The 104,730-nt window shown below is 53.0% G+C and overlaps 1 protein-coding gene across 3 annotated transcripts; it reads right to left on the minus strand.

Annotated features, from left to right (window-relative positions):
- Positions 1 to 23,148: 23,148 nt before the first annotated feature.
- On the minus strand, positions 23,149 to 74,289 carry CD82 (CD82 molecule). 3 transcript variants are annotated; one of them, XM_007181109.2, is made up of 9 exons: positions 74,143 to 74,282; positions 47,451 to 47,581; positions 42,287 to 42,359; positions 37,271 to 37,395; positions 37,043 to 37,117; positions 28,042 to 28,143; positions 25,102 to 25,311; positions 24,714 to 24,797; positions 23,162 to 24,397 (listed from the first exon to the last, which is right to left on the minus strand). In XM_007181109.2, exons 2-9 carry the CDS (start codon positions 47,511 to 47,513, stop codon positions 24,320 to 24,322), a joined length of 810 nt encoding a protein of 269 aa, XP_007181171.1. In that variant the 5' UTR covers positions 47,514 to 47,581; positions 74,143 to 74,282; the 3' UTR covers positions 23,162 to 24,319. The 3 variants fall into 3 exon arrangements, with proteins under 3 accessions (XP_007181172.1, XP_007181171.1, XP_007181170.1); XM_007181108.2 differs by having other exon boundaries at positions 23,165 to 24,397; positions 47,451 to 47,533; positions 74,143 to 74,289; XM_007181110.3 differs by lacking the exon at positions 24,714 to 24,797 and having other exon boundaries at positions 23,149 to 24,397; positions 47,451 to 47,533; positions 74,143 to 74,289.
- Positions 74,290 to 104,730: the final 30,441 nt, after the last annotated feature.

Below are 104,730 nucleotides of genomic sequence, written 5' to 3' on the forward strand. Positions count from 1 at the left end.
GTGCTTGGGATCTGAGCTTAAACTTGTATTCCTTCCAAGTCTGCCAACCCAGCTGGGGGTGGGTGCAAGGTGTTCTGTGTCACTACTTTCTAAGTGACCCTACTGCTTGTTCTGGGCCACCTAGGAGGACCGCTCTTTGCCCAGGAGGCCTGAGTGGATCTGCTGGACCACCTCTGAGATTTCCTGGAGAGTCCAGGAAAGAGTCCCATCTCAGGTCTTGTGAGAGCTCTCACCCAAAGTGACTCTCTTCACCGCAGGGAATTCAACGCCCATGGGCTGAACAGAACTGCACGGGTCAGCCCCTCCCAGGCTTTGTCACATGGGAGAGAACTCAGGGCCCATGGTCACTGACAGGTGGCTGCAAAGTGACCATCCACGAGTGTATCATCAGTCCTGACGATACACTCCATGAAGGACGTGCAAGATGAAAAGTGCCAGGAAGTGGATGCCAGATTCAGGAGACCTGGCTGGTAAACGGCTGTCTTTGCAGCCATGCGAGGGATTCATGCTGGCTTTTGGGGAGGTGTGATTGGAGTTCGGGGCTGGGGAAGTTCTCCCTGGAGGCTCCCTACCAGCTCCAGGCCCCATCACAACCCTCTCAGACCTGTGTCTCTAAGGAACTGGGGAGATAGGAGGCTTCATATCGCCCGTATCCTCGTTGAGAAGGTATCCTTCACACTAACCCAAGTTAGCTGGAACTCCTGATGAATTTACATATCTGTGTGTTTGCTTTTGGTTGGGTCTCCAGCCCAGTCCGCCGTGGAAGCTCACAAACAATTCTACCTGTATGTTTGTGAGCCCCCTACCTACAGACCCAATCTGGGGAAAAAACAAAACCCTTTCTGCCAACAGTCTGCCTCTTTGGGGGCAGAGATCACCCTCTAGCCACAGAGCTCCATTAGCGGACAGTTGCAGCCAGACCCCAGGTAGGAAGGGGCCTGAGCCGGAAGCCAGGGAGGGGAGAGGGGGACAGGGGGTGGCGGCCTGATCCACCCCAGCTGTTCAAACATCCAGGCCCCCTTCCCTCTTCCTTCCAGAGTCCTCGGTCAGCACTCAGACCTGGCTCACGGCCACCCTGGGTCCCTGCAGTAAACACCTTGCAGAGATTTCCTCCCACAGATATGAGGCTTCTCTCTAAACCTCGGAGGCCAGAAGGCCATGAGCTCTGGGGGATCCACCAGGGCTGGGCAGCCGCCCCAGAGAAGAGAACAAAGGACCCTGCTGAGCTCAGCGGTGGGCACAGGTAAGAGCGGGGGAGGAGGTGAGTGACCACAGGCCTTGGCTGCACCCAGGTCTCCTTGCCTTGTGCCCCTTCACCCGTGTGACATCCACGTGACACACAGGTCCCACCATTAGCAACGTATCCATTCCAGCGCGTGGAATTCCTCTCCAGCCACCCTTTGCTACAGCCAACACCAGTCCCTGTGTGTCTCTCTCCCTGTGTTCCCACCTCTAGCCATTGGCCACACTGTCCTCTCCTTCTGTCTCTTCTCTGAGTAAATTCTGTCTACTTTCAAGGCCCCTGATAAAGTGCTTCCAGGTAGAAAGCATCTCTCTCCATCCTCTGGCCTCACGGTGCCTTGCCTTTTGTGACACTGGTCATTTTCTGCCGTTTATGATAGCTATTTGGGTAAAGGTCACGTCTGCCTTCCTGCAGCTCTTGAGGCCAAGTGTGAGCTGAGTCCTGCCATGTGGTGCCCAAAGGATGCTTAATCCAGTGCCTTGGACGCGAGCAAGAGGAACTGACATTTACTAATCTAGTAACTTTGCCCTTGCTAGTACTTCTTACTTATCTCAGTAATCCCCACACAAACATGGCGAGGCAGGCACTGCCATCCACATTTTACAGATGTGGCAACTCTCATAAACACTGTTGTTTTTTATTATTTACATTTTCCAGTAGTATTGGGACATACAAGCAGGATGGATTCTTTTCTGTGTTGATTTTGTATCCGGCAGCCTTGCTAAGTTCTCTTGCTAAGCCTAATACTACAGCCATGAATTCTTTTGGGTTGCCCATGAAAAAAATCACATCTTTTGCAAGTAGTTATTATTATTTTTTCTTTCCAATATTTATATCCTTTAATCTTAAAAAACTTAACTTTATCTTATCTGTCTTACCATGCTGCCTGGGACTTCCAATACAATACTGACCAGAAGCAGCATTGGTAGGCAACTTTGTCTTACGTCTGATTTTAAAGGGAATGTTTTCAATCACTCCTCACGCTTTATGATGTTTGCACTAGGGTTTCTGTAGATACTACTTATTGGGCTAAAGAAATATTTCTTCTCTTTCTAGGTTTCTAAGAGTTTTTGTCATGAGGAGACATTGAAATTTATTGAACTTTTTCTGCATCTGTTGAGATTATTATATAGCATCTGTCCTTTGACTTGTCTGATGTGGTAAATTACATTAATCTATTTTCCAAATCCAAACCAACTTTGCATTCCTGGGGTAAATTGACCATGTCAGGATGTGTTGTCATTTTTATTCATTAGAATATTCAGTTTGCTAACATTTCGTCCAGAGCTTTATCTCTATGTTCACAAGTGAAGTAGTTTCCTTTTCCATCGTGTTGTGTCTGGCTCTGGTATCAAGGTTTAAATGAGCTGGGGATTACCTTCATTTTTCTGACCTCTGGAATATTTTGTGTAAGATTAGAATTATCTGAAACTTGACTGTTTGGTAGAACTTGCCCATAAAGCTGCGTGAGCCTGGTGTTTTCCATTTGGAAAGTCTGGAACTTCAGATTCCATTTCTTCTGTGGTTCTAGAACTATTTAGATGGCGGGGGGCGGGGGGTGGCATATGCACAATTTTAGAGACGTTATTTTACCTTGTATTTCTTCTGGTTCCAATTTTTAAAGTTTTATTTTTCTAAGAATTCATTCATGTCACATAATTTTTAAAATGTATTTGAAGAAAGTTCATAATATCTTCTGATAATTTTGGCAGTTTAATTGAGCTATAACTGACATGAATTAACTTTACATATACAAAGCATAAAATCTGATGAGTTTTGACAGTGGTATACACTTGTGAAACCATCACTACTTTCAAGATAGTGAACACATCTCTTATCACCCCAAAATTTCCTCATGCACCTTGGTAATTCCTTCCTGCCCCCTCCCCGACCTTCCATCCAGGTAACTACTGATCTGCTTTATGTCACTATACATTTGTTTTCATTTCCTAGAATTTTGTAAAATAGAATCATACAATACATACTCTATTTTGTTTGGCTTCTTCACTCACTAGAATTATTTTGAGGTCTCCCTAAATCGCTATGTATATCAATAGTTCATTCATTTTTATTACTCAGGAATATTCCACTGTACGGATATATCACAATTTGTTTATCCTTTTCCCTTTCAATGGACATGTGGGTTGTTTCTAATTTTGGTGACTAGAAATAAAGCTGCCATGAACATTGGTGTAGAAATCTCTGAATGAAACACATGATGGAGCTGGAATGGCTGGGATGTATGGTTGGTATATGTTTAACTTTTCAACAAACTGCCAAATTGTTTTCCAAAGTGGTTGTACCATTTTACATTCCTATCAGCAGTGTGTGAGTTCTTAACATATCCTCACTGACACTTGGCATGGTCAGTCTTTTTCATTTTAGACATTATAATAGTGTATATTGATATCTCGTTGTGGTTTTAATTTGCATTTCCCTGTTTGGCTAATGATGTGGAGCACATTTTCATGTGCTTATTTGACATCTGTATTGTATATCTTCCTTGGCAAAGTATCTGTTCAAATTTTTTGCTCATTTCTGTTTTTTATTTGTTGACTTTTAAAAGTTCATTATGTATCCTGGACTTGACTTTTCATTCTGTTAACAAAGTCATTTGAAGAGCGAAAGTTCTTATTTTTGAGGAAGTCTAGTTTCTCCATTTTTTCTTTAATGGCTCAAGGTCACAAAGATCTTCTCTTACATCTTCTTTCAGAAGTTTTATAACTTTAGATTTTACATTTAGGCCTATTATTTATCTTGAGTTCATTTTTGTATATTGCGTGAGGTATGGATCAAAGTTAATTTTTAAAATACAGACATCCAATTGTTCAGCACCATGTCTTGACAAGACTACTGTTATTACTTTGCTAAATTAACACTTGTTAAGTAGAGCACAGGGCGTGGGATGGTGAGTCTCAGTTCAACATGAGACCACAAAAGACATCAAAATAGAGAAATTTATTACTCACAGGTCCAGAGGAAGCACATGGCATACCTCAAGGGGCCACAGGGGGAGGTCAAGGCAGAGTGCAGACAGAGAGAGTGATAGGACCTAGGGCAACAACCCTTTATTAGGATCCGTGGGTGGAGTGCTTTGGGGTTCCCAAGCCAATCCCAATCCTAAAGCCAGATTGGTGAATTCAAACCAAAAGAGCAAGTTTTTGGTAAACTCTATGGGGTCTCATCTAAGGGGTGCAAAAGGGGAAGGCCTGGGAGGTGGGGGAGACTTGATCACAAGGGCTTTTTGTCATATCAGAACTTATACTTGCTTCTGACTCTTCAAGCTTCTATCTAGGTCAAGCACTTGCATGAGGAAGCTGGTATTATTTTAAGGCCGCTGCAGGCCACTTGGCCAAACAAAACAGATGTCGTGGCTTCAATACATGGAATAGCCTAGCTAAACTCTCAAAAACTATCTTTTCTCCACTGAATTACCTTTGTACCTTTGTCCAAAATCATTTAATCGTATACACATAAGTCTAGTTACAGACTGTTAGTTCCATCAAACTATTTGTCTATTTTTGATGCTAGTACCACACTGTTTTGATTACTATAGCTTTATACTAAGTCCTGAAGTGAGGTGGTATAAGTCTTCCAACTCTGTTCTTCTTTATCAAAATTGTTTTAGCTGATTCTAGGTCCTTCACATAGCCAAATGAATTTTAGAATGAGTTTGTCAGTGTCTGAATCTGTAGATTGATCTGAGGAGAATTGACATATTAACAGCACTGAGCCTTCCAATCCATGAACACAGTATGTCTCTCCATTTTTTTTAGCCTTCTTTAACCTCTCTCAGCAATGTTTGGTAGTTTTCAGCATACGGGTTTTTCACATCTTTCCTCAGATTTATCTCTAAGTTTTTCATATTTTTGATATGATTATAAGTGATATTTTTTGCTTCATTTTCCTATTGTGACCAGTATATTGAAATACAATTAATTTTTGTATATTGATCTTACATCCCATCACCTTTATCAATTCACTTATTAGTTATTGCAATATTTTTGCTATTCCAGGGGATTAGTTGCATAGATCATCATGTCACTTGAAAATAAAGGCAGTTTTACTTCTTCCTTTCAAATCAGAATCCCTTTTATTTCTTTTTCTTGCCACATGCACTGGCCAGAAACTCCAGTACAATGTTGAATTGAAGTGGTGACAGGGGACATCCTTGCCTTCTTCCTGATCTTGGGGGAAAAACACTCAGTCTTTCATCATTAAGTATGATGTTAGTTGTAGGGTTTTATAGTTACCCTTTTTTATGTTGAGGAAGTTCCCTTCTATTTTATTCTATTGCTGAGAGTTTTTATAAGGAATGGATATTGGATTTGACAAGTGCTTTTATTTCTTCCATTCAGATGATCAAATGGCTTTTCTTTTTTTAGTCTCTTAATAGGGTGATTTATATTGATTGATTTTTGAATGTTAAGCCAACCTTACATTTTTGTAATAAAACCACACTTGGTTGTGATGCATTATCAATTTAATGGCTATTATTAAAAAGTCGGGTAATAATAAGTGTTGGAGAGGATGTGGAGAAATTGGAACCCTGACACTTTGCTAATGTGGTGCAGCCATTTTGGAAAAATCTGTAAGTTCCTCAAAAGGTCAAACATAGAGTTTTACCATATGACCCAGCAATTCCAGTCCAAGAAAACAGATGTCTACACAAAAGCTTATACATGAATGTTCAAGGCATCTTCATTCATAATAGCCAAAAAGTAGAAACAACCCAAATGTCCTTTGGCTGATGAATGGCTGGGTAAAATGTCTATCAGACAATGGGATATTATTTGTCAATAAAAAGGAAGAAAGTACTGAGATATGCTACAACCTGGGTGAACCTTAGAAAGATTATGCTAAGTGAAAGAAGCCAGTCACAAAGCAGCACATAGTGTGTGATTCCATTTATGTGAAATGTCCAGAACAGGGAAATCTATAGAGACAGAAAGTTGAATGTAGTGGCTATGTAGGGCTGGGGATTTTGAGAGAAATGGGGAGTGACTGCTAATGGGCATGGGGTATTTTTCAGGGGTGATGAAAATGTTCTAAAATTGATGGTTGCACAACCCTGTGAACATACTAAAAACCACTGAATTGCAAACTTTAAATCGGTGAATTGTGTGGTATATGAATTATGCCTTAATAAAGCTACTATTTAAAAGAAGAAAGGCAGAAGCATACAAGCAAACATAGGCTCAAAGATTAAAAAATAACTAACTTAGAGCTGGAATTTAACTTTTAATTGAGTCTAAAATTTTGTCTTTTAATGAGAACATTTAGTCCATTTGTATTGATTGTGATTACTGTTTAATGGGTTTATTCCCACCATTTTATTTTGTGCTTTTATTTGTACAGCTTTTCCTGTTTCTTTTCTTTTATGCTTCACTTTGAATTAAATAGGTTTGGCCCTCACTGAAGAACACATTAACAGGAGAAAAACAAACAGGAGGGACAAAAAGTAATGTTATCTGCCAATGCCCCCAGATCCAGCCCCCAGAAAAGTCAATCTGGTTTTTATTTGTTTTGTTTTTTTGTTTAATTTGTTTTCCTATTTCTTTATTTTATTTATTTCTTTATTTATTTGGCTGCATTGGGTCTTCATTGCTGAGCGTGGGCTTTCTCTAGTTGCAGCGAGTGGGGGCTACTCTTTGCTGCGGTGCGCGGGCTTCCCACTGCGGTGGCTTCCCACGTTGTGGAGCAGGGGCTCTAGGTGCACAGGCTCAGTAGTTGTGGTGCACGGGCTTAGTTGCTCCGCGGCATGTGGGATCTTCCCAGACCCGGGCATGAACCCGTGTCCCCTGCACTGGCAGGCAGAGTCTTAACCACTGCGCCATCAGGGAAGCCCCAGTCAACCTGTTCTGAGGTGAGCTTTATCTTCTCTATGGCACTCTGCCCGTAGGGCCAGCTGCTCTGTGATCTGCTTATATGCCCAGTAGTAACACGAGGTCCAGATTTCCATGCATATTGAGTTCCATTCCCTCCCCACTAGTTCAACAGTTTTATTTTCTTTATCAATTGTTACCTTTAATATTTTCACATTCTTACGTAGCATAACAAAGCTAAGTTCTACCTCGTTATATTAGACTCCCTTCAATTAGACATTATTTGCTTTGTATGATACAGTCATTGTGTTTAGAATTTAACCACACATTTACCATCATCTTTACTCACCATTCTTTCTTGCATCTCAGTCCTTTCAACTCTGAGATATTTTCTTTTCTGCCTAGAGTACATTTTTAAAAAACTGCTTCATTGAGCTACAATTCATATACCATATAATTCATTCATTTAAATTGTACAATTCAATGATTTTTTAACATATTCACAGAGTTGTGTAAACATCACCACAGTCAACTGTTGAACACTTTCATCACCCCAGTAGGAAACTCCGTAACCTTAACCATCTGTAGTCATTCCACATTTCCCCCCAAATCCCCCAGCCCTAGGAAACAACTAAACTATTTTCTATTTCTGTAGATTTGCCTATTCTGACGTTTCACATAAATGGAATCATACAGTACATGTTTTTTTTGTGACTGGCTTCTTTCACTTAGCATAATCCTTTCAAATTTATCACGTTGTAGCATGTATTAGTACTTCATTCCTTTTTATTGCCAAATAATGTTCCATTGTATGAATATACTACATTTTATTTATCTGTTCATCAGCCAGAGGACGTACGGGTTGTTTCCACCTTTTTACTGAGTTGTTTCCAATAATGCTGCTATGAACATTTGTGTATAATTTTTTTGTGTGGATGTATGTTTTCATTTCTTTTGGGTATATATCTAGGAGTGGAATTGCTGGCTCATATGGTAACTCCATGTTTAATATTTTGAGGAATTGCCAAACTGTTTTCCCAAGTGACTACACCATTTTACATTCCCATCAGCAATGTATAAGGGTTCTAATTTCCCCCAGTCCTCACCAATACTTGACATTTGCTTTCCTTCTGGGTATAAAGTGGTATCTCATTGTAGTTTTGAATTGCAGTTCTGTGATGACATTACATTAAGCATGTACTTCTGTTTTCATGCACTTGTTGGCCATTCATATGTATTCTTTGGAGAAATGTCTATTTAACTCTTGTGCCTATGTTTCACCTGGGTTATTTGTTGGGTTATTTGGTTTTTTACTATTGAGTTGTAAAAGTTCTTTATATATTCTGGTTAGTTCTTTATCAGATATATGATTTGCAAATATATTCTCCCATTCTCTGTTTGTCTTTTCATTTGCTTGTTGGTGCCCTTTGAAACATGAAAGTTTTAAATTTTGATTAAGTCTAATTTATCTATTTTTTCTTTTGTTGCTTGTGCTTTTGGTATTGTATCCAAGAAGGATCTAAGATTTACACCATGGTCACTAATATTTACACCTATATTTTCTTCAAAGAGTTTTATAGTTTTAGCTCTTACATTTTGGTTTATGATCTATTCTAAGTTAGTTTTCATGTGTGATGTAAAGAAGGGTCCAACTTCATTATTTTGTACAGGGATATCCAGTTGTCCTCGTACCATTTGTTGAAAAGACTATTCTTTCCCCATGGAATTGTCTTGGCACCCTTTGCCATAAATATACTAGTTTATTCCTGGATTCTCAGTTCTGTTCCATTGATCTATATGTCTCTCCTTATGCCAGTACCACACTGTCTTGATTACTACAGCTTTGTAATAGGTTTTAAATTCAGGAAATGTGAGTCCTCCACTTTGTTCTTTTTCAAGTTTTAGCTATTCTTGATCTCTTGAATTTCCATATGAATTTTAGGATCAGCTCAGCATTTTTTTTTTTTTTTTTTTGAAATAGCCAGCTGGGATTTTGAAAGAGGTTGCCTTGAATTTGTAAATTAATTTGCAGTGTATTGCCATCTCAACAATACTAAATCTCCCAATCCATGAACAGGAGATCGCTTCCCATTTACATTGTTCTTCTTGATTTATTTCACTAGTGTCCAGCAGGCGAAAGCTGGCATTGATATTGATTTACATCCCAGATTTCCTGAATCGAAAATCATTTTTGGCCTCTGCTAGTTTTTGTTTTATAATATTTTATCTGGCTTGTTTTAGTTGATGTATTTAGGAGGGAATGTCAGAGTAGCTCACTCTTCATATGACTTGAAGAGCCCAAGCATTTTACATATATAAACTCACTTAATATTCTTAACAACCCTGTATATAGGTACTATTATTATCCCCTTTTACAGAAAAGAAAACTGAGGTGTAGGGAAGTTAATTAATGTGTCGACCATTGCACAGCTAGCAGTGTGGAAACGGAGATTTTAGCCCAGGGACTCTGGCTCCAGATCCATGCACTCAGCCACTGTGCTCCAGCTGCCTCTAAGTGCAAGGGAGGACAAAACCAGTGGCAGCATCCAGACAGAAAAGCTCAAAGGGCAATTACTTGAGTCAGCCTGAAGGTCACCTATACTGGCTGCCATTAGGTGACATGTTCTTTGGTAATAACCACAATTAAACCCTCAATCCAAACTTCTCAATGATCCAGAGTTGATCAGGTTCTTGGACGCTGATTCACACCTACCACCTCCCAAAGGATGATGTATAAATCAGAATGCCAGCTGGTAACGTACATAATCACAACTGCCTGTGTGTCACCTTCCCACTAGGAAAGCCAAGGCTCCAGACGTTAGCATGGGGAAAGGGGAGCTAGATGTGTGATTTGAGTGTGCACTAGTTCCCAAAGTATACTCTGAAAGTCACCCCTTCTACAAGATGAGTGTTATGGATGTCAGAGGAGTTTGACAAATACCAAAGGAGAGGGAAAAAAGGTAAAGCCATTTTTTTTACTGAAGTATAGGTGATTTACAATGTTGTGCTGTTTTTTAATACCAGAGCTCATTCGTTCATTCATTTATCACTCAAAAATATTAACTGAGCATCTACTGTATGCCTGGCTCTGTACTAGACACTGCGGACACAGCGAAGAAGAGCAAAGCAGACAGAAAACCTTGCCCTCGTGAAGCTGCCAGTCTAGCGAAGTACAGACGACAAACCTATATGCTAAACGATCCATAGCACAGTGTCAGGTGGTGTTTTGTGCTATGAAGGAAAACGAAGCTGGGTGAGGACAGCAGAGCATAACGTGGGGTGGGGGACTATCTAATTAGGGCGGCCAGGGAAGGCATCCGAAGAGGGGACATGAGCTGAACCCTGAGTGAACGGAGGAACTTTATCTTCAGTTTATATCTGTCTCCATCGTGTGAGCTTTTTACTGTAACCATGTGTTATTTTTATAACAGAAACTTAAAGTGTTCACCATGAAAAGCTAAGGTGAGGTTGGGTAGATGGGGGGAGGTGGGGAAGGTTTTTTGCCTTGCTTGCCGAATTTACTCAACCACATACCCTCACTACCATTATTTTACTGGTGGTGGTGGTGGCGGTGGCATGTGTGGGTGTGTATCTGATGAAGCACCTTGCAGGACTAGCATCCTGGGGGACACAGCTGAGAGGTGCTGGCTGGTTGGCACCTGCTGGGGCAACCTGGGGGATCTCTTCCCTGGAGAACTCCAGGGGCAGCCAGAGGATGCGACGTGGGAGAGCGATCTCCCAGCGGGAGGGACGGGGAGGCTCTCCCCTCTCCCTGCCAAGCCAGCCGCCCTCTGCATTCGAATTCTGGGTCCCAGGTGGCAGGGGGTGGGGATTAAGAGCCTCACTGTGTTTCAAGGTCATTCCTGAATAAAACCTCCATCCAGGTATTTGCTCGGGAGTCACAATCCCCTTGATGGGAAGGATGAAGAGCCAGTGCTGGTATTGTAGCCTTGGCTCCCATTGAGGAGCAGGAGCTCCTGCAACCAGAGCGGGTCCGGTGCCGGGAATTTGCACACGTGGCCGTGCCTCACACTGGGGACAGCTGCTGTGGTGCCAGGAGGTGGGTGTTGAAAGCATGGGTGGGAGGTCCTTGTCCCCCAGATGGCCATGACAGCAAAGGACCAGACATTTAACTTTGAAATGGACCTTGAGGACTTAGGAATAAACATCCCACTGGCAACCAAGACGGCCCAAAGTTCCCCTTCCCCCGGGCAGGACCCTGATGGACATGGCCTTATTTAAGCCTCACAATCTTCCTGCGAGGCAAGTCTGATGACTATCTTCGTTTTAGAGATGAGGCTTAAGGAGATAAAGTTACTTGTCCAGGGCCGCCCAGCTGGTGAGTGTAGGAGCCTGAGTGTGTATTTGTATCTGATGGCTCTGCCTTCAGGACCATGACTGCTCCAGCCAGACAGAGAAACCTCCAGCTCAGAGGGGAGACAAGGCGGCCTGAGCACGCTGAGCCCAGGGCTGAGGACCCAGGGGACAGCTCCCTCCCCCACCCACCCAGGATGTGTTATATTCTCAGGGGCAGCCAAGGGTGAAGGGTAAGCTGGCTGGGGTGGGGTGGGACTCGGGAGGGTGACGTCACCGCCCTCTCAGTAATGCTTTGGCAGACCTGAAGCTCCCACCTTGGGAGGGAGGTGGGAGGAGGGGCAGCAGTGGGGCCAGCGGCCAAGAGGCTGCCAAGCTGGTGATCGGGAATGGGGACCCTGCCACCAGCACCCAGGACCAGGCCTCCTGGGCAGGGGGTCTCCGGGAAAGGAGAATTCCCAGAGTCTTGGGAGGGGACTCCGGAAGGGAGTGGCCACATGGGATTGAGTGTGGAGTGATGGTCTGTCTGTCTGGCAAGGCTGGCAGCCAGACATCCCCTGATCGATGCTCTACTATCTGATGGCCTGACCATTTCATTCTCTGCACTGTGTGATGGGCTGTCTGATTTATGTGACTGACACTTGAAGATGGCGGCAGGGATGGGCTGAATCTCTGTCTACTTTTATGAAGCCTTGGGCTAGCCTCTCACAGGTGCCAGATGCCATCCTTTCTGAGTGCTCAGGGTCAGGTGGAAGGCAGGGAGGAAGTTAACATCCAAGGGTGGCCAGGTGCCAGAGGAACGGAGGTGAATCCGACAAAGGGCTGCCCACAAGCAGCTCGCATTCTGGGAGGGGAGACAAATTCATACCCATGAGGACAGAAGCCAGTGAGCACTTGGGACAAGCTGGACTCATGGGGCAGATGTGGGAAGCAGCTTTACTCTTGTCTCCTGATGTCTCTTTACAATCTCTTCATGGGAGCAAGTTCTTCCCCCATGCCTGGATGAAAACTCAGGCAGTTCCTCTAGTTTTCTGTCTTCCGTTAGGGGACAAAAATTCTTAGGTCACTTTAAGTTGCAAACATGAAGCCAAGCGAGCAATTCAAAGCATCTGGTCCCAGGTAAGAGTCACACCTTTGAACTTGGTTCAGATTTAATACTCCTGCCCTTGCTGTCCCCCGCTGTCTGCGAGCTGGAGAGGGGCGTTAGACCCTCCTTCACCCCTGCATGGGCCCTTGCTCCTCTGCCCTCTTCCCTCATCTTGTTTTTGAGTTTCAGAGGCTGCCAGAGCCTAGAGAGGAAGAGGCAGAAGTCGAGGGAAGGAAAGGTTTTATTTCACTGGTCCCTTTCTGAGCTGGATTCTGCTCATGGGGCCCTGCAGAGGGTAGGACTGACTCTGGGGGTCCTCAGGCCCTGTTTCCACCTCTCACGACGTGGGCATGTGCCTTCTCCATATGACTGCTCCCCAGTCAACCTCAGGCTCTCCAGGGCCACGCAGACTCTCTGTTTATTGTTTCTCGAATTTACTAGACCACATAATGGTGATGATGATGATGATGGTGGTGATGTTCCGTGTCTTGTAAAACACCTCGGCAGACCAGGCCCGTGTGTGGACCACAGAAAACACACATGTGTCCTGGACAAGCTCTGGGGTCCTGGGCCATTCTGCTCATCCCTAGCAGGTAGCAGCCCTTTTCTGGCCCTTTTAGATTTCCCTGGTGGGAGCCAACTACGTCTGGGCCACTATGTGCCAACCTACTGGAGACACACGTGACCATCTTCGTATGGTCCCCTGGGAAGCCTCTCACCATGCCAGAAGGATGGGTGAGTAGTCCCACCTCTCCCCGCTTCACAGGGGCTGGAAATTCAAGCACCCCCAGATCTCCCTCTAAAGAAGTCCTTTTGACAAAATCTCTCTCCTCCTCTCTAGCCACCTGACCCATTTACACCCTCAACATGGCATGTCGAAAACCTGTTTTCTGCCCAAGTTCCGGTTCATCATGACCCCTTATCTGTTCCCAGTCATGCCCCTCCTCCAGGTTCCCAAGCTTGTAAATGTCCCTTCGTCATATTCAGTTGCCCAAGCTGGAACCTGGGAACCTTCTCTGAACCTCTCTAATCCCAATCGGCCCCCTTGCTCTGGGGACTCACCCATCCCGGAGTGACCAATGCATCCCGTTTGCCTGGGACTTTCCAGGTTTTAGCATTGACAATCCCACATCCCGGAGAATCCCTCAGTCCCAGGCAGACCAGGATGGCTGGTCACCCTCCTCCATCTCCCCTGCTCCAAATGGTCCAGGCTGCCGACACCTCTTATTTGGACTACTGGTCTCCCTGCCCCTACTCAAGCCCTTCCAACCTGCTTTCCACACAGCAACCAGAGTTATTCTTCAAGGTACAAATGGGATCATGGCTCCCTCCTCTGACACCTGCCCAAATCCTCAATCACTTGGTCCTCACTCACCTCTCCTCCCTCCTCTCTCTCCTCTCCCTAGCTCTGTACCTTCTGCCCCAACCGTGGGGCCTGGAAATTTCCATCGCTAAGAAGAGACTCAGGTGATCGTTAAATTAGGCAAGTATGGGGCACTGCTCAAAGGATCGTTGCCTGAGTTCTTTTCTGCATCACCCTATTTCATTCTGGCATGGAAATTACATTATATTCATTCATTCAACAAATATGCATCAAATGCCTGTCTGTGCCAGGCATTGTGTTCCAAGCTGGGGGCACGGCAAAGAACAAGCCAGAAACCCCCTGCCCTCCAAGAACTTAGAGTTCAACAGAAGATACAAACTTTAACCAGCAGTTACAATTTACTGTCACCAGAGCTCCAATGGGGAAACAGTGCCCGTATCCGGCGCTGAGAGTCTGCTCCTTGTTGGGCAGCAGTTCTGATGCCTGCACATGTGCTAACTCAGTCCTTCCAGCAACCCTTTGAGGTGGGACTATTATTAAGCTCATTTTTCAGAGGAAGAAACAGAAGGTTAACCCACTCACTGAGGGTCACACAGCTCGGGAGGGCAGGGTCTGGATTTGAACCCGTGGCCCACGTGTGGGCAGCCAGGAGGCCGTGCTCTCTTGCCTTGGGAGGAGAGGGCCGTGGGCGAGCAGAGCAAGGCCACCAATGTCATTAGGGGGTGTGGTCAGGGAAGCTCCCTGAAGGCTGACCTGAAGGAGGAGCAGGGCTCCACAGGAGACCAGAGGGAGATTGTTTCAGGCGAAGCAGACTCGTTTCTGAGCGCGCTAGCACAACAGAGGAATTCAGGGCGCTCAGGGAGTACAGGGTCAGCAACAGTCCAGAGCACCAGGCAAGTAAGTGTGGGAGGGCCACCTGCCCAGCAGCTGATGAATCTGGCAGGGTGTCCACGCATTTGCAAATGGTACCTCCCCCAGAAGGGAGGCCAGCGGCCATGAGGCCGAGCCCCTGTGCTGGAAATTGGGGTGGCTCAGTTCAAATGCCCTGTGGCCACCCATTTGCCAGCTGTGTGACTCTGGGCAAGCTACTTAACCTCGCCAAGCCTCCTCAGTTTTCTCACCCGTAAATGGGGAGGATGCTAAGAATTTTTCGGTCTTAGGGTTGTTTGGAAAAATAACTAAGATACTGTGCGTTAAGTTCTGAGCACTCGCTAAACGTTGGTTTTAGCTTCTGTGCGTATGTGGCTCTGAGCGCTGTCTGTCCAGTTTAAAGATGAATAGATGGAGGACCAGAGAGACAGAGTGACTTGTCAAAGGTTTCTCAGCCAGTGGGGGCCCCTAGTGCAGGGATCTTCCCGGCACCCAAGTTGAGCCAGGGGAAGAGAGCCACGTGTAGTTGTGGGGTATGAAATCCCCGCCATCGGCGAGAAGACCCTCAGGGCTCCTAGCCTGGTATCTCTGTACCCTTCCTGCTCCTGCAGACACACCTGCCGGTGCTCCTGGGCCACGCGAAGGCTCCTTGAAGCTAGACTCTGATCGGCCAGGGCAGCTAGGTGAGGCCTGCTGCCAGCCTGGAGGAGACAGCCTTGGTGGGAACAGGGCTCTGGCAAACTTTGAAGGCCTACGGCTAAGCCCCCAGCCTGGGAGTGTAATCACCCTGGGAGGAGGAGTCAGCCTGGACCGTCCCTGAATTCCCCGTTTGTAAACAGTTCAGCCAGGAGGAACAGGGCACTGTGCCCCGTGCCTGGTGCTGGAAGATGGCTGCGGTCCAGCAGCTAAGCAGAGGGGAGGGGCTGGTGGGTGGGGGATGAAGGAGGGCTGGGACTTGTCAGCTGTGGACACAGGGGAGCAAGATGGAGGCTGTGGTTGTCTCTCCACCCCACCAGCACATGCTCCCTCCTTCCTGGCCTGCTACCACTCACAGGGTTACATGGGCCTGAGCATTGTGGCAGGGTGCCTGGCAGCTCTTGGAGTTAGGGAACATTTTCCAGCACCCCACTACGCTTTCTTTCTCGTCTCAGCCTCCCAGTCCCCTATCTGCCATACTCAGAGCCCAGGGTAAATTTCAAAAAAGTCTTTTTTAAAAAAGCCACAGCTATGGTGATAGAGTAAGAAGAGGACCATCCTGAACTCAGCCAAATCTGGAATAAAATCGTGTCCCAGCCACTTACTAGTTAGGTGGCCTCAGGGTGGCCACTTCACTTCTCTGGAACCTCAGTTTTCCCATCTGTAAAGTGGGGATGACCTTAACTACCCCAGTGTTGCTCTAAGGATTACATATGCTAAGTGAGGGCCTGCCACACAATAGGGGTCCAGGAAATGTCATGAGAAAAAGAATGCTATGGAAATAGGCACATGACAGACCCTCAATAAATATTTTCTGATTAAATAGGAGGTTGAATAAAAAAGAAATAAATGACCCCAACATCTGTGCCTTTGTCTTTCTAAAACACATGGGAATTAGAGGTAGTGGCTGGGGTGAGAAAGGAGCAGAGTGAGACATGGCATAATTCTGGGGGAATGGAAGGCTGAAGACATTCTTAATGACGTCAGCTCCTGTGTGCAGAATACATTATGGTCTCAAGGGCTACTGGCTTGCTCTGACACTGAGGTTCGTCTAGGAAGGAGATTCAGAACTGAGTCCATGAAAACAGACTTTAGGTTCCAATCTTGCTTCTGCCACCGGCCGTTCAGGCAGGCTTGGATGAGGCCCATGTCTTCACCGAGTCTCAGTTTTCTTGTCTGTAAAGCAAAGATCTGAATACCAATGCTCAGAGTTGCTAGGAGGATTAAATGAGGTGATCTATGTCGAGAGCTTGGTACTGGGCCTGGCGTACAGTAGGCTCAACAAATGGTAGCCATCATTATTATTACCTAAGCTCATCACTGTATCAGTTAGCTATTGCCGTGTAATAACTACCCCCAAATTTAGGGGCCTAAAACAACCACCATTTAGTTAGCTCATGATTCTGTTTAGCACGTTAACAATTTAGGTGGGCTCAGCTGGGTGATTCTTTGGCTCTCCTCTTGCGTCTGTGGCTGGCCAGAGGTGAGCTGGGCAGCTCTGCTTCCAAGGGGATGCTGGCTACCAGCTGGGGTTATGAGGTGACTGAGAGGATGCTTCTCATCCTCCAGCAGGCCAACCTGGGCTTCTTCACTGGGCAGTGGCAGGGTTTTGAGAGAGAGAGAGTGGCAGTGTACAAAACTTCTTGAGGCTTGGGTTCAGATCTGGCCTGCTGTCCCTTCCCCAACATCCCATTCACCATAGCAATTCTCAAGGCCAGTCAAGATTCGGGGGCAGGGCAGGGGGGGAGCTAGCTGCATGGTCATAGTGCAAAGGGCATTGACACAAGAAGGGGGAGAGCGTGACCATTTCTGGAAACAACTGACCACACAGTGCAGCCTATGAGGGGACCTCTGGGACAGGAACCAGGTCTCTTGATTCGCAGCGCAGTGACCCCACCTCAGCTACCTGCTCTGCTCTGTGACACCAGCAGCAAAGTCTGGTGCTTTCTCAGATGGCTCCACTGCTCCATGCCCCAGCCCCGGTCAGAGCCAGATTGCCACCTTCAAATGCCTGCACCCTTAGGAGGTGGAGCCCAGGCTCTGCACAGGGCCAGCCACGTGCATCCCATTCATGGAGTCATGGGAACCTGATGACCTGCATCCCCCATGGAAACTCCATGGAGTCCCTGTCCCCTCAGTCCTCAGGGGAAGGAAATATACACAGCACACCTGGACATGCATGTGTCCTCTGTCCCTCCCCACAGGGCAGCCCCAGCTGTCTGCTAAATAAACTCATTAAACTTATCTCTGACGAGGTGTTTTAGACCATCGTAAGCTACAGATAGCTCCTCCTGCCCACGTTGCCAGGACAGGAGGGCATGTCAGTTCCCCTTGAGGGTAGGGGGTACCTGGTTCTCATTTGCATTCACATTTTGATTGGTTCCTGTGCATCCTCTCGGGTCGGCCAGCCTCCTGGTAGAGCGGCAGCCCTGCAGTGCTCCAGGCAATGAGGACGTCGGGTCAGATGGGCAGTCTGGGGACAGGCTTCTTCCATCCTCTGTGCATTTACTGGCAGGCAGAGACAGTGTCTTGGTCATATGTCCCCGATAGGGGGCACATTTTCCAGTTTATGTTTGTGTTTATGGCCTGTGCCCCACCCTAGACTGTAAGCTCCACCATGTCAGGGATGATGGCGAACCCCGATTCCTTCCACAGAGCCTAGCACATAGTGGGTGCCCAATAGTTATTGCACAGATGGATGGATGAAAAGTTGGATTTAATTGCATTGAGCCTCCTCACAGAAGGCTTACCTCCTCTACTCCTTTTCTGAACCAGGGGTCTTTATTCCCATTGGCCTTGAGGCCTAGTAGAAAGAGCCATGAACACAGAGCCACAGGCCTGGGGGCCAATCCCAGCTCCTCCGCTTACCGTGTGACCGTGGACACGAGGTGGTCACATGCAGTGGTACTGGTTGTCCACTGCCACCTCCAGGGGGAGCCATTTATTTAGACTACAATGTGAATGACTCCTCCTGGGTTCGTGCAGTGGGGCAGCCCTGCAGCAAGCAACTTAGATTTTCCACGTCTCAGTTTCCACAACCATAGGGAGTGTCTACTGTGCTGGGGTGTGAAGGGCAAAGGTTGACACTGAGTACCTGGCGGCTGCTGTGACGGTGATGTTGACGGGGAAGGAAGCAGGTGCCAGGGAGATGCGCCTGGTCCGCACACCTGCTGGCTGCCCGCCCTCTCTCCTCTTGCCTCCCCGCCTGCCCCGTCAAGTCATGCCTTGCCCTGCAGAGTTGGCCCAGCTCTTATTCCCAGCTCCGCCGCCGGCCGGGGTCCTGTTCACAGCATCCTTCTCACCCTCGCCCTCCCGACCTCCTCTCTGCGGCTCCCTGGGTGAGCCTGGCCCTGTCCTCTCATCCTAGCAGACCCCAGGACAGGGACACCTCCGGGCCCCCAAGACCCTGAGTCCCCCAGGGACCATCACCAAGAGGGTCGCTGTCCCCCTGGAAGCCCCAGAGTGGGCTCACCCAGGTGTGTGATGCAGGGCAGAGGCCCGACCACTCCACTACTGTCAGCTGCCATCAGCCCCTTCCCGCCCCCACTCCCCCCAAACCCCGGAGGCTGCTGGGGCCTCACCAGCCCCCACCTTGCATCCTTCCCTCGCGCCAGCCCCTCTGTACTTGCAGCTGTTCCTGCCGATGCCCCTACACCCCCAGCATCCTGCAGGAAGCCCACTCTTGTTCCCAGAGGGCGCTGCTTGAGGCATCCGAGGTAACGTTAGTGAGCGAGCAGGGAGCTTGGCTCTGGGCCTGACGTTCCCCCAGCCCAGAAGGCAGGTGCTGGGGAAGTGACTTCAGAGGGGGCAGCTGGGGTGGGGGGCGCTCATAGCTTGCTGCCCTCTAGCGGCCCCTCCTACCCGCTGCACCTTCCCCAGAAGCTGGGAGGCTCCGCCCCACCGGGCAGGGGTCTGGACACAGATTCCTTCCTGCTGGCAGCACCTCTTGGACCAACCAGCAGTTCCTGGGCTGGAGGCTGCAACCTGCCCGTTCCGGTCCAAGGAGGCCCACCCCAAGGGGATGAGGAATCCCACTGAGGCCAAGGACAGTCATGGGAATAGGCGGCACGGGAAGTAGCTCATTATGTACCTTACATCATTTGATTCCCACGATAACCCTGGGAGTTAGGAATTAGAGTCCCCATTTCACAGATGAGACTAAGAGAGGTGAAATCACTGGGCCCATCACCCCCCAAGACCAGGAGGTGTTTTGCTTTTATTTGGTTTCGGCTGGAAAGGGGGCTGCCAGGGGAATGGCTGACTCCTGTGAAGTGTGACTGGAGCGGAGAGGGCTGAGTGATGAGCCTTCCACCCCCTTTCCTGTTTGTTCCACTCGCTGTTCATTATTCTACTTCCTTCCACAGGATGCCAGAGGCCTTGGATGGGCCCCAGGGGTCCCAAGCAACACTCAGCAGGGACCGTGCTGTCAGCAGCTGGCGGTTGTGTGCATGCACATGTAGGTGTGTGCAGGTGAGTGTACAAGACTCCCTACATTCACCAGAACACAAGTGCCATGTAGGTGTCTTCACAGCCGTGTTCTCAAGAGCCTAGAACAGTGCCTGGCACATAGCAGGTGGCCATTAAGTATTCATGGCATGAATAAATGAATGAATGAATGAGCCTTAGCCCACAGGCTCCAAAGACCCCAGGGAGCAGCGAGATATTTTCCGTGAGGCAGTGTGGTAACTTAGGTCTCTGTCCCTCTGCAGGGGAAGGAGGTGGTGGCAGTCCTGGCCCACAAGAAGGGCTGGTTGCTGGCCACTCCAGTGTCACGGTGACCCCCTTCACTGCTCCTTGGCCTGGGGGACTTGCTCACCTGGAAGACCCCAGGGCAGGGCCTGGAGGAGGCTCTGCCCTGAAACAGGCAAGATTGGGGTCGGCGGTGGGTTGCTCTGCCTGTCCTGGAATGTTCCAGGCTGGCAGACATTTGGCCTTTCCTGCCTACCACTGGCTGGCCACCCACAGCTTAGTCTGAGCAGAGAAGAGCTGGGAGTCTTCCCAGCCGGGAATGGACTGAGCTCAGGGGGTTTCAGGGCCCCTGTGTGTGTGGTGTGTGTGTGTGTGTGTGCACACGCACACGGGGTAACGTCCAGCAGTACTCACCCATACAGCCATGCCAGTTATTAAAACACTGAAATAGTTCTCTACTGGTGGATGACAATCCCCCGGGCCAGCCCTTAGGTGGCCCTGCACCGCCCACCAATCCACACAGAAGAACCCTATTCCAGCTCAAGTCGGGCTTCCATTCCCATTGGTCAGTGTCCCTGCCACACAGCTCCAGCCTCCTGGACACTTCCTGGGCACTGCCATTGGCTCCCCCAAAACCCAGAGAGCAAGCTGGCGCCCACCTAGGCCTCCTGCCTGGCCCCAGGGGCTCAGCAGCCAGGCACCGTGGGACCCTTGGCCAGTCCTCAGAACGGCATGTGCCCTGGCCTGGACCTTGGTGGGAGAGACAGCGGCCCGGGGGTGGCCCCGCCCCACAGAAGGCCTGGCAGCAGCTCAGCTGGCCCAGCCGCCAGGGAGGGAGTTCAGAGGCTGGAAGCCCTAGGCCGCTGTGGACACATGACCGGCTCTCGGGGCCAGCTGGGAATTAGAGAAGCCGGTCCACAGCACCTCCCTGTGGAATTTCACGGGCCTGGGGCAGAAGCGGGTGGAGAAACTCGGTCCTCCCAGGAGGTAGGAGTGAGCGGCCAGCAGGGTCAGGGCGATGGTGACCAGGTTTCACAACACAACCCTGGGGTCATGCCAGGAAATTTGGGGCAGAGGGAGGCTGTGGAGGCAGGAGGAGGTCCTTAGAGTCCGCTCCATGCCGTTCCAGGCCTGGTTCTGGCACTTTCCAGCTGCCAGGCCAGCACGTGCCTCAGGAGGTGGGCATGCCAGAGGAAGCTGGCTTCGGGATTTAGCCCACTCCCTAATCACTTATGACATCTTCTCTGTCTTCTCTAAAATATTTTCGAGCACAGTTTTGAACCCACTCCTACTCTCTGTGGCACAGGGCCCGTGAGGAGAGGCCAGGTAGAACCTTCTATACTCCTCCATCCCTCCCCTTCACCCACTCGAGAGGGAGGTAGCCAAGGTCCCATTTAGGTCGGAGGTCAGCAGGTGGCCGGGACAGGAGTTAGCTCAGGTCTCCCTTGACCCCGCACCTTCTTGAGACTCCCTGCCTCGGCCCCAGAGCCCCAGGCATCGGGGCCTGACCCACCCAGATTGCACGCTGTGTTCTCAGCCAGCTAACATCTGCTGTGGCTCTTTGGGGAAGGGGCTCTGGGCTTCCTGGACCATCCTGGCTCCCCCATTCTTCCACCCAGGACGAGGAGGGTGGAGGAGAGTTGTGCATGGGGAAGAAAGGGGCCCGAGGTTTCCTTGTGCTCATCTGATTGCTAGCCCCACCCTGGTGTCGTCCCCAACTCCTGGGTCCTGATGGATCCTGAGAAAGCGCCCGGGCTGAGACCCCTGTCTGCAACACCCAACACCCTCACACCTACTTTTCCAGGTGTCCCACTAGGGGCCCCATCCACAGGCATCACTGAAGGGCAGGGAAGCACTGCCGTCTGGCCACCTAGACTCTCCCGCCACTGCGTACAGGGCCCCGGACTCCTCAGCGCCCACCTCCTGCAGCCCCTCACTGTGCGTTTGCCATCAACAGGTTGGGCAAATCAAATAAACTTGTGTTTATTTCACCCAAGTCTATACTTCCTCATAAATTTATTTTTCTCTAAGTTTTTATATTTTATTAGATGTACTTCCTTTGTGGAATGAGGCAGATTATAAATAAAATAAGCTGGAACAGCTTCACTCAGAGCCCTCAGCCCTCTGAGCTTGGTAAGAGCTCTAGGGAGAGTCCCTGACTGCGGTGAACAGCCCCTTGGAGTTTAAGGTTTTTTCAGCCCAGGGCTGTGCCCGGCACCTCCCACAGGCCCGAAAGTGGGTTTGCCCTGGATTTTAGCCACAGAAAGCCTCTTGCAAGAAGTTAACTGCGTTCAGATCAAGGATTAGATTGTCTCTGAGGTGTACTCCCTCCCTTCTTCCTGTATAGACAAGGGCTATCTTTCCCAGGTCCACCCTCCAGCCCATCTCTCTTTGGGGAGCATCTGTAGCTACATCTTTTCAGAGCCTGAGAAACTAGAGCAACTTGGTTCAGGAATTACCTTGGAGGGCTGCTAAAGATGCAGTTTCCTTCTCCCCAGCCCAGATCTGCTGAGCCCTGGAATCTGCACTTTCACCAACCCACCCAACTGAGAGACCCACAGGCCTGGAGCTGGTGAGGCACCTGGAGTGACCTGGCAACAACTCTGGGTTCCACCAGCTCCAAGGCTGGGGCAGCAGCGCCACCTGGTGGGTTCCGCTGAAACACCTCCACCACGCTTCTCGCCCCATTTCAGGGAGGCAAGTCCCCCACCGGCCCCTTCCTCTGCCTCCAGGGCCCCGAAGAAGTCGGAGACGGCAGAGCAAGTGCCACCTTAGACTGGCCGTTCTGCCAGCCTTCCTTACCCACCACACCCCCCCTCCCCACCCCAGGGAACTTCCTCCATCATATGTCCTAAAGCCGCCGTGATGGCAGAGCATCTGAACACCTCCTCTGGGCTTCGTGATGCTGGGCAGGGGGTGTGCTGGGGCTCATCCCTGTGCACAATTAAGAGCTTCCTTTAAAGTCTCATCTTGCATCTTTAAAAACCTCCTGAATTCTGCACATCTTACTCCATCACGTTTCTTTAATATGAAAATGTTTCCTTCCTTTGTGAAAAACAGATGCTCTAGAAAGAGGCGGAGTTTATTCTGTGGCTTCACTGATCCACCCCCGCGGCCAGCCCAGGGGCACCTGTACCCTGGTCTCGGAGGCCGGAACCTAGGAGTACCATCTACACCTGTTTGAACACACAAATCAAACCCCAGCCACGCCGGCAGCCAGGCAAATGGACAAGAGCCAGGCGTCACACTTCTCATGGTCCCAGCTTGAACAGGGGACCAGAGATGCCCCAAAAGGGCCCCCGGCCCTGGAGACAGCCGTGAGGCGCCCACAACTCTCTCCTGCAGACCCAGCCACTCTGTTAACATGACCTCTGCCCTTTGGTCCTCCCCCAACCCAGGGAGGCAGCATCCCCACCATGGCAGGCTGGATTGTTACAAATCCTCTTTAATAATCAGTCATCTCTGTTTTACAGAACTGTACACAGGGCCCCTCCCCACTCCCCTACAAGGCACAGCCTTACCCACCCATTCCCCGGGGGACAGAGGACAGGAAAAAGCATCCTCTAGCTTCCCTGGACAGCTCAGGGTCCTGGAGAATGCAGGGCCAGCTCTGCGCCACACCCGGAGGGTTCACCCCTCTGATTCCCTAAGCGGCCCAGGGCCAGTCCAGACCCTCTGGCCCAGGCAGCCCCGCTCCAGCCCAGCTCACCTAGGCACTGCTCGCACAGCACGGCCCAGACTGATCCGAGCTGCCTGGGTGGGGCTGGCCCAGGCTGGGGAAGGGGTGCTGCTCCTCATGTCAGCTAAAGCCCCCCTCTCCCGCTACCTCAACGAAACTGTGAAAAGCGAGGACAGAAGCATCGCAGTGGAAACAAAGTTGACCCACGCAGTGGGCAGTCACCTGACAGCCCAGGGTGCCTTATCCACCCCACCCCCAAGTTTTTAATACACTTTCTCCGGTACAATGTACACGGCCCCCGAGGCAGGTAGAAGCCCAGCCCACCCGTGCCGGGCGCGTTTTCTCCGAGTTGCTGAGACAACCCTGGCGGACAGTGAGTGGAGGGGCCACAGAAGAGCTGGGGCTTAAGGCTGGCGGCAGAGAAGCCAAGGAGAGGGGTCCAGGCCCCAGGACGCCCCCCACTTCCAGCCAGCACAGGACGGACAAGGGGTCTTGGCAGTGAGGTGGGAGGCAGGCCTGGAGGCGGAGACAGGGAGACCCCTAGGAGCCCTGAGGTTGGGGGACAGGCAGGGAGGTGGGGACAGCGGCCGCTTCAGTACTTGGGGACCTTGCTGTAGTCTTCGGAATGGACGTGCCGGCACAAGAATATGGAGAGGAGCATCCCCAGGAGCTGTCGAGGGAGAGGGCGAGAGTCAGAGTCAGGCAGGGCTGCCCAGGTCCCCAGAGGCCCCAGAGCAGCATCCCGCTGTCCAGGTCAACACACGGGACTTGACCTGGATGAAGCTGATCCTCAACTAGAGCCTCGGGACCAGCCTGTGGTTCAGGCGGCAGAGGGGCCGGCGAGGGGCCGTGGTCAGGCCAGGCTAGCCGCAGGGCCTCTAGAAGCTGATGAGCCTCAACCCGCCCCTCCCCGCACCGGGCGTCTGCGGAGCAGGGACGATCTGGGAGGGCAGCATGGGGAGGGTTGGAGGGGATGGGACCCAGACCTCGATGACAGCAATGCCCACACACACGCCAAGGATGATGCCCAGGTTCTCCTGCAGCCAGGCCTGCACCTTCTCCATGCAGCCCTACAAGTGGACAACACAGCCACGTCACCCCACGATGGGCCGCTTCACCCCATCACTCAGAATCACCAAGAGGGGCCACCCCCAGCCTGGAGGGCCGGCGGAGAGGGGTCTGGGTGTTCCTTGAATGGATACATTGATGAAAACATAGATGAAGGTGCAAATGACAAGCAAACAAATGAATCAAAGGCAGGTACAGCTCAGTGAAGAAAGGTCGATGGAGCAACAGCCCCGGCGAGCCGGGGGGACTGAGGGTCTGAACCCACTGCGCCCCGAGCCCAGCCCTACCCGAAGGCCATGCACGCACCTCCTTGTACACAGGCCAGTCATCGGGGTTGTTGCTGCTCTGGGTCCCATTGCCAACGGGGGCCTCGCAGAAGCCCGTCTGTGGCAAAAGGCTGTTGTTGTCCTCCTTGCTCTTGTTCTCGCAGGAACAGGGGTAGGTGATGTTGATGCGACTCATGAGCTCGGCATTTTCTGTCCAGTTGTAGAAGCTGACCCAGCCGCAGCACTGCACCTGGGCAGAGAAGGGGACAGGCTGTTCAAGCCCATCGCCCACTCAACTGGGGTCTCCCCGGACAGGAGCTCAGATCTACCCCTTCTAGCTCCCCCCAACCCCCGTCTCAGCCAAACCACCAGGATTATAGTTTAGGTTTCACTTTGGCATTTGTGAGCCACAAGGAATTTAAAGGGGCTCTCAGGATATACCATAAACTATGAAAACAGTAGGAAACAAAATCAGCAAAAATATAAAGCAGAGCAGGAGGGATGGTCAAGTTGAAAGAAGATGGTCAGGGTATACGGGACGTGAGGAGGGCAGATGGCATACGGCTAAGAGTTTGGGGGCTGGAGTCAGGCTACCGGGTTCAAATCTCATTTCTGCCACCTACCAGCTACTCAACTCTGATCAAAGTGCTGACCTCAACTTCCCCATCTGCAAAATGGAGGGAACAAAGGTTCCTAACTCTGTCTGTTATAAGGACTAAATGAGACGAGGCAGGCAAGGCATCCAGCCCAGGTTGGAGAGCATAGTAATTGCCCAGGTAAGGCCAGTTCCACTTTTAGGCTCTGAGAACATGCTGGAGCTGAGGTTTGGCTCTGAGCCTCCTGGTTGCCAGAGTGAAAGGGGAGACACAGTACATCTGCCTTTTTAGAGGAGAAAATGCTCAGAAAGCCTTTCTGGGCTCCATGGGGCTCATGAAGAGGACCCCGAGAGGCTTCAGATCACATGTGGGCTTGAATTCCCGACAGGACTGGGACCTCAGGGACTAAGCCTGTGCCGGGAAATGCCCAGGAAGGCAGAGCAGAGTTGGGGGAGGGCCCTTTCAATTTCTGGCCCTGCCCTGTGCACAGGCAAGCCGCTGCACTTCTCTGAGCCCCGGTTTCCTCACTGGAGAATGGGGTGATGACAGCCACTCTGCTAGGGCCCCCGGGAGGCTGAAGGGCTAGCATGGGAGAGCTGTGTGCCACCTTGCCCAGCACGAGGTCACTTCCCCACCTGCTTCCTTCCTATCTCAGCTGGGAAGTCCCTGACCAGCAGCCCGGTGGCCAGCAGGGGGCGTGCCAGGCACGCTCAGGCGTTCTCCGGCTCCAGACAGTTTCTAGTCTAGGATTTATTTTTTATGTTGCAGGTTCCTGGCTGCCTCCTCTCCAGCAAGAAAGGCTGGCATCTCAATCCTCTGAGGGGCACCCACAGGCCCTCCCACACCCGATCCAAATGAGGCAGCTCCCCTTGGTCCTTCGTCTGTACCAGGCAGAGCCCCGCTCGCCAGGACCCCCCGCACTGACGCCCCCGGTGCCCCAGTGGTTGTGCCTGATGATTAAACATCACCACCCACATGCCACATGATAAGTGCCTCGGGCTTTATAAGCTCATCTCACGTGAGCATGGGTCAACAGTCCCATTTTATACATGAGGAAACTGAGGCTCAGAGAAGGCCTGGCCAGGAAGTAGCTGAGTTTTGTATTTCAGCCCTGGGAGCCTGACTCACCGTCTGTTTTCTTACCACCATCCCAAGCAGCATCTGACAGACATCAAATCACCTAGAGGCCCTGCGTACTGCAGGAATCCCCAAGTCAGTCCACCGCCTCCCATGACGGGGTGCTCATCACCTCCCCGGGGACCTGCCTCTGCCCCCAGGCTCCTTGAAGGGTGACACCTGTTCATCCTGGGACATCCCGCTCCCTCTAATCTTAGCAAAGGGTCTCAGCCACTGCGGATCAAACCAAAGGTGGCATGAAAAAAGTCTTCCTGTGCGCCTGGAGCCCTCCAGATGACACAGGCCCCCTGTGTCACCAAAACTCTGTGAAGCACGCAGGCCAGAAAGTGTCACCCTCCCTTCTTCACAGCTCAGATGATGGACATGCCCATGTTGCCGGGACAGAGACCCATCTCTAGTCTCCACGCTCTCCTGGTGTCAGGCTTTCTGGTGCTGTCCTGTCCCCGCCCCTCACATCCCACAGGCCTCCCCAAAGGCAGCCGGCAGGCAGTGCCGGCAGGTCCTAAGTGATCGTTGTGTGCAGGGCCCTCTTGTGACAGAGGGGGAGGCTGCAGCCTGGAGAGGGCGGCTCCTGGCCAAGGGCACACAACATCTGGGACCACCAAAGGGGGGCAGCCGGGATCCTATCACTGAGGGCGCTTTGTGTGTGTGCTGATTGGTTCATCATCGAGGCAGGCTGGGAACCCAGTCAGTCAGTCAGTCAGTCAGTCAATCAGTCAGTCAGTCTCTCTCTTTCGCTTTAATTGAGGTGTAATACACACACACACCAAAGTGTACAAATTCAGCTTGATGAACTTTTCCACCCATATTGGCACAACCACCACCTGGATCAAGATTTGAATAGAACATTCTTTTCACCCCTGAAGGTTCCCACGGCTCCTCCCCAAAGGCAGCCTCCACTCAGACCTGCGTCAGCATCTCAGCTCTGGCACCCAGCTTCTTAACCTCCAGGGGGAGCTGCCAGCACGCCCCAGTCCGGCTTGAGAGGAGAGGGTCGAGGGCGACCCCTGCTTCTGGCCACGTGGGGAGTACTGTGAGCCCTGGAGCAGCCTCCAGGGCCCGGGGCCCCTGGGCGAGGAACTGCTGGGGGTGGCAGGAAGCGGGGCTGCTCAGGAGCCCTGCCCCCAACAGATACACACTGACACTCAAACCGCTAACATCTTCTGTCTGTCAGGCACACCCAGGCCCACAGACGACCAGCCACAGACACACAGACGCACAGAGGCCAGTCTGCCATGTCCCCTCACCTGAGCTTGCACGTAGTCCCAAGCCTCCTGAAGGCTGTCCTCGTGACCATCCGTGTAGTTCTGGATGAGCTTGGTCACGATGCCGCCCATCTCCTGCTTCAGCTGCAGAGGGGAGAGTGAGGACCGAGGTCAGATTCCCTGAAACCCGCACCCCAGCTCTGGTCACAAGTGCTTAAGCTGCCTCTCCCCCACTCCCCCCAAACACTGGGGACACGCTCACAGCTCAAAAGCGTTTCGTCACCCATTCCAACCAATTTCCACTTTCCTGGTACTTCCTGGGTACCTCCTCCCCCGGTCACCATGCTAAGCCCAGTGTGGTCAGGGTCAACCACTCCCACCTGACCGTCTCCTCAGCACTCAGCAGCACATGACCCTTTAGATGGGAATCTGTCCACGTCACTGCTAAAACCCATCCAGGGGCCTCTCACCACGCTCTGGAGAAACACCACCGTCTTCTCAACAGCCCACAAGGCCCTACACCATCTGGCCCTGCTCTCCCCAGACCTCGTTTCCTCTGCTCGTCCTCCCTCTATTTCAGTTACACAGGTCTTGCTGTCTTTGTGCGAGGCATACTCCTGCCTCAGGGCCTTTGCACTTGCTGTCCCCTCCGCCTAGGATGCTCTTTCCCAGATATGAATGTAGCTCACTCTTCCACTTTCTTTAGAGCTCTACTCAAATGGCACCTCCTCAGAAAGGCCTTCCTGGACCACCCAGAAAATGTCAGCCCTTCTCTAGCTCCTCCAAGACCCTCCTTATCCTACAAGGGGAAGCGTGATATATTTTTCTTCATAGTCTCGTCATTACCTGCTCCTCTGTTTCCAGGATTTATGGTCTCTCTCCCCCACTGGAACATCAGCTCTGTGGGGGCAGGGACTGGGTCTGACCCAGACTGGCCAGAGTTAAGTGTGTGGCGAGCACGGATAAGGAACGCGTGCGTAACCCCGCCACCTGCCCCGTACCAGGGCCCCACAAAGTTCACCTGTGCTGGGACTCCAGGGACCCCATGGAGGAAGAGAGAAGCACCTGCTTTCCACTAACCCCACAGAGAAAACAGTCATGTACAGTGAAGGCAGGCGAGGGGTGCAGGGATCAAAGGGCTTCGGCCCCCAAGGCCTCTTACTGGGGCTCTGAATAGAGGATCTCACCACAGCAGCTTTTCAGGAACAAGTCAGCTGTGCAAGGGAGGCAAAACTGAAACCAGCCTAAGAGCTGCGGACACGCTTCCCTCGGCCCAGAGGCTGGGCCCCACCTGCCGACTTTGCCCAGGGGCCTCCCCAGGCGCCCCAGCAGGGATAGGCTGGTCGTGGTCACCTGCTGTCCCTGCAGAACCCCGGGGCGAGGTGCCCGAGAGGGGTAGGGGCACCGAGGGGACAGCCCCGCACCTGGTCCTCTGCTGCTGAGAAAGAGGAATTGGGGAGATGGGACGGGTGCCTCCAGGCGGGGGCCTTCAGAGCCTGGCTCAGAAGCCCGTGAACGGGGCTTCCACCAGCTCCTCACGAATGCAGCGCTCAGAGAACCCACATCCTCCAGACCGACCTTCGAGCTGCGGGCCTGGCTCCCCGCCCCCACTCCCTTCACCAACCCTGCGAGACCAACCCCACCCCCAGGCAGCCCCACCCTCTGGAACTGCTCTCTGCCCCTCTCCCTTTCCATAAAACTCTTAGCGAAGCATCAATACTTCTTTGATATCACTCACACGGAGCTCTACAATTTGCAAAGCTTGCCTGTCAGTAACTAATCACAACAGCAGTAGCAGCTAACTTTGATCAAATGCTTACTATTACCAGCACCATGCTAAGGACTTTTAATGCAGTATTTCACTTGAATCCTCTGAGCAGACCTATGGCCTAGGTACTGACCTCGTTCCCTCATTATGGAGATGCAGAAAACGAGGCCCAGAGAGGTTAATTAACTTGCCCAAGGACTCACAGCCAACATGTGAAGAGCTGGGGTTTGGACCCAGGCTTGTCTGATTCCGGAACTCAAGTTTTTACCCATTAAGCTCTATCGGCATTTAAACCACATGGCCGTACCTTGCAGCAGGTCAGAGCAGTTTTAAGGAGGGCCCAGAGAAGCTCAGTGGTTTGCCCATGTCACACAGCGGGGGCTGTCTGCCTGCAGAATCTCAGTCTTTTTGCCCCGACTGTCTCTGCTCCACCTCCACTCCCCGGTGAGCAGATGATCCCTGAGGCGTGGAAAGGAGGGGGTCCCCAGAGGCATGTGCATAGACAGCCATCTCCCCACATCCTCCCGCCCACCCTCCCCCACCGACCTGGGCTCTATTTATACCCGGCATGGTTGCCACAGCAGCACAGACTTCCCTGTTTCAGGCCCCAGAAATGAGAAGGTCATGGAAGCTGGGTGGTTTCCACTGAGGCTGGGTGGTTTCCATGGAAACACCACATCCATCCTCCAGCCCAGAATGGGGCTGAGAGACACAACTGGGCCACGATGGGGACCACGGCTGCAGGGGCTGGTTCAGCTTGGAGCTGAAGCAAATGCCCAAGAGGCGGTGTCAGGAGCCCAGGGAAGTTACCCTGGCAACCAGGCCATTCCTGAAACAAGAAGGAGCAGGGAGGGAGAGTGAGAAGGCACTCACCATCTCACTTCAGCCCTGCGGCGGCCTCTCTGTGGTTTCTGCCTGCCCCACAGCTACTCTCCCTTCTTGAAACAGCAGTTCCCTTGCTTAGCAGTAAGCACCCCTCAATCCCTCCATGTGGCTGGGAAGCCCTGCCCCCTTGCTGCCATGGGCAAAGACCCAGGCTGCCACTTAGTGCCTTCCACACCCTGACCACAGCAAGCGGTCCAGGGATGGGCATGTGACCCGAGGTCACACACATGGGCCCTCTATTTCTGCTAATCTGGTGGGATGAGGACCTGAGCTGTTGGTGGCCACCCCAAGAGCCACTGGGGATAGCTGACCTGAGGAGGGAGCCAACGGAGGAGAGCAGGGCCGAGGATGGAGAGGGACAGTCTTGGTGGCAGCCTTTAGAAACCTGGATCCAGCTGAGCCTGCAGCCAGATCTGGCCAGATCTGGGTTACTTTCACATGTAATAAAGAGTCTTGCCCAGGAATGGCCGCATAATTTACAGCCCAGTGCAAAATGAAACTGCAGGACTCCTTATTTCAAGGTGATTACGAATTTCAAGACATCAAACCAAGCACGGGACCTTTCTAAGTGTGGGACACCGTGTGGCTGCTCAGGGTACACACCCAGGAAGCCAGTCCTGGTCCTGCCCAATACCATCCTCCCCACTTCCCAGAAGAGAAAACCAAGGCTCAGACAGTGAGAACAACTTCCCAAGATTAGACAGCCGGCAAGCAGACGAGATACGACCATAACCTGCCATATGCAGCTCTGGAACCCTGAGATTCTAATCATAGCAAGCCACTCACCATCTCCACCTGGCCTGAGATTCTGTCATCCTCTGGCATGACTCTCTCCCCCCGCAACCCCATGCTGTGATTTTATGTCACCTTGTAGCGTGACTTTTCTCAGAGAGGTAGAATTAGAAGACACCTTTGAGTCCAACATATCATCCAAATGTAAGAGTCCTCCCCATACTTTTCCAGGCTCTGCTTAAATGCTCCCTGTGATGGGGAACTCAGTACCACACAAAATAGCACATTGCAGGTTGGGGAGGCTCTTGATACAAGCAATTCATTTTAAGTTGAGCCTAAATGACTTCTACCCATTAGTTTTTATCCTCCCTTTCCCTCCCAAGTCCCAGCTGGGACCACAGAAAACAAATCAAATTGTTCTCTCCCAGGACAAACATCATTCAGATATTTGAGACTCAACCACGTCTCCCTTTACCCCTCCTCCCCAAGGTAAGTCTCCAGGCTCCTGTGATGGCTCTTTGGGATGGTGTTCAGCCCTCTCTCCATGCTCTAATGTGTCAAATTGCCTCTTACAATGAGGTGGCCCCGTGCAATGTAAGGGACCCACACCTTCCTGTCCCCTCCCCGGTTTCCCACAGAAGGTGTTGCCAATGCTTTGAGGCTTCATCCTGGGATCCTGGCAAGAAATGAGGACCCTTTGCCCTGGTGAATGTGGAGGGGGTGGCATGTTTACTTTTAGTGACCATCCAAGTCTTTTCTGAGAGTCCGGCTGCAATCTACATAACCAGCTACCCCAGATTTCAGCAGGAGGACCACGTCGTGTGCTCCCTGCCCCGCCGCCATAGGCTCCCTGAGGGTGGGGCCTGAGTCAGGTGTGGGAGCCAGGCGCGCAGGTGCTTGAGAGTCTCTGCCCATTGCTCTCCACGTTCCTTTCCAGAAGGACAGCCTGGACTCCTTCTTCCCCCTTCCCAAAAGGGAAGAGAAAGATCACCATCGCCTCCCCCTGTCCTGGCTCCAGCTGTCTCCCTATGGCAGTAGAAACCCACGCTAGTGGATCAGGAAGTTTCCATCGCAGGGAAACAGACATCTCAGATGTCTCACAGAGCGGCGCTGTCCTCAAGGAACACATTTTACCACCTGTGCGCTCAGTCCTATGCGCATGGCTATTTGGCTACTTTGGGCTTCTTAGGTGGGAGAGGGAAGGAGGAGGGAGGGAATCACAGTTCTCCTGGCTGGCCACCCTCTCTGGGGAGCACACAGCAGTCCGGCCCAGCCAAGGTCACCACCCCCAACCCCCGGCTCCCACCCAGACTCTGCGAGCCCCTTCCCTCCACGCTCTCAGCCCTCAGACCTTCTGCACAAGCCCCTGATATAACCTTTCAGAGCCTCAGCGGTCTCACACGTGCAGGTCAGCGGTGCAGCCTGCGTCACCAAACCCAGCTCCCAGCACATCCTGGGAAACAGTTACAAGTTCACCTCCTTCCTCACTGACCTCCCACCCTTCACTGCCTGGAGAGAACAAGTCAGAATCTCAGAGTGTCAGAGCTGGGAATGGCCCAAGAGGTCACCTGAGGCTCAGAGAGGCTGGGTAACATGTCCAAGGTCACACAGCAAATAGCGGCAGAGCTCCCCCCCCCCAACCAAGAACACAGGGCCCTGAATCCCAGACCTGTCCTTTTCCCACTAAACGGGGGCTAGATAATGATCAGATGAGGAAACAGCCAGAGGAATCTTAACTCCACACCTAAATCCTGGTTCCCACAGCCCTTGTTAATACGAACATTAATACTGGTGACAACAGAAACAGCTGCCATTTACTGGGCCCTTACTAGGCATTAGCGAAGTTAGTAATGGTGACAGTAATAATAAACTCTTGCAACGATGCCAGCAAACATCTGCTCTGCACCAGGCGGACACTATGCCCTTCCCATCTGTCAATGCTCTCCATCCTTGCCACCACGCTATCAGGTGGCCTTTGGGGCCGGTGGGCTCTGGCACTGAGAAACGTTCAGATTTTAGGAAGGGCTGGGAGCTATGTGTCACACCCCCACAATCTCTCCCATTCATATTTCCCAAGGGGCACATAAAGGGGGTAAACCATGGCCATCAATAAGCTCATTTCCATTCAGGTTCCATTTTGCCACCAAATGAGTTGCAAGTGGTATTTTTGTTTTTCAAACTGTTTTTTGGACTTTGGACTCGCAGATAAGTGAGAGCAGACCTGTAGGATTACTGCCATTTGACAAAGGAGGAAACTGAGGCACAGAGAGGCTGAGTAACTTGCCGAGGGTGTCAGAGCAGGGCTCCAGCCATGGGCAGTTTGGTTCTGGGGTCCAGGCGCTGGGCCACCACTCTATATTTTCTACAAGCCTTGCAGTCTGGGTTCCCTGCAACCCTGGCAGGGGTGGGGGCCAGCCAGGCCTATTCTCCTCCATTGACAGACGCAGAACCCACGGCTTGGAAGGCCTGTGCTTTGCCCAAGGCACCCAGCCTCCCCTGTTGCTGCCCTGGGAACAGTGGCTGCTGGGAGGAAGGACAGATGGTCGCCCTGGAGACCACTTCAGGGAGAGCCCAGAGGCTCAGTCCCTCCCACCCGCCCAGGAGGCCTGGAGAGAGAAGGAAGATTGGACCCATCGCCTTCCAGAAAGCCTTTTTCCTTTAGGCTCACACAAGTCCCACCTCCCCAACTGGGCCTCATCTGCAGGAATAAACACCACCAGGGCATGTTTAGTCTTCCACTGGGATTTACAATGCGCGAGGAAAGAAAAAATAAATCATTCATTCCAACTCGGGCAATCGAGTGGCGCCAGAACTTCCCCAGCAAAGCCAGGAAATTTCCCCCTGCTTTCCAGAAAAGGAGGTGGGCCAAGGTGAGGCCAGCTGGGACTGGGGGCGGGAGGTGTGAGGTGTGGAGCCTGGGGGTTGCGGGGAAGCAGAGGAGGAGACGGTGAGGTACCACGACAGACACAGCCCGGACTGGAGTCAGGAGAGTTGATTCTCCAAACAAGCCCTGCTCTGGGGCCGGGGGGCGCCTCTAAGGCATGGCTCTCTGTCAGCAGCCAGGCAGATTATACCAGCTCGAGGGGAGGAGCATAGAGTAGAAGAAGGCACGGGCCTTGGGTCAGAGGGATGGAGGTGGAAACCTCTGCTCTGACGCATCTGAGCTGCGTGTGACCATGGCCCCAAGTCACTGTTTCTCTGGGGCTCAGTTTCTTAAACTTGAAAATGCTCTCAAAACTAAAACATGCATCAAGTGACTAGCTCAGCTCCTGGGACACGGTTGGTGCTCATAGATGGGCACCGTCTTTATTACTGTGAGATGGGGAAACACAGGGGTGAAAAGGTGGACTGCCTGACACCACTGCCATGTTGACCAGCTTCTGAGTCACAGGAACCCGCTCACTGGGGCCCACTTCTTAACCACTCTCTTTGTAATGTACCACTGACTGGGTCCCAGAGAAGCCCCAGGTGCCACAGGGTGGAAATGAAGACCTAATCCCATAGTCCTTGGACTGGAAAAGTAGTTTCCCTTCCCTAAACACTGGCTTTCTGTCTGGCACCAAGCGAACTTCCTTTCACCTACTAAACTGCTATTTCCCCTTTTGCCTTGGCTGCCAGGAAGCTCAGTGTTCAAGTTAGCTCTCAGCTGCTGTGAGTATGTTGTCCCCTAGCTTCAGGAACAATGGCCTTCTTCTGTCTCAGTGTGCATTCTGATCTTTCTCAGACTGATTTTAGTTGCTCTACGCCTATGTTGGAAGGCAGCTCCAATTCTCCTGGGAAACAGGCTGGGTGGATTATAAATAAGTAAAGCAGATTCAGGTAGGAACCACTACAATGAAAATTTCACCAGCATGAACCCAGAAGCCAGGCTGCCAGGGTTCAAATCCTGGCTTTGCCACTTACTAGCTGTGTGACCTTTGGCCCAGTGACTTAACCTCTCTGTGCCTCAGCTTCCACATCTGAAAATGAGGGTATTCATACCCGTGACCTCAAAGGCTTGCTGTGAGGAACGAATAATTAAATGCAGTATACGCAAAGCGTTTAGTGCCAGGCTTGTTCTAAATTCTTTTAAGTATTAGTTGTTGATGTTGCTGTAACGTTTTCTCAGCTTCCTTCCAAGAGAGATCTGTGGCAACTTGACCTTCAAGTGGTAAAATGTAGGAGATCACCTGGCCGCTGGCTCTGCCAGCCCAGTCAGTAGACAAGAACTGTAGCCCTGGAGGAAGGCAGGGTCCCAGCCTCAGCTGAGCCATGGGTGAACTCCGACTGGCCTCAGGGAGCCTGGGCTCTCACCTGGCCGGGCCACTGACCACCGTGTGCCCTCACCCCTCACCTGCAGGATGAGGAGGTGAGGCTCAGGGAAAGAAGGAACGTAAAGGGGCTAACACTGCGCCCAGTATCTGGTGTGTGCCGAACGGGGATTAGGGATGAGGGGTTATCGTCACTACTACTGATGCTGTCGTTGTTATTCATCTCTCCGGGCAGCTGCTTCTCTGCCCGTCAACATAACACTTACACGGCAGAGCTGCTGGGAGGACGAGACAATGTGCGTAAAGCTTCTAGAAAATACCATGTGCACGGAGTAGGTGCTCCACAATGATAACTGTGACAGCCACAGTCGACTGGCAGGCCCAATAGCCATCGCCAGCTCCCTTCTCTCTTATGTCTCTGTCTTTAGAGCCTGAAGGCTGGATACTCACTTTCTCAGCCTCCCTTGAAGCTAGGGGTGTCTTAATAACCCAGACTGGGGGAGACTGTTGGGAGGCTTGCTTTTCTGATAAAAGGGGTGGCCATGGCTGGCACTACCCCACTCCCTTTCTTCAGGCCACAGCAGCACAGATGTTGTACCTGGTGCTGTGGCAGCCATCTCGTGGCCATGAGGTGAGTGGCAAGATGAAGGAAAGCCCTCGCAATAAGGATGCTGTATAGACAGCCAGAACCAGGGCCTCTGAGCTTCCAAACCTGACTTCTGGTTAAGTCAACAACAAACGTCCTTAGAGTTGAAGCCCCAGTATGTCTGATTTTTTACTCCTCAACGCTGAGTGTCTTCCCTCTGACACGGGAATAATGTTTTCATTGACGGTCTCCTCCCTGGGCCTCATCTGTGGATGAGGTGCCGAGAACTGTGCTAAGTGTTTTGCTGAGATAAAGATCATCTCACTGAATCATCACAGAAACCCCAAGAGTTAAATTTATTAATGTCCCCAGTTTACAGAAGATGAAACAGGCACAGAGAGGAAAGTAGCTTGCCCACGGCCACACAGCTAGAAAGTGGTGGGATCGAGCCAAGATTTGGGCCCAGCAGCGACTCCACCGACCTGTACTGTCCTCTCCTCTAATATTCTGCCATGTGACCACAGGGAGCTGGAGGCCTGGGAGGCTGACCTGGCACCTATGGGTTTCCGGTTTTTTTTTTTTTTCGGCTGCAACGCATGGCTTGCGGGGTCCCAGTTCCCTGACCAGGGATTGAACCCGCACCCTTGGCCGTGAAAGTGTGGAGTCCTAACCACTGCACCGCCAGGAAATTCCCCACCTATGGGTTTCTCTGTGACAACTAAGAGGCCTCTTGTCCAGCCCCCATCCCCAGGCCAACCCTGCCCCCCACCCCGTGTGGCTGGTCCAGCCCAGGTCGGGGGATGGGGACGAGGGGGTGCTTACCTTGCCCATGTTGAAGTAGAATAAGACCCCAGCAGTCACCTGGGCGATGAGGATCAGGAGGAGGAAGGCAAAGTACTGGGAACACAGAGCAGGCACAGTCAGCTGGGGGCTCCCACCAGGTCCTATGCGCCTCAGACGCCCTCACCCAGGCTGGGCTGGGGCAATACTCAGGCCCCTCTGGGCGGGATGAGGCAGGCTGGGTGGGCGGTGGTGGAGGACCATACTCACCATCCCCAGCAGGCAGCGGACCTCATTGACAGCACCAATGCAGCCCAGGAAGCCCATGAGCATGGTGAAGCCCCCCACGCCGATGAAGACATAGGCCCCCGCCTTGAGCGAGGTGGACGATGTCTCTGCGGGTGGACAAGGGCATCCGATTCAGCCTGCCTATCTCGCCCTTATTAAGTACAAAACCGGGGCAGGGCTGCTACCAGATCCCTGCCTTGGGGTCAGGGCACCGGGGTCAGTCATGCAGCCGGAAGCGTACTCCTTCACCAGCTTTGGAAGCCGCCTCCCCTAGATGTGCGCCCCACCCCCCATCTATCCTATCCCCACCTCCCACCCGTCCCCGCTTTAGTTTTCCTCCTTAGCACTTACCAGGATTGAAAAGACTCTCGTTCTACTGGCCTATCTTGCTCATTGTCTGCTGCCTCCGCAAGCCTGTGAGCTGCACGAAGGCAGGGACTCTGGTCCCTGCTGAAGCCCCGCCCCCAGAACTGTGTCTGGCACAGCAAAGTGCTGTATGAATAACTGTTGAATTAACGAACCACAGTCTGGCAGGCTCCGCTGAGGCCCCAGACGCTGAGGGCCTGCCTTCCTCCTTGTCCGTGACCAAATGCCGGCCTCCCTTGCCCACTCCCTATGCCTCAGGGGCTTCACATGTGCCGTCTCCCCTCTGCCAGAACTCTACCCGGTAGGGACCAGCACGGCCATCTCACAGATGAGAAAACTGAGGCTGAGAGAGGCACACCAGCATGGGCCAGAGCTGGGATTTGGAGATAGGCAACCCCCCAGCGCCACACTCTTTGCACTGAAGCACCGGGCACGTGTACTGACACAGGCGTGACACTCATTCATGTGTTCAGCCCCCAAAGATTTACCAGGGGCCCGCCGTATGCCAGGCGCTGTGCCGCCTGCTGGGGGTACAGCCGTCAGCCCGCCGAGGGCCCCACGCCATGAAGCTGGTGGGGTGAGGAGTGGATCTTCTGGTTGTGTGCAGGGTCGGGAAGCTACTGAAGCCGGCTGAGGTCAAGGACATGGGCAGGGAGGGGCCGGGGTGGTTGGGGAAGGCCGGTCTGAGCAGGTGACATGATCGCTCAGATGAAAATGAAGAAGTCAGCCGAGTGAAGATCTGAGGAAAAGCATTCCTGGCAGTGGGAACAGCAGGTGCAAAGGCCTGAGGAAGGAGTAAGCGCGGCGTGTTTGAAAAATAAAAAGAAGGTGAGAAAGAATGGATCAGTGTGAGTGAGAGAGGAGTCTGAGACAGGCGACACGCCTGAGGCGGAGAGACAGGGGCCTAAAGGCAATGACAGAGCCCCCGGGTAGGTGGAGGTCAGAAGTTTCGTCGGGGCACTTGACCAGCATTTCCCGAGAATCCCAATCGATCACACAGGGAGAAGCTCATGTCCTTCTCCAGCTCCCCGGTGTGGGATGTGTGGGGTCCCCTCTACCCTGAGGCTGTGACACGCTAGGAGGACCAGGGTGGACACGCCCCCCGGCAGGCAGGGCGCTGCGGGCTCTCTCCCCTGACAGCCCAGGCACTCCAGGGAGGCTGGCACGGCACTCTCAGGGCGTGGGTTGTTTCCAGAAGGGTGCAGAACATCCCGGAGAGCCTCAGCAGATCAGGAGGACCTCTCAGGGTTGCAGACTCCCGGGTCTGTCAGAGCCAGGCAGACTTTCCAGGAGACGGTCTGGAATCTGCATGTTGAATGTGCTTCCCCGATGACTCGGGCACAGCCAGGGCTGCCACAGTTGCCCGTCAATAGGCTGACTGACCACCATTTCCTGGGGCACCTCAGAGGGGCTGAGATCCCCACCTCGACCACGGAGGGGGCGTTAGGGCCCTTAAGGAATAACGACAAAGTTGGAGTGTGGGTGGGTAGGAGAGTGTGATCCAGCTCCATCCACTTCCTGGGCACAGACAGAATGTTCTGGAGCTCAGGAAAAGCCCTGGCCAGACCACTCCACTCTCAGGCACCAGGGCAGGGAGGCCCCCGCTCAGGTCCTCACAGGAGCCCCCAGGAGCCGGACAGAGGCCCCGAGGGGGTGAGTGAGGGGGCTTCGTTTTTACCGCCGTGGCTCTCAGCCATCAACAACAGCAGGGGAAGGACATCAAAATTTGCTTTTCTTAAACTTCCTGGGTTTGGGTTCCAACAAGCCCTCCCAGCGAATATTCCCCCCACCAAAAAGCAAGTGGCACTGCCTGGAAATGCACTGTGTGCTAGCCCTGAAAAAGGCCCTTTATCCAAACCATCCTGCTGAACTTCTGCCGTGGCCCAATGAGGGTGGATCTGCACCCTGATCTGTCTGTAAGGGCCCAGAGGCCCAGAGCAGGCAAGAGGCCGCAGATGGGGCCCAAGGGGCAAGGCTGGAGGCTGAGACCCCCCACTCGGGTCCTTCTCTTGGGAGGCCAGCCAAGCTGCGGTGTGGCGTCTCTCTTTTCTCAGAAAATTTCATCAATACCAGTCCCTGGCCTCCTCCTGGGTCTCAGGCTGGCCCTGATCTGAGCAACCTGACTTAGGAAGGAGTGGGGTAGCCCGCCCACTGTGTACCAAGACCAGCACCTTCCTGGTTTTATCTGGCCTCGGAGGTACCAGCGAGGTGGGGAGGAAGTGGCCCAAACTGAAAGTGACTGAAGAGCACGAGAAGAGGGTGTCACTTCATCCCAGCTTTGCTGCTAACAGGCTCTGACCCCGGGCAAGCCATTTTCTGGGCCTCTATTTTTGGCTCCGTGAAATAAAACTAATTCCTACTTCTTAAAGATGTCCTAAGGTTCAGATGGTATTATAAACTAATTTAACAATCACTTATGTAGGGTTTACTACTTACTAGAAACTGTTGTAAACTCTCTTCACATATTAACTCGCCTCATTTCTCACGATAGCCTTATGCCATACTGTCTATTACTGTCTGCATTTCACAGATGAGGAGACACAGAGGGTGGAGTAACTTGCCCAGGATCACACAGCCAGTAGAGAGCAGAGCCAGGATGGGAACCGTGGCTGCCCAGGTCCACGGTTTGTGCTCTTAACCACTGTGCTTGCTTCCGCTCGTTACGGTGTGAATGCGTGGCGTGCTGCAGAGCCCTGTGGTACAGGGGATGGGGGCTCAGGAGCCATGCCCCCTGGTTCACGTCCCAGCTCCCTCACCCTCTAGCTGTGTGTGTGCCCTTGGACAAGTTCCTCCCCTTCCCTTCCATTTCCTCCATTGTAAAATGGGGTTAGTAATGCCCAGCCCCATGGACTCAGGGAGAGGATTCAGTTGGTAAGGGAAGAGCCGTGTCACGCAGGCCTGGCACACAATAGGCCCTGGGTTCCCAGTTCTGACCCTCACTTGCTGTGTGACTCTTAGCAAGTCTTTTTCCTCCCCTTCTCTGAGCCTCAGTTTACCCAAGGGTATAGTGACCGGGCTAGCAGATTGGGGTTTTGGAACTCTGGCTGCCCGGGGAACCCCTGGGAAGATTCTTAAAAACCTCAGTGCTGATCTGGAGTCAGATCCCTTAGGGTGGGGCGAGGCCTTGGTATTTGTAAAAGCACTTGGGTGCATCCAGGGGGCCTCTAAAGCTTGGCCAGCTTGAGATTCTCAGCCCCGAACAGGGAGGAGCAGCAGGAGGTCCCCGGAGCCCCAGTCGGGGTGCAGAGGGCAAAAACGCAGTGGGCGGGCTGGGCCTTGAGACTTTGCTCCGAGATGCAGTGCCCGCTGGGTGTGGGCCACAGCCCAGGAAGCGGGAGCCTGGGCCAAGCAGGGCCAAGGAGGATGTGTTGCATGTGGGGAGGGCGTGGGGCTGGAAACCTAAACCTTAGCCCCAGAATGGGGAGCAGCCTGTGCCCCCCACCCCGCCCCCCACCCCACCCTGAGCAGGAGTCAGGACTGACAGCCCCAGATGGCACCGGAAGTGGCTGGAGGGCGGATCATCCTTGCTTCCCTTCGTGTGTGAGGGGAGGCCTAGCCCCCAGGGCCCCTCCATCACCCATCCTAGCCTGGTTCCGTTTCATTCAAATCAAGCAGCTGTCACCGGCCAGAGTCCAAACCTGCTGCCTCAGGCAGGGCAGCTGCTGGGAGGGGAAGTGAGCCAAGGTCGCACTTGCTGAGGGGAGTGGCATCTCTGTGCTCTGCCCTGCTTCCCTCCCTCCTCAGGACGTCCACTAGAGGCTAGCGCAGCAAGCCTGGCAGCCTTCCTGGAGGTGACTGTGAGTAGATCAGAAAGGCCTCTCATCATCATCATCATCGGGCTTCTTTTCCTCCAGCTTCAAGAGTGAGACAAGGGGCTTCCCCTACCATGTGCAGCATTTAGGACCAAAGCTCTGGGGGTTCGAGTCCCACGCCTATCACTCAGAGGCTGGGTGAACTTGAGCGAGGGACATTACTTCTCTGAGCCTCATTTCTTCATTTGTAAGGCAGGAAGTTCCTACTGCACAGGGCTGTTGTGAGATTAAGACAGTTTATCTACGCCAAATGCTTGGCCCCATGCCTGGCACATTATGACCACAAACGACAGACACTGCGCCCGGCACCTCCTCGTCAGCACACTTGCCTGACCCACCTGGTTGGTGCCAGGCACACAGTAGGCGCTTCACGCATACTTGACGATCTGCCATTCCCGGCCCTTTTTCTGAACTAGGAAGGGGAGGGGCTGTTGGCCATGTTTTGCTGAGCAGGCAAATGGAAGAACTGAGGATGTAAGAGGCTTTCTCAGGTCAGGGCAGAGGGAGGGGGCCAGGATGGAGAACAAGCCTCTCTCATCCCCCACCCAGTGTTCTCCAGACAACAGCAGCTTTGTTTGGGGAGGGAGAGAAAATTCCTTCTGGAAACCCCTGCAGAGAGGCCCAAGGCGGAGCGGTCAGCATGCAGGACCTGGGCGAGGCCCAAGGCGGAATGGTCAGCATGCAGGACCTAAGCAAGGCCCTGAGGGCAGCTGGAAAAGGGACCGGTGTTGAGGTTCAAGTACTCGTGGGAGCAGCCCTGCCTGCTGCCCCGGCCCCCTTTCAGAGGCAGCTGGGGCAGGCGGCGCAGAGGGGTCCTTACGCAGGACAGAGATGAAACTGCTCCTGTCGACCAGGATCCACACCCCGAAGCCCAGGATCACCGCGCCCAGGACCTGGAAGGAGAAAGGGGCAGTTAGTGGGGGGCCGCTCCCAGCTGCCCCTGCAGCCTGGCCTGGGGGACACAGGGGAGCTGCCTCCATCCCTGTCCAGCCCAGGGATGTCAGGGTGGCCTCAGGCCCCGCACCTCAAGTCCAGCCAATTCCAGCAACCCAGACAGCAGGGCCACGAGTGGGGAGGCCCTCTTGCCTCCCGTCTCCCCTACCCTATGCCCACGCGTGGTCAACCTGAGCATACCGGCATTGGGGGTGCAGCCTCCGGCCAGGGGTACCCTCCTACTTATCTCCTGGCCCTGCCCCAGCCTGGGGGCTGGGAGCTTCCCCAACAAGCCAGGCTCAGGGTGGGGAAACCCTCGAGGGACATGACCGTCAGAGCCCAACCCGTCTTCCAGATCTCCCTGCTCCAAGGCCACCTTCTGCAGGAGGCTTCCTGACCCCCAGGCAGACTAAGGGGCCTCTACTGTGTGGCAACCTCCGTGGGACCCTTCTTTAATAGCCTTTCTTTAATAGCCTTTCCCTCTGGGTTCAACTCTGCCGCCTGTCTCTCTGGCTAGACTGTGAGCTCCCTGAGGGCAGGGCTGGGTTGCATGCAGCTCTGTGGGCCTGGGCGCACCAGGTGCTGAGGGCCCCGCGGATGAGTGAGTTCATGAACCAAACTGTGTAAAGGCAGGATTAGAAAAGCAAATGAATGGTGGTGGGGACGGGGTGGGGTGGCTGGCATAGGCCCAGGTATTCCCTGCCTCTCTTCCCTCCACCAGGGGGCAGACCCACAACTGGAGCCCACCTCCCCCACCCAGGATCAGCCCAGCAAGATCCCATTAAGCCAGCCAAGGCTGGGGAAGGGCCTGCAGTCTGGGCAAAAGCACAGATTCCCTTGAGGGGATGGAGGTGGGGAGGCTTGCATCACCCCATAAGTTTGGCCTTTCCCTGGGGCCTGGCCTGGGTCTACCTGGGGGATAACCCACCTTCAGGGTCCCAGCATGTCACCACCCACCTTTACTACCAGCCCTGGGTGCCTGCCTCAGCCATCATCCCGTAAGCTCAGGTGCAAGCGCAGCAGCTACTGATAAAGCCCTCAGCCTGGGATGAGCCGCTCGGTCCCAGGGGTTTATCAGCCTTGCTCTACAGATCTTAAAAACCAGAGCTGGGACGCTGGGTAAGGTGAATGGGGCATTTGCCTCACATGTGAAAATTCAGGGGACACCAAAAACACTCAGGAACCAAGATAAATGAGTTTATAGCAATCATTTTTAAGAAATGAAAATTAATGGGGGAAAAACATCCATCATGATGAACAAAATATCAAGCTTTTACATAAAGCCAGGCTTGGTGTTCCTGATTTTTCCTTTTGAAAAGGAGCGGGGCCCCGATGTGATGCAGTGCCGTGCTGTTTCTGATCCCAAAGTGAGTGCCTCACTCGCCTCACCCTGGCCCAGGTTCCTTAAAGACGACAGCAGCTGACGACAAGGAAGAGGAAGGCACGAGGACCTCCCCGCATTTGTCCCCAGCAACTCACTTGTCCCCTCCTCTCTCCTGGTCTGATGGGCCCTGCTATTGTCCTCACTTGACAGATGGGGAGACTGAGGTCCTAACCTCACCCGGGGTCACCCAATTCACTCATCAGGGGCTCCAAGTCAGGTCTGACTATACAGCTATGCCAGATGGTTGCACATCAGCTTCAGGGATACTTCGGGTCTGTCCCGGGCCTTAGCCTAGAAAGCCAGTCCCTGGGGAGAGGAAGTGCCCACCCACATGTGGGGGCACCTCAGACCACACAGCTTGCTGGGAGGAAGGTGGGCTTTACAGGACCTGGCAGTTAGGTTCCCAAAGACTCCTGAACCCCTGCTCACCCCAGCCTCACATCTCACAGCACAGCTGGCCCGTGGTCTGCCCCTGCCACCTCAGACCCACGTGGCGGAGCCCCTGTCTGCTCACCTCCTGCGCTCACGGGGCAGGGCTGCAGGGAGAACAGTCCTCCCAAATAGAGAATTCAAGACAGGGCAGAAAATTCCCTCCGGGCAAATATAATCCCAAAGAGAGTAAAATCCCAGACTGCCCGGCCAAGCTCCTCAGCTCGCCTCCCGGAACCCAGGGAGCGAAGCACCTGGCGCTGCCATTTCAGCTCCCCTGCACGTCTGATGACTGTGGCCTGAGCACCAGGTACGGCTGGATCAGCGCCAGGCCAAGGGTCAGCCAGAAACGAGGCCAGGGCAGGGGGCCGACCAGACTCGGGGAGGAACCCCGAAACCCCCTTTCTCTGTGAACCACGACTGGGGCTGCGGGACACACCCCACATTAACACCCCCCCCAGACCCACCAGAATCTCCCGACAGGAGCCAGGAGTCTCACAGCCAGCGTCCTGCCCTCAGAACGGCCACGGCAGCCATGGCCTCAGAGTCTCCTAGGATCTGAGAAAAGCTGACAACAGGGCAATTTTCTGGGGAGTCTGGGGTCCGGAGGGAGTGAAGGCGAGGATGTACATGTGTACCCGAGCGCATGCATGAGCAAACACGGCAACCAGAGTGATTCTGCCAGACCACGAGTTCAATCATGTAACCGCCTCCCACTGTGCATGAAACAAAGACCCAGATCCTTCCTGGAAGGGCTACGCGGCCCAAGCCCCAGAGAGGCACGCTCTGGCCCACTCCCCCTGTGCTGGACTTCCGCTCCTGCCGCCGGGACCCCGCTCTCCCCAGCCTCACGCATAACTCCAGGCAGCTCTTGCTGACCACCCTGACAAGGTCAAGTGCCTTATTATCTGCTCTCTCTTAGGGGCCATATCCTTTATTCCCAGGACCTCCTACAACTGCAATTTTATCATCCATTTGAGTAAGCATTTGATCGAAGCCCATCACCCCCCAGAACATAAGCCCTGTGAGTGAAGAAGTCACGGCTCTTCTGCTGGTGAATGTCTAGCTGGCACCCAGGACGGGGTCTGAATACACAGGGGTGTCAAACACACATTTGGTGGATAAGTATTTGTGAATGAACACACACACACACACACACACACACACACACTCTGTCTCCTCTCACTCTCTCCTTTCCCTCTCACCCTCCTGTGATAAAAGCTTCCCCTCTCCCCCACTACATCCCCTCCACCACCATCCTGATGGGCCCCGTCCTGGGCCCCAGCACACAGGGAGTGAACACCTGCCCCCCAGGGCCCTGGAGTGGCTGGGAGGAGGCCAAGAGAGACCAGTCCCCAGAGCTCGGGCCCAAGGGAAGCTCTTCTAGGCTCCGGCTCCATAGGGGAGACGGGGAGCGTAAGGGACACCTTGGCCCCAAACCATCAACCCCTCTCCCTTTCTCCATGAAGTCTCTACCTCCCTCCCTCTCACTGCATGGGAGGAGAGGGGGTGTCTGTGCCCTTGAACCCCAAGCCCCGCCACCTCCTAGGCTATAGCCCAGACTCCTCCCTCCAGTCCCTAGAGCCCCAGGGACAGAACCACAGGGCTCCCACGCTCCCCACCCCACCCTGGCCAGCTGGCCCTTAAAGCTGGACTTCAGCCTGGGAGCCAAGTGCCTGCCAGGAAAGGCGTGCCTGTGTGGGCAGCCGCTTTTCTCCAGAAGCCTGGCCCAGCTGGGAGGGACCTGACCTCCAAGCTGGGAAACCCAGGTGCCCAGGCCCGGCTGCCGTCAGTGGAGGGCCAGAGCTGCAGTGGGGCTCCAGCGCTGTCCTTGAGCGGGGAGCTGGGGCCGGAGCCAAGGTGGACGACCAGTAGGGCAAGCAACAACAGGGCTGTCCACGTGCATGTGCGTGTGTGTGTGTGTGTGTGTGTGCGCACGTGGGTGTACTTGTGTGTGCCAGGAACATACTTGTAAGTATCCGTGTGTTGGGTTAAAGTTATGAGGGGGAGTTTAGAAAGATTCTTTATTTTCCAAACTTTCTATAATCCTATGTAACTTGTAATGTAAAACTTTTTTTTTTTCTACGAGAAACTCATGTCTGTTGTAGAAAATTTGGAAACTGCAGAGAAGCAAAAAGAATAAAACCCAAATTCCCAGGAATCCCAACACTAACATTCGGAGGTATTTTCTTCTCCTCTCAAAAATATTCATGTATGTGTACATTTTTAAAAATAAAATTGAATCATAATAAATATCCTATTAAAAAATCTGATGTTTTTAACAGTATAGGGTGAACCAACACCATGAGAGGCCACAGTCCCCAGCAGCACTCCTTTGAAGGTCTCTCCAGGCCACTCTCCCCACAGCCCCACCCCCATCACACACACTCACACTCTCACACATGCACACTCATACACTCACACACACACTTGCTCACACCCCCACACCCATATACACTCACACATACACACACACTCACACATAACCTCACATATACTCACACACATATATCTCACACACACACACGCACATACACACACACTCATTCCATCATCCTGGCAACTCCAAGGCAGGAGTCTGCCTTGCCAAACCAGAGAGGAAAATTGGGGCCCCAGGAAAAGCAGCTCCAGATGTGCACAGAGCTTATAGCTGGGCGGCCCCGGGGCTCATGACCGGGTGAGGCCTGCCAGGATGGGTCTGGGGAAGGGCCACTGTGTCCTCACCCTGGCCCAGAGCCCAGCCTCCTCTTGCCCACCCTTTGGGAGCTCGAGGGACACCCCCCACTGTGTGGGCGGGAGTGTGATGGGGGCAGTTGAGACCCAGACCTGTAACAGGCAAATTCTTCAGAGCCGGCAGAGGAGAATGGGGAGTCGGGATAGGATGAGAAAGATCCCAGAGGCTCCCCCTACAACTTCCTGATGAGGAGTCAGGGGATGCCCCGGGGGTTCTCCTCTCCCCACGCCCACCTCCAGCCTTGATAGCCCAGGTGCTAGGGCCTCGGTGCTCCAGGAGGGGGGAAGGCTGGGGGAGCCATCCAGTGCTCTGCCATCCAGCCAGCTGGGAACGCTGGGGATCTCCTCACCGCTCCCACCTGCTTCCATGTCCAACAGTCTGGCCTCAGCCCCCTGACCCCAGCCACACCCCACCACCATCCCCAGGCTGGAGGGTCTTGGACTGGGACGTGCCCGGGAGGAGCATCTCTTTTGGAGGCATCTGGGTAGCACGGGTCATACTTACAAAGAAGAGCAAGTTGAAGAGGAAGAGGAAGTACTTGGTGACTTTGATACAGGCTGATCCCATCGTGCTGGTCCAGGAGCTCCCTGGGGAGAAGGCAGGTCGGTCAGAGCAGGGCAGGACCTGGCTGGGGGCTGGGGGGAGGAGAGGGAATCGATGCTAGTGGGTACCCCAGACCCACCGGCCCCAAATCATCCCAGCTCACCCTCCCAACAACCTCATGAGGTAGGTACTAAGGTCAGGTCCTGTTTCAGGGGACCTGATCTAAGCCCAGAGAGCTTAGATGACTGACCCAAAGCCATGCAGCAGGGTGTGGGTGGTAGGTGGCAGCTGGGGTCCGGGTCAGCCACTCCACCAGGGCTCAGCCTAGAGGAAAATTATGGAGGAGACCCTCAGGCTCCCTGAGGCCAGAAAACCCGGGAATGGCCACGGCCCTCAGGTCCCACGGGGCTAAGGGAGCCAGCACAGGCAGCTGGGGCTGAGACAGCTGGACTGGGGCAGCTGTGTGGGCAGAGCTGGGCTGGGGGGTGGGGAGAAGCAGGCCACTGAGTAGAGGGAACGGAGGGCCCAAGGCATGGGCTTTATCCCTTCTTCCTCCTGCAAGGGTGAACGGCAGTCCTAAGCCTTGTGACTCTCCCCTGTCCACACGGAGGTCCCCTCACCCTTCTCGTATCATTTTTGCCAAGTGGGAGCCCAGCTTCGACTTTATACCTCCAGTGACCGGGGTAGGGGAGTTAAGGGGGAGATTGGGGCACAGCATGAAGCAAAGCCTCCAACGAAGGAAAAGACTGCCTGGAAACGAGCACCCCGTCACAAGTGGCATGGAAGCAACATCTGACCGAAGACTTATGGGGGATTCAAGTGCTACGTGGGGAGATGAGACTGAACACTCATCCAGGCTCCAGGGTCCAAGGCCTGGGTCTGAGAAATGCGGGGACAGCAGTGACTCAGAACCAGGGAAGTCCGGCCTCAGCAACTCCACCTGGGGCTTCCCCCAGGCCCAGAGGGGGAGAAAACAAGGGCTTCCCCCCCGCCCCCCCGGGTCAGAAGATCCAGCGATCTGAGATCCTGAACCCAGGCCTGGCCCCAGGAAGGCCTGCTGGGGATGGTCCACAAGAAGGAGAGCTATTGTTTCCTCTCTCCCCTCCCAGCGCAGCGCCTGACAACCACAGGCTCTTCGTAAACTGGCGCGGAGCGAAACAGCAAGAGAGGAAAGAGTCTCTCACCAAAGGAGGCCTGTTTTTCTTTCCTATCAGGGACCTGCTTGAGTCTCTCAGCCCCAAGCAGCTTATAGATAAATCATCATTTCCCCAGAAGAACTCCACCACAGCATTTGAGCGGGGTGCCCCAGGAGCGGGACGCCGGCTGCATTCTTGTGAAATTGGAGAAGTGTTGAAACAGTCCTTTGGCAACTGATGTCCGCCAGCAGCGTTGCACAGGCAAGGCGGTGTCTCCACTCTGCGGCTCCCACATCCTCCGCTCAGGCTGGGTGTCCAGGGCAGCCTTGCCGGGTGACGGGTGCTCAGAAAGGGGCAGTTCTTAGGCAACAGTGAACACCTGGCCTCCCCATCAACAGCATCTGCTCTGGACAGCCACTGGCACGTGTCATCCCTTTAATCCTCACGACCTGCCCAGAAGGTGAGGAAGGTCTTCCTGTCCTGGGGAGCATGGGGTGGGGGGACAGCCTCAGAGAGAGATGAGGTAACTTGCCCGAGAAACATAGCTCGTTAGGCAGTGGTAACTCCCGAGGTCAAGATCGGTGAAGGGCTGCCTTCCGGGGAGTGGCCACGGCTGTATAAAGGGGTCTCTGGGGATGGCTGGGATTCCATTGTCCGAGTAGGTGGTGAGCACCAAGGTCACTGCTCAAAGGAGCTCTGGTTTGTGGGCAAGGAGGCAGAGGCTGCTGGGCTGGTATCTCCCGATTCTCCGGGCAACCCCGCTGGCCTCTTGTCACTCACACAAATTGTACTAGGCGTAGGGCAAAGAAAGCCCTTCAGCATCCTGCAAGCAAACTAAAGCTCAGAGGGGTGAAGGAGCTTGCCCAAGGTCACGGGTACATGGACCAGCAAGGACAGACCCAGTCCTCCTGGCCCCTTAGGCCGCCTCCTCCTCTCCAGGAGGCAGCTGGGTGGGTTCAGACACTAACACAGGAGCCAGGCAGCCCCATGACTGGCAGGTGGGTTGGCCAATCAGGGCAGGCCCAGAGACTACCTGGGAATCACCTGAGGGAAGAGAAGGGGCTGAGAATCAGAGCCCGGGGTGGGGGTGGGGGGGTGGCTCCAGGGCCTGTTGGCCAAGATCCAGGATACAAAGTGTTTCTGCCCCACAAGTGTTGACATTCCCCGCTCACAGCAACAGGGAGCAGGAGATGAACGTGTTCTCCATACTGGGCAGAAGATGGGCGGTTCCACGAAGGGCTGGGAGTCAGCTCAGTCTGGGGACGTATCCAGGTTGCCCCATGATGGGGGCTGGCATCAACCTCAGGGAGCCCATAACCACCACCAAGCCCCGAGGAGACCCCAAAGTCGGATTCAGAGGGCCTGGGGTTACGCTCTAGCTCCACCCGCCCACCCTGAGAGGCCTCGACCTCAGTCTCCTCATCCACAGCAATAAGAATAAGGGTTGGTGTAGGGCAGGGATTAGCCAGTTGGGGCCTGTGGATCAAATCCAACCCACCACCTCTATTCTGTACGGCTTGCAAGCTAAGAACAGATTTTTCATTTTTAAATAGTTGGGAAAAAATAAAAAGACTATTTTGTAACACGGAAAATAAATAAATAAGTTGTATTGGCACCCAACTGTATTGTCCACAGCTGCTGTCACAGGCAACGGCAGAGTGGGCTGGTTATGACAAGAGACCACTGCCCCGCAAAGCCTAAAACATTTACTGCCTGGCCCTTTATGGAAGAAGTTTGCCAGCCCCTGGGGTAGGGGTTCAGATGGTACGCACACAAGAGTCTGTAAAAGGCGTCGAGGATCAGGACTTCCATTAGCTCGGGATCTTGGGGGAGAACGAGCTGGGTGGCAGGAATCGAACAGTCAGGAAAGAGAAGACACAGGATCCCTAGACAAGGGTTCGAATCCTAGCTCTGCCAACACACAGCCACAGAGCAAGGACTCACAGGGCCTCGTTTCCCAACTGAACCCCCTGTTATAAAGAAAAGTGAGATCAGCGCCTGGCACAGTCAGGGCTGGATGAGCTGGAGCTGGGTAAGCGTCTTTATCGGCACTTGTAGAAGGAGTGAAGGGTGAGCATTTCACTTGCTCATGAAATTAAACAAAGAGAGAGTCTCCCAATATTGTGCTTTACAGAAATACTAGAAGGTCTGCCCATGCTTTCCTGTGAGGATGTCTGGACGGTCACAAAACAAGGGAATGAGATGCAAGCACACCTTATTTGGAAAGTTCTGGAACAGTCACTGACAGCTCTGTGAGCAGTAGGAAGGAGGTGCTGATTTTATGTTATACTCTATAGCAGGTAAACTGACCATTTCTAAGCAACTCCAATTTAAGTTGACCAAATACATAATTTTATGCCCAATCAGTTTATACAATGAAATGATCATACTACTAATATTTTACTAACTCCTGCTCATCCTTTAATACACACCTCAGACATCCACCTCCTCCAGGACACCTCCTATTCCAGCCACCCCTGTCACCACCATCAGGGCCACACGCTCCCCACCAACACACATGCTGGTTAGGAGCCCTCCCCCTCTGCTTCCTTCCAATGGCACTGGATACTAGAGCAGTTCCTGCGATGGGCTCTGGCATCAAACTGCCTGGGTTTGAGTGATGTTCTATCACATCCTAGCTGTGTGACCTTGGACAAGTGACTTAACCTCTCTGAACCTCAACTAACTCATCTGTGAGAAGAGGAAAATAAAACCTTTCTGGCAGATTTGCCCAGAGATTAGATTAGATAATGTGGGTAAAATGCCTGGCATGAAGTAGGTTTTCAATAAATGGAGGTTACTATTATAACTCATGATGCTGCACAGTAATTTTCTACTTACTTGCCCATCTCCCCCGTGGACTGTGATAGCTTGAGGGGAAAGACTATGTATTATTTACGAGGTCAAAGTAGGCTCCCAACAAATTTGCTGAATGAAAGACTAGATGAATGGATGGAGGAAGGGAGGGAGGGAGAGAAGGAGGGATGAGTACATGGATGAAGGGATAGATGGGTGATGGAGGGATGGGTGGATGGAGGGAGGGATGAGTGGACGGATGGTTGGGTGGATAGATGGAGAGGTGAAGGGGAGAGGAAGGAACTTCCACATAAAACACCAGGACTTTCAAGTGCTCAGTCACCCAAAGGGAGTCTGAGATCCACTGCCCCTAAATCAGCTGCGACTCTCTTTTCAGCCTTCTTCTGTCTTCACCCAAGGGGTGGGGTGGGGGACGTGTAGGCTGAGCACTCTGAGCCACCTCTGCATGCCAGGACCCCCAAGCACGGCTCCCTCGCCTTCCCCGGAGCCCCTGGGGAAGAACCCCTTCTTTAAGAGAACCTCTTGTCTGTGCGGGGGCTCTGTGAGTTCACCCCTGCAGAGTAGGAGGTTGGTTTATCCTTCACCTGAGGTTGGGGAAGGAGCCCTCCAGCCTGACCCCAGAACCTGGGTGTCCCTGAATAGCCTTGGGGAAACCAAGTGGTGCGGTGGTGCAGCCCCTCTAGAGCCAGAGTCCAGAGGTTCGTGCTCGGCGCCTGCTCTGATGGGACGTGCTGTTTGAGACCCAGCACAGGTGACTATCCCCCCCTCCCCGCCCCCCCCGCCCCGGACCTGCCTCCTCAATGGTCAAACAACAGGCTGGGACCAGAGCAGCAGCATTTTCCAGAGTAGTTCTTCAGAACACAAGTCCTAGAAGACATGCCCTTAAGAACAAGGGTCTTTACTGTCACCAAGTTTGTGGAGCGCCAATTCTCCCCGAGAGTCACTGTACATTAGGCACTTAGTGTCTCCAAGACACCAGGCAGTAAACACTGCTGACTTAAAACCATCTTTCACTCACCAGCCTAACATCACGTGGAATACATATTAGGCTCTTGAGGGTCCCTTGGGGGCCAGGGCTCCTGGACTCTACGCGCTGCAGGATTCAGAGGAGGCGAGGAGATGCACGGCCCTTCGACCCACCAGCTGGCTCAGACCCAGCACCTAAGAGCCATGCTCGGGTCTCTTCCTCATTCCCCTCATCCCACAGCCCAGATGCGTCTCCTCCAATCCACCACCTCTCCCGGCCCCATGCCTCACCTCCCCCCTGGGCCAGTGCAGCTCCCTGATTGGTCACAGGCTCCACTCCTGCCCTTGTCAAACTGTTATGCACACTGCAGGGAGGGCTCTTTGAAAAATGCAAACTAGATCTTGTCACTCCCTTGCCTGCAACCCTCCAATGGTGATGTAGCTGACACTTTGCTATAAAATCCAGACTCTTATGTGGCCAGCGGGGCCCTGCCTGGTTGGCCCTGCCCCTCCTCGGTCCTCAGCACCTCCGTCCTCCCCATCCCACCTTCATCCCTAAGGCCGCTCTTTCTTGTTGTTCTGTACACCAGGCCCCTGCCCACCTGAGCGCCTTTGCCCTCACGGTTCCTCTGCCAGGAGCACTCTTCCCCCAAAGCCCCTGGCTGGCTCCTTCCCTTCCTGTAAGTAGACTGAGCTACTCCTCCCGGAGGCCCTACCCGAACACCTGATCTATACAGCAGGCCTCGACTCCAGCTGCGCTTAGAACCAAAATATGCCCATGCACAGCCGCCTGTCCTTGCCAAGGCAAGTCATCAGACTCCTGGGTATGGGTGGCTTCCCTAACGACCCTAAGGAGGAGCAGCTTTGACACCTGGGCCTGTCACGTGACCCTGCTCATCACAGTCATCCTACTGGTCCACTGGGGTATCCGGAGCCCCCATTAGAATATGGTTCCTTCAGGGGAGGGGCCGCGTCTGCCTCATTTGCCCCGTACCCCAGAGCCTAGGACAGTGCCTAGCATGTAGTAACCCCTGGATGTGTATTTGCAGGAAGAAGGAACAGAAAGGGGAGTCTGGGGAGGTCAGGAAAGGTTTCTTAGAGGAGGTAAGAAAAACCAACATTGATCCTGCAACTGGAGTTTTCTGGGCCTTAAAACTGACATCATTGGCTTGTGGGGAGGGGGTTGCTTCCTCCCAGGACTGGATTTTAATCTCCTCTGGGTCAGAAAAGCCTGATAGAAGCCGTGAACCCTCTCTCTATAAAGATGCATGAAGACAGGCAGGCACATGCTTTCATCCGGTTTTAGGGGGTCACTAACCCTGGAAAGCCAGGACTTACTTTCCCCATCTCCCAGTTGCTTTAGAGCAGTGGCCCCCAGCCTTGGCCATACATTAGAATTATCCGGAGAGCTCTAAACTGTGCTGGTGCCTGCCCCGCCAATCCCCTCCCCCAAGCCCCTGAGATCCTGATTTAATTGGCCTGGGGTGCAGCCTGGGCATTGGGGTTTTTTTTTAAGCTTCCCAGGGGATTCTCATGTATTGAGATCCAGCATGGCCTGGTCCCTCGGCTCTGAGTGGGAGGCAGGAAGGCCTGGGGTCCCTGGTGCAGCAGGTCCTGGCCGGGGAGAATCTCACATGAAGCTTCCTGTACCTCTGCTCCATCCTCCACTTCCTGAAGGCACATTCCTGGCATCATTCACCAGAGAGCAATATCCCGATGTGCAGAAGACTTTTGAGATCATTGCATTTCTCAGAGGGGCCAGAGAAAGCAGGAGACCACAGGTCACAGAGCAAAATCAGGGTTGCGCACACAGTGGAGGACCTGCAGATTCCTGGTCCAGGCTTTTCTCTTTCCATCTGCTGTCCTGCCCCAGCTCACCGGGCCTTCCGCAGAGAGATTTAAGGAGAACTGGACTCAGAGTCACACAGCAGCCCTTGGTTCCCACCCCTGGATCTGCTACATATGGGCCACGTAACCTACAGAGCTGCCTCCTTATCAGTGAATGGGGAGACTAAACCCACCCACCCCTCACAGGTGTGAAGGTGAACTGTAATCAGGCACATAGTAGGGCTCGATCCATGCTGGCCCCCTGGCCCCCTCCTCCCACTCTCTCTGCCTGAAGATGCCAAATCTGCCACATCTTACCAGCTGTGCGGCTTTGGGCAATCACTTCACCCCTCTGCCTCAACTTTCCCACCTGTAAAATGGACTTAATAATGGGCTATGGTGAGGCTTACATGAGTTAGTATCCATAAAATGCCTGGCACCTAGTAAGTGTCAAGTAAAAGCCACCAATTATGAGGATGATGATGATTATCCGGAAGTTGCTGATTTCCTGACCAACAGTCTGAAGCCCTCTGGGGGCCTAGATCCAGCCTCCAGATACATGCCCAGCCTGGAGGCTTCTGTGCCAGAGAGTAACTACTGCTGCTCTCAGGCAAGGGGGGTGGGGTGAAACAGGGCAGGGCTGGGCCACCTAAGGAAGGAGGCCTCTGCCCTCCACAAGGGCAGGGCCTCTGTCCCTGAGCCTCTGGGCTGTGCCTCAGGGGCCTGCCTGAGACTTGGATGTCCAGCCAGTTTGGTGAGTCAGACAACTGATCCGTGGGAGCTCAGTCAGCTTGGATAGAAAGTGGAGTGAGAAAAGCCTGGCCTGGCTGTCTACTCTGGAAACCTGCCTGTCAGCAGACACTCCACCTGCAAGCTGGTTCTTGGCCACCCAGCTCTGCAGTTCTCTGGACTTTGTCCCGATTGCCCATGAAAAGAGACTGGTCACAGGTGGCTGTGTTTGTTTTCATGTGTGACAGGTGATGTGTTTCCTGAATCCCATGCTGACTCCAGGGGCTGGCTTTTTGACCTCCCTACTACCTTATTTTTCAGTCTTGGGTCTTACCTTTTCCCCTTGTTGTTAAAACAGAAAAATAAAAATAAAAAGCTGTTACCCGGGACTTCCCTGGTGGCACAGTGGTTAAGAATCTGCCTGCCAATGCAGGGGACATGGGTTCGAGTCCTGGTCCGGGAAGATCCCACATGCCACGGAGCAACTAAGCCCGTGCGCCACAACTACTAAGCCTGCGTGCCACAACTAGTGAAGCCTGTGCACCTAGGGCCCGTGTTCCGCAACAAGAGAAGCCACCGCGATGAGAAGCCCATGCACCACAACGAAGAGTAGCCCCTGCTCGCCGCAACTAGAGAAAGCCCGCGCGTGCAGCAATGAAAGACCCAACGCAGCCAAACATAAATTAAAAAAAAAAAAGCTCTTACCCTGGCAACCAGAAAATCAGGAGGCCATAAAGCATGATTAGGATCTCACATTTCCTTCAAGACTTAGGTTTGAATCCCAGCTCTGCTTTCTCTTGTGTGACCTTAAGCAAGGGAGTTACTGAACCTCTCTGAGGCCAACATCTCATCTCTAACATGGGGATACTAGCAAGAACCCCTGTCTCGTAGGGTTGTTGGAGGACTGAGAGGGGGCAAATAAAGAGCTCTGGGGGCACTGTCAGCTGCTCACAACAGAAGTGAGCAAACCCCACCACCACCAACACCATGGCGTGGAAGAAACACATCCAGATCAGACCTCCCCAGGAATCCCAGGATTTTAGAGCCCAAGGCCTCCTGTTTGTCTTACAGATGTCGAACCCAAGGAGCAATGAAGGACAGCCCCATCACATGATCCCATGTGCCGGTGTGACAGGCTCCTGTTCTCCTGAGGACCTTAACAGCCTGAAGCTGGGACTGACCCCTGACATTTGGGGGAAGGAGGCCAGGGGTAGCAGAGGAATGCAGGCCACCAGCCACCCTGGCCAGACTATGGCAGTAGAGTGACAGCACTTTTTCATTTGTATAATGCCATTCCCACGGTCTCTCATTTAATCTCTGTTAACAACCCCCTGAGATATTACTACCCAATTTAGCAGATGAAGAAACTGAGACTCAGGTTCAGTGACTTGCCTAAGGTCACACAAGTAAGTGGTTAAGCCCTGATTGAACTTTAGGTCTGACCTGAGACGAGAGCTCCTTTCTCTTCACCTGCTGCCAAAATGAATGAGGTCAATGGTGGAGCCCGCCCGCCTCACCCTGCCACACCTCAGTCTGCTTGCCTGACACCCCATCTTACCCCAGCTCTGAGGCCTGACTCTTGGCTTCCGTCAGGAAGGAAAAGATCAGCCCCACCAATCTTGGCCACACTGTTCCTTCACTGGCTGTTGAGGCCAACAGATGTGGTCCTTCCTTGCTTTTCTCTGAAACCCAAGCAATGAGACCAGAGGGCTTTCAGCATGAAGAAGGGGCCACTCTGACAGAGGGTGCAGTTTTGGGGAGAGCAGACACTTTGAAACTTGCAGCTTCCCCACTTGGCCCAATGCAGCCAAAGATTCGAGTTGAGGTTGAGCCATAGTCTCTGACCTCTCCCTCTCCATGGCTCCCTTTCCTATTTTTTGCAGGCTGCTTGGTCCCCATGCAAACCCTGCTCCCTCCCAATCCCAGGTTCTAAGGCTTGCACACTCAGATTCACAGTGCTAGAAAGGCCTTTGACATCACCTACTTCAGTCTCCATTTATACGATGAAGAGACTGAGGCCCAGAGAGGACCACGAATCCCCACCCTTCTGGGGAGTGTATTTGTACAGGGCAAGGAGGGGACTGGTTAGAGCCATCAGTACTTTCCAACATGTTTCACATCATGATACATGTAGAGAAGTACACATATTTGTTCAGCACCCTGATGCGGACAGACAACACTGAGCCTGGTCTGAGGTGACCCGCCCAGAGCTCTGTTCCGGGGGCTGAGGAGCTAACCAGCCATTCGGGCACATCAGTTGGGAAGCCCTAAGTTAGAGGGATATTTAGGACTACATGAGAGGCTGCCCAGGAGCCCCACAGTCTAGGGGCCCTAACAAGAAGACCCAGATTCCCAGGTGGGTTCTCAGGGGTCAACTACCTTCTGAGGACCCCTCCCCAGCCCCGTGGTGGGAGGGAGAATAATGAACCAGTTCACAGTATGCACTTTGAATTGAGAGAGACCTAAATTCTAATCCCATTTCACAGAGCTGTGTAACCTTTGACAAGCTGCCTACCCCCCTGAGCCTCAGTGTCCTTATCTGTAAAATGGGGATATCAAGGCTTGTCCAGGAAGATGGTGGAATCAGCTTGCCAAACCCTAGAAAGCAAGCATGACAGAGGCAGGAGTCTCTGGGAAGAGGTCGTGTTAGGCAAAGAGTCCCTTCCTTACATGGCAGGAGGAGGGTATGCTTAAAGACTCTCCCTTGAGATGTGGGACACACAAAGATTCCTACAAACTGACCCTGGAAAGTTATCGACACCCAAGAACTTGAAATAGATGTCAGGCAGAGGGAGGACTGATGAAATGAATGTTAACGAAAGCATCCCCATGTGAGCGGTGCTTCACAGATCTTATCTTATTTAACCCCACATCCCCCTGCCATGTGGGGAGCATGGCTTCATCATCTCTGTTGTTTGTTTGTTTGTTTGTTTGTTTAACATCTTTATTGAAGTATAATTGCTTTATCATCTCTGTTTTACAAGCAGGGTGTCTGGGGCTCAGGAAGGTGGTGGCACTTGCTCCAGTCACATGGAGGACAGTGGCCGAGCTGAACTTTGTCCTCCAGACCCTCTGACTCTGGAGTCCAATGTCCTACCTGCTTTGTGGTACTGCTCCTTACTGCCAAGCCTTCTCACACGGGGTCACCCAGCATCAAAGCCCACAGAATCAGAGTACCCAGGAGTGGGGCCAGGTGTCTGCAGGTGTGACAAGCACACAGGGGTTGTGGAACTCTTACCCTACACCAGCCAGCTATGGCAGCGGTGGGTGCAGAGGGCCAGGCTGAACCACCAGGATGTGAGTGAACCCAGGCCTAACCCTCAGAGGGGAGCTCAAGGGGGCAGCAAGCCTCCCCCCAGAACCGCTCATGGGTCAGAAGGCCTGAGGGGCTGCCCTCCCAGAGGGCTCCCAAGAGGCCATCTCTGCTCAGTTTCCGTCCTCAATCAATGCAGTTCTTTGACCCCCAACTCTGGCTGGGCCCGGAGCTGGACACAGGAAGTGGATGGATGAAACCCATCCCTGCCCTCAGGGAGTGCTCAGTCTGGAGAAGGCAGAGACAGGAAAGCAAGCAATTACACACCAGCATCATCATAAAGCAGCACGGTGATTCTACCCCGCCTCCAGCTCTTCCTCTGTGGGACAGGATGGGCTCTTTAGAACGCAGCCCTCAGTATTCGATAATAACAAAAGCTAATGTTTTTGCAGTTACTATTTGCCAGAGATTGTGCTAAGCGCTTCACATGGCTTACTTTATCCTTGCAATGACCCTATGAGGTAAGCACTGCTTTTAACCCCATTTCACAGTTGAAGAAACTGAGACTCAGGGTGACGGGATTTGCCCATGGTTACACAGACCATAGGGCTGGGAGTTGAACCCCAAAACCTGACCCAGAGCCCCTGAGCATTACTGTCATGCTGCACTGCCTGCAGAAATGAAGTTATAAACAATAGGTAATTAAAATAACCTCACCAAGGCCCAACCTACGTTAACTGGGTTTCACAGCCCAGCCTCCGGACCCAGCCAACTGAAGACACTCTGGGGAAGCACTAGGCATCAGGGACCAGCTCACACACCCATCCCGGGGCCTGGCCAGCTGGGCGCAGGTGGCTAACAAAGGGTTACCCTCTGGGTTAGGGCAGCGGAGATGGAGGCTGGGAGCTGGGTGTGGGGAGGCTGGGAGCTGGGTGTGGGCCCTCGGCAGGGTGGCAGGGTGATTAGGGAGAAGGAGGGGGGCTCTAATCAGGGACCTCACATGGCAGCAGTCACAGCACACACCCTCCAGACCCTGGGCTCAGGAAGGAAGAGATGGGGCCACTGAGATGCCACCTCCTCCAAGCAGCCTTCCCAGAGCATTCTCCTACACAGACGCTCATGGAGCACTATCTGGCAGCCCCAATCATCTTGGCATGAGTAGTTAGGGTGGGCATCAGACGGATGTGGGTTCAAACCCCGGCTCTGTCTACCCATCACTGTCACTTAACTTTTCTGAGCCTCAGTTCCCTCATCTGTAAAATGGGCTAATACTTCCTACTTCCCAAGCTGTAGTTCTCAGCACCTTCCTAGGCTTAAGAGCTATTTTGGCTTTGGGGATATTTGATGAGAGAGGGACAGAGACAGAGAGGGAGGTGAGTGAGACACAGTAAAGGCAAAGTGCTGCACATACAGGTATACACAGGTACGTTTTCTCTCATGGGTCCTGGGGGGAAAACACAGAAAAGATGGAGAGTGAGGAGGGCAAGGGCAGGTCTGTAACTCCAAGAATTTGGAGGTGCAGGGTAGGGGGTAGAGGGGGGTCTTCCACCTGAGACCCAGCTAGAGGCCGCTCGGCCAGGGGAGGAGGGGGCAGTGCAAGGCCTCTGGGCCCTCCCCGCTCTGTCCTTCAGTCCCTCCGCCTCACCAGTCTCTTCCCCTTTGTATCTGTCCCTCTCTCTGTTGGTGGCTTCCTCCAGCCTTCCCCTCTGCCCGTCTCTCCCTGTTTCTGAGACCAGCTCTCAGGTCTCTCCCTCTCACATCCTGAGGGCCTCAGAACACCCAGAGCGTCCAGGGCACTCACTCCAGACACAGGGCCCGAACTCCAGCACAGCCAGCCCTCCCCATGGCAGGCACCTGGCTCCAGGAAGGGGTGGCCCGGGGGCCCCACTTCCACAGTCAGCTGCAGGGGTCCAGGCCCTCCGGGGCTGGGAGGAAGGGCTACACCTCCCATGTGGCAGGTAGAGCCCAAGCCCCCAGTTCCCAGGCAGGGCAGCGGCCATTTAACCCACCCAGACACCTGGCAGTTGGGGCAGGAAAGCGGCTCACAGAGGAGACCAGCACAGCCTGTCAGGGATCCCCGTCCAGGGCTCCCTGGGCCTCTTGGGTCCTCAGGGATTGCTAGGGAGCAGGGCTGGGACGGCTCCAGCTCCCCTAGACTGGGCTCAGCCAGGGTGGCCTTGGGCCTCAACAGCTGCTACACCCTCCAGAGATGCTCTGGCTTCAGAGGCATGGGAGACTGATGGGGGCATTGGTTGTGGGGCAGGTAAAAAGAGAGGCAGGGGAGAGTGAGAGGTGCAGAGGCAGAGATGAGGGGAGAGAGGCAGAGAATGGCAGGCAGAGATGAGGGGAGAGAGGCAGAGAATGGCAGGCAGAGATGAGGGGAGAGAGGCAGAGAATGGCAGGCAGAGAAGGACAGACAGATCCCAGGTGGAGGGAGCCTCCCGTGCAGCCAGGGCTCCAGCCCACAGACCTCAGGCCCTCTCTCTGGTCTCCACGGGAAGCCCCCAAGGGGGGCCTGAAGCAAAAGCTCACCTGGCGTGCAGGCCTTGCTGGCCCAGGCAGGACCCCACCCTGGGAGCCAGCCCAGCTCCGCCCCGCAGCCCGTCCGGGGTGCTCACCACCCTCCCGCCCCCAGTCTTCAACAATGGCCCATCCCCTCCCCAGACCATTCTTCTTAGCCTTGGCCTCCCCCAGATGCTGGGAGTGCCAAGCGGTGCCCGGACAAACACACCCACCCACACACACGCACACACACACCCCTCTGGAGACTCCTGAGCAGGCTGGGTCTTTATCACCAGAAAGGTGCTGGAGCCATTCCCAGGCCCTAAGGGAGCTGAGGCAGGGCGAGGGACTTGACCTCAGCCCGCAGCGCCTAAGCCACAAGGAGCACCCAGGTCCCAAACAGCCCCATGGAATCCCCCCAACTCAAGCCCTGGGGAGGAAAGAGCAAAGCCCAGCCAGGTCCTCACTATCTCATTCCTCTCCCGTAAACTTCAGCTTCCCCCCCCTCAGCAATGGGGATAGTCCCTATGCCAGCCCCAGAAGCAGGGATACTGCCCCCGCCACCCTGGAGACCTAGGACTCTGCCACCCTCGCCTTCTCTCAGCCCACTTCCCACTCCCAACTCCAGGGGCACGCCTACAGCAAAATTCAGCCAAGAATACGAGCACCCACTGAGGGCTGGGGTACGGGGCTGGGTAGAGAGGTCGTGAGTCCCCACTGTGGGCTTTGAAAAGTCCTTTCCCCTCTCTGGGATGACAACAATTCACTCCTACCTTATAGGGAGGAGACAGGCTTGAGGAATCAGAATGCTCTAGCACAATAAAGGGAAGTACGGTGATTATTATCACCGTGAGAAGGTTCCAGGCCACAGAGAGTTGGGAGAAGGAGTGTGTGCAGACAGACAGACAGAAATGGAAAGGAAAGGGGCTTGGTGCTACCGGAAGGGGTCTGTGTCCCCAGTGAGCCCCAGGGGCCAGGGGTGGAGTTCTGAGAGTTCTCAGCGCAGGGACCTTGAGTCAGGCAGGGCTTCAGGCCTGGGCCGGCTCCCTGCGCTGCACAGGAAGAAACGAGCCCAGACGGATGGTGACCCCGCACGCCGGGCCCAGAGCCAAGAGCACAGCAGCCTGGTGAGCCTCCAGGTGGCCAGAGGGAAAGGGGGCTGTCTGCGTCGCAGCAGGAAAGCGGACATGGAAATGAACTGACTGGCCGACTCCAGGCTCCTGGGAGGGAGCACGCAGCACTTCAGGTCACCTGGATTCCCACCCCTACTCCTCCAGCTCTCCCAGGAAGCCCTGTGTGACCCTGAGAACACAGGTCAGAGGCGTATGCCCCCTCCACAGACCTGGAAACTGAGGCCCAGGAGGTACTGTGCCCAGGGTCACAACGTGAGGCTGGCAGAGCCTGTTTGGAGCTAATTCTGTCCCTCTGCCCAATCCTTCCCCTGTTATCTGCCTAGAATACCTCCCAGCTAGAGAAGATAGAGTTCAGGCCTGACACCAATGCCCAACCAGACACGCATCCCAGGGGGTTGGGTGGGTGGAGGAGGAATGAAACCCAAGCTGATTGCAGGCAAGGGGAGGGATCTGCACTTCCCGAGCACCTCAAACCCACGAGACGTCAGCGGCAGGTGTTTTGCATATTGCACCTCACGCCAGCCTCACAGTGGCCAGTGAGGAAGATAGCTTTCTTATTTTTATAAAGAAGCCAGTGGTCAGAGAAGAGAAGTGGCTTGCTCGGGGTGGGAGAAAAGTATGAGTCACAGGTCTGAGGCTGACCCTGAGGGACTGAGCTGTCCCCGGCCCATGCAGACCCAGCGCCCTGAGCCCCGCCAGCCTGACAGACCCCCCAGGGCTTGGGCCCAAAGGAACCACAGTCCCTGCTCTCATGGCCACCCTGGTGAGTTATCTAACCCTGCTAGCCAGTTTACCCGTTGGACAGAACCCAAGACAGTTGAGTTGGCTTGGCCACAGGGAAGAAGGCAACTAGAACTGGGTCTGGAGGGACAAGGAAGACGCAGATCAGGAGATAAGGGAAGAGCTGAGGGCATTCAGGCAGAACCACAGGGCAGCGGCACCGAGGCCTGAGAGTCTGGAAAATTCTGTATCATGTATCGGGAGGGCAGGCACAGTCCTCAGAGCAATGAGGAGCTGAGGTGGGAGGGGGACCTTGGCCAGAACCTCCTTCCCACCAGGGACCTCAGATGTCCGGGTCTGGGCAGGAACCGGTAACAGGGGCAGCCTGGACCACCCTATCTTCCTTCCCCACGGTTTCTGGCCCAGAGTGAGGATCTCCGGCCAGCCTTTCCTGGAGTCCTGGGCCCCTGGCACCCAAGAGCCACCACCCCAACTAAGAGCCCTGGGATCCCCAATCCTGAGCTGAGAATAGAAAGGAGCCCAGAGTTCTCCCTCCTTACTTAGGATGCAGCTTGGGGTGATGGACCAGGCTCAGGATGGGGAGCAAAGACAGCACAGGTTCAAGTCCTGGCTCTATCCCCTCCTTAGCTGTAGGATCCTGGGCATCTCACTCACAGCCTCTGTCGTGATCTGTAAAATGGGCTCAGTAATAATACCCTCCCTGCCTATTTCATAAGGTGCTGGGAGGCTTGCAGGAGTAAGTACGTGAGAAAATGTCCACTGCTAAAAGCTATAAAGCATAAGGTATCATTATGAGGTGAATGACGCATGATTTGAACTGGGTCTCCTGGTGGCTGGGCCAGGGTCCTCCCACTGCAAGACCCTGAGTCCCAAGGGGGCCCTGCCCCTCGGGCTGACGTTCTTTGCATGGATGGTGGTGGAGCACAGGCTGAGTCTCCCACGTCCCAGCTCCTTCCATCCAGGATCCGCTGCCATGCCAGACCAGGGGGCCCAGCCTTGGAGATTGGAACTGAAAGCCCAGCTCTGCCTCCTTCAGCTGTGACGTTGGGCAAGTCATTTCAGCCCTGGGAGCCTCAGTTCCCTCATCTGTAAATGGGGGCTGATGATAACCTCTGCTGGGGGGAGGGTGCTGCTGGCAGGATGACCTGACGTCACGGCTACAAAGTGCCCAGGGCTGGGCCTGGCACACATCAGATGCTCAACAGGTGAGGGTTCTCTCCCCTCCCTCTGCTGTGCCCGCCACACAGCGCCCAGGCTCAACCAGAGAAAGTTTCTAGCCTCCCGGAAAAGCGGCCCAGAACAATAACTGGGAACATATACTGGCTGGAGAACACTGGATCTCGGAAGAAGATCACGTTGCTGAATGGTTAGTGGGGGTAAAAAGTAGAGCAAGACCCTGGCTCAGAGATGATGGGGAACCTGCCTTCCCAGCCCCCTCACTTGGAGTCCCCCAGGGCAGGCACAGGGTTCAGGGAAGGCACCTCTGCTCCTGCAGCACACCTGCATGAGGTAAGCACAGAGAGTGTGTGTGTGTGTTGGGGTGGGGCGGGGGGAGTGAGATTCAGGAGGAGCAGGGAGAGGTGACAAGGCCAGGGGTCCTGTATTAGCGCTCCTGCTGGCTTTCAGAGCATCCTTGGATCTATGAGATCGCCTGTCAGAGCCTCAGTTTTCCTTTCTGTAAAATGGGGATGGTGGTAATCATCTTATCCTCTTGCACATGGCTATATAACAGTGCATACTGGAGAAGGGGTGATGAAGTGGGGGTAGGGGGAAGGTGAGTTCAGATCTTACACGAGCCTTTATTAAACAAGGCAAGGTTCCTACTGGCAGCAGCCCCAGGAGCTGAAATTCACTACACAGCCTCCCCTGCCCCAATCCACTACTCCACTGGTTCTCAAAGTGCGGTCCCACACCCAGAGCAGCGGCATCTCCTGGGAACATGTTAGCAACACACATTCCTAGGCTGCACCACAGACCAATGGAACCAGAAACTCTGGGGGTATGATCTGTGCTTTAACAAACCCTCCAGGAGACTCTGATGTATATCAGGGTTTGAGAACCACTGCACCAGCCCATGACCCCCCAGCCCTACTCCAGAGAAACCTCCTCCTACCGACTCATCTCACTTTCCCTGGCTCCCAGAAGGCTGCTGGGGAGGAAGGAGTCACCATGGAGAGAGGTCATTAAAGAGTAAAGATCCCATAATTAGTTAATGACACTGCAGGCTCCCGGAGAGGAGGAGGGTCCAAAGTCAGACTACAATGGAGGAGGAAAAGCTCCTCCATATCTGTCCTTCTCTTTCTGTCTGACTCCTGTGCACCCACACACGCCCCAAGAGCCTGCCCCCTTCCCTCCGTGAGCTTGCTAACCAGCACCGAGGGACAGACAGTGCCTCTCGCCCCAGGAGAGCTGGAGCTACATGTGCGGGTACACGCTTGGGGAAAGGGCTTTTCCCCAAGAATCTGGTCCTTGGACCTTGAGTTTAAAAACCATCTGACGAGACAGCCACTTCGAAGAATTCAGTCTGTGAAGATCATTAAAGTTGAGAACAAAACAGACGTATGGACCAGGTGGTCACTATAGCAATGTGGGTACTAATGAAAAGTTCTAAACAGCCTAAGTGTGCAACAGCAGGGGAATGCTTAACTGGGTCACGGCAGATCCACGTGGTGTGATACTAGGGAGCCGGGAAACACGCTGTGGAAGAATATTGAATAACGTGGAAAAATCCTCCCTCTACAATGTTAACCTAAAAGTGGCAGCACAGGAAGTGGTTCATAGGGTATGATCCCAATCGTGTGTGTGTGTGTGTGTGTGTGTGTTTGTGTGAACACCAAACTGTTCACAGGACATCCCTGAGCGGTTATTTCCTCCTTTGCATCTGTTCTTCACCCTCCAACTTTTCCCACAAAACTATTTCTTCAATGGGCCTTTTTTTAAAGGGCCCATTGGTTCAGGTAGAGATGAAGGCTTTTTTAAAAAGTTGACAGAAATGCATTGGGATTGACATACACACACTACAATATATAAAATAGATAACTCATAGGAACCTACTGTATTGCACAGGGAACAGTGCTCAATACTCTGTAATGACCAAAATGGGGAAAGAATCTAAAAAAGAGTGGGTATATGTATAACTGATTCACTTTGCTGTACATCAGAAACTAACACAACATTGTAAATCAACTATGCTCCAATAAAAATTAGTAAAATAAACAACAACAAAAAGTTGACAGAAATGTCTCTTTGCTACATCAGAATCACTGGCCTGAGGGTGGGGCAGGGCGCTACAAGGGAGGTCTGGTTACCCTCCCCCACACCCAGAGAGCCATCATACTCTACATGGTCCCCAAGTGGTCCCCAACGCATGATCAGGACCAACAAGTAGAAGGGAGAGTGGGTTTGTTCAAATTCTACACAATATTTTTAAAGAGTCAGATATGTCCAGACATGAAAGGTAGTGAGCTCTCCAAGCCTTGAGGTGTGCGAGCAAAGGCTGAATGTCGTCCATGGGATCGGACCGAGTAGGTAGGTTGACTCAATGAACTATAATGCTGCCCACAAGACTACGATCTTGTGCATCTAGTCACAAGCCCCCAACTTTGCCCTCATACTAAGCCAAAAGCACCCAGGTCGAGGCTGGGCTCAGACAGTCTTATAGAGGACCAGGCCCATAGAGGTCTAAGGTCCTCCTGACCCCCAGATCTCCAAACAGCTCTGGAAAGCTCCTTCACTCCGGACCGGGGATCTCGGTCTTTGGGGAGGAGGACTCTGTCATTTCCTCAAAGGGGTGGAAGGCTCAGCCTTGATTCATCACTATCACCCTCATCATCCTCTGGCTTGTATGGAAGCAGTATTACGTGCTGGGCCCACCACTAAGCATTTTACCCAGAGCCGTTATCTCATTTAATCCTCATCGAAATTGGTGAGAGAGGGGATCAGAGGGGCATTTGAGAGCCCCTGAATGACACAGCCTCCTGCCGCAGTTACTCCTCTGCTGTGAGTTCAGAGAGGTCAGAGGGTCAGGGAGGTGACTTGCCTACGTGACCGTCAGTGACCCAGGGCCTAGCTAGCCACCCACTCATTTGCAGCGGGATCTCAGACAAATCAATCATCCCCTACCCCCACTGAGTTTCTATTTCCTTTATGAATGAGGACGTCTCATCATGTCCCGTTGCAACAACATTCTAATATTCCATATCCTAAGACGGTGGGATAGTAATTTTCCAACTTCAGTAGTAGAATTACTCATTGCTATCATTATTGTTAGCAACGTCAAATTAACATTGAGTGTTTGCCTACCAGGCATCATTGGAAGCGCCCTGTAGTTACGAGGAGGAACACATATTCCTCTCTCTGCCTGTTTCCCTGAGGAGGGACCTCTACGGGGAGAACACCTCAGGCCTCGCTCCACCCACTTCTTCACTTCAGGCCAGGACCCCAGCAGTGGGTTATCTGATTGGTTCATCTGGGAGACGTACTGGGCACGCTCAGTGGCTGCCCACAGGGAGTGTTCATTCTGGGCTGCTCCTCCGCCTAATACCATCCCCTGCAGGGAGGCTGGCCCCTGTTCAGAGTTGCCTGTGACCGGGCCGTAACTCTGCCAGTTCCAGGGCAGACGGTTAGCCAGCCCTCTGGGGACCGGATCTAAAGCCACGTTCTCGGGGCTTCCTTTGGAGCTCCATCTTTGTCAACTGTTCTTTTCACTTGGTTCCAAATTCAGAAGAGGGCTTCCCTCTCAACTTAAACAAGTGTGAAGCTCCTTTAACCTTCACAGCACCCCTCTGAATTATGTATTATTATTATCCCCATTTTACACGTGAAGAAAGTAAGCCCGTCGGCGTCAAGGATTGTTGAAAAGCTTTCTAAACATCAGGCAGCACTTGGGGTGTGTCCACCAGGATGGAAGCTGGATTATGCTCCCATTCAGAATCTGACTCTTGTCTCCCTCCAAAGACACTCCCTCAGTCTTGTGAGGCTTGACAAACTGACACATTCACTTCAAACCAACACCCCACCCCCTTTTGAAATAAATATGATTTATTAACAACAATAACTTCAATATGATCCCAAGTTCATATAATGCATTTTTGTTTAAATATATATAGTATGTTTTTTGATAGCTTTATGTATAAGTGTGTTCTTTCTTTCTTTCTTTCTTTCTTGAGCATAAAAATAATATGGGCTTACTGCAGAAGATTCAGAAAGTGGGGAAAAGTAAAAAAAGTCTGTAATTTGATCTAGATAATCCCATTATGTGTTTATTTAAATGTTTCACCTACTTTTTAGCCTTGTTGAGTGCCATTGCGGGGGGCTGCCCTGTCGTTCTGTGTCTGCAGTACCTCTGTGACAGTGTGGGAACCTGCCCACCTACTGTGGCTGTCTCAGGGCAGGAGAACAGGCTGGGCACCCAGAAGTCCTTTCCCTGAATAAAACCCTGCAACTCCGCACTGTGATATCACATGTGCCTGTCTTACAAAAGCCAAGCGCAGCAAATGCAGGATAATAGAGTTTTGCAGCCCGAAAAGGGCTGCAACTTGCCCAAGGTCACATGGCAAGTAAAGGATGAGCTGGGCTCAGAACCCAGGTCTCCAAATTCCCAGACTCAAGCCATTCACCAAAGACTGCCCCCAAAGACTTAAATCCTGCTTCCTATTAATAATAGCAACACTATCCAAAACATCTGGTACATATAAAGCACTCACTATGTGCCAGGCACGTCTCACAAATGCTTCACATACATTAATTTGTATCATTTCAAACAACCCTATGAAGTAAGTATTATAACCAACTCCAGTTTAGATGCTGAAACTGATGTACAGAGGGGTTAAGACACTTGCCTAAGGCCTCACCCAGCAGGTAAAGAGCAGAGGCAGAAATGATCATCCTTGGGGTTTGATTCCAGAGTCCACGACATTGCCTATGGTTCGTCCTCCACTCTCCTGGGCCAGGGCCAGCTGGACCCCAGGCAGGCTTCTGGAGCATTTCTGCCTGAGGAGTAAGCAAACTGGCCTAGGGGGTCACCCCCCTGGAGCAGCTCACTCTGCAACTTCACAGTGGAGCCAGGAGCCGAACCCAGGCTTCCTAATGCTCAGCTTCCGGCACTTTGTCCACTTTTCTGCATGGGTCCTATGAGCCTAGGTCCAGAATCTTCAGGAACTCCCACCCCAGATCACCTCTTGACACAGCAGGGAAAGTCAGGGGTGGGGCCCAAAGAAAGGCAGAAGCTCCCACTTCCAGGAAAGAAGCCAGAGGGGAGAGTGGCGGGGCCTCCCAGAGCTGCCCACCTGGTGGTCTCCAGGGATAATGTCAGGGGTGGGCCTCCTGAGGGCATCTTCCCACCCCCCAGCCCTGCGCCCACGCCTCACGGGGCAGGAGCACCTTCCACAAATAACTGCTGACTTAACGTACCTTTTCTGGCTGAGTCAGGGTTCATAAGGGCCAGAGTGGCTCCCACAAGGCTGGGGCTGGAGGAAGTTGGGCTCTTCCCCTCTCAGGAGGGGAAAGGCTGGGCCTCATGAGGGAAGCCGGAGCCCGGGCTGAAGAAATCCCAGGCCAGCCACACCATTCCCACCTCCCCGGACCCCGGCTGCAGGCACGGGACGGGCAGGCCTGAAGGGCAAGGCAGGGGCATCCAGACCCTGCTTCCTGGCTCCGCCTTTGCCAAAATGAGCCACCGAGGATCTGGCTCTGAACTGGGTCCTACTGGGCCACCCTGAGGAGAATCACTTATTCATTCAACCATCATTTCCTGAGTGCCCGCTGTGGGCCAGGCCTTGTACCAGGAGTCAGGACACAGAGATGGATGGGGCAGTCCCTGGCTGGGAGGGTTCACAGAGATACTCCATATGCCACCAAACAGCAGCAAAGAGGCAAGTACTCAGTGTAGGCAAGCACAGAGGAAAGAGGGGAAGGGAAAGGAGGGGTTTTGGAGAAAGTCTGCCATTGACGTTCAGACCTACTTCCCTTCAGGAAGCTCAGTCACGGCGGGGAGACCCAGCCACCCCCAGGAAGAGCACCACGCAGGTGGAAATGACTGGTGTCTTGGAGCACGTACACACACGTTGGAGAGGCACAGAGGGCCCATACGGAAGGCTGGTGCTCTGGGGGATGTCTCTGGGGGCCTGAGAAGCAGCCTAGTATAAGCCTTGAAGACTGGCCAGATGCAGAAAATAAGGACACCAGCAGCTCTCATTCATGGAGGACACACCATATGTAGGTAGAAAATTGCTAAGCACTTCACATGCACTTTTTTGTTTTATCCTCACGTCACCCTATGAAGTAGTTACCATTATTATCCCCAATTTACAGATTCAGAAACTGAGGCCCAGAAAGGGTCAAATAGCTAGGAATGGCCAGGGCCAAGATTTTGCTCCAAGTCCAACTCTTCACCACCCTGCTGTACCATCTCCCTAATCTGTGGACAGGCAGAAGGTAGACAAGGGTGCTTCAGGTGAGGGGTAGGCAAGGTTAGGAGGTGGAATTGTCCAGTTCCACTCTGTACTGAGACCCTGTGTTGTATGTGTGTGTGTGTGGTGTGTGTGTGCACTCACATGTGCCCAACAGAGTCCAGGTTACAGAACCCACTGAGAGCCAAGTAAAGAATAGGCCATTAGCAGAGGAGGGAAGGAAAGCCCAGAGAGGAGAAGGAACTCATGAAAGGTCACACAGCCTGTAAACAGAAGAGCTGGAACTAACTCTAAGAACCAGAAGACAGGCCTCTTCCCTCCCCTCAGCTGCTTCTCCATGTCAGCACAGAGTGAATCAGCTGCTGACAGGAAAACCACGGTGTCGGGGGAACCCCAGGGGTGAGTCAGGAACCAGACAGCCCCCAGACACCAGCGGGGCCGTCACAGAGGCCCTGGGTCTGTGGCTGGCCTCCTCACAGGCAGCATCAGGGGGTGAAGGGAAGAGGGAAGCAAGCGTAGCATGAAGCTCGGCCAATGTTTACCTCTAGGCTTCCCTCCTGGCTCCTCAGATCCAGGCTTAGAGGAGGGGAAGCCGGTGGGCAGGGCAGTTCCTGCTGAGATTAAACCAGACCCCCAACCCCGGCCCCGGCCTGTCACACAACAGGGGCCCAGGCTCTTCCCTCCCGCCCGCCTCTCACAGAGCCAACTCCTGACTGTTTGATTCTTCCATGAAATCATAACCGCCCCCTGAGCTTCCCGTGGGGTGGAGGAAGTGGGTTTAAAGATTTGGAGCAGGGGGTCAAGGCTGAGCCAAAGCCAGGGGGTGCCAGCTGGCCCCAGATGCTCTAAATCGAAAGGAATGCTCGGGGCTTGGGCTGCTCTGCCCTGGGCCAGGAGGGGCTGTCTGGTCCTCAGGGTGAACAGGGGCTGCGTCCCCAGGGTTGGAGGGTAAGAAAAGGGGGTGAGGAGCTTCCAGGAAGTGGTTCAAAAGTCTGAGGCCACAAGAGAGAGGGGACTGCCCCACATTGCAGAAACTTCAGAGGAGCCCTGGAGGAACCAAAAATCCACCCCCTGCCGCATGTGGGAAATTTGTGCCCCCGCTGGCTAACCTCTCACCCTGGCCTTCCCTGGGCTGGGACTAGGAGGGGAGAGCTGCAGGCACTTCTTTCCAGCTGCCCTGCTCTCCCGCCCCCCCCCCAGCCCCTGCTGACTGGCTCAAGTTCCCTCCACTCGGCCCAGAGGCCTCCCCTTCATGGGCAAACACAGAGCCTTCTTGGGCGTCTCCCTCTCTATCACTCTGTAGCACTTGTCACCCTCCCCAGTGCCTTTACCCACCCAATCCAGCCACCTTCCTGAGCACCTGCTATGCACCAGGGTCTAGGCTCCATGGGGGATCGAAAACAACAGAGGGCACCCACTGGGACACTTGCTCCCCCTCCCCTCCAACAGAGCCTTTCCTATGCCCCAGCTGCAGACATCCCCAAAGCCCCCCAGGCCCCTCCTTCCCCATCATCACAGCCATGGGTTCGTTATCCCTTGACCACTGGGTCTTGCACCCCAGTGCATCTGGCAAGACTGTCTTTCCAAAAGTGCCACCCTGAATATGTCACTCCCCTGCTCAAAAACCTTCAGCAGCCCTCACTTTCTACAAATCAAATCCAAACATCTCACCTTGGCATTCAAGGTCCTCCACAAGTTGATCCAACCTACCATTCCCCCTTCCCATCCCTGCACAGTCCCAGCTCTTCAGCCAGATTGACTGATCAATCTAGCAGTTTCCTAAAAATCCCCTGAACCCTCTGGTTCCCTTTCCCATCGGATCTGAACCCTGATCTTGGTGGTTGTAAAAGTACCGAAGCTGTGCTCACAGTGTCTGCTATACAGTATGTGGGCTACTTTCAAAAAAGGTTGAAAAAAAAAAAATCCCCTGAACACACTGACCTCCTTGCCTTCCCCTAGGCATCCTCCTCTTCCCAAAACACTATATTTGCTGTGGCTACTGAAACCTTTGCAATCCTTAAGGCCCACCCAAAACTCCACTTCCTCCATGAAGCTTTCCTGAAGATCCCTCTGACCCTTCACCTATCTCCTATCAGAGTCCCGTTGTCTAAGTTCCTCACCAGACGGTAAGCAACTAAGGATGAGGTCAGTGTGTCATCGTCCGTCATTCATCACGTGGGGTAGAGGAGTGGTAGGAGGACTTTCCAGTAGATGTTTACTAAGCACTGTTAGAAATGAGCATCTCCTCCTTGCCCCCCACACAGGCAACACCTACTGACCCCTCTCCCTCCGCACCAGACCAAACTCTAACCTTAAGCCACTCAAATGCTTGGAGAGGGGAGTCTGGGGCCCCAAGTTGATCCAAGCCCAACCAGGACTTGGGATCCCAGGCAGAAAGCCCTGTTCAAGTCTCACCACCTCCCTTTCTCCCACGTCTCACCTCTCCTGAGCACCATCCTCCCATACATACACACGCTGTTTCCTCCACACAGCACAGCCCTCAGTCAAACTCTGTTCCATAGTGCTTTCCAGCTGGTTCCACAGTGTAGGGCTCATCTCCCCAGGAGAGGCAGGGAGCCAGCCACCTTCAGTGCCCAACCCTGATCAAACAGATAAAAGGTGCCCACACTGCCCCTCACCTCCACCCCGAGCCAAGCATGCAATGGAAGAGCTGGATTCTGGCCACCAGAGCAGTACAAACCCATGAGATCTCATCTGGCCTTGAGCTCTGGGTGTGAGTTATCCTCTCCAGCAGAGGCATGGTGAGGATGGGGACCTCACTGTCAGCAACTCAGAATAAGGGTAGAACCCACAGGCTAGCTCACCTCTGTATCACCCAGCTCCATCTAATATGTAGTAGGAGCTAAGTAAACATTTGGGGGTTTATTTAACTGGACACCTAACAACTGCAAGCAATATTACTGAAAACTCAGCTACTCTTTGGTCCAGATGACACATTCCCTAACCCCCAAATGGACAAAGTGATGCTGGTGGCAGGTGGCAAGTTTTGGCTCTCACAAGGTCAAGAGGAGCTGCAGCCAGCCCTCCAAAAACAGTCTCATTCCCAGGCAGGAAGCCAGTCTACCACCTGCCCATCCACATCAGAGCAGCTGTCATACAATGAGGCCTCACTGGGTGCCTGGTGCCTTGCTAAGCACTATATACACATTATTCTATTAAGTCCTCACTACTACCATTGAGTACCATCACTACCCCCATTTAACAGATGAGGAAACTGAAGCTTGAAGGGGGAGTGGAATCCAAAGTTGGTCCCAAGTCCTCGACCACTGAACTAGGCTGCCCAACTACCATGGCCCTGTCAAGAGCAGCTACCGCCACCAGGGACAGAAACGTCCAGCCCAAGGAAGGAACCCTGGGCATGCAGCAAGAGCCCCGGCTCTGGGCTTGACTCTGGCCCAATGTTTGCGGGGTTTTCCCTTGTCTTCCCCACTCACCCGGATAAGAACTTGTCCCCTAGTTTCCGCCAGGGGCCTCCCAAGCCAGCTCACTTGGAAAAGCCCTGGGAGGGGGATAAATGCCCTGCTGAGTTTCCCACCCCAAGTCTTACTGGGCTCTCAGAGTTGGGGGGAAGGGGAGGCTGAAACCTCCCTGACTTGAGCATCCATCCCACGCCCCCGGCTCTGCCCCCGGTTCCCAGGCCTGTGGGTTCAAGTCCCATGCGAGGAACTAGTGTGACCTTTAAAGCAATTCGCTTCACCCTCGCAGAGAGTTCGCTTTGCTCAGTGTCACTCTGCAGGGAGACAAACTGTAGTCTGGGCGACGAAATCCGAACACCTGTTGAGTACGCTCTCACCTGCCAGCCTCACCTTCCGGGGTTTCAGTGAGAAAGGGCAATAAGAACACGGAGTCCACCTAGTTCAACCTCTTCCTTTTCCTGGAACCCGAGAGGTCCAGGGCAGGGTCGGGGGACGCGCCCGGGGTCACACAGCCGGAGCACGGTGGAGCCGGAGAACTGGGGGTCAGGACTTGGGAACTTAAGCTCCTTCTCACCCACCAGCTGCCTTCGTGGCCCGACCTGTCACTTGTTGCGAGAAAGCTGCCCAAGCGAGCTCTGGAAGTGGGGACGAAAACTAACTTTGCTCGTGATTGCCGGCAGGCCTCCCCCCACCCCCTTCTCACCTGCTGGCTCTGCTTTTTGCTCAGCGCTGCAAGCCTGGCGTCTCCCGCTCGCGCCCCAGTCAGCGTCCGACTGCGCAGCCCTGGATTCAGTAGCTCGTTCGTCCCCCTCCCGGCAGTCGTCGGGGAACGCAATGGCCTCGGCCAGGCCCCGCCCCGGAGGCCCCGCCCCCAGACACGCCCCCTCGGCCTCCTGACTTGGGCCCGCCAGCCCCGCCCCCAGACCCTGGAGGAATGTTGACTGGCTTCCAGCCGGATCGGGCTCTGTCCGCTACGGCCTCCCTGCTCTAACCGGCCAGCCCCGCCCCGGGTCCTGCGGGGGCTGGAGCTACGCCCCTCGCCCCGCCCGGCTACGGCCCAACTTCACCCTGTGGATGGGGCCCTCCCTGGGCCGGCCCCCTCGGCCGGGTCCTCTGCACCCCTCCAGGCCCCGGGCCCTGCCCGGATAAAGCCTTGTCTGGGTGGGCATGAGCCTCAGCCCTGCCGGGTGGGAAACCTCACTCTCAGCGCTTCCTAGCGGTCCCTCCCCTCCTCGGCCTTCCTCAGCCTTCCCACGCCCCTCCCGCGCCGCTGGCCACCTCCCTAGGCCCTCCCACCACCCCCGCCTCCGACTCCCACTCCTCCGGGCTTATCCCCGCCCCCGGCCCTCCTAGCATGAGGCCTCTCCGCAGGAACGCCCCTTCCTCGCTTCACCGCCTCCCTAATCTTGCCCTGCCCTACCCTGGCAACCCTACCCGAGGCAGGCAGGCCTCCGGATACCCACGCTGGCATTCCGGGGCGGGTGTATCCGGGTGCAACCGGGGAACGGCGTGGGAGCGGTTTGCGTTCCAAGTCCGGGCCTCTACCAGGAGGTGGCTTGGGCCCAGGCACTTTTTGAAAATACTAACAGCTACCACTGATTGAACTTTCGCCAGGGACCAGGCTGTGTGCCAAGCTCTGGCTTGGAAAAGTACTTTAAAAGTACTGGCCGTTGAATTTGCACAACTCTATCCAGATGTTGCGCCCATTTTACCAATGAGCAACCTGAGGCTTAGAGAAGGGAAGTCACGGCCTCTGAGTCTCACAAGCGTGGTGAGCAGGACCCAGTCCCAGGCCGTGAATCACAAGGCTTGATGCTGCACCAGCTTGCCTGGACTGGCCCCTGGAGGAGTAGCCCGGACCAGCCGTCTGCTGAGGCAGTGCTAGCAGGCTGCCAGAGGTAAGGGAGGAGGCGTGGGTTGATGAGCTGGGGGGCAGGAGGGGCTGCTGGTCCATCCCTGAGAAGCTGGCTTTCTCCCTTGAGAAGAAGTGGCTCAGAATTAAGATGGTCCGCAAAAGATCTCCGGATGGCTGTGGTACCCCCACCTGCATCCCAGCCCTCCATACACCCAGACTCCAGGGACCAGCCTCAGGTCCCTGCGTTATGACCAGAGCCATTGAGCTGTGCAGCTGACAAAGCTCTTTCATTCCCATTATCTCACTGACATTTCACAAGGACATCATTGTGGGGAAGGTATGATTATGCCGGTTTTGCATGGGTGGAGTAGGGTGGGGAGCTGGATCCCCGCCCAGCAAGGTGGTTCCCAAAGCACGGTCCTTGGACCAGCAGCATCTGGAAACTTGTTAGGAATGTGTGTTTGGGGGCCCCATCCCAGATCTACTGAGTAAGAAACTCTGGGGGATGAGCCTAGCAGTTTGCTTTAACAAGGCTTCATGGTGATTCTGAATCACACTTCAGTTTGAGAACCACTGTTTAGCATAAAGGTGAAGAAGTCAGGGTGCTCTGAGAATCACACAGACCAGGTAGCCTCCTGGGAGCCTTGTGACCCAAGGCAAGGCAAGGAAGGTACTTAACCTCTCTAGACTGAGCCCTTCAAAGGGATATCATGATAATAAAAATAACACCAATCTTGAGGGTGGCTGTTGAGGATTAAATGTGGTAGTGCTCGTGAAGTGTTTGTCCGCTCTTGGACACCGTGCATGCTCAATAAATAAATGTTTTCTTTCCAGTAAAAAGTCCCTTTCATAGAATCTCCACATCAAGCCGGAGGAGCTTGGGGATGGGGCTGGGGAGTTCTTTAAGCCCAGAAGTGTCCCATACTGTTGTCCTTCCCACAGAAGGACACCATCTTTCCTGCAAGGGGCCAAGAGCCTAAAAAGCTGTGGACGGCGTTGATGCTACTGTTCCAGGGACCATACTTCGGGAACCACAGTGCTATTCTGTCTTGGCCTGGACTCCAGCTCCCCACCCTAGCCAGTCCATGCAAAATGGGCATAAAATACCTTCCTCTCCTACCTTGCTCCGGATCCCCTCCCCTCAGGCTGGGGGTGTTGGTGATGGTGATTGGCAGGTGGCAAAACAGCTGGATTCCATCAGCACCCCCCCCTTCCCCCAGGCAGGCATTAGATCACATGAGTCCCATCTGCCACCCCTTCCTGTCTCTGTCACTCCAGATTAGAGATGGAGGCAGCTGGGGCAACATGCAGGGAAGTCTGCAGGCAGCTTCTGGAATCTCTGCCAGACTCTCCCACCATCCTCTGCAGCCCATAGAAGAGGGTGTCCTATAGGAGTTACAGCCTGGGACACTGGTCCTGTTCCACAGAGCTACTCTGACATGTTGATAGCGAAAACTGAGGCCCACGTATATATCTAAACATTTAACAGACTGTAAAATAAAATATGTCTATTCTCCTGCCTTGAGAAATATTCTTTATAATGACCGAGAAGGCCATGTTGAAATTTAGAATTCTTGTACTCTTTGTAATTCTATGCAGGGACATGGTGGGTGTAGGGGTGAGTCAGCCCTGACCCCAGTCTTCAGCACACCCACCCTAATTCTCTTCCTAGCACCATCTGTGTCCTGTGTCACAAGTAGCCTAGGACTCAGGCCTGTGAACACCCCAGCCCACATGCCCAAACTCTGTCCACACACTTTGCCTATAGCTACCACTCAAGTCACCCCTCTAGGGGTGCACACGGGGGCATGTTGTACCCTCAGACGGATGGACCTGGAGAAGTCGCTTGTGTAAGCGCTAAAACTGGGCTTGGGCCATTTAGGCAGAGATTTCTAGGTTTTTAGATACCTGAAGCATGATGGAGGAGGAGGGTGGGGTGCAGGCTTTGGGTAGACACAGGTGGCTTTCCTGCCAGGTCCGTGGGTGGCACTGCCATTCAGCTTTGTCTTCCCAGCACCCAGCATAATGCTGGGCACACAATGGGAGCTTAAGGGACAGTCAATGAATAGATGTGTGTCTCAGTTATTTACTGAAATGTCAAATTGGCTTGGTTTTTCAGCGTTTCCTCTCTTCCAGTGGGAGTCAGGCTTCACCGTGACTTACCTCCGTCATTTTTCCAGGCAGAGAGCACAGCCACCTCTAGTGAGAGATTACTTCCATCTTTTGGGAAATTCTCCAGTCCATTCCAGAGGTGAAACCAGGAGTTTTGGAGGCAGGAAAAGGGGCAAGAAGAACCACTCTAAGGAGTTCCCTAGTGGCCTAGTGGTTAGGATTACAGGCTTTCACTGTTGTGGCCTGGGTTCAGTCGCTGGTTGGGGAACTGAGATCCCTCAAGCCACATGGCATGGCCAAAAAATATCAAATGGCCAACTTGGAGGTAGGGGAGATGGTGGTTATAAGACCTCAAAAGGGTATGGCCATGGGGTTCCCAGCCTCCCAAAGATTCTCCACCCCAAAGGTGGCAAAGCAGGAGATCTGAAGGTCCTTGTGGGCAAGAACATGGGTGTCAGGGTCTCCTCGGTGCCTGGGCCTAGGAAAAGCCCCAAGACTCTTGTACAGCTCTGGGAGGAAAGAGGAGGAGAGGGATGGGGGAGAGTGGTGCATCTGTTTCCTATTGTTAGGTAACAAACCACCCAGTCATTTGTTTAGCCCATGAATCTGTCATTTGGGGTATGTTCAGTGGGGAAGGCTTACCTCTGCTCTAGGCAATACCAGCTGATTCGGCTGGAGGTTGAGGATGCATTTGGCTAGCAAGTTGGTGCTGGCTGTCAGCTGGGAGCTCAGCTAGAGCTGGCGCCCAAGGCCTCAGTTCCTCTCCATGAGCCTCCTCTCGGCAGGCTGCTGGGGCCTCTTCACAGCAAGATGGCTGGGTTTCAGGAGCTAACAGAGAACAAGATAGAAGCATATGGCGTTTTATGACCTAGCCTCAGAAATCATGTAGTATCACTTCCTTTGTATTCTATGAGCGGAGGCAGTTACAAAAGCCCACCTGGTTCAAGGGGAGGGGACACAGTCTCCTTCTCTGGATGAGGGGTGGCAATGTTCTAGAAGCGCTTGCAGGGCAGAAGATATTGTTGCAGATATTCTAGTTGGTGGGAAACTCAATCTGGAGAACACAGTCTGTCCCAAGTGGGACCTCAGAATGACTGGAGTAGATATTCCTCTGGTGGGAACTGAGAGTCTGAATTCAGCTGATTTAAAGAAAAAGGTGCCCAATATTTTCTTACACAACCATTTGTGCACAAATGAATCAGAAGTCTGGCAGCAGACACTTAGTCCTGAGTGTTTAGGTTATTTAGGATCATCCTTCAGAGAGTCCGCAGAACAGATTTAGCACCTCCCTCCCTTCGACCTGCATGGTTTCCTTAAAATTATAAACTTAAATAGCACCCATGGATCCTCATAGCAACCACCCTAGGAGGTACATACTATTACGATGCCCATTTCCAAGATGTGGGAATGGAGGCATTGAGAAGGTAAGTAACCAGCTCAAGGTCATACAGCTAGTAAGTGACAGAGGAAAGAGAAGTGATAGTTTATAGCCAACTTAGTTTTCGGTTGCAGAAATTGACCCTAACAGGAAAAGCCCAAGATGCATAGGACCTAGGTACCCAGATTCTGACCACCAACATTAAGCCATGTGGTCTGTTCCTAAAGGCTCACACTGCATCAAAGAGCACCCCGCAGGGCCTTGAAAAGACCCTGCTTCCTGCTTGAGAAGCAGAAAGAATGCTGGTCCCGGAGAACTGGGTTCTCTCCACGCTTGACATAAATCTGCTCCATACTCTGTCTTCTTGCCGGGTCTTGGGCCAGGAAGTGGTTAATAGCAATTTATCAAGCCTGAGTCTATTGCTAAACACAGTAACTCCTGCATTTGAATGGGTTCAACAGGGCCAGGGCCTTTCTTCTCCAAAGAACTGGATGAGGATCTAAACTCTGAGCCCCTTATAGCTGGGTTGTAGCTGGGACAGGATCCAAGTTCCCACTAAAGAGACTGAGCCGTTGATTTTTTTCCATCTCAGCCATTTAACAAAGATCATTTAGACCCCTGCCCACCCTGCCCCCCGCTACATCCGAAGGTCCAGGGGTTAATCCCACGCAGCCCTGGCCTCAACGGGGCTTTCAGCACAGTGGGGAAGCTGACCCAGAAACCAGTGCAGTGGTGCCCCACAGTGTTACAATACCAAGAGCAACGGCAAAAATAATAACAGAGCCTCCATTTTTAAAGCAAACTCTTACCATGCTCCAGACAATTTAAAAATGACTTTGGGTATATTTAACTAATTTGATAACAAGCATTTGTGTAGTGCTTTACATATTATGAAGCTTTTTGTTTTTTTTTAACAACTGTGGCACTTGGGTAACTTTGAAACTATTGAATGATGTCTCCCCATCCACAATTCCCTGTTATGCCTGTTGTTTTCCCCTTTCAGACATCAGGTCAACCCCACAGCAGGAGTTGGGTACCCCAAGCAGTCATGAGCCCCCATGCCAATGTATGTTAGTTTATTTATTTATAATCGAGATGTATGCACTAATTTGCTACCATTTGGCATATTCCGAGCCATACACAAAAACAAAATTTGAAAAGACAAGATGAAAAGTTATTTAAAATATTCAAGATATACAAAAATAAAAATCAACCAATATAAAGCAATCCTATCATTTTCTCCTTGAACCCCAGTAGATCCTGTTAGAGACCATTTCTTGTGACCTCTGTGCCCACAGGGAAGAGTTGTTGGAACAGAAAAGCAGAAAACAGAAAAGGCTCCTCTGGACAACCCTGTTTTGGTGTCTCCAGATACCCCTAAGTCCCTGAGATGGATGGGGAGCTGCTACCAAAAGGAGACTGGAAATGGCAGCTCTCACTCCTGCCATTGTGTGGAGCTATGCAAAACCAGCGTGAGATCCTTCCCCTGAAACAGGCACAGGCTAAAAAGAACACTCCTGTGGCCCAAGGAGCCAATGGTGTACACAGTCTCCTCATGGTAAGATTGAGAACGCCAAGGCTCAGAGAGTTGAGTTGAAAAAGTTTTGCATTTGTCACGGGTATTTCAACATTGGGGGATTTTATAACATTTAGACATACAGCTTCTGATGAAAAAACAGAAAAACCCAAACACCCTGACGTGCATCCTGACAGGGCAAGAGCTGGTGGACCTGAGTGTGGTGTCCCTTTCATTTGTAACATACACCCTCCAGCTGGCCCCAGTCCCCACCCCTCCCCATTGCCCACCCAAGCTGCTTTCCTCATTTTTGTGACCTGCCTAGTCCCCATGGGCAACTGAGGTTGCAATCCTGGGCTCAACAGGTGCTGGTTGAATTGGCGTTTGTACTGAAAGCTCTCTGAGTGGTAGCACTGCCACACAGACCTCTGCAGGAAAACACCACAGTCTTTTCTTCCCTTCTCTCCATGACCCTCCCTAAGAAAACTACGGTGTTAGGACAGTCCTCCTCTCTGAGAGATGGTTTATGTTCAAGTCCCTGCCCTGATAACTTTCTAACCATGTGACCTTAAGCTTGCATCTTCACCTGTCTGGGTCTGTTTCCTCACCTGTTAAGCTGCAGGCAATGCACATACAACATTTGCTACATTAGGGTTATAAGACAGACTGGTTAGTTGTCTCCAAGTCATTTCTTTCCCTAACAGAAATGTAGAGATTAAAACAAACACACACCAAAAAACAAAAACCAAAAAACAACAAATTTCCACACGCTTCCCTCCGAAATGAGCATTTAGCGCCCTCTGGTGTCCATACCACCCAGTGCAGCCAATCAAGAGAAACCTGGAGAGAGACCAGGAGAGGAAAGCCTGGAGGGACAGGGGAGGGACAGGGGAGGGTCCCCACCTCCCACCCCGGGCCTCAGGTCAATTCAGGCTCCCAGGAGCAGAGTGTAGGCCCCGCGTGAGAGCCAGGCGAGGGCAGACATAGAATTAGGTCTCCTTAACAGGTTCCAACTGCAGATTCCCCACCCAGCCCAGACAAGGAACTTGGTGTGGGATTTACCAGCCAATGCTAGTTGGCCTGCAGTCCCCCTGGGTATCTGGAGGCCTCGAAGACCGATAACTCTTGTTTAATAATGGTAATGAAATAATATTAACTCTAGTAAGCATTATAAGCATACGAAATAGAGTCTAGTTGTTCATGCAGAAAAATTTACTAAAAGGTACTTGCAAAGCCCCCTGAATTGTTGAGTGGGGGATTGGGGTTGGCTGGAGAGTCAGGCTCAAGCTCAGTGTCCAGAAATAAGACCTCAAACTACGCTGCAGCACCAGCCTAATAAGGCAACTATCACTGTCACATCCTCCATCCGATGCCCCTCTACCCCAGGAAGTCAACTTTGCAAACCCCTGGGATCCCACCACCAGGAGGTTACGTCCATCATGACAGCAAAACACGGAAGCTCCTCACAAAGCCTACTGCCTCTGAATCCAAGCCTTGCAGCCAAGTGTCAGACCCCAGGCACCGAGGCCACTGGCCTGCAGGCTGGCTGCCAGCGAGGCTGGGAGTTAGCGTTCCGATGCCTGCTCTGGGAGGTTGAACTTGTAATGTGGGAATTTCCTCAAACATAGAAAGACTATTCCAGAGACGCAGGGCAGCTATGAATATGACAGATGTCCACCGCAACTCCTGCTGATGGAGGGTGTACCACATGCCAGGCACTGGGCATTATCTCATCTAATCCTCACTCTGACCCTCAGAGGCAGAAAAATTACCATCCCCATTTTGTGGAGAAGGCAGCTAAGGCTTGGTGAGTTTACATAATTTGAATAAGATCTCGTGGCCGGTGAGTGGCAAAGCCAGGAGAAAGTCAGGACTGCCTGACTCTAGACCCTAAAAGATATGATATATTGTTTTCCTAAAGTGTCTCTTTTTCCCTAAAGTGACTCCTGTCCCATTTACTGAGAACGAGCCAGGGAGTCTAGAATGAGGGCCTAGAAGGGAATTCAAAGGTCATTTAACCTAACTACTTCTCTAGTGCTACTCCTTAGTCCTGTATCAGTCAGCTTTTGTGAGGTTATGCTGCAGTAACAAAGAACCCTGAAAATCTTGTCAACTTAGTAACAACCAAGTTTTAGTTCTCATTGATGTTAAGTGATTGCTGAAGATTGCCATGGGTCAGATGAGGCTCTGCTCCTTGTGTCTTTGTCATTCCTACATTCAAGATGAAAATTTGGCTCCTATTTGGGACATGCTGCTTTCATGGGAGAAGGAAAAAGAGCAATGGCCAAGCCACATGATGGCTCTCAAAGCATCTGCTCAGATGTGGCATCTGTTCCTTCTGCCCACATTCCATTGGTTAAAGCTCCACATCAGTGGGCAGAGACGTATCCTCCCTCAGGGAGGTGCCTCTAGTCATGTGACAATGTGCGGGGCTGTCTAATCTTCTTATAGGGATGGGGAGTGGATAATTGGGAACAAAAGTACACTCTATCACCAGCTCTCCTAGCACCCATAGCTGCATTCTAGGTAGCAGAGTTACCATATGAACCAGTTGCAAAGCAACCGAATGCAAAAAAATCGTGCTTAACACTAACTCACATTTAATGATCATTCATTCCTTCATCCCATAAATGTTTGTTGAGTGTCTAGTGTGTACTGGGCAATATTCTAGCACTGAGAGGACAGCAGCAAACAGAACAGTCAAGGCCCTGACTCTTGGAGCTTCTAACCTTCCAGTGAAGGACAGAAAATAATATATAATATGGCAGGTGGCAACAAGTGGATTGGAGATATTGAAGCAGGGTAGAGGGTAGGGAGTTTCTGGAAGAGAGAAGTTGTTTCATATAACAGATCAAGGAAGCCCATCTGAGGAGATAACATGTGAGCGGAGACCTGAATGAAGTGAGGGAGTGAGACTACCTAGAGGAAGAGCATCCCAGGCAGAGCAGGTACACGTGCAAAGGCCCTGAGGCTGAAGCTATATTGGAATAGGGTGTGTGAGGGGCAAGTAATAGGAAATGAGGCTGGAGAGGTGGCAGGGCCAGATGATGGCAGGCCTTCCCAGCTTGGGCTTTTACTCAGAGGGAAGCACTTGAGCTGGGAAATAGCATGATCTGACTCATGTTTTAATAGGATCCCTCAGGCTGCTGGGTTGTAAACAGACCTTAGGGAGGCAAGGCTAGAAGAGGGGAGACCAAGGAGGAGGCTACTGCAATAATCCAGGCAGGAGATGTTGACCTGGACCAAGGTGGCCCAGCGAGCATTCAGAAGTACATTTATCGATTTACTTATATCCCCAGGAGCAGCCGGCAATCACTAGAGCAGACATTATCAACAAACGCAAAAAAGATGGAGGTCATGATATAAAGGAAAAGGGAAATTATATCTATTAAAAAGCCCAGTTGAGAAAAGCTCTAACAAGTGAGCACAAAATCGAGCCACTGCAGTGCTGTAAATATGAAAATAATCTGGTTCAGTGCTCTTCAAAGCAAGCTTTGCGGTGACGTATATCTTCATATCTTTGTGGACGTGCGCGGAGTCCGCTAAGGTGGTTCCAGGGGAGGGGCTTCGGGCTCCGCTACCACGTTCCTCGGGCAGCTCTGCGCGCAACTGTTTTCTATGTATCACAATAAGACTTCTTCTGAAGAAAGGGTGACACACACACACACACACACACTCAAAAGGACCTGAAAAAAAGATTTACCCAAAATTCACCCTCTGACTAAAGAACGAAATCCTGCTCTAATGATTCTGCGGGAACATGGCGTAAAGACATTTACACCGCGGGTGGACCCTGTGGAAAGATTGTGTGAGCGGCGGCAGCATCTCAGCGGTTCTTCCCGGAGATCCGCGCGTCCAGTGTCTACACTGTGTAACGGGCCATGAACCGACACTGTCGTCTTCCCCACGTTATGAAGTGTAAATGTTTTCTACGAAAGGGAAAAAGCCTGCGAAGAAAGAAGGTGAGTCCGGAGACCTGGAATATCTAATCTACTTAATAGAAAAGCTTGGCAATGGAGGAAATGAGCGGATGAGACGGTGCATTTGCCCATACGTGTGCCTCCAGCTACTACACATTTTTTTTTTTTCATGTGTAGGAAAGTAAAGATAATTATAAAGACGTTATTGGTTCTGGAATGCATTACCGCATTTCCTGAAGCGTGATGGGGTGCTTTTGAAAAACCTAGAGAAATGGTTGCGTGGCAGCCTGCAACCTTCATCCACCAAGGAGCCTGAGCTTCGCATCCACACAGCGTGCACCCTGAGGACAAACAGACCCGCTCATGAGTCCAGCAGAGGTTGAGTACTTAGGCAGTTGGTGTTTTAGCTGTTTCATGTTATGCAGAAATCCTTAGTCGATTATTATATATGTTTACATGATATTTGGGGAATCAGTTGGGGATTTTGAAAGGGTTAGGAGTGCATTATTTGCATTATTATTTTTTGCCCTGAGAAAAAGAAGAATGTAGTCCCTCATGCAAAATTTCCAATCTGATACTTTAGGCATGGATGTGATTTTTATACTGAGGCACACTTCTATACGTAAAATTAAAGTCCTGGTCATAATGATATCTAATATTAATGAATCTTCCCCATGTCCTGGGGCTGTGCTTAAGCCTTTTACATGCTGTAATTTATTTGACACTTAAAACAGGGCTATCGGTAAGATATGTTTATTATGATCAATGCTAGTTTACAAATGAGGAAAGAGAAGAGAGAAGCGGAGGAACTATCCCAAGGTCACAATTCCTGGCTTGGGTAGACAAACATTTGATTTTAACATTGTCCTTGTAGTAGACACATCTTCATATACACTTGTGTTCTAAGTTTCATCATAAATAAAAGAAGATATTAATAGAAGTAGAGGGACTAATCCTTAACTCACTCTATGAAGCCAGCATTACCTTAACACCAAAAACAAAGACATCACAAGAAAAGACTACAGACCAATATCTCTCATGAACATAGATGCAAAAATTATCAACAAAGTATCAGCAAATCAAAGCCAACAATGCATTCTGGTTTCCCACTATATCCTCAGCGTCTAGAACAATGGCTGACACATAGCAGTGATTCTATAAATACTTTTGAACGAATTGATTGGCTCCTGAGGCAAACTAGAAACATATCCCACCCCCAACCTCCAAGTAAGTTAAAAACTAGGCTTATGGCCGTATGTTCTCCATGGCGAAGACCAATCACTTTTTCACCTCTCCCCTCCTGCCCTCTGCTTCCGTGGCTGCTGGCCCAGTTCAGCCCCTTAACTCTGATCACAGTCTCCAGTCCTGAGCCCCTTGGTCCTGTCGACTGAAGAAAGATGCACAACCTGAAAGTTGCAAGTTAGGTTTTATTTGGAGACCTTACTGAGGACTATAGCCTGGGAAAGAGCCTCTCGGCTGGCTCTGAGGAACTGTTCCCAAGAGGTAAGGGAGGAGCCAAGATATATAGGAGTTTTTTGCTGAAAAAAAAATGTAGTCAAATATTAAAAGATTACTGCTAATCATAAAAAAACAGACATCTCAAGTTAATGATTTTAGTGCTTTTCTATGTATGGGAAGATGCAAGAGTCTGAGTTCAATGAAATTATTCCTTAGATATGCATCTTAACTATCTAGGGCCAGTATCCTGCTTTTCTTCATCTTGAATTCCCCTCAGGGCACAGCACTGGGAGAGGCTGCAGTGGCCGGTGGCTTGATGGCAGGCAACATTCGTTGTTTACTGGAATGGCAGGCAGTATTTTTTGTCCACAGCCTACCTTGGAGTAATCATTGCAACACGCAAATCTAATTGTTCCTCTTCTCTGCTTAAAATCTGTCAACATCTCCATGTCAGGTGTGCACTGATTTCCACACTGAGGTCAGCAGCTGTTGATGACCCCTTGGGTGTCCAGAGGAGGTGAGGGATGGGCTGAACAAGCATGACTCCTAAGCCACCCCCCCTTCCTTTCAGCCAGAGAAGCCTCACTTGTATAACCTGTACACAGAGGCAGTGTGACATTGAGATGAAGGGCAAGGCTTCTAGAGCCGTCCTGCCTGAGTTCAAATCCTGACTCTGCATCTCACAAGCTGTGTGACCCTGGCCAGGTTACTCAGCTTCTCTGATCACCCGTTTGCAAATGGAGTTAATATTCTTACCATGTACATGATATCACATGTTGCTAGTAATATACTTACTATCTGAAAATGGAGCTGATGACAGTGCCTGCCTCCTAAGGTTGTTGGGAGGATTAAATGAGTTTGTTCAGGTAAAGCACTTAGGACAGTTCCTGGCCTGTAGTAAATGTCCAGTAGTGTTGGATATTACTGTAAATTACACTTCTGTATAGGATTTAATTTGCCCTGATTAAGAGGAAAAAATGTGTGAAAATTTGGTTTTCATGCTTTCCATTGCAATTATTATTATGTAACAATATTATATGCTTGAAGTTTCTTGAGGGAAACTTCTCTCCTGCTGGAGGTTTCTTGAGGGAAAAGATCACATTTGGCTTTGTGTCCCTAACACCTTGGACTATGCCTGGCACAGAGCAGGCCTTCTATACAGGCACACTGAGGGTTGGAGGAAAGGAGAGAGTGAAAGTGCCCTGGCATCTTCCCGGGCTACTCCCAGAGCATTTAGCAGCATGTCATACTCATGAGCTGCCACCAGGAGTCGCTCTTGTCTCTGAAATGGGGCCTTCTGGGCCTAGCCACTGTGGTCCAGGCTCATGCAAAGGCAAGTGACGCCTGAAGATGCTGCTGGCCCAGTGGATGGGCAGGAGGGGAGTTGTTCAGCACCCAGGGGAAGACACTGGGAGAGGCGTGAAAAGCCTCACCATAGCAAGCCTCATGCACTGTAGAATCCCAAGGCCTGGGTTCTGGTCCCAGCTGGGAACACCAGGACAGTCCCTTCACCCCTCTAAGCCTCAGTTTCCTCATCTGCCAAGTGGGGGCAATAATGCTACATCTGGACATAGGTAGGTTAACAGGCCCTACTGGATAGTCGATAAGGATTTGATTTGCTTTCTTGTTTCCTTGCTTGTTTTTAGGTTTCCCCTGCATTTGCCAGGGAAGCCGGGGGCATCTGCAGACCTTCCCACCTTATCCCAACTCTCTGAGTGGAATGAAGTGAAAAATTTACCAGCCTGGAGTTCTGAGGAGGAAGGGACAAATAATGAAGAATAAATGAGATTGGGTTGCCCAAAGATGTCAGAAGAGCCAATGGCCTGGGTTCACCTCTGGGTGACTCTTCTGTGCCTGCATGAGCCCACCTGGGTAGACTAAAGATCTTTCTTGAGAGGCAACCATGCTAGTGTTAAGGGGATAAGGGCGGTGGCGTGGATGCTCCTCTCTTACCTCTGTCCCCTCAGCCTTCTTTGCTGTGTGACTCAAGCCAGTCCCTTTCCCTCTCTGGGCTGTTCTCTCTGTGAAATGGGATGGGCCTAGGTCAGGAGTTTGCAAGCTGATCTTTAGCAGTAGAAGCTGCTTTGAGCCACATCCCCTGTGGAAGAAGATAAAGCAACACCGTCAGGGTCTGGAGGGGCCAGGAGAGGAGCTGTGAGCCCTCTGACCCCTCCCCTGCAGTCACCCTGAGCATCCCCTAAGGTCCCCTCCAAGCGCAGCTTGATGGCTCTGCAGGTCCTCCTGTCCCGGTCACCTCGCTGTCCTCCCACAGCCAGGCCTCCCCCACCCCTGAGACTTCTCATCCCCCCTGAACTTTCCCCACAGTCTCAGGCCTAGGGAATGTGAGGCTTGGAAAGGAGCCCCTGGAAGGGGGCCACCAGCTTCATCCGTCACTTTTTGTAGATGGGGGAAGTGATCGAGAAGTGAGTAGGGACTAGTCCAAGGTCACCAGGACCTGGGGACAGAGCTGGGGCTGGAAGCCAGGTCCCTGGACTCCCAGGTCTGACCGGATCTTCCCCACCAACCTGCACCCCACCTCTGCCCCTCACCCTAGAGCTTCTTCCAGGTCTGCTTGAGAGGGGCCGGATGTCTGTGGGTGCCAGGCCTGGTGTCAGGGCCACTGGGACGCCAGCCTGCCTCCGAAGGTCAACACCCTCGCCCTCCCCTCCCAGCGGCTAATCAACTCCAGGCCAGGCCTGGCCCGCCGCAGCTCCCTGGACGCTCCTGACTCCCCAGAGCTGGGGTGAGCCCAGCTTCCCGGGCCTGCTGAGGTCACGGCCCAGCCCCACCCCCGCCCTCACTGCTCCTCCTGGCCCATCTCTCGCCACATTGTGCCATCTTGAGGACATTTTAGGAGTTACACACGCTCTGCAGGTTATTTGCTTACCATACCCACGGGGCCTGGCCTCCGAAGGGGCACAAAGCCCTGTAAGACCGGGCCCCGCCCTCGAGTTGCTCCCCAGGACATCTGTCCACAGAGCACAGGCAGGTCCATTCAAAACTTCTATCCACCCTCCTGGCAAATGGATGCCTGATCGGACCCTGCATCCCATCTGCCCTGCCTCCAGCCCAGACACCAGACCGTCTCACCCGGACAGCTGCGGTTGCCGCCCTGCTTCCTGTAGTGTGCCGTCCATTCCATTCTCAGCCAGCATCCGGAGCCATCTGTTGAAGAGGAAGATCCCATCCTGCTACAACCTGCCGAACTCTTTACCCAGGCTCACCCAGCACGCCCTGGCCCCTGCTCTCCTCACCCCCTTGTCAACTAGTCCTTCCCCACACAACTCGCCATGTTCCAGCTGCACTGGCCTTCTCTCTAGTGGGAGATTTGTACCTGCCCCAGGACCCTTGCACTGGCTGTTCCCACCGCCTGGAGTACCCTTCCTCCGGAGAGTCACATCATCCAGGTGCCAGCTCAAATGTCCCTTCTCAGAGAGTCATCTTTAGGGACCCAAAGGTGGCCCTGCCACTCCCCAAAGCTCATGCCACCGTGTCTTTTCCTAACAGCTCTTACCATCTAAAATCATTGCGCACTGTCTCTTGCCTCTCACCTCCCCATCAGCGTGTACGCCCTTGACGCAGAACTGTGTCTGCCTCCTTTTTCTGGCTCTGAACCTAGAACGGTCCTAGCCACTGAAGGAATCCGTGTTGCTTGATTGGAAGAATGAACGTGTGCCTCTTGCATGGATGGCATTTTTCTCCACTTTGGGGCACGTCAACCCAAAGACAGACCCGGAAAGCTCCAAGTAGCTTACAGGCTGGACGGTCCATTAAACTTGGTTCATCAGAATTAAAATACAGATTTCTGGGCCCCTCCCCTGTGAGATTCTGCTTCGGTAGGTTTGGAGTGGGGCCTTGAAATCTCTAGGGCTCCCCCACTCCACCCCTGCATGAGTCCTGAGTGATCCTGATGCTCTAGTAGTTTAATCTAGCTCAACTGCTCAGGTTTACAGGTGGGGAAACTGAGGCCCAGAGAGGGGAGGGGCTGACAGAAGATCACACAGAGAGTCGGAGGTGGAGCCTGATTCATGAACAGCGTCAGCTCAGAAAGCCTGAGGCTCTTGAGCATTGAGCTGTGGGCAATGGGAGGGGCTGGGGTCCTTCTGCCTGGGGGAGGCAGGATAGTGTGCCCCAGTCCAGGGCCAGGACTGGGGTGAGGCAAGCCAGGCGCCAGGGAGCAGAATGTAAGGAGGCACTTCTGTGTGTGTCTGTGTGTGTGTGTGTGTGTGTGTGTGTGTGTGTGTGTTTGAGTGCCTACCTTGCAAGGGCCTCCTTTAACTCTGCACCTTGCTTGTGTCACGCTGGTCCCAGCCCTGGACTCCCTCGCCCCTCCCCCAGCCCGAATCCTTCTGGAAAGAGGGCTTTGGGGGTAGCCTCCCTACTCTGATGGCTGCCCCAGGGGAGCTCAGGGCTTTGATTTCTTTCCAGCCCTGGCAGCCCCACTGAGCAAGGGCCTGGTGCCCAGCCATAACTGTGGGTTCGGCTCACCCTCAGAAACCCCGCACCTCGTACCCTTGAGCCTCTCTTCTCACCCAGGAGCCTCTGCAGTCGGGGAAAGTAACATATATCCTTCTGGGTTTGCTGCTAGGATTAGCCGAGGAAGGGCCTCCCTGGTCCAGGGCTATCCACGTTATCATCTGAGTGCTCGGCTTGGTGGCCTGGCCACAGGTCTCTGGGAGAGAGAGCATCTCCAGATGCCTTGCTTGGAATGAGGAAGTCTGGGAGCAGGCTGTCCAGGAAGGTAGGAGATACAAAGTGCAGACCTAGAAATACGAGTTGGAAGGGAAGCCTGCTGGGCATCTATAGACCACCTCCTGAGCTTGATGTCCAGCCTGGAAACATGAAGAATAATGGACCATGTGAGCAGGAAAGAACCCAGATTGCCCTGAGGTGAGCTCCCTGGGCAGTTGGGATGTGTGCCCTGGTGGGCCATCCCTGGAGTTCCAGAGGATGACTTTAAAAGGCTACAAAGACCCAACAGTACATATAGTATTGAGTCGCAGAACCAGAGAGCTGTTCGTTCTCTTTACTTCTTTTCCTCCTTCTGATGAAGCCCATGAGGAGGTCTCAGTTTGCTGCTCCTCCATCTTTAACACCCCTTCAATATTCCCAACTTCCCCAGCTAACAGCAGCCTCCCTGCTACCTTTCTGACCCTTCCCCCAGCTCGCTCGGCTACAAAGTTCCTTAGACACAGGGGAACACTCCTGCCTCAGGGCCTTTGCACTTGCTGTTCTCTCTAACCTGGATGCTCTTTTTTTAAAAAAATAAATTTATTGGGCTTCCCTGGTGGCGCAGTGGTTGAGAATCTGCCTGCCAATGCAGGGGACACGGGTTTGAGCCCTGGTCTGGGAAGATCCCACATGCCGCGGAGCAACTAGGCCCGTGAGCCACAACTACTGAGCCTGCGCCTCTGGAGCCTGTGCTCCGCAACAAGAGAGGCCACGACAGTGAGAGGCCCGCGCACCACGATGAAGAGTCGCCCCCGCTTGCCACAACTAGAGAAAGCCCTCGTACAGAAACAAAGACCCAACACAGCCAAAATTAAATAAATAAATTTTAAAAAAATAATAAATAAATAAATAAATAAATATATTTATTTTATTATTTTATTTTATTTATTTATTGTTTCTGGCTGTGTTGGGTCTTCGTTGCTGCACGTGGGCTTTTCTCTGGTTGCGGCGAGTGGGGGCTACTCTTCATTGCGGTTTGCAGGCTTCTCACCGTGGTGGCTTCTCTTGTTGCAGAGCATGGGCTCTAAGTGTGTGGGCTTCAGTAGTTGTAGCACGTGGGCTCAGTAGTTGTGGCTCGTGGGCTCAGTAGTTGTGGCTCGTGGGCTCTAGAGTACAGGCTCAGTAGTTGTGGCGCAGGGGCATAGCTGCTCTGCAGCATGCGAGATCTTCCCGGATCAGGGATTGAACCCGTGTCCCCTGCACTGGCAGGCAGATTATCAACCACTGCGCCACCAGGGAAGCCCTGTATGCTCTTTTCTTAAAGACCCACGTGGCTCTGCCTTCGCTCCCTTCAGAGCTTTGCTCAAATTCACGTTGAGACCCTCACTAACCCTCAGTAAGGTAGTGACCTGTCCTTCATCTGCTTTCTTTTCTTCCACAGCATGTGCCTCTACCATACTGCATTTATTTTACTTATTTCCTATTTCCCTCCACTAGGGCATGAGCTCCATGCAAGCAGGGACTTTATCTATTTCTTTTTAATTGCTTTATTCCAGCACCAGAATAGTGCCTGACACATGGAAGGAGCTTCTGGAACAGTCGTCAGCTGAATAGGTAGGAGAGAGAGCGGGGCGTTGGGACCACAGCCCTCGGCAGGGAACAGTTTCCAGTGAGGCTAATAACACTATTTTCCCTTCTTTGAATTTATTTTTCTGGTTACCTTTTTTTTCTTACGGCAAACGATACTGAGTTTTTCCATTTGCAGAAGTGATTTAAAATTCCCTTCTAAAATAAATTCACTTAATTAGAAAAAGTACATTTATTTCAAGAATAATATTCAGTTAATAGAGTTACAGGTGGTAGGCGGACGCGGCAAAAGCTGGGAAGGAGAGACAGGAGCGACCAAGGCTATGTGATTGCTGGAGTCCAGGCCTCCCATTTGACAGATGGGGAAGCTGAGGCCCAGAGCCCGAGTTACTCATTCAAGGTCACAGAATGAGTTAATGGCAAGGTGAGCACTTACACCCTGGTCTTCTGCTTCCAGGTGTGCCTTTTCCTTCTAAATTCTCTGTTTCATCTGTCAGTGGACACTTAAGGGGAGGTGGGGCTGGGGGCAGCTTGTGCTGAAGATAATAGGACTGAGGACATTTTTTAAATGACTTTATCTCCATCACCAGAACAGTGCCTGGCAGGAGGCACATGTTAGATGCATGAATAGAAAAGAGACTAGAAGACCTTGAACCCCAAATCCTTCCCTGATGAGCACCCAGTGTTGCTGGGGAGAGGTACCAGGCCCAGGGCAGCAGAGGCAGGCTGTGGAGATCACCTGTTGACATAAATCTCTGCAGGTAGATGCTCCAGTACAGAGGAGCAGTGGGGATGCTGGTGCTGAAAATAGGGAGGGGGGTGCACCCTTTGGGATCTGGAGAGAGATGTGTGCTGCGTGGGGCAGCCTGGGTTGCAGGGAGCAGCGAAGAGCAGGATGTGGGTGATTCCTTCTTCCCGAGGACGCCCACAGCCGTGGGCTGTAGTGTGGAGATGAAGGCTCAGGCCCTGCGTCGGACAGCTCTAGCTTGGAGCCTGGCCTCTGCCACTCACCAGCACCATCTTCTTTACCATCTTCACCTCCTCCCTCCTTCTCCAGAGGGCTGACACCAGGACTACATGAGAAAGTCCTCCTAGAGTGCTCACTGTAGCATCGGGTCCATAGATGGAGCTCAGAAAATGCTAATGCCTGATACTTTAGGGTAGGGGTCAGGTTCATTGATGGGTTAAGAGCACCAGGATGTCTGCTATGCACATTTCTTGGTAACAACTTTCTAAAGCTGTCCATTCCTATTTATTTGAGGAGAATCAGTGACGCTAAAAGGTCCTGCCCCTTTGGGGTTGGGGCTGGAGAAGTGAGAGGCTGGGAGGCTGAATCAGGAGGCTGGAGAGAGCTCAGGAGTAACAGGGTGGTGGAAAGAGTCTCAGGGGGCTCAAGCCCATTGCCATGACCACACAACTGAGTGGGGATTGGAGGCCAAGTGCGTGGGTCCCATACTCTATGTTCTGCCCCTAGCTCCTAGCAGCTTCCAGACTCAATAATTGGAAATTCACTTGCGTTGGCCAAGTGAGATACGACAGGTCATCCTGGCATTGTAGCTGAGTTGGCCCTGAATGACTCAGGACAGAACCTGAGCCTCAGTTTATCCCTCTGATGAATGGGGAGAAAGGTACTGCCTAGTCTGTCTCACTCAGCAACCTGAAAGTTGAATGAAATTGTTCTTATTTCCCTTTGATTCCTCCTCCAATTATGTTGATTATTCTGATTTCTTAGCTGCCTGGCTCAGCCTCTGGAGGCCCGGGGACACCTGAGGACAGACCTGACACCCCCTCCGGGCCTGAAGACTTGGGGAAGGGGGTCTCAGAAGCCAGGCCTCCGGGCTCTACGGAAGCGTGGGGACTCTTTCTCAGGGCCCTGCCTGAGAAGGATTTATGGTTTGGCCTGCAATGTGGTGAACTGCTAAATATGCAGATTATGGGTACAAATCCGGGGGTGGCAGGAAAGGCGGCCGGGTGGGGTGGGGGCGTGCTGGTGGTCTGGCTGCTGGACCACGTGTGCGGGTGGGGCCTGGCCGCTCCAGATGGGGCTGCAGATGTGCCTGCGGGAACGCTCGGGAGGGGCGCGGGCTGGTGGGGCTGCAGCATCGTGGCCTCACCCCACCTCCTGGCCCTCCACGGGCTTCCAGGCCAGACCAGCTGAGCTGCTCCCCCCGAGGCCGCAGCCACTGAAGCCCTCTGGGTGCTGGGTCCTTGAGCAGCTGGACAATGGGAGAGGTGGGGGGGATGGTGAGAAGGGACATGTTCACTGCTCAGATGGGGAAATCAAGGCACAGAGATGTGGGGTTATGTCCCCCAGGTCACACAGCACCTTGGTGACCAGGTTTGAAACCAAAGGCAGGTCTCTTGACTCTTGGTCAGCACTGGGCATGACTGGGCAGCAAGAGGGGTGACTCAGCCCGTAGCAGCTCAGATCATATCCCAAACAACCCAGGGCACAAGGGGTGGTCACTGCTGTCACACACATGAGGAACAGGAGACACACTGCCCGAGGTGCCCAGCTGGAGGCAGTAGAGCTGGGTTTGTCCCAGGGCTGGGGAGGGAGGCTTCGGGGAGGAAGGGGCCTCAGTGAACACAGGATGGCTTCCTTAGATTAGCTGGAAGTTTCCTGGACAACAAAGCTGGGTTGCTGGAGGGCAGTGGAGTCAGGATGTAGCTGTATTTTAGGTGAAAGATGAGGAGCGTGAAGCTGGAGGGTCCTACAGTCCCAAAGGGGGTATGGGGAAGGGTGTCATCCCTCCCACCTTTTCCCATAGGGGAGACAAAGCACAGAGAGGGCCAGTCATTCCTTCAAGGGACACAGCATTTGGGTGGACTCATAGCAAACGGATTTGATGTCTTGGGTTCCTTCCCAGGGTGCCTGGGGTGAAAGAAAGCGGTGCTGAGTGCTGAGACCAGAACCTCCCCTTGTCCCTGGCTGAGGGGCCCAAGCGTCCCCTCCCTGCCCCCAGCCCAGGCCCCTCAGCCTGATCCACGGCTGGTCTTGAGGATAAGGCAGGTCAGGGGTGCCTGGGGCTCCCACCCCATCCAGCCAATCGCCTCCTCCCCAGCAGGAGTACCAAACTATGGGAGCCCCACCCAGTGCAGAGGAGATGGTTCACTCTCCCCGGCTTCCTGTTTCTAGGTCCTGGACCCCCAGGCACTTGGCCTAAGATGGCAATGGGGAAGCAGGACATCAGAGACTCAAAGTGGCAGGCGTCAGGATGTACGGGCAAATCCATCAATAGGAAATGCGAAATGAAATCGAAAGTGCCGGGGCCCTGGGAAGCAGAGTCTACTCAGGTGTCTGAGTCAACAAGATGTTCCGGGGACAGCTGGGGTTTTTCTCAGGGAAAAGTGGCACTACCCAGAACATGACCAGTACAGGCGAAAGCAGACGCTCCCATCACGTACAACAAGGGTTGCCAGAGGGAGGGTGACTGCTGCAGGGCCTCTGCCCTGCCCCTCCCCCTGCCCCTCCCTCCTTCCCAGCAGGATTCTGACCTGAGGGCCCTCCTCTTCTCCACCTACTCATGGATCCCCACATTCTAGCTTGGAAGTTGTACAGGGCTTCTGGGGAGGTATTCTCAAGGATGGAATAAGCTAAGCATGAGCTGGGAGTCTGATGGACCCAGGTATGAATCTGAGTCTCTTTTGTTAGCTGTGTGACCTTAGGCAAGTAACTTAACTTCTCTGAGCCTCATAGATTAAGGGTTGCTGTCTGCCTGACCCATAGTAGGTGCACATTAAAATGGCCATCCCCCTTCTTTTGTTTCCCCTTGAGAGGAAACTTCTGTTGCTCCATCCCTGCTATTGCCAATACCCCATAGGCTCCTTCTCCTCCAACTTACTTCTTCCTTAGTGGTAACAGGACTGTAGGGAAGTGGATAAGTAGCAGCCTTAGCTACCAGGCCCTGTGCCGGGTGTTTCCATCACTGCTGGGGAACTGAAGCACAGAGAGGTGAGGTCACTTGCTCAAAGTCACCCAGCAACTGAGAGACCAAGGAGACAAAAGTCCAGATCTGTGGGAGCCCAAGGCTTTGCTTTTCCAGTCCGCCTTTCTGTCTGCCTCTTCTAATGAATCATAGACAGGCTTCAGACTCAAAAGATCAATAAGGTGGGGCGGCGGGGGACGACGTCGGGACCATGGGGATGAGGGCACAGCCTGGTGGGGTCTGGAAAAGAGAAGAGGGCTTGAGGGCAGGGTTTGTCTCCACAGTTTTGCAGAGGGGAGGGCCTGCCCCATGCTGTTGGGTGACTCACAGGACTGGGGGGCCCAGGGGAGGGTCAGGCTGGGGCCGTTGGGGGACTAAGAAGGCCAGGAGAGGGCCAGAGATGGGCCCAGACCTTGGGCACCCACTGGTCCTGCTCTTGCTCCTGGGAGGGCAGGGATTGCTCCTTTGCTTTCAGGGGAAGCTGAGTTATCAGAAGCATCTTCAGGCGAAGCTCCGGACTTCAGAACGTTTGTCCCCACCCCTAGCCCCTACCCCCAAGCTAGCCACAAAAGGAGGGCTTTCATCCTGGGAAAGGAACATTTTTCCCCCGTGTCGTTTTATTGAATTCAGCAGAGCCTTTTATTTCTAATTCAGGAAGTGTCCTGACAATAAAGACATCATCGATATATTAACTCACTTCAAAATTTCAAGCACATTCTGGAGAGAGATTTTCCAAATGGAAAACAACACTGCAATAAAGGGAACAGTGTGGTCCCGGCTGTCACTGCGTTTATGGTTGGGCTTTGAGCAGGGGAGGGAGTGTGAGGGGAGAAAACGAATAAAAACCCTAACAAACCAACCAGGAGAGGCAAACTCCCACCATCACGTCAAGGCGTTCGTTCCGGAATAGGCCTCCGTGACTGGGCATTGCTTCACTTCACTTCCATCTGCTGTAGCAGAGAAATTACAAGAAGCAACAGCTATGTTTTAGTGCCCCTGGCCATGATATTAACGCTATTGACACCCTCCCAGGAAGACATTCAAGCTCACTCTCTAATTTCCAGTTGTCATGGGTGTCTGTGAAGTCTTTTACTGCACACAGAGGCCTGTGATAGGATTTATTTTCAGGGACTCTTTCAATTCAGGCCTCCCAGCACGCTCTGGAGCGGAGACGTCTCTCCCCACTTTAGAGGTGAGGAAAGCTGAGGCTTGTTCAATGTCACACAGCTAGAAGGCGACAGTCCGGGTGGTGTCCAAGTGCTCTGACGCAGACACCCCTGCTGAGAGGAAGACTTTGGTTCTTGGAGGGCAGTGGGGATGGAGGCCCTCCAGCCTGACACCCTACTTTACCTTCAGTGTCAAAGTTGAGCCAACTTCTCCTTAGTGGGAATTCACTCATTCATTCATTTATTCAACAGATACTTATGGAGAATCTTCTAGAAGCCAAGGCTTGTGCTAGTGCAGGGATGGAGTAATAAATAAAAACAGCAAACCCCAGACTCACTGATTTTCAGGGTCAGGCCCCTTTCTCCTGCCACCCCCTCCTCACTGAAGAAGGGGCAGCTTTGGCCCCTGATCTGCCTCAGATTTCTTCTCCACCCACCAGGAGCAGCCCCCAGACGGGCGTGAGACCAAGGCTGGTGCCTCCCACTCCCTCCCCACAGCCCACCCCCGGCCTCTGCCCCAGACCCTTCTGGTTTCAGCTCTGCCTGGGACAGGCCAGGGGCAAGGGAGCCCCCAGGGAGCCGGGAGCAACAGCCATGAGGGGGTGGGGAAGGGAAGCGGGGCAAGCAGAGGTGTGTTTTGAAATCTGCTTCCTTTTGGCCACGCTTGAACTTCCAAGCAGCCGGGTTTGACTGACAGGCGCGGAAAGGGAGCCCCGGCTCCCCGTGGAGCCCGGGGCAGAGATGGAGCGGCTCCGAGGGGGCTGGGGCTCCAGGGCCCTCTTCCTCCGCCCTTCCTCCCTGCTCTCTGCCGGGGAGAGCCTGGGGGCCTGGGTTCCGGCTCCCTGGGCCCAAAAAGGCCAGGGTGAGGGTGGAGGTCTTGGAGTCTGAGACAGGAAAATCCCAGGATCGCTGCAAGACTGAGCCCTTTCAAGCGTGTTTGCCAACAGCAGCCCCGTCAACAAGGGCAGGCAGCATTTACTGAGTGCCTACTGTTTACTCTTTACATATGCTTATTAAATGAGTTCATCTTTGTAAAAATCTTAGAATAGTGCCCAGTGCATATATGCATATATATAATCATATATATGCATTCCTAAATGAATAAAGAAGGTGAGGCTTGGCTCTGCCATTTGTCTGTTCAACTCAGATCTGTCCCCTGCTCTTTCTTGATCCTTTTCTGTGTCTTAGGGTTGACTCTGGCCAAACGACATCTCCCAGGCTCTCTTGCCAACCGGTTTCCTGTTATCCTTGGCCAATGGGAAGAGCCGGTTAGAGATTAGAGGGTGGGAGCCAGGGTTCTTCTCCCCCTCCCCACCCTGATCTTCTGCTGTCATCTTGGGCAGTGTCTGAGCCACCCCTGTGGTTCCAGGTCCTGGGGACAGGCCCTCCCTCTGTGTCCCAGCTTCTGGGGTCAGTCCCTGCCTAACTATGGTTCCAGTGTCCCTCCCTGATCCTGGCTCCTGGGCTCTCGTGTCATCACTTACTCCTCGGTCCCTCTGTTCCCAGGGATGTTGCAGCTTCCTGCTGCTACTTGCCCCTGAGTTGCCCTCTCATCCCATAAAGGCTTTCAGCTCTTCTAACCCCTTCAAACTGAGTGCCCTATATTAAATTCCTTCTGTTGAAATAACTGCAGTTCTGGTTTCCTGACCGGCTCTAATAAAATCCCCAACTATGTGCTACGCTCAGGTGCACATATAAACTGCCTTCAAGAAGTTTATAATCTAGTAGGGAAGAAGGGTGTTCATCCAATCATCACATAAATACATATATAATTACAGACAGCAATCAGGGCTGTCAAGGACAGAGTCTATAAAGAAAGGTCCCATCAATGGGACCTGGATCTCACCTTGGGGTCAGGCTTCCCCGAGGAATGGACGTGTTTTCCAGGCACTGCATGAGATGCTTTCCATACACCAGTTAACCTCATGGCAAGGTAAGGGTTATTATCCGCATTTCATGGATAAAGAGGGGAAGGTCCAGCAAGATACAATCTTCTACTGCAGCCACACAATCCTGGGGGACCTGGGCTGTGATGGAGACCCGGGGCCTGCCTAATCTTCGCCTGGCTCCATGCTGCCTACTGTCTGGAGCTGAAATTTTGCAGAGGAAAGAATAGGCCTGGAGAAGGACAGTGACTTCCCCAGGGTCCCCAAACCAGGAGAAGCTGGATCACCTCGTTCCATAACAGATCCCAGGGCCACCTCGGCCCTGTGAACTTCTCCAGTCACTGCTCAGCTGCAGACTCAGCGCTTCCTCCCCTTCCCCCTCCCCCAGCTTCCCTCCAACCCCAAGGCTGAGGCAGCATCAGAAACCACAGTTCTGGGCCCAGTGCCAGAGCCTGCCCCTTCGGCGACCCCCTTCCCACTGTCCTGAGTTTCTGAAACTTGCTCTCTGTCTCAGGGGAAAGAAAGCTTCTGCAGCCCTCTTGAGGCCATGTGTATGTGAGTGAGTGTGTGTGTGTGTGCGCGCATGTGTGCTCACGCTTACCTAGGGCACGTCTCCCCTGTGGTGGGAGGTGGGGGACCCTTCCAACCAACCCTCACTGTGAGTCAACACCCCTAAAGGTCGTGCCTAGGTGTAGGCACGACCTCCTGCTGCAGGGGGCGTAGATAGGTGGGCGTGGGGGAATGTGGGGAGCTGGGGGTCCTGAGGGCTTTTCAGGGCAGAACAGCCCCTGCCACAGGCTCTGGGGTCACAAGGAGGGGCCCAGGGCTTTCTGGCTGGGAGCCGGTGGGGACAGAGAGCTGGCCCAGGGAGAGTCGGAGAGGCAAGACTCCAGGACATCTGGGCTGGGGGAAGGTGCAAATTATTCATGCAGGAGGTAAAGGCCTGGCTCTGCGGGGCCCTGAGGTCTCTGACGGGAAGTTAAGGCCTCAGGGAACAGGGAGCTTGGCTGGGAAAGGGCTGGGGGAGGGAACCAGCCACAGAGAGAAGCTGGATGATGCCTCCTTGAGCAGATGGGGACTCTGAGGCTGAGAGGTGGATGATATGTTCAAGAAAGAGACTGGAAATGACCTAACTTTCAGTACTTCCGACTCTCCGCCCCATCATTCCTATATCCATGCCAACCAGTAGCCACTTCTTTAAAATACCAACCACCTTAGCCTAATTTTCTGTGGGAGGCGGGAGGTAGCACTGGGCTACAATAGCCAGCATTTATTAGACTTTATCATTGTATTGTATTTTATTTTATTTTGGGGCTGCACCGTGTGGCATGTGGGATTTTGGTTCCCCGACCAGGGATCGAACCCGTGCCCCCTGCCATGGAAGTGCGGAGTCTTAACCACTGGACCGCTAGGAAAGTCCAGCCAACATTTTTAAGCTCTCACTATGAGTCAGAATCTGTCTAAATAAACTCACAACTGTCATTCCATGTGTCTTCACAGTAACCCGACTAGGTAGATGCTATACTCATCCCCATTTTACGGATGAGGAAACTGAGGATAAGGAAGGTTAATACTTGCCCAAGATCACTCAGATAGGCAGTGGGAGATCCAGGATTTAATCCAAGGATCCAGAGCCCGTGCGGTGCCACCAAAGACTTGCAGGAAAATGCCCTCCTCCCCACTGTGTGCCCTCACGGCAGCAGCCCATGACTGTCCTCTATGGGAACTTCAACAGGGGCCTTATCAGCTGTCTCAGGCATGCTGGGCTCTGCACACACTGCAGTTCCTTTGCCTTCATTCATTCATCCATTCATTCATTCCTCATCCTACAAGAATTTATTGAGCATCTACTACATGCCAGGTGCTGGAGATTGAGCACAAAATCATCACCATCTCCACTGTCATGGTGTTTACATTCTAGTGGGAAAGATGGAAAATAAAGAAATATGTAACATAATACCAAATACTCATACTGCTAATAAATAATCAAGAAAGGGGATGGAGATTGACAGAGTGGTATTTTAGAAACAGGGGTCAGGGAAAGTCTCTCTGAGGAGGTGATACTGAAGCAGAGCTGTAGGGAAGTGATTTATCACAGCATAAATGAATTATTCTCTGAAAGTCTATCTAATGTCTGTCTTTCCCACCAGACTGTCGCTCTATGAAAACAAAACATTTGCCTGTCGTGTCCATCATGGTATCTCAATGCTTAGAACAGTGCCTCATACATAGTAGGTGCTCAACGAACAGTGCCTTGCACACAGTAGGTGAATGGGTGAATGAATGAATGAATGAGGCAGAAAATCTTTGCAGGCTCAAGTTCTAACTGCGCTCCTGCCCCAAAGAGGATGCAGGCTTGTCAGTTTCCTCCTCAAAGCCTCCCTTCCCTCCCAAAAAGCGAGTGAACAGGGAGCTTGACTGATCTTTTGGGACAGGTGTTGAGAATCCCAACTCGTTAAACATCTGGGCCCAAAACAAATGATTAAGGCAAGCCAGCAAGCAGCGAGGCTACGGGGACGTGGAGCGAGAAGAGGGAGAGCTGGAGATGGGACCAACTTACAGTGCTCCGGCTTTTCTCCAGACAGCCCCGATGGGCCGTCATCCACACCCCTGTTAGAAGCAGGGCCCCCGCCAGGGAGGCCAAGGTGATGGGAGAAGGCTGCTTCCTTACAGCTGTGTCGACTCTGGAGCTGCAGGGCTGGACAGGAAAGGGGATGGGGAGGGCACCTCCACCCCCAGCACAGGGGGCTGTAAGTGCGCAGGAGGTCAGGGCCGTCTGGGAGTGTCCCCGGGCTCAGGAGAGTCCAGGCTGGCTGGCGGTCAGGGGCTTTATTCTACCAAAGGGAAAGATCCCTTCCAGGTTGGGGGCTGTTAGCGAGGGCCTGGGCTTTGGGGGGGCTCTTCTGCTCCCCAGTGCAAGGGCCAAGAGTCCACCTGCAGAGTCTCAGCATCCCTCAGGTCGGCCCTCCTGAGCTGAGATTGGCCTGAGAGGGAGGAGGTGTGGGAACAGCTGAGGGGCTGTGGGGAGAGGGCGGGATGTCCACCTCAAAAGCGCTGGCCCAGCCACCTCCTGGCTGTGGCCCTGGCAGACGTGTCCCCTCTCTGGACCTCAGTTTTCTCACTCTGTAAAATGGGATGATCACAACAACACCGACCTCACAGGATTGCTATGGGGATCAATAAGTGAAGCCACATTATTGTGCAAATGCAAAGTGTAGGCACTGGGTGATGGACTCAAAGGAAAAAGAAAACTTGTTCCATGTTTGCTGATTTTTCCCCCCAAGCTGGCGCTTAGCTCAACAGGCCAGCACTTGTGTTTTGGAATCAGACTTTGAATCCTGTCTAATGATTCTCTGAGCCTCAGTTTCCATGCCTGTAAAATGGATGAACACAGTAAATAGTAAAATAGAAAAACACAGCACAGCTTCTGGCACATGGGAAGATATAAACAGCAGTTTATATCACGGAGTAAATGTCAGGGGCTCAAGATGAAGAAAGGTGGGCTCCCTGCCCTCAAGCTCATGGTCACTTGGGGACAGATACCAAATGATTGTGCGAGAGGTTAGTAAGGACCAGGAGGGGGCCTGGATGGAGCAGGGGTGCCAAAGCAAGCCTGCCAACAGCAGGTGGCACAGACGCCAAGGCTGCGAGGGCAGGTGGGACTTCTCCAGGGCGCCCGGCACTCCAGGCAGAGGGACCTGCGTGGGTAAAGGCAAGGAGGCTGGAAAAGCACAGAGGCATAAATTGGCTGAGGACAGGGCACCCGGAGGCTCCCTACCAGAGGTCCCCAGGGCCAGCCAACATAAGGAGGGGGGCCAAACCCCACACCCCTCTGCGCATGACCCTGAGTCACCGCTGCCCCGCAGGGCCCGGCCTATTTCTCCCTGGATTGCGCAGGGCGGAAATCCAGCAGGGGCAGGCAGACTGACATCAAACCCTCCCACCACAGGCCTGGCCTCAGCCCCTCTCCAGGCCTCAACGAAGCCATAAATCCCCAGGCAGGGCGGTGGGAGGGGCAGGCCCCCGCACATGTCCCGGCGGCTGGACAGAGGCCGGCATCTCTGGCTGGCGGTGACTGAGCGCCCCGACACCCCATCACTCATCCCGCACGCCCAGCTGCCCCCACCTTGGCAGCAGCCCATCCATCTCAGCCGGACGCTTTCAAGTCCAGCCCCAGGCCTCTCTGCTTAGTGTTAAGATGAGCCTGGGCTCACGCGGACTGTTCTTATTTATCTTCAGGTTCATCCCCCAGCGGCCATCACTCTGCGGGGCAGCCCCAGTTTTCAGGACAGGCCTCCAGAATGCGGTCCTCCTCCGGCTTCCTTTCCAGTTCCCCACCTGGCAATGCACAGAGAAGGCTTGCTGCCCGAGGGCGATTCGTCTTAGTCACAGGCCGTTATAACTGGGTGTTTGGGCCTCTGCTATCTCTTGGCAGCCCTTTGAAGCATTAGTGTCTGTGCACTATACCGGGGGAAGCGGAGGCCCAGAGTGGGGAGCTGCTCGGCTCAGGGGTCTCCTGGCTGCCTGGCTCTGCTGCGGGCACTGGTGGCCGATCTTTGGCCAAATCACGCAAGGCCTTGTGGGTCCTTTGCCTTGATGTCCTGCAGGGCTGGGCACACCAATTCATGTCCAGTGTCCTCTGCTAGACTGGGAAGTCCTTCAGGCGAGGCCCACGCTGCCCCAGATTCCCCCACCCCAATCACAGGATTCTCGACTCAGGCACGGGAAGGAAACTTAGTGCTGGGATTCATAAGCGGGGTTCTGGAATCAGACAGGGCTGGAGCCCTGACTTTCCACATCCCAGCTCGTGACCTTGGGAGCTGGTAAGGTCTCCGAGTCTTAGTTCCTCCCGTGCAGACTGAGGACAAGTAATAGAACCTGTGAGGTAACACATGGAAACTTCCTGGAGCTATGCAGGGCATAGGAGGTGAGCTCAATGAAGGCCCATGACTGCGTTTCTTATCACCATCAGCCTCCCAGGGACTCTTGACCTGGGGTCCTCAGACAGGAAACAGAATAGGTATCATCCCATTATTCTGGCAGTTCCAAGGCCCTTACACCCTCAGCTTGGAGAATCCTGCCTGGACAGAGAATGTTCTCTCTTAGGGGTGATCAGAATTCCAACAGCCCAGTGTGGACACAGCAGTCATCTCAGAGGATGACCACAGGCATGTTGGAGGGATAGAAGGGGGGAGGAATAAATTAATTATTACTTTAAAACAAAGTTTGTTCAAGAGATAAGATCTTTCAAAACACAGGATAACGAAAGCTTGGAAAAAAGACCGCGAAGCTCTAATTTGGTCCAGCACCATCCCTACCCCCCCACCCCAGCTCTGGGCTTGATGCTGCTTTGATGACCCCTCCTGTCGGCCCCCTGAGGGTGGTCCCATTCTCCAGGTGAGGCCACTGAGTTTTAGGGAGGTGACCTGACTTGCCCATTGTCACACTGGCGGAGGCCAGGCCAGGGCTCCACGCTGCAGAGGTAGAGGCCTTAGGGAGGAAGACGCAGCACGGGCTTTGGAGTCAGACAGACCTGGATCCCAGCCCGGGTCTGCCACCCACTGTTGTGAGATTGTGAGCAAACCTCATCTCCTCATCTGGAAAGAGGGTGTGAAACCACTTGAGGGAGTTAAAGACTAATTCTCTAGGTGATCTGACTCGTGGGCACATTTTCAGAGATGAGGCCTCACACTTCCTGACAACCACGGGTCTGGTGGCCAAGGTCCCCAGTTCCCAAACCCTCCATCTGCAGCCCCCAAGGTCTGTTCCTGGAGCCAAGAGCCATGGCCTAGCTGCCAGGGTGAGGTGGAACT

Source organism: Balaenoptera acutorostrata, chromosome 9, assembly GCF_949987535.1.
Source record: "Balaenoptera acutorostrata chromosome 9, mBalAcu1.1, whole genome shotgun sequence".
In the NCBI taxonomy this organism is placed as follows: domain Eukaryota; kingdom Metazoa; phylum Chordata; class Mammalia; order Artiodactyla; family Balaenopteridae; genus Balaenoptera; species Balaenoptera acutorostrata.

What these genes read in the sequence shown, in the direction of transcription:
- CD82 (XM_007181109.2), bottom strand. Translation starts at nt 47,513, where the DNA reads ATGGGATCAGCCTGTATCAAAGTCACCAAGTACTTCCTCTTCCTCTTC. An exon ending in TCTTCAACTTGCTCTTCTTT is followed by an intron (nt 42,360 to 47,450) that starts GTAAGTATGACC and finishes TTCTCCTTCCAG; the next exon opens with GTCCTGGGCGCGGTGATCCT. An exon ending in TGGGCATTGCTGTCATCGAG is followed by an intron (nt 24,398 to 24,713) that starts GTCTGGGTCCCA and finishes CTCCCTCGACAG; the next exon opens with CTCCTGGGGATGCTCCTCTC.